The sequence below is a fragment of the Hermetia illucens genome, chromosome 5, assembly GCF_905115235.1.
Source record: "Hermetia illucens chromosome 5, iHerIll2.2.curated.20191125, whole genome shotgun sequence".
Classification (NCBI taxonomy): Eukaryota; Metazoa; Arthropoda; class Insecta; order Diptera; family Stratiomyidae; genus Hermetia; species Hermetia illucens.
This window is the reverse complement of record NC_051853.1, coordinates 104,689,841-104,834,019: the sequence shown is the minus strand read 5'-3', so window position 1 is coordinate 104,834,019 and position 144,179 is coordinate 104,689,841. Positions and strand designations below refer to the sequence as shown.

The 144,179-nt window shown below is 40.7% G+C and overlaps 2 protein-coding genes across 5 annotated transcripts in view; both read right to left on the bottom strand.

Annotated features, from left to right (window-relative positions):
- LOC119658186 (ataxin-8-like) overlaps positions 1 to 3,558 on the bottom strand; it is a 6,239-nt gene extending 2,681 nt beyond the window's left edge. The window contains exon 1 of the mRNA XM_038065452.1: positions 3,148 to 3,558. Coding sequence (XP_037921380.1) covers positions 3,148 to 3,558 — 411 coding nt within the window. The remainder of the gene's footprint in view (positions 1 to 3,147) is intronic.
- Positions 3,559 to 30,926: 27,368 nt separating this feature from the next.
- On the bottom strand, positions 30,927 to 125,177 carry LOC119658346 (runt-related transcription factor 3). 4 transcript variants are annotated; one of them, XM_038065699.1, is made up of 5 exons: positions 124,662 to 125,177; positions 73,927 to 74,040; positions 66,144 to 66,260; positions 36,849 to 37,064; positions 30,927 to 32,446 (listed from the first exon to the last, which is right to left on the bottom strand). In XM_038065699.1, the coding sequence occupies exons 1-5, from the start codon at positions 125,149 to 125,151 to the stop codon at positions 31,713 to 31,715; spliced, it is 1,671 nt and encodes a 556-aa protein (XP_037921627.1). In that variant the 5' UTR covers positions 125,152 to 125,177; the 3' UTR covers positions 30,927 to 31,712. The 4 variants fall into 4 exon arrangements, with proteins under 4 accessions (XP_037921627.1, XP_037921629.1, XP_037921628.1 ...); XM_038065701.1 differs by having other exon boundaries at positions 36,849 to 37,043; XM_038065700.1 differs by having other exon boundaries at positions 66,144 to 66,245.
- Between the last annotated feature and the right edge of the window lie 19,002 nt (positions 125,178 to 144,179).

Sequence of the window (144,179 nt, the reverse complement as noted above, 5' to 3'; positions counted from 1 at the left end):
GAAGCAAAGATGAGTGTATCATCGGCATATTGAATGAGTTCGGTGCCGGTCTCAGGAGTTGGGACGTCAGCCGTGAAGATATTATAAAAGGTGGGTCCAGAAATGGATCCTTGCGGTACTCCCGCTGTTACCGACAAGAGATCGGAGAATTCATTCCCCACACTGACGTAGAATACCTATCTTCGAAGAAGCTTAGTGCAATTCTAATGATCGGAATTGGGAACTCAAGATCTATCAGTTTGTAGATTAGTCCGTTTACCCATACGGAGTCAAAGGCCTTTTCTAAGTCTAATGCACATGCTACGGTCGGTTTATTATTGACGTTAAGTCTTGCTACGACGGTGTCGTGAAGGTAGCTAAGTGCATGTTGAGTTCCGTGCTTGCTGCGGAACCCGAACTGATGGTTCGGTATAATCTCTTTGAGGTTGCAATATTGGACTAGCCCGATTGTCCATGCTCTCTCAAAGAGTTTGCCTAAATTGGATAATAATGAAACGGGTCTAAAGTTGTTAGGCTCAGTAGAGAAGCCTTTTTTCCGGATCGCAATTATTTTAGCTACCTTCCAGGTGGTGGGAAAATAGCCATTATTTATGCAGTTATTAAATACTGCCAGCAAAAATTTGATGGAGACTCGGGGAAGTTGCCTAATTACGTAATTAGGAATTTCGTCAGGTCCGGCTGATTTTTTACCGTTTAGGTTTGAGGTCAAGGCGGTGAGCTGTGATAAACTCAGAAATTGTTGCGAATCCGTTGGTTTTACGGAGGAGTTCGTTTGGGAGAATGTTACTAATCTATTTGAATGCCTAGAGACAAAGTCGGCGATAGTTGTTTCAACCATCGACACTATTGCCGGGTTACTTTGAGGCGGAGGGGTATTGAGCTGAGACTCAAATGATTCCGCAAGGACTTGCGCCTTTCTGGCGTCTCCGCAGATTGGTTCCTTGTTCCTGGTAAGAACGAAATTACGGGACTTATTTTTCCCCACTAGCCTATTTATATGTTGAAACATATCTGGCCCGGGTTTAATATCTGCGAGATTACGGGTTAATTCTTTATTGCGGAATTGCGCCACCATTTCCCGGATAATTGTACTCAGGCAATTAATCCGGGAGAGCAATGCTTTGTATTCGGCATTAACTTTATTTCCATTTTTATGGAAGTTGCGCTTGAGGTTCCTGCGCCAAATCTGTCTGACCTTCATATGTAGCATGATATCATGCGGGAGTTTGTTGTATACAAACTCATCGACTTTGATAAGCCTGGTATTTCTGCGTGTAGCAGTATTGATGGCGTCCGTGGCCAAAATGATTGCTTCGTCGATTTCTTTGTCCGACAGATTGCGATCTGTAGTGAGTTTCTTCAAGTTCAGCCTTGGTGCTAAATCTGACTTGAATTTGTCCCAATCAGTGTGGGCGAATGACCTGATGGTTATCTTAACTCGCTTCTGCAGTTGTGAAGTTGAGGCCATTTTGAGTTCAACTGCAAAATGGTCGGACATACCTGGCAAGGTTTTACAGGAAGTTACCTGAAAACTTTGCTTGGTTTCATCAGACAGCAGGAAAAAGTCAATGATGGATTGACTAGCGGGTCTTGTCGGCGAATCCGGCGAGACCACCTCAAGGTTGGCTGGCGTGAAAGGGTCGTGGATCCAGTTATACAGGGTTTTCCCATTTAAATTTTCTGCCTTATCGCCCCAGGATTTGTGCCGTGAGTTAAAGTCGCCACCGAAGATAAGATATTTGGATTTTAACTGGAGATCGCCCAAGACTTTTAAGTCATGGCCCAGTTGCTCACTTGGGGAATTGTATTTGAAATAAACGGAAACTACCAAAATCCGTTTATTATCGGTAGTTTTAACTATTGCCGCTGCAGCGGAACAGACTAGTAAGCCCTCGATGACGACTTCCTCAAAATGGTAGTCTTTTTTGACTAGAAGGGCAGCGCCCGTGTTGCTGTTATGCCGAATAGTGGTATATCCGGTGAAATTGACATTATGTCTGTGGTTTAGGTGGGTCTCCGAAACGCAGAATATGTCTGCTTTCAGAGTATCAACCACCGCTTGGGCAGTGGCACGTTGGGCGTGTGAGACCAGGGACGCGGAGTTAAATGTGACTATATTTAACTCCATAAGTTCATTAATAATTGGATTGCGGCAATCTGCCGTTGCTCATTCGTTTGGGCGGAAGCGAGGCTTTCGACCAAGTTCTTGAAGGCCAGTTTGTTGCCTTGTGGAGCTTGAGGTGCAGCTCTAGGAAGAGTATTCCTAGCTGCTTGGGCGTACGATACACCTGGCCGGGACAAGCTTTGTGACATCTGTGTCACCGTTTGCTTGGTCCTCGCCGTTTCAGCATTTTTTCGCGCCCTGCCAGCTTCCCTTCTGGCAACCATATCTTTGTATGCCGGGCATCCGCGGTAGTTGGCAGGATGTCCGGTCTGGCCGCAATTGCAGCAATGCGGCGCCTCCGCCGATGGTGTGGGGCATTCCCCGCGAACGTGTTTCTTTGCGCACTTCACGCACCTGTGCACAATGGAGCAGTTAGGGGCAATGTGCCCGAAGTTCTGGCAGTTGTAGCACTGCACTTCTTCAATTGGCTTGACTTTCTCAAGCGAAATCTTCTGGTGAAGTATATACTTAATTTTCAATACTTCACTGAGCTCTTGGGAGGGCTCGAAGGTGGCTATGAAAAGTCCCGATTGTGACCTCATTGGGAGTGCCGGGTTCTGGCTGTGCAGAAGCTTATCTGCACGCGTAATTAAGTTGGCCACAGTTTTTACTTTTAATTGCGGGTAATCTTCATTGAGTTCCCGCAATATGTCTGCTGGGTCTGTCTCCCTGTGGAGACCGCGAATAACCAGCGACTTTGTTCTAAGGGTCGGTGGGGTGCTGGTGGTGGCGTGAAGCCCTTTCTCTCTTATGAGAGCGAAAATTGCAGCATGGTCTTCTACCGTCTCGGCGAAGATGAGGGTCTTGTCAGCCCTCGTGTTCTTCAGGGTTGCTTTCAACCCTTTTTCCTTCAGAAGTTTCAGAAATTGCGGTACATTTAGTCTGTACCCAGTTATCGGGGGAATTTTGGGTTTCTTAGGGGTGGCTGCTTGGGGAGAGGATTTTGGGGTGGTTGGTGGGGCACTTACAGTGATTGCACTAACCTTAGTCTTATTTGATGCCTTCTTTTTTCGGACGACGAAATTGAAGGGGTCTCCTTCCTCCTCCTCGATGATGACCTCCGGGCACATGCCGTCATCTTCTTCTGGCTGCTGTTGCTGTCGTTGTTGTTGTTGCTGCTCCTGTCGCTGTTGTTTCCGTTGCTGCTGCTGTTGATGCCGTTGATGGTTAAGTAGCTGCTGCTGTTGTTCTTGTTGCGCCGGCTGCTTCCCGGCCATGTTGGCTGCTTGCAGATCAGCCATCTGCTGCTGCAGTTGTTTTATGAGGGCCAGCTGGCACTCCAATTGTGGGGCCATGGCGGCCTTTTCTTGTTCGAGCTCTGCAATCTTGCTGAGCAGGCTCGAATTTCCTTCTACCGATGTAGGGCCCATGGCTCCCTCCTCCTCTGATGACATTTCGTCAGGCAGAATAATCTTGCTTCTCTTGGCGGACATTATTGTCCCCAAGCCCGTCCTCGGTTGGTGCCGAATTCACTGAAATTGAACAATAGAACAGTTATATTTACTAGCACTGTATTATACAGTGTCTCAATAATCTTGAGATGCACTGTATGGCTACGGAACGATACTTCCTTTGGATGTTATTCTTCACACTGGAAATCACTTTCCACTTTTGGTTATTTTACTTTTGACTTTTTCAAATCAGCGAAACACTCTGCCGCAGGTCTGCTCGCTACGAAGACTCGAAGCGAACTGTTCAAATATAATAATATCCCAGAGAATTTGTATTCACACTCGTAAATACGAGTCGTATTCGTATTCACTTGTGTGAATATGAATATATTCACTTATACGAACACGAATATATTTGTATTTTGGTTTTGTTTGGCCAGAAGAGCCTACAATGCACCCGGCCGCCAGTTGACTTAAATGCACCATCCACGTACTAGTAAGCCGCAACATCATTAGTTCGACTTTGGACGTGGGAGGGCCATAAAGATGCCACAAAACTTCGCTCACGCTCTAAACAAACATGAAATCCTCGCTATCAGCCTAAAAACAAACATGTCTGGTTGGTTAGCCGAATCATTTTCCAATTGATCACCGGCCACCTGAAAAGTCAAAACTTACAGATTAACTGCATCCCATCCATGTTAAAGCTGCCAGTCAAAAGGGGACTTTTCAGGCGTAACTGGCAGGCTAAACTGAAACCCAACTTCTAAGCGGGCATGAAGGTTTTCAATTGTGTCTGCACGAGGTTCGGAAGGCACAATCTCCTGATTGTGTATTCTGCAATCGAATGCCGGACGATGCCGAACACACAGTTTTATCTCGTGAAAGGTGGGGTGCTTTTGTCAGCAGCTTTATGCAGATATAGGAAAGCTTTCACCAAATAACATTGTCAGAGAGATGCTGAGGAGCGCTGGCAGGCGGAGTTGTGTTGCGCATTACGTTCGGGTTCTTCTTGTTGCGAAGAATATTGAGTTCGGCTGGAGGAGGGACCGAAAGACAAGCGGTTCTCTGAACTAACAACTCCCTTCCCCGTCTTTCCTCCCACTGGTGAAAGGAATTCCCTGATGTCAAGGCTCCTTCAGCCAGGGGTGCGGGAGGGCTGTCAGACGTGTCAAACGGTTTCAGGCTACTTCTTACTGGGTAGTCACGTTCGATCTTTCTTAAATTTAGAAATCTGTTGTCAGATTTAACAAAACCACTTTGGGAGCAGCAATGGGGAACCCCCTCTCGCCGTTTTTGAAAGGTTCATGTCATCAATAAAAGAACAAATTGATTCGCGGGGAATAATGCCTAAAGTATGGTTTAGGTATGTAGACGACGTATTTGCGATTGTTAGAATAAACGATATCGACATATTCATCTCCTCTACAAAGAAGATTCATCATAAAATGGAGTTTACACTAGAGGTAGGAAAGAATGACGCTCTACCCTTCCTAGATCCGAATATCGTCAATCTATCGGGAAGTTAAAGTTTGACATGTGCCGTAAGCCTGCAGCAACGCAGAGAACGATACCAGCAACTTCAGACCATACCTTTTCCCAAAAAATGGCAACCTACAATTGCATGATTCACCAACTGATCAAGTACCCTCTTTCAAAATACGACTATTGAGAAGCTGTTCGTAAGGAAAATCAAGTAACACAATAGGCATGCCTATAAAACTCTGTTCTCGCAGCATAAGGATGCAACCTCAAGAAAGATATGTATCCCATATTCCTATCTATTTGACAACATCAGGAATTGAATAAAAAAGTTTGAACTGGAAGTCGTAGGTTCGAATCGATCGTCCACCTTAGGTTGTGGTCAATTTGGCTGAAAGTGGTCCTGTCTGAAGACTGCTACGTATGTTTGTCGACCGCGCAAACCTGGTACTTCCAACAACCATTCCATGCGAAGCTGCCAACTGAATAACCCGCAGTCCGTTATCATTGGTATCCTTATGTACGCTATGGGATCTGATGCCTGAAGTGGGCTCCATTCCCACTTGACTTTTAAAATCTCCAAGTATGATTTTGATATCACACTTGGGACATGCTTTGAGGATCCGCCCAACTGCCTCGTTGAAGTTAGCCTTCTTCTATCTCTCCTCTGTAGGGGCGTGAACATTATTGAGGTTTGAATTTCTAAAATTGCCTCGCAAACGCATAGTGTAGTGTAGTGCATAGCCTTTCGCTTATATTTGCAAAGCCGATAATAGCAGGTTTCGTTTTTTGGCTGACATGGTATACTGGATGGCTACAATAATATATGGTGTAGTAGCTCTTCTCCAGAAAACCGGTGTCTGTCAGCGGATCACTTTCAACGCTGTTACATTAGCCTTATATTGGGACAGAGTATTGGCTAGCTGCTCAGCAGCATCCGGTTTGTACAGTGAGAAAATGCGCAAACCGTTATTCCTTTGTCGTTGCTGAGTTCGTAAATTTCACGACGACTTGCAACGGCGAACCTTGAAAGCAAATAAAACGTACCACTTAGTCAGTTTAGTTTACTGGGGGAGCCGCAGTTCCCAGCACTCAGGCCATTGTTCGGTCCATTGTACCATTCCCGTAAATCGCCTATTCCATGGCTTCCCACCTACGCCGTTAGCAGGCTCTTGCGAATCTGCGAACATTCTTCAGAGGCGATGAGTGTGCAAATTCTTCATTAAAAAAAACCTTGCCAAGGTGTCTTCGTCTTAGGTCTGAGGAGGCCGGACAGCTGCATAAAAAGTGCAGGCCGTTTCCTCCTCGTCTTCACATTGGCTGCACATAGCCGAAACCAGCCGAATCTTTTCCATTTGGTAGTTTAAGGAGCAGTGTCACGTTAAAAGTCCTTCTAGGGTTTTTCATGTCCACTTCTTAAGGGACAACAAAAATGCCGCTGTAGCGACCTCAGGCTCTCTCACAAGGATTTTGATGTCCCTGAATGCGCCTAAGACATATTCTTTTTCAGACATTGCCTTTTCTTTTTTTTCCATTAGTTAATGGAGTGCTGTCTCCATGGGTTTGTCTTTCTGGTAGGCATGTTGCCTATGGCCACTTAGGACTGTGTGTATCCCTTATGAACCGATTTATTAGTCTTTCTAGCGCTTTTAGTAGAAAAGACGTTAGACTGATCGGCCGGAAGCGTTTTGCGTTTATGTAGGTGGGTTTCCCTAGTTTGGGAATGAATCACACCTTCACATCACGCTTGTTAATTGGAATGTAGGCTCGTGCTAGGCATGCGCGATATATTTTCCGAATATGTAGACCCAGGGTATCCCTTCCCTCTATTACTAGCGCAGGAATGATGCCATCCGTACCTGAAGACTTGTATCTATGGAATGAGTTAAATGTCCATTTTACTCGCTCCAGTGATACTACTTAGCATGGCAGATTCCAGTCTCTCGGTTGAAGGCTGTATGCACCTGTTGACCCCGAAATTAAATTTAGGATGCTGCCTGGGAAGTGCACTTCAGGCAAATGGTTTGCCGTTTTTTCATCTTTCTGTGTACCTCCCGGTCTGTAAACGTAAATAACCCAGCTTCTGGCTACGTTCTTTAAAAAGAATCGGCTTCAGTTTTGAGAATGCCTCAAGAGAGTTAGTCTCTTCGCAAAAGCGTCTCCATGATGGTCGTTTAGCCGATCTTATACTCTTTTTTAGGGCCTTCTGTGCCTCTTCATAGCGATTCGAGCTAGCGTCTGAATTACACTTCGGAGCACAATTACGGAGCATTCTTGTCGTTCTCATCTGTTTTGCCGAATCCGAGTTCCACCATGGTGTTTTACCCTTTTTTGGCATCTTGATTGGACAGCTTTTTGGAAAGTTTCTCTCATGCTAGTTTTGATTATCTGGGTTGTTTTCTCAATTCTAGCAATGGATTTGATACCCATTCCAGGGATCGTGACTCGGCCGCTCAATTCTATTTTATACGTCACCCAATCTGTCTTCCGCGGATTCCGAAATGGAATGGATGGAGGTGGATCCATGCCCATTGCGAAATCAATGCACCTGTGATCGTGAGTGTGATTTCGTTTGATACCTTCCACTCTCCAACCAGAGCCGCGATGTCAGGGGATGCCATCATGATGTCGGTCACCTCTCGCCTGAGCACCTTGAAGAAAGTGGGTTCATTACCCCAGTAGTCTCGATCCTCTTGCATTAACGTCATAGGGGAAATATGCAGAGCACTATATTATCTTTGTTGACTTTTTCTGGTTAGTTTAGCCGATGTGGTGTCGCCATTATATAGGAAGTTTAGGCCCCTGACTACCCCATCAACAATCCACGGTTCTTGTATGAGGTATAAAAACTGCAGTCGCCGCTTTACAATGCTGGAAATTTATTTGTGAAATGTGGCTGAGGGCTGTACATCCCCTTCAATGGTTTTAGGAGCCGACACTTTTCACGTGACGATCCCTAGCCAATAGCAAAGCCGGTAGCCGGATTTTCCCTGAACCTTCTTAACATCGAGTTCAGGAACACCGATAGTGAGAAAAGTTCCCGGCCAATTGCTTATCTCTCCTGTTTTGCTGCCTAGCAGAATCCAGGTGGAAGTGTTGAGGTTATTTTGCACACCAAGTTGTTCCTGAACCCCAGCACCGTTTCACTCTTCTTCTGAAAGCCATCACTTAGTATTTCTACCAATGCTTACTCACATGTTTTTTATTTTTTATTAAAATCGGTTTAATGTCTATCTGTTCGTATGTCTGTCCCAAGTACTTTTCTCCAAAACGAACTATGAACGCCCTCACATGCAGTAAGTAACATCTTTGAATTATGCGTTGAAGGGGGAGGGCATACATCTAAAAGGAGAGTGTAATGTATTTTCATCGAATATAGTCATGTTGGGATCAAATGAAAACTCTCGTTTCGTACTTTCCGAAGTAGTTTTAGTTTTGACATTTGTTGAAAGAGCAGAGAGTGCCGTTCGACCCTCCGCAGTAGTAGTATTAATTTCTTTAACGGACTCATTCTTAGAAAATACCCATCCAAAAAATTTTAAAAGAATTAGGAAGTTGCTCTTATACGGTGCCCAGGCAGGTCTCCACACCATTATCTACTGAAGTTAAATTAATAATAGTATATTACTATATTTTAGGGAAATTGACTAGAAATCCGGTTAAGTTTATCCTAAAGTTGCAGTAGCTGAAACTAGTCTTTTCCGTGTAAATTTACGCAACCCAAAATACTAAATATCAATATCACACTATAGTTAAGAGTTCAACGTAAAAATATAGTTCGCGCTCAAATATATTATACTTACATAGAAAACACTTTCACAGGTGAAGCGTCGAGCTTCCGGTTTTCGACTTATTTATCTCTTAGATTACAATTCACGTTAGACGTAGAATTGAAAGAGATTTAATAAAGAATACAGAATAGAAATTTATAAAATTTCTCCTCTCATCCTGCGTACTGCGTAGGACGCTGGATTATTAGGCAATCTTGTACTGAGTTTTGATTTTAATTCTAACTTATACGAATTGAAAAAATTGAATTTAAAAAAATTATATAAAACTCGAATGAGTCATCAACAAGATTGGAAAAATGAGGAGTTATATATAGAAAGACCTTGTAGCAAAATTAGGACAAATTAGGTTATATTTATCTGTACATGCATGAATGTATCTGAACATTGTATGTATATTCATTTGAAAGCAAAAATGGGAATTTTTCCATAGATAACTTAGCGTAAATGCACCACATGATATATTGGGTAAAATGTCTATGAACAGGACGCATAACCTTGTATTGAAACACTCTGGGTACGTCATTACATTAAAAAATTAATGCTTCTAATGTGTAGCCACCTCATAAGCATTTCAAAGACTACATGTGAAACTTTTTATATCCATTACAAAATTACATTTTTACGCTATTCAATTATTCAAGGATTGAAAGGGTTGTAAAAAGGGTATGCACTTAATTAAGTTGAAGCACGCACTGGAATGTTAACATCGCAGCAACAGTGTTTATGTGTCGGGGTACGCTTGACGCATATCGCAACGATTCATCTAAGAGCATTCAACAGCCGAGTCGAGGAGATACTTGTTAATTATGAAATCATCCTGCGAATATCTGCCACCATATGAATTAGCGTAACGCATACGAAAATGCTTCATAGCGTTCGTAATAAGCTTATAAAATCATGAGTACTTGTAGAAATTTTCAAGTGAATGTCTTCAGCTAATGGGTTGCAAAGGCAATTGGCCGGGGTGCTCCTCAGGGAAATTCTTGAGAAGTTTTCGAGACTACCTGAACAAAAGTTGTTGATTTTAATGGATCTCGTAGGAGTTCATGTCGTAAGAAACGGAGATATTTTGTACATCGTTCACTCACTCACCCACGCTTAAACAATATGAAGAACTTTATGGTACTTCCCGTATGTAGGTAGGCGGATACATTCTGACTTACATATATCCCGGGCCTATATTTGTGAGTATAATGCTTAAGACATTTATGTATTGTTCCCATCGCGATTCTCGCAAATAACCATAAAATTTGATTGCTAGTATAACATTTACATTTAAATTTCTCCCCTGCATATTTGCATCGCTTTCAGAAGTGCCTTCTTTCAGAAACTAAACTTAAAATGCTCCATTCCACATTGGATTTTCATCACATATGCTAAATACTTCGCATTTGCATACGAATCCTTGTTCTATGTCAGTTCCAGGAGCAGAATTTTCAATGATATACAAATCTCGAGTCAGACATATTCCTGCGGCCTGGGAATATAATCGAAAAATCTGTTTGTCTGCATGTTGGCCGTTTCGGACTATTTTAAATTTACATTTGTGTTCAAATTTCAGTACAAAAATCTCCCCTGGGAATATGCGAAATCTAGATGCGGTTTCACACAAGACTTTTTCGTGGTTTTTCGTCCGTTTTGTTTTTAGACTATTTGGAATGACTGCAGTCACTCTTTTATGGAAATTTCACAGAACACCTTTTTCGCATAGGCGAAAGAATTTCCAGTTACGATAACCTAAATAGTTTGCTTCAGGGATTTGAAAATATTTCAGATTATGCGCGAGTTTGCAGTTGTTTGTAGTATTAACAAACCATCTGAGCAAACATAAACGCTGAGATGAAACTTCAATGGGTCCACTCGTGCATGTGCTTGAATAATCTTTTTGCTAATTTAAGAGTTTATGAAACACATTTATATTTCTAGTTAGATTACTTACAACATATGGTCTTTAAATTTAATATTGAAAATCTTATTTTTACTGCTTTGCAGCTTTGACATGAATATTTCCTTTAAACCTGACTATAGTATAGTGATCAGCAGAAATGAAAATACATGGTTGCAATTATACCTTAAATGAGATATAGCGCGTCAATTACACCGATGAATAATCGCTGTGGTTTGATGAAATATACCTCAGTTCCCCTTAGGTCTTTTCGAGTAACCAGCATTTCAACTCAATTGTTCTACACCACGTGTCACCAGGGCATCTTACAGGTCGACGGCTCTTCGACAGTGGATTCCTTTGAAAAACATAACAATAGCATCCTTGGAATTGTCGCTTCTTCTTAGCGTGAACTGACTACCACTTGCGCCGGAACTGGGTTTTTCGTTCCAATTTGTGTCAGACCAGAGAAGTCCGAAAACATGGTGGAAAGAATATTACCGATAGCCTGGACCTTTCTAATAACCTTCGCGGCCTCATAGAGCAGGACAAAAAGAAGAATGGAGGGGGGGGGCAAATATTGATATTGGTGTGGAAGTATCCGATTTTTGACAAAGCGATAAAGGTGGATCTAGCGCTGCTAATGTATTGAGTGACATGGAAATAGAGATCCATCTACTCTCATATCGAGCCATCAACCGCAACCACACGAACAGGACAGAACGTTGGATTTTTACTAAGCCCTCCTGTCAACATTAAAGAACAGAGCATTAAAGGGCCAATCCATTCGTTCGAAAGGAGATAAAAGGACCCACTACAATTACTTTTATAAATAAGAGCAGGAGGACTATATCTTAGTCGGTAATAGTTCGCAATTCAATTCCGCAGAAATCCTGGTGGATACCAGCCTGCTAGCCGCTCTGCTAACCAATCGCAAATTCCCTTCTGTAACTATTGTATGTATTCCATCGCTGAATTTCGGGCATTCAATACATTAGAGGTAGTTTTGTTACTGGCGTTTATTGTTCCATTCTGATACTTCCTAATCAATGAAGTTTGATTAAATATGTTAGGGGCGAACACCGGTTAATATTCTATGGTAGTGATAACGAAGACAATATAGGAAAATTGGGCAACCAATAATGACGGTTTCCTTTTAGGTTAATGTTGTGGAAATGAGCTAGCAGGCCAATTATTAGCAGTGAAGGCACTTCTCTTACAATTTCTACCCAGCACCAAGCAAGTATGTCATAATGTCGCGAGTTATGCTACCATATACATCGAACTTGTCACCATTATCTTCATATTTGCGAAACGGAGTTCATTGTCCTTGGGGTTTGTCCATTACTCAGAATCATAGAGGGTAACAGACCGAAAGATGCCACGGTTGGGCTTTGGATCTGAGGTATTTGTTGATGTATCGACCACAAAGCACCAGCACCACTGAGTGTCACTTCGTTCAGAAGCTTTCTTGAGATTCAGGCGAAGCTACGTATCGCGTGGGGTTATTCTTTATTAAATTATATTGTGTGACTCTGGATAGATATTATCTGCATAGAGCAGTGAGTAAGGCGCAACGATGTGCATGTCTCACGTCACAGTGCCCATGATGAAAACGAAATGAAAAGAAGAGAAGAAGCGAAGATTGATTTCTAGGTAATTGCTGAACGTTCAGCTGTGCTCTCAATCCAAGATCTATAACCTCAGATGGCCACCATCCATAACCCGGTGAGAGAATAAGCAGATATCACTAGCGTAGTCAAGGTATTTGGAGAAGGATGCCATAGTCCATTGAACTCATAAACAGCATAAAGAACCATACTGATAACGAAACGAAATAACATCGAGTTTATGTAGTTCAACTGAAAGTTATGATTGAAAATTGATCTACCTAATGCTCTTGTACTACCTTGATCATGAAGGCGTAGTTCTGAAAGTCACCCTATGTTAAACACATCTACCTGTTTGCGCGACAACGGCTTGATTCAATGGCCGAATCTGACCCAATATTCATTAAACAAGTGTTTACTGGAGTTGCGGGTTTTTGAGTACGATATGCAATCCAAATATTAGTTATCCCAAAAACCTAAAAGATAACGAAATTCACCATCAAGGTCTGCCCACAAAAATTCGAATACTTCGATCCCTCACGTGTCATTTTACCAAAATTCACGTATTCTTTTCGATGCGTGGGCCCGCACAGGATCTTGCAAAATAAAAAAAAAAACAGAGGATTTGCGCCAGGCTACCGAATAATCAACACGCGAGCTAGAACTGAAATTCAAAATTAAAAAAAACAATAACGGCTCGCCGGCGTGCATGGAGACTCGAGCTCCGCGATCGAAAGGGAGGATCCATGACGGAGCACATCATTGATCAACGTTCCTCCTGCCTCATAAATATTGTGAGGCGCGGTTTGGAACCTTCCACCTTGCCTTGGCATTCAGTCATTATATTGGAGGATGCCTCTTATTAGTAAGATTTTTGGGGAATTAAAGAGGAATAAGGAAAGAAAAAGCCCTCAAATCAAAAGGATCAAACTGCACTTCCTTTAATTCAATTTTCAAGATAAACACAAAAAAGAAGAATAAACTTTAACCAAAATAGAAATCGAATAGAAACGGGGAAAAAAATATCAAAAAAATAAACTCCGCCGTAGCCGGTCCCAAGGCCGGTTGTGACAGGAGGAGGGATGGATAGTACGTCGCTGCAACGTCTCAGGGGGTAAGTAGGAAAATGCAGATAACTCACTCGCTGAGCGGTTCGACAGCTGACCACCACGATGAACAGGAGTATTGCATCTGCTGAAGCTGTTTCGCCACAATCTGTGCCGACCACTTCAGCAAGGTTCGCTTAGGCAGCGGATGAAGTGTACTGAGGAAATAAACCTCTCCATCATCCGCTCCTACTACGAAATAACGGTAGGGGCAGGTACAACAGGTCAACTTTAGGTCAGGTGCATAGATCAGGGGTTCCCAGGCTCCATGCACCTCCAGCAACTCCAAGAATTCTATCTCAAATCAAAGATGAAATTGCAAGTGCAAGTGAAAGAATATTAGGATGGACTTTGGGAGTTATCCGCCCAGCATGCTGACCACATTGAATGGATCACCGCCGAAGGCACCTGCCATGTCACTACGCCTGGCATGCATTTTGCGGATGTTACCGAAGAGGAGGTTCAACGAGCCATAAGCAGCTCGGCGAACTGGAGAGGCCCTGATCTGGATTGCGTGCAAAATTTCTGGTTTAAAAAATTTGCCAGTATACACAGTTGTTTGGTATTGTTGTTTGGCACACAGCATAAATCAGGACGTTAGTCGGCCGGAAGAATTTTCAACCTTCCTCACTGCGACAATTACCTACCTTCGCCGTTAAAAGGACATGGTGTAGGACCCTGCGGACCCAAGACCGATTACTTACTTACTAACCCTCTACAAATATTATATATTATATTATATCGTCCATTATTAGCGTAAGGGGTAATGGGCACCTCGAGATCAGCAACATTCTCTTCGAGGAGCAGAAGGACTGCCGAGTTCGGTCAAGCGGTTGCAAAGAGCAACTTATTATCGAATCGATAGTTGAAGGACAGCACACTAGAGGCCAACGGCATCCTTTTAGTTGCTATATCAATTATGCGGAGGTGTTCAACAGGGTCCCGCATACCTGGCTAATCGATGTCCTACATCTGTATCGGATTGATCCCAAACTAACAAAGTTTTTGGCGGAAGTTAAGGAAGGGTGGCACACCACGTTATCAGTGCGTTTATCTGAGGGTACCAATACCTATCCATATACGGAGGGGCATCTTCCAGAGGGATTCGTTGAGTCATCTCTGGGGTTGCATGGTTATTAAATGATGCTAGAGGGCATGATTTTGGAATAAAATATTGCTTACGTGCTAAGTACGAGCTGAAACATTTGATGTACATAGATAACATCACGCTGCGTGCTGGTAGTGACGGCCACCATAGAAGTCTGTTGTGAATAGTCTACACGTTCAGCCATGTTGTTTAGATGGAATAGATTAAACAAGTGTCGAATCCAAGCAATCCGTGATAGATTTCTACAAAAACGTAGGAATTCTGCAAGGAACCTATGCTTGAGTTGGTGATCTGAAGGATGTAAAGTAGACTCGTTCAATATATTCGCTATCCCTTTATTGGGTTAAGCATTCTGAATATTGCCGTGAACGAAAAGCGATCTGGAGAACTTCCAGCGCGAATACGGACTACTATGTCCAAATTCCGAATGTATCATTCACACTCTGCCGTGGTGCGGATGAACCTGCCTCGTGACATCGGAGGTAGGGGCGTAGTTGACGTGGCGGCACAACATCATCGCCAAGTTGACTCGCGGTGTGCTTATTTTACAGTAGAAGCAGGCGAGTCCTTTGCATCTGGCTGTTTGTAAGGTAGACTGGGGACTAACTGCGCTTAACTTGAAGCGTCAATCTTTGCATCCTCTAAGTGGGGTTAAGTCAGATCAAGCGCGCATCGATGAATGGAAATCAAAGGCAATACACAGAAATAAGATCGTAAAGATAAATAAGACAAGCTTTGAAAAGTAAAAGTAAATTAAGCCCTTTTATTTGATTCCCCGCATACCGAAATTCTGTAAAAAAAAGTGCGCATCCCCTTTTCGCATGTGTTAGGAACCCCCTTCAAACTCAACGCAAAATAGTTCGACTTGCTGCATGCAATTCATGGACCACACATTCTCATGATATTTCGTGACAATCCATTCAGCCGTTTTTGAGCAAACCGGGTGTGACAAGCAGACCGATAAACATTGAATCGATTTCGATAAAGAACTATTATTTAGATGGTGTGAGATGCTTGTATGAAACAATTCGTCAAAGACAAAAGGATTTGTAGCGAGTCAATTCGTGGGTTTTTTATTCCACAATGAATACCATCCAGCAGGCACCGGATTCACATGGCTTGGTTAATTCCGATCTTTTTTTATGCAATGGGATCAAAAACTATTTTAGGGAACGGAGAAGGTAAGGGGAAATCCCAAGTATAAAAATGTTTCAAGCACTGAATCAAGCGCTATCATAAATGCAATGCAGTCGATGGAGGTTGAATTGAAGAGGATAATATCGATTCTAAAGAAAAACATGTTATTTAAAATTATATTAGGTTTCTGCAAGGTTGAATGATCATTAAAAACAAAAAAAAAAAAATTATAAAAAAATTAAAATTGAAACAAAATGCATTTCTAAATATATATAGTAGTAGCCAACAGAAGTAGGTTTGAATTATACATTTATGTTATTTTGTATATTACATGATTCAAATTTAATTTTATTTTATCAGAATAACATTATCTAAAAGTTTTTGCGCACTTACAAACTTAGGTACCCATTTATCTGCAGTCAATGAAATATTATTACATTAACTTGCATAGTTTTAACATTATATTAAGCTGCTAGGGTTCCTATTAGGTTAAGTATCTTTTAAATTGTATTAAATTATATCTGAACAAACACCCTGTAGGCTAGTAACCCAAATGAACTTTAGTTGTTGAATCAGGATACTAATTGGTTTTTGGAAAGTAAGCAGGAGCAAACTTGAATAATGCTTTTAAATTGAAATTACGGCAGGCAAACTTTTTTACCAGTGATAAATAGTTCTAGGAAGAAAGTAACCTTATTTAGCAAAATTCCGCCGATTTGTCTGTGTGTCCCATTATTCATTTGGCGAATTGCCCATTCCTGGTTGTTTTGATTTTTAAGGTTTTGTGTAAAACTTTTAACTCTTTTTTAAGAAGGTAGAAATCTTCAAAAGACTCTAGCCTGGGCACGCCAAAGTGTGGTATTTTGACTCAGTAAAACCACCCCCGACTCCCCGCCTACCCCGTGGAACCACCTTTAGGTATTACATCACGGGGCAGAGTTAGCTTACTTTAGCTAGGTCTCCTTCCGTCTATTCGCGGGGTTCATAACCGCGCCTTCCTAACTTTTTCTGCTCTTCGCAGTTTATCCTGGATTACTGCGATCATGGAATTGATCGCATCTCAATCCCCCTAGTAAGCTACAATTCTCTGGACAAAATGGTACCTGATGAAGGGATAGCACTTCCCCTAGAGTTTCCCTTGGGTTCCTCCTTTCTTCGACGAACTTGGAACAATTTCAACTTGTATAGATATTGACGGTATCCTCAATTGCCGGTGAGATTATTATTGATCTCCCCATGTTTTCTCTTCAGCCACTCCCCGATAGAAGGGATCAACGTGTAAGTCCAACGTCCCTTTTCTAACTGGTCCCATCGCTGTTGTCATCTGCAAGTATGATCCGGTCCTGCTACGTTCAGCATCATCAAGAAATACACAAAAACCTTTCATACCTTAAGTGTCCAGCTTCTGGTTTCCTGACTTATTTTTTTGGTGCCTGTTTATTCCCTAAAGCTTCCCCCTCTATGTCTCGCATTCTCTTATTTGATCCAAGGTCGATGACTTTGTGCTTGTGCCTTTTTCTCTTGCAAAAGGCGGGGGTATCGCGACGAAGACTGACTAGGCTGACCCTGACCAACGTGCTAGGTCAGATAAAAGCAGCAGGATCATTCTTGACATCAACAACGGTCTAAGGCAAGGGGATGCCCTATCATGCGTCCTCTTTAACCTGGCCCTGAGAAAGTTGTATGTGATGCTGAGATAAACGCGAGGGGCACGATCCTCTTTAAGTCCACCGAACTACTGGCCTATGCTGACACTATTGATATTATGGGAAGAACACGTCGAGATGTACAGTCTACTTTCATCCAGATTGAGCAGGCGGTGCGAAGAAAAGACGAAGTACATGGTGGTAACATCAGCGCCAATAATCGAAGAACGAACAACGTCGAATCGCACTGGTTAAACGAAAATAATAAAGAGAAGAGAACACAACTTTGAGACCGTTGAAAATTTCTCCTATCTTGGGTCGAAAATCACAACCGATAACAGCTATGACGATTAATTCCGGACACAGTTTACAAAACTGTTTCTCCTATTTCAGTTTTCAAAAACTGTTTCTCCCGAAACGTCTCACCATGGAGTCAAAAGTCTTATTATGCAAGACTGTGATGTCAGTCATGTATTCTTCGGAGGCCTGGGTTATTAGCAAAAAATATTGAACTCTTGGCCGCGTTCGAGAGAACTTTTGGTCCGTACATGAGGATGGACGATACCGTAGCCTACATAACGACGAAATTTATGAGCGATACAACGACCTCTGGTTGTGGATAAAATACGGCTCAGTAGGTTGCAAAAAATCTATAAGAGCATTATTTATGATAGAAAACGAAGACGAGGCAGACCCTGCATGAGACGCAAAGATGCCGTAGGTCAGGACGCCAAACAACTTTTAGGGATATTGAATCGTGGACCTCGGCGCAAACCCGGGATGTCTGGAGTTCTGCTAACGATGATGCCGGACGTTGGAGGACCGCGACATTGTTGCTGGCTGCTATCTTGCTGTATACACTTCCAGTTTGGGGAAAGCGTTGCATGTTCTAAGCAATGCACATAAACTGCGTGTAGTCTAGAGCCTTAAGGGTGTGTACTATCTGACGGGATCATCTTAGCGTTCGTCATCTCGGGAATGATGCCGACTGACATCCTGGCAACCGAGATGATGAACATATGTAACACCAGGTCTACCTCCACTTTATTACAGGTGGGAAAAGTTGAAAGTCCATAAGCAGATGGCAACAGCGATAGGACCAGTCAGAAAAGGGTCGTTGGACTTACAGGTTGAACACCTAACATTTTATGGCAATGCAGGATAAAATCGAAATTTGGCCATATATTTTGATTTTTTGAACATACCATACATAATTTTGTTGTATGTTTTATTAAAAAAGGGCTCCCAATATACTGAAATTTTATATTTTTGTCGAATTTTAGTTCCTCGCAGTTGTTAGTCATGCTATGAGATTGTAAAATAAATTGGATTAAATCGATTCATTAAATGTTTCACTGCACCAAAAAACACGTTTGGATAAAAAGCTTTTGTTACCGATTTTTACTCTATGGGGAACGTTCAATTTCGGTTTTGAAATATGCCTATAAAATCAAAAGAAAAGTTAATATCATACAATACTCAGTTATTCGTTAACATATTATCTATCAAAATATGTTAGAAAAGCGTCGGAGAAAATGTTATCATTAGAATAACCCCCTAAAGGGGGAAATCACATTAGCAAACTTATTTTCACGCACTTTTTGTGATTTTTTTAAATGAAACAAATAATTGGTATCCAGTCAAATTTATACGTAATAGTCATATTTTGAGCAATTTTTTAGAATTTTTTGAATGTTTTAAGCAAAAAATAACAAGTTACGGGTCCTTAGCCCGATGAAGGGTCGTACATAACTAGAGTTCTCCAACTCTGAGTCGAGCGACTCCAATTTTTATCTGAAACTAAGCGGTTTATTACTTTTTGAGTTAGAATACCCGCAAATGTAACTACCCAGTAAGAAAAAAAATTAGCCTGAAACCGTTTGACACATTACATTACCACACTCCTGGATCAAGGAGCCTTCACATCAGAGAATTCCTTTCACCAGCGGGAGGGAAGAGGGGGTAATATAGTTGTTAGTTCAGAGAACCCTTGTCATCCTGCCCTTCAAACAACCGAGCTCTATATTCTTCGCAACAAGAAGAACCCAACCCTAACGTGCAACACAAATTCGTCTGCCAGCGCTCCTCAGTATCTCTCTGACAATGTTATCAGGAGAAAGGTTTCCTGTGTCTGCATAAAGCTGCTGACAAAAGCCACCCCACCTTTCACGAGAGAAAAAAGTGTGTATGGCGTCGTCCGGCACTCGATTGCAGAATACACAATGGATGGGAAGCAGTTAGTCTGTAAGTTTTGACTGAATTCTCTTGGTTTTATATTTACAAGCGCGAATACGAGCTATTTTCGTTTGAAATGTTAGTATTCGCCTGGATAGCGAATATTAGCGCCTTAATGACCTGATAATGTTGTGCGAATGTATAGGGGAGTCCGAATTAATATCCAATAAGAAAATTAAAAGGCTGTATTCGTATAGAAAAAAAAGTAGTACATATAAACTCGAAAAATATTACTAAGTCTGAAGAACTGTTGTGTAAAGAAGAAGCACTTGAATACAAAGACATCTACCTCTTCTTCTGTACTTTGCGTCAGGTAAATATCTGTGTCTGTTTTGGACATTGGACAGACAAATTTCTGTTTCGGACAAAGCCTGTTGTTGCATCAGACAAATATCTAAGTTTGTCTCACGGCCGGTTCTGAGACAGTGCGAGAAGCAAACAACACTCGTAACACTTCCCATCTTTGTACTTAGGAAAGGTGCTTACGATACACTTCTTGTCAAGAGCATCAGGTGCTCAGAGGTGGCGGCGAGAAAGATGGGGCGGCAACCCTATCGGCCAAACCAAAACCAAGTGGCCGAGGAGAACCTCCATAGTGTTGGCACCGGGAGACGCTATAATCACTTTGGTTTGCTGGCCGTGATTCAGTAGGCAAATGCTCCAAAGGCCTCATCAGGGCGATCAGACCCGAGTCTGCACGGGTACTCATCTGAAGTGGTAAATTGGTCACGAAACCTTGCCAGGGGTATACTGGTACCATGGGAACCGGGAAAGCCCCTGGACTCACATACTTCGAGTGAACTCCCGTTGTATGTGAGGACAGCTCGGTTATTTGCGGGTGGCCCCCCTAGTGGGAGTTTCATGGTGGTTGTGGTTATGCTCCAAAGAGAAGAGACCTACGGGCCTCGGCGTGGTGTTGCGTATCAACACGGGTGCCGTACTCCATAGTTCGGTAGAGATTTAGGTAATTCTTGCATCCACCAGTATGAATGCTAAGCCATGCACTTGGTATAGACTGGTACCGTTGTTGCTTGTCTGATTGGGGGCTCTGATTGTGGTCACAAAATCAATCCGTGTCTTAAGAGGAGCGTAGGATTAAGTCTCACGACAGGTGCCTACGTAAAACACCATGGGCTTCACTGTCAAGAGCATCAGTCCATAGCTCAGCGCCGTATAGCAGAATGGACTGCGTTGCTCCCATGAGAAGAAGTCTGCTGGTAGATATAGGGCCCTGAACATTTGAAATAGTTTTTGTACGCTGAAATAGGCTCTGTTGGCAGCCAACAACCGTGCAGAAATTTTCAACGGTCTCAAAGTTGTAGTCTCGTATATTTATTGTGTTGTGTGACCAGTGCGATTCGATTCAAAGGTGTTGCTCGCTCTTTTGTTTTTGGTGTTGACGTTGCCACCACGTACTTGATCTTGACTTTATTAATGTGCCGCCCAAGATCTCACGCCGCCTGTCTGATCTGAATGAAGGTTGACTGTATATCTCAGGTTATTCTTACCACAATGTCAATATCGTCAGCATAAGCCAGTAGTCGGGGGGATTGAAGAGGATGGTATCCCTAGCATTAACATCTGCATCGCGGATCACTTTTTCCAGGGCCAGATTAAAGAGGACGCATGATCGAGCAGCCTTGCTATTCTTTTTAACCTGGTCCTAGAAAAAGTAATACGTAATACTGATGCGAAAGTCACCATCGTCTTCAAGTCCATTCAACTGGCCTATGCTGACAATATCGTCATAATGACAACAACCAAAGATGAACCAACTGTCTTCATCCAGATCGAGCAGGTACGTGAGATTTTGGGCTGCACTACGATGAAGGCGCGGCAACGTCAGCACCAAAAACCAACCAACCAACAACACCAAATCGCACTGGTCAAACGAGAGGAATAAAAATGGGAAACTACAACTTTGAGATCGTTGATAATTTCTCCAATTTAGGGTTGAAAATTGCAATCGATAACAGCTACCATGATCAGATCCGTGCACGGTTGTTGGCTGCCAACAGCTTACAAAAACTATTCCACTCGAAACGTCTCACCATAGGGCCAAAGCCCTTACTGTACTAGACAATGATCTTGCCAGTCCTCATGTATTCCTCGGAGACTTTTGTTCTTAGCAAAAAAAGATTGCGAACTCTTGGCTGCGTTTGAGAGAAATTTATAAGAATGCCAACTGGGAAGCAAGCAAAGTGATCGCTGCGGCCCGAGCGGCCCATTATAAAAATCTTTTCGATAAACTGGATACTTAGGATGGCGAGAGAGATCTGTATCGACTTGCTGAAAGCCGAAATGAACGCGTACAGGATATCGAAAACTTCAGCTGCGTTAATGACAAGAACGGTACTTTGCTTACCGACCGTCGAGCCGAGACGGATAGATGGCGAGAGTATTTCGAGCAGGTTTCAACCGAAGAAGTTTTTCACCCTCGACTTCCATAATCATTGCCGACATTTGGAGCAGTTACACTTATCAGCACAACTGGTGCTCAGAGGTGGCAGAGAGGAAGACGGGGCGACATCCCTATCGCCTGAACCAGGTGGCCGAGGAGAACCTCCATAGTGATGGCACCGGGAGATGCTGTATCGTATTGTCTTGCCGGCCGTGATGCATTCGGCGAATGCTCCAAAGGCCTAATTAGAGCGATCAGACCCGAGTCTGCACGGGAACTCATCTGAAGTGGCAATAGTCACGAAACCTTACCAGGGGTGTACTAGTACCATGGGAACCGGGATAGCCCCTGAAGTCACATACTTCTGAAAAATTCCTGTTGCATGTGCGTTCAGCTCAGTTGTAGCGGTTGGCCCCAATGGGAACTTCATGGGGGTTGTGGTTACGTTCAACCGAACAGAGACTTTCGAGTCTCAGCGTGGTGGGGACCAATTTTCGTAACAATCGGTCCCGACCTTTCCGAATAAATCGGGCATGACAGATAGACAGCCGTCAGACAGACATCGACTTGATTATAATAGGGTTTTGTTTTACATAAAAGCTTAAAAAGAAAGGTAGTGCAGCGGAATGTTTAACCAACCATCCAATGCGGTTTCTTTCACATACTATGAAGATTTTTGCTCCACCCGTACTGGTGAAATCATTGAATTAACCGTGAATCAAACGGAATTTGCCAAGAATTGCGGAACTTCTGACGCAATACACGCTGTCGGGTTAGTCATGGAGAAACACCGTGAGAAGCATCGCCCACTTTACATTGCATTTCCGGATCTGGAGAAAGCTTTTGACCGTGTGCCACACGAGCTCATCTGATATGCTCTACGACAATACTTAGTGCCAGAACAATTCTTGCGATAGGTTCGATTGCTCTAGCACGATCCGAAAAGTAAAGTTCGAAGTGTGGCGAGTGTGTCAAAATCGCTTCGTGTCTCTGTTGGTGTACATCAAACAAGTGCCCTCCCACCACTCCTTTTTGTTCTTGTTATGGACACCGTCACACGGACTTCCAACGTGCAGCGCCTTATACACTGTTTTATGCAGATGATATTTTCCTAGCATCTAATAGTAAAAATGATCTTGAGCAACTTGTCCAAAAATGGAATGATCGCCTCATGTAGCATTGTATCACATTGAATCTGAATAGAACTGAATTTTTACGACCGATCCTCATGATCCTCTCGGGTCAACGCTATCAGCCAACTGCGTTATGAAATTGCTTCACGCATTAACGCAACCTGAATAAAGTGGCGTTCCACAACTGGTGGTCTTTGTGACCGACGTATCAACGAACGTCTCAAATCTAAAATTTACCGCAATGTCGTCCGTCCTGTCGCTCTCTATGGTTTTGAGTGTTGACCGACTAAAAAAAAGCAAAGGACGACGTCTTGCGGTAATGGGGACGAAGATGCTAAGTTGGACTACTGGCGTGAAACGTTTTGATCACATTCGGAATGAGGATATCCGCGATCGTTATGGGGTTGGGAGGAATTTAAAAGCCTCGCGATTGTATCCAGATCAGCCATTTGATAGAGTCAAATGGCGAAATCTATCACAACGAGCCGACCTCATTCGTAATAAAGACTGAAGAAAGAAAGGAAGAATATTGTACGAGCATTTTTATCTTTTAAACAGATATTGCTCTTAACTAAAACATACATAAGAGACACAAAATTAAGATGCTTAATTTTGAGTATATCCACGATTTTGCGGAGCGAGGTGGGAATTTCAATTGATCACTACTGCATTCGGCATAGAGTTGTAAATTTTCCCCCTTTGTATCTCGTGAGTTGTTAGAGACCTCTCCTTAAGATCATCCTTAACAATCGCAGCTCTTCAAATACTAAATCATTTAATTTTGCAAATGGCTCAAATGTATCACCTACTTACCTGAACCTACATTTTCTTAAAACTCGCCTTGCTTCCAGTTGCGCTTTTCTTAAAGAAGAAACAACCTTTTCTTCTCATTACATATTTGTTTATTTTGTTAATTTTTAATAGGTAATTGAAAATTTTTCTCTGGACAAAAAATTTCAGATATTTACAATACAATTAGACTAGTATCATTTACTTTTTTTATTTCCTTAAATTGATTTCATTACTTTCTAAAAAGTACCTAACAATTTAAAGAAGGAGCCTTAGAGGCAGTATCTTCTCAATATTATTCATTTAAAATTTAGATTTATTAGAATTCGTTTACATAAATTTGATTTGATGAATTCACGATAACTAAATTCAATGTCAATATTGCACAAATTTGCCAAACTAAGAATATTATTTACATTTTAGGATTGGGCTTTGGTGAAGATAGGATAAACCTCAGGGGTATCTGATCGGAATATGATTTAATCATTTTTAAAATATTAGCATTTTTTGTGTTATCAGATTCTAAAAGATGTACGAGATTGTGGTTACGTTCTGTTATTCGAAAAATAGGAGTTTTTTCTCGATATTACGACGTGTGTAGTAGAAGTCTTATAACTTAGGACTTACTCGTATGATGATGGTTCAAAGAAACGTTAGGAACTTATTTATGCTCTTTTATATGTGTACGTTAAGTTTTTGAAATTCTTTGCATATGTATTCTTATATTGTTTTCTTTCTTGCCTAGTAATCTACTTTGAGAGAAATCGTTAATTGCACACTGACTTAGTGAAACCACAATATGATCGAACCTATACTTTGAGCCATATTTCATTAAATGCTTATGTAAATAAGTTAAAACTAGATAAATCAAAATAATAATATGTATTCTTGCAAGTAATAATGTTGCATAAAAGAATTCATTACTTAAGAGTCCTTGGGAAGAGGGCATAGTCATTTGCGTACTACCAGAAACTAGAAGATATGGTGCCAAATGCTGTGACATAGAACGACATGTGTCGAACGATTTGATCACAGGCTGATGAAGCTCACCATTAAATAAACTGCACAATTTACTTTTCCACCGGACTACCGCACCATAAACAAGCCGCTGCCTCCTAGCAACTAGTTTACACAAACTCCTGTGGCGTGCCTACGGATATCGTCATTGCAGGCACCTTTTTTTAAATCAAACGATTGTCTCATCTCCCTCGGCGCTCCAATAACAATAATAGTAATCGTTGGTGAAACAATCTAATTGGATCAGGGCCTTGAAGTATGTTAGAGCACTTCATTCAAGACCGTACCGGTACACTACAGTATTACAGTACAATGTTGGAGGGAATGTAGTCAGCATTGCGCTCGTTCGAGATTATTACCCTGATTTGACTCAGGTACTCACTCACAGCTGAGTCAACTGGTATCCAACGTTGAAAAACGATACAAATTCCACTGCCACTAGTGATATTTGAACCGCGGCTTTCCCTACGACAGCCTAGCTCTAACCACTGAGCTATCCGGACACTACTAGCTTTAATATTAATTTTTAATTGCTTTCTTGCAAAGTCACCGGTAGACCAACGTGACGAACGCAGTGGTCCACCGTGAATTAAATGGCGCCGAAAAGAGAAGATGTGATCTTACTTACGCAATGCTGACCATTGCGAATTTTTACGAATCAAATTAAAAACAGAATATATAAAGCGGCCTACACAACCCTCAGAGTTGCCAAGGTAACTAGTGTATCAACCGAGATACTTGACTTTTAATTGACGATATCCAAATGAAGGTCAGTGAGAAGAAATTCCTCTACCAAATGTTTCTCGTGGATAAATAATAATAATAATTGACGCGACAATCTAAATAGATCAGTGCCTTGAAGCTTGTTAGAACACTTTGTTCAAGCTCGTAACAATATACTGTACGATACTATACGGTCAGCATTGCACTCATCATCATTATCATCAATGGCGCAACAACCGGTATCCGGTCTAGGCCTACCCTAATAAGGAACTCCAGACATCCCGGTTTTGCGCCGAGGTCCACCAATTCGATATCCCTAAAAGCTGTCTGGCGTCCTGGCCTACGCCATCGCTCCATCTTAGGCAGGGTCTGCCTCGTCTTCCTAACCCGCCCGCCGTAACTTATTGAGCCAGATTTTATCCACACCATGATGGTCGTGGTATCGCTCATAGATTTCGTCGTTATGTAGGCTATGGAATCGTCCATCTTCATGTAGGGGGCCAAAAATTCTACGGAGGATTCTTCTCTCGAACGTGGAGTTCGCAATTTGTCTTGCTAAGAACCCAAGTCCTATACATGAGGACTGGCAAGATTATTTGTCCTGTACAGTAAGAGCTTTGACCCTATGATGAGACGTTTCGAGCAGAACAGTTTTTGTAAGCTGAAATAGTCTCTGTTGGCTGCCAACAATCGTGCGCGGATTTCATCAGCGTAGCTGTTATCGGTTGTGATTTTCGACCATAGATAGGAAAAATTATCAACGGTCTCAAAGTTGTAGTCTCCTACCTTTATTCCTCCCGTTCGACTAGTCCGGTTTGATGTTGTTGGTTGGTTGGTTTTTGGTGCTGATATTGCCACCATATATTTTGTCTTGCCTTCATTGATGTGTAGCCCCAGATCTCGCGCCGCCTGCTCGATCTGGATGAAGGCAGTTTGTACGTCTCGGGTCGTTCTTCCCATAATTTCGAATCGTCAGTAGTTGGGTTAACTTAAAGAGGATCGTACTTTTTACATTTACCTCAGCATCATGGATCACTTTCTCGAGGACCAGGTGAAAGAGGACGGAGCAACGCAGCATTGCACTCGCCCGTGATTATTATCCCAATTTGACTTCACAGTTCAGATAACCAACATCCTGTCAAGATAAAAATTCCTCTGTCACCAGCGAGGTTTGAACGCAAGTATATCAGAATGGTTTTGAACTTCCCTCAGTGTTTATCAAGGAAGCGCCTTCTAACCTTCAACGTCTAGCACCCTACGCGCCGCTCTATGCAGATGATGTTTTCCTAACGTGATCATAGCAAAACCGATCTCCGGCAGCTTGCCCAAAAGTGGAATGATTACTCCATGTAACACGGCCTGAGACTGAACCTGACTTGATTTTTTGATAACCGACCCCAATGAAATAAGTACTTTCAATGTCAGTGACAGCGAAGTGTCCAGAACTAAGCGACTTAAATATCTTCGTTGAATGCAACCAGCCAGTGTTATGATTGTTATAAATTGTTTTACGCATCAGCACAGCTTGGATTACGTGAAATACACGCACTAACGAACGTCTCAAATCCGAAATTCAGCGTAATGTCATTCTCTATTTTTGAGCGCTGTACTATACTCACTATAAAAGATGATGAACGGCGCGACGCGGTACTGGAGATGAAATGTTATGTTGGACTAGTTGTGTAACACGTCATGTTCATATTCGAAATGAGGATATCCGCGATCAACATGGGTTTGCAACAATCGTACAAAAATTAGGCGGAGGGGGTCTTTGTGCGGCTGAGAAATCATTTGCCAGATTGGTTTGAACGTTGAAGTTGATGTAAAACGACCATAAGGCCGGCGGAAACATGGATGGTTTGATATGCTAAATGGTGATGTAATAACTGCGCGAATCCATTCAGTTTAGGCCTATGACACAGGCGAATGCAATGCTGAGCAGGACACCGTGATATCCTGTGGTAGTTTGGAATGAAGCACTCTAACACACATCAATGCCCAGATTCGATTCGATTGTCACGTCAACGATTACTACTACCAATATACTGATTTTCCCTGAACCAATTCTTCAGTATCTCTGGATGAAAGCGTTTTGCCATCTCATTACCAAACCATTACAGTCAAATTATTCTAAATATAAGCCCACAAAAAACCGATGTTCATGCTGAGATTGGATTTCTTAATCTTTTGTATCAAGTCTGACGAAACTATCCTCTATCAGATCACATTATAATTGCCCTAGGGTTCGCTACTCCTGAAAGCGACTAAGCAAATAATTAAATTACTGAGACAATGGACGCTTCTACATCCAGAAGCCCGTTAGAGAAAGGAACTGACCAACAACGTTCAAGAAACCAGATTGCCGACATTGGAATCAACAGTAGATTTATAAGTTTTTCTATAAAGATACGGAAGAAGAGAAGCATTCGGCCTCGAAAGAGATGATCGCCGTCCGCTGCCTTTCGTTTATACGTTCCAGCTGCCGCACGGCCGTCTAGAGCCGCCGTTAAAAACATTTTTTTCTTGGACGCTATTCAGATCATTCGCCATGTTTTGTCTCCGCCTTCGCGACTTTGCCCAATATTCTGGAAATACAGTTATCTCAACACTAACAAAACTTGAAGTTGTTTCTTCTTTCTAAACATTAAACATAAGAACACGTTTAATGCAATGTCGGACGAAGGCCTGTTAATTAGAAGGCCGAAGTGGCAGTGGATAGGTCACACACCAAGGGCATTCAGCGGAATTCACTATCCATGGATATCTGGCGAGTGGGTCGCCCGAGGAACACATGGCCCAGAGGGTGGAGGAAGAATGTAAGTAGGATGTCGCAGGAACTCCTTGAGTGAGCAAAGTACATTTCAGTAATCGTGAACAATAGTGGGTAGTTGTGTTTGACGCGCTATTCCCCATTCATGAGTAAATGGCATCCGTATCTAACACCTCCGTGCTATATGTGTGTGGCGAGTGGTCTGTAAGAGTCTCTATCAACACCTGACGGTTGCAGTACGGCTTACTTTCCATCCTCTTTCTAAAAATGTTTCACTGTTTGCCTTTCAAAACAAATTTGATCAGGCCCCATCTAGTTCTGCTTCTTAAGTGAAGTAAGGGTCTAAGATATATGGGGAAGGCGTTTTTTTAATTTTATTCAGAGTGCCTTATCTCTTAAAGTGTTTTTAGCACCTTATTAGACATTATTTTCAGAATATTGTGCAAAAAAATATTGGCAAGGAAACCAGTGATAATGATGAGAACCGAGTCACCTTTAAAAAAGGTTCCATCCGGTAGTCAAGATAACTGATGATTGCTTCACCTGGTCTTGGATTTCAATGAAGGAATTAAGAAAATATTCATTTTTGGTAAAGATTTAAACGAAAAACCCGTGATTTTTCCAAGAAAAAAATACTCCTTTTATGGGTTTGTGTAAAGCAAAACCTTATTAAAATCGGTTAACTTTCTGTCTGTCTGTTACACGCACCGATTGTACCAATTGCCACCAAAGCTGGTAGGAAGGTGGGAATTGTGAACGCCCACATATGCAGCAACTTGAGGTTTCCATACATGTAAAAGGGGGGTGTGAAATTTTTTCATCAAAATTGCGCCACAAGACGCCACAGACAATAGTACATTTCAATGATGGCCTCATTCCAGACATTTACTGCAAAACGGAGAGGGGGACTAGAAAATGATCATTCCTTTAACGGCCCTATTCCTGCAACTAAAAAATCTAAAAAAAATCACGAATTGAATGTGAAACCCCCTACGCTAATCTTAAAATAAAGCAGGATCCTAGTTGATGGGTGGCCGATACGAGGAATACACGAAACCTTTCATATTTGAAGCGTCCAGCTTTCAGTTTCCCGACTTGTTTTCAATTAAAAACATAAGTTGTAATTGGAAGAAAATATCCTGTGTGTGCAAAGTTTAAGTGAAAACGGTGCGGAGTCGAGAAATTTTCTGAAAAAAAAGGATTCATGTTTGATCCATCAATTAAATGCAAAAACGATATTTTTTTAAATTACATAGAAATAGAAATAACTCAGAAAGTTTTGCTTTTAATAACGTCAAACTGTTGTCTGTTGTTAATTCGTAATTTTTACCGATTAGAATCTAGCAGTCATTTCTGCACAACAATTAAATCCAGGGTCCTGCCGCTTTGATATGGGCCTGTGGATATTACTTTTACCTTACCCTGGGTCGATTTACCTTTCTAAGCGCCGGAATCGCCAAAGATTTCTGGGTAAGTATCATAATTTGGGCATATTAATTGAAACCTTTTGGTTGAATATATTTTGTACATTTTGAGCGCTAATTACCTCATCCTCCACCTGATGTTGAGTGTTAGCCAAGTTTAAAAACTGCAAAGTTCTAATGGAGCACATTTCCAGACAACTATATTCTGAAAATAAAAGTTATGCATCCCCAATCGGATATGTAGGCAAAATCGCGACTTTTGAAATAATTAAGACTTGTTTCTTTCTATTCCCTAGTGATATTTATTATGATTGTAAATATCGTCAACCACTTGTTAACAAGACTCTTTAACACTGATGAAGGGAATAAGTGGTTCTCGAAATATCGGTATTTGCAGCCATAATAAATATCACTAGCGAATTGAAAAAAGCAAGTCTTAATTATTTCAAATAGTTTTATCGTTAGGAATACCACGAAATTGCACTTAAAGAAAAATCGTACCACCCCCTGTTTATGAAGGGCCTTACAGATCACATATTCTCACCAAATTTTGTGGCAACAATTTAATTTTTAATTTTTTTCCAAGTAAATTGAATGCGACAGACACAGGGACTGACAGATAGGTAGTGAGTGGTTGATTCCCGAAACCTCAAAACCGCTTCTGTTTTGTTTTTTGTGAAGTTTCTGAATAAAGTTTGTAGTTTTGAGCACGCGTATATCTTTCGAGCACCAAAATAGCATTGATTGGTTTGCTGAATCGAAATAAACTTATATGGATTGGAGTTTTTGGTGAAGGTTGTATCTCACAAAATTAGCGGACAACTCGGCGAACAGTGCCCTAAAGGAACTAACTGAGAATTCCTAACCCCGTACAGGTTATATAAATATGAATATAATATAACAATATAAAAATGCACTATTATTAACTTTATCTTTTTTTGGATTTTTTGGTTAGGTACTTTCTGAGAATGGGTACTTTAAATGGGGTAAATCATTTTAAACCCCCGCACTTTACCTCTTGCAGCAAATGAATGGTTGGCTTCGGAAAATACTAATCGAGACCTTTCATTTAACACACTACGTGAAAAAAAAATAGACCTCCCTTAAATTCAATGCAGAGCGATGTTACCCACTATGTACTATCTAGGGCTGTTTCAAAGAAAAGTGCGTGTGGCAGACAAAACGATAGTGAACCAATATTAATAATAATTTTTTTTAACGAAACATTTAAAAAGAAAAAGAACGAAATTAAAAACGGAAAATCCAACCAAAAAAACAAGATCTGGAGGGTTTGATCGGCAAAATAAGTTATATTCCCGACAACCGGGTCAAAACGATATTCAAGTCAACTCGGGAGAAATGGTCAAAAAAAGTTAAAAACCGATTTATATCAGCATTGTGTTAGGCTAGCTTATTTTGTATTGTAAACATTGAATATCTGAAAGAGATCTAGAATTGTTGACGCACCGCGTTGAAATTTCAATTAACTATCGACTGTACGCCCAATGAGTGTGAGATAAACAGTTATCAAATACGGAAGCCTCAGACGCTCTTTCCGTCTAAAATCCGAGTATTAGAGACTGAGAAGAATTCCATATAATTCCAGGGGGTTCTTAATAACTCTTACAATTTTGACTTTCATAATTCTATATTCAATAGCAGTTTCATGCTTGAGTATTGAGAGATTAGTTGATGGGCATCTTTTAAAATTAGCGTTGGGGTTGGAATAGAGCGATCGTTTATTATTTTGAATATTATTCCTTGAAGGTATATAGCATGTTGAGTCAAAGCCATAAGTCCGATCATATTTGGCTTGAACACAAGTTTTATATATACATTTTTAATATTTACAGAAATAACGGGGAAGTGGGAATTTTCGAATACTTACTATCTCTTATCTTTAGTAGGGCCGCCAAACTGAATTTCCATTATCTGTTTGGCTGTGATGACCCCGGTGTCCTGCCAAACCAACTTGCCTGTTGGTAGTCCCATCTTCACTTCCATTTCTCGCGGACGCTCCACAGTTTCCTACTAACGTAAGGTCCCCCGGATGTGAATTCCCGCTTGACATTAAGTTATGCTGCTGTCGCACACCTACAGTGTTGATATGATCCATTACACTTTGAAGCTCTCCATGCACTGTCGAATTGGGTGAAGCATGTGGTGGAAGTGAATGGGAATGAAAACTGTGTGTTTGATTGGCAGCTGTGTAGAGCTGAGAATACAGTAGACTTGCAGGTAGTACGGGATATAACGATCCATTGCATCCTGCTCCACCTGTAGTGTAAGCATTCTGCGATTGGTTCACAACAATCCCAGAAAAGTTCTGGTTATTTGATCCCCCAAGGTTCGGTGTATTCGATGATAGCAAATCTTCTTGAACTGGTGACTCCGCTTGCGATGAATCGCTGAGACTGCGTGGCCCATTTTGACTAGAGTGAACGTTGTATTCATTACTCGAATTTGAATGGTACCGAGGGACTAGAATAGAGTTAGAAGTTCCGTTGGCGCTAGAAGATATGGATGATTGCGTCGATCCCGCAAGTAGTCCTGGATGTGTCATTTGACTTGATGAAGATCCAACTAAGCTGCTGAGATGTTGATCGAGATCTGTTGCGGTTGAATCAGGTAGCACTGGGGATGAAATAAAACATAATTGAAAATTTGATTTTTTTCCTTATAACATGCTTGTACGATCTAATTAAAGTTGCGCGGTGGTCGAGATCGAGTGAAAACTGTATCTTGTTAATCAAATGTAAAGGAAAAGAATGAATTCAGTCTTATCCAGAGGATCATACTATATAATATAATAAATCGATGGCCTGGAAATTCAATTTGCACTTGGTCTTTGAACGTAAGAGAACGTTTTATTTCTAGATGATCGGAGGCATTGTTTTCAGTCTTAAACTCGCCCGGAATTATTACCCTGATTTGATTCAGGTGGTCATCTGCAGCTGAGTCGACTGATATTCGATTCCTCAACCACAATCAGAGTTCAACCATGTCCATTTGTTGTGACTTTAACCACCTTAACTCAAGGATGGAAAAAACGTGCTTAAAGTTTCTGAAGATGTTATATATGATTTTGTCGCATATCTTATATAGAATTAGACGCGTAATTTCAATTTTTGAAAGAAGTTGTCATAAAGTAACCACTTTCAGTATTGCCATTTTCGTCATTTTTTTCGGTGAACAAACCGTGCTCCTTTGATTTATAGGGGAAAAAGAATGTTCAAAGTAATTTCCTTAGTTTTTTGTTGATTTATTCTGTTGTCAGAAAGCAATTTCCCGGGAAGGTCAAGCCCTTTATAGTTAAAATGGTGTAAAAAGGCCTTAGTTAGAGAGTAGCCACTAAGGAATTCAGTGTCCCACAGCCTGATTTCGTAACACAAACCTCGTTGCAAAAAACAAGGGTAGTCGAGATCCGAGGAAATCAACTCAGGTCTAGGAGGGAAACATGAGATCTATATACAGTGAAAGGATCTCTATGAACTATCGTCCAGAGAAGAGATCTGCACTGCCGTGAAGCAACAGCAGTTCAGGGAAGAATCTATCGTGATCCGCTGACGGCGGTACTAAACGACCACAATGCGACTGCCAGTGGAGACAGCGCAGATTAGATGGATTGTTTGCCGACTAAGGGAGCAGATCTCTCTAAAGAGGTGCTTTAAATGCCTGATGTTTGGACATTACGCAAAGGCATGCACTAGCGGCATCAATCGGTTCGATCGTCGTCCACGTTGCGGGGAGAAAGGACATATTGCCAAGGAGTGCAAGGAGGGGGGGGAACGGGATAACCGGCATATTGCCGGAAGTGGTGAATGGTCGGAATTTAGGAAGGCGTTAACTGTAGTGAAAAAGGGGTTAATACCAATAAACCTCAATCACTGTAAGGTCGCACAGGATTTGTTTGCGCAGACCACTTTCGAATACGTGATGGAGATAGCTATCTTTAGTGAACCGTACAGAAACCTTGAGGGTGGTGTATGGATCACAGATTCGGCTGGTGGAGCGGCGATATGGGCGTGCGGTCGCCAAGCCACACTATATTGCATGGTTCAGGTGACTAGTGGCTTTGTGTCGGCAAAAATAGACGATATATTCGTGTACAGCTGCTACGCCCCACCGAGCCTTACACTGCCTGAGTTTGAAGGCCTGTTAGACGACGTTGTTCACGACGTAATGAGACGAGGTCCAAAGGTGATAGCTGGTGACTTTAATACGTGGGCCATCAATTGAAGCAGCAAAGGGACTAACGAAAGGGGGCGGTGCTTATTAGAAGCATTTGCGCAGCTGGATGTGGTTCTGACCGTCGAAGGTAATGTAAACACTTATCGGAGAGGGAGATCTGGTTCAATTGTAGATCTGATTTTTATCAGCCCTACACTGGCACGTGATATGTCCGGGCAAGTATGAAATCGTGACAGGATGATTCAGAGGCCGTTCACCTGCGCAGTTCTTGTCCAATATGCTCTTCTTGGAAATAATCCAGGGGTTATTTCCCCAGCAAGAGGGGGTATTGATAGTTTCCAGCAAACTCTGTAAGTGACGCCCATTCAAATTTGCCGTCAAATGTAGGCTGGATATATTCGCGGAGCTGTTTGAAGCGTTCAGGTCCGAGGACATCTTTCCTGCAGCATAGAAGCGGTTTTAGTGGCTTAAACCCCACAGCGTGGCGTGCCCAGGCAAGAATCTATTGAAAATTCTCACATCCTTTGTTGAAAACAAAGCTTTGTCGTCTGGTTTACTGTTTGTCTGTCTGTCTGACACACACACTTTTCTCAGAAACGGTTATACCTATTGACACGAAATTCAGTAGAAAGGTGGGAACTGTGGACTTCGCATGCTGCACGTTGAACTTAGGGGGGTCATCATACACATAGGAGAGGGGTGGAACATTTTTACTCATCAAATAGAGCCATGTGGGGTATCAAATGAAAGGTCTCGATTAACAGTAGAAAATACATTGGTTGCAAAGGGGAGGGTGTGGGGGTGCGAAATAGGTCAATTCAACCGAAAAATCTGAAAATGGTGGGTCATACGCGTGGTACCTAAGCTCCAAAATGCTCTCTGTTTCAATATATGCTCAAATAAAGCTAATAACAGTAGATTATATTTTGAAAATTTACTGCGAACGCCCTTAGAGATATATTTTTTTAGAGTTCATCCTAGATCCGTAAAATTGCAGTTATATTGGTTGCAATATAAAACAGCATTCTGGGGAGTTTTTTAGAAATCCTACTATTATTAACAAAGTTACAGTAGGTAAAGTTTGCTTGTTTCTTGTTTAATTACTACTCGCTAAGAAATAAAATATTAGTACCACATTGCATTGAATATTCAACGTATATATTGTAGATTTCGAGTTATATATAAATGGAACCATCGTGTACATAAATATACTTACATTAAAATCCAATGAAACCTTTTGTACCTGAAGCGTCTAGCTACTGGTTTCCTGATTTGTTTTAGTTAAGTTTGAATATTAAACTTGGAACTTTAAACTTTCAATAAGCAGTTGAAATTTCGAATGATGTCTTTTGTCATTTTGTTTTTAATGGCAATTTAAAAAAAATAATCATAAGTGCTTTAACAGAAGGTTCTCTCTTGAGTCCAATGTGGTTAACCTTATTGACGACGCAATATCGAATAAATAATAAACTCATTTGCAGTCTGTTGCCGCATCCGTGCTTCAAGTCGTAAGTTAAAACAATACTCCGGCGAGGGTCCTATTGTCATATCTATGACTCTCTTTTAAGAGCTCTTGAAAATTGGATTAATTAACAATGTGCATAAACATCATAGGTTCGATAGGAAGAAAAATTGAGAGGAAGAAAAATTGCGAACTGTTGGCTACGTTCGAGGGAAGGATCCTCCCACGAATTTTTGGCCCGCTACATGAGGATGGGCAATTCCGTAGCCTACATAACGACGAAATCTATGAAGGATACGATAATCGTCTGATTGTGGATAAAATCCGGCTCAGCAAGCTGCGGTAGGCGGGACACCTAATCAGTATGGATGAGCATGATCCAACCTCGAAAGTCTATAAGGGAGATGGACTGATGGAGTAAGTCAGGAAGCCAGACAGCATTTAGGGATATTGAATTGGCGGACGTCGGCGCAAACCGGGGTGCCTGGAGTTCCTTACTAAGGCAGGCCTCGATCGGATACCGGTTGTTGCGCCGTTGATGAGAATGACGATTAACATCAAACTTGTCCACTTACATAGTTTTTGGTAGGTAGGTAGATAGATTCTGCAATAAGAATCCGGGCTCATTTCGCGCGTCCTACTGCGTTTACTCGAGTGAATAGCTTAGTAGGCTTCTATTTTTGAGTTATGCTTTTATATAGTCAGTGTATTGTAGAATCTATTCTTAGTAGGGATGACGAATTTGTCTCATCTATGCTATTTTCGTCACTTTTTTGTTTTTATTTAACTGAAAATAATACTAGTTTCATTGCCAAAAATCTGTCCCCAAGAACGCCATCGTCATGTAAAGATTGAGATAATGTCCCGAAAATATAGTAGTATATACCTCATTATTACCTCCATTTGATCAGATGTTGTTATGGAGTATTTCGATGCCACAATGAGTTTTTTAGATTTTTCGGCTGCCTACTTTCTGGGAATAGCCTAATGAAGTAAGTTATCAGTGCCCAAGTGCTCCCCCTTCATATACATTGTCAAAACTAAAAACGGATTTTTGCATATAGAGGACCCCCAGTTTAGGAACGATGAAACATCAACGCATGCAGTTGTGGGGGTTTACCTGGACGGACAGTGGAGGCAGAATACTAATAATATGTACATACATAGTAAGTTAACTTATTTTTCCGGAACTTGTAACGAAGCGACTAATTATGGGTGTCTCATAGTTGGCGGAATAGGTGAAAGATATTAATAACTGCCTATGTAGTTTCTGTTTTATGACCTAAATTCTAAGAACTAGATTGACATTGCAAAGGCCTCGGTCAAATGCAATTCAAAACATGATCATCCTTTAAATAACTTTCATATGATAATATTACTCACTTGGCACACAATCACGATTAGCTGACCCAGTAAAATCTTGTGTCGGGGCTTGTTCAGCTGACGTACATGTAAATCCTAAGGCGGGATTGTTGAACTGGGCGGAAGTAGGAGTTGCACAGGTTGAAAGACTGCTTCCTGCCAAGTACGGTGAGTACGCTCCAGCAGAACCATACCCCCAGTGTGAATTCGCCGCTCCTAGTCCGAATTGTGACATGTCTGTAAAAAGAATGAACATTATTATTAGATATGTGACTGACTGACACTAACCAACGTCAACGTTATCATATGTAATGGTTATTTCTTCCTCAATATTCAAATCTTTTAATGGAAAGGAACGCACTCGATTATTCCACTTTGCAGTGAATTACTGTCTTTATTAAAATATTCTAACGAATTGCCACCGATTCCGGTTCATTTCTCCCATACAGCTGAACATTTAACACCTAAAGCCATTCAATATTTCAATCAAACCAATCTGCCACTGCTGTGTAGTGTAGCTACATGTATATGTCCCCCAACATTTTGAAAATAAATTAAAATTAACATGTTCGCATAATAAACAGGCCTCAGAAACGTCCCATTTATTAAAAACGAGGCTACACTTACAATAAATCCAACCTCCGGTGCAAATAACCGAACCACTGCATTATTTAAATTCCCTACAGATTTTTTTCTGTAAATAATAAAATACCATAATTAACTCTTTCGCTGAACAGACACCGGAGCCCCCATAATAATTTGCGATTCAATATCATACAATATTAAATGAGTGCGTAGTTAACCAACCGTTCACGGCATAATTTTCGAACAAATCGTGGCCAAAAAATGGAGGTAAAAGCACAACACCACAAAATCAATATTCGTCCACTTTAAGTCACCTCACATTAAAAAAACTAATTAATAATTTCGCAACGGGCAATTAATAAAGCCTTATTACACTCCCGAAAACAGGAATTAAATATAGAAAACGCCTCCTGCTCACGCCATTGCGTACCCCTTCCTTTAATTCGGATAGCAGCGCATTTTTTAAGCGGCCAGGATTCGCCACCCACCCAGTAGTCCACCGCATAACCCGAGCTTTTTGATAAGCTTTCCAATCAGCGTGGTGTCCTGTGTCCAACACATCCATAAATTTTAAATGAGCTTAACTTTCAACAAATGTTTTTAAATCGAAGTGAAACGAAGTGCAATCAATGTTGGAATTGCTGGGGTTTTAGGTGTTACATTCGAAAGGAATGGGGCCCTATGAGCTTAACATGTCTGCCTGACGATGTCGTTTAGGGTTGACTTAGCCAGCTACCATGTAGAATTGAGGGTAAATTGATTTGGAAGTGTAGGCTACAAATAGTAAGCATTACTTCCTTTCACTTATTCAGGCATGTCTTAGAAATTGAAAAAAACAATAAATGAAAGTACATCGGTTGTACTGTAATCCAGCACTTCTGATTCTCCACAGCTCATTGAAGAAAGTCTACTTGAAGAGATCTGAAGTGGTTAGGCCGTTGGGCTGTCGTAGCGCAAGGTCGCGATTCAAATCTCACTGGGATTTGTTATCGTGGCTGGATGTTGGATGCCATTCGACTCAGTGAGTGCCTGAGTCAAATCAGGGTTATAATCTCGGGCGAACGCAATGCTGACCACATTGCCCTCTACAGTGTACTGCAGTGTACCGTTACGGTCTTGAACGAAGTACTCTAACACACTCCAAGGCTCTGATCCAATATGAGTTGTTGTGCCAACGATTATTATTATAATTACCAGATTACTGGATATCACCACAAATAAGTACAAAATATATAAATTTTAATCAAAGTCAACCATGGCGTTTAGAAAGAATAAAATGATCTATCTAACATATACATGTTTGATTACCATTCTATTCCAAATTGATAAACTATGGATTACAATAAAGAAATCGCAGATGAAATGAATTCAACATATATGACAGGATGACCACGAAGGAGGAGATGTAATGGACAGGGACCGGCTTCCTGGAGAAGAGTCGCTACACCATATATTATAGCGGCCATTCAGTAAACCATGTGCTCGGAGTAGGTTTCTTAGTCAGCCAAAAAATGAAACTTCCTGTTATCCTGTTTGCGAGGCTAGTTTAGATATATAAGCCTCATAAATGTTCACGCCCCTACAGAGGAGACTGCAGAGTCAAAGAAGGATACCTTCTACGAGGTAGTTGAGTGAACCCTCGAAGCCTGTCCTAAGTATGATATCAAAATCATACTTGGAGACTACAGCAATCAAATAGGGACGGAGCGCGTATTCAGGCGATACGTCGGCTCCCATAGTTTACATAGGGATATCAATGATAACGGACTGCGCGCTACGAAATAAATGGTGGTAACATCAGCGCCAAAACCAAAACCGAAAGAACGAACAACATTGAATCGCACTGGCCAAACCTAAACAATGAAGATAGAAGACTACAGCTTTGAGACCGTTGAATATTTCTCCTATCTAGGGTCGAAAATCACAACCGATAACAGCTATGACGATGATATCCGCTCACGGTTGTTAGCTGCCAGCTTACAAAAACTGTCTCGCTCAAAACGTCTCATCATAGGGTCAAAGTTCTTACTGTACAAGACCATGATCTTGCCAGTCCTTATGTATTCCTCGAAGACTTGGTTTCTTAGCAGAAAATACTGCGATTTCTTGGCCGCGGGAGAAAAATTGTTGGCACCCTAAATCAGGATGGACATAACATAACATAACGACGAAATCTATAAGCGATACCACGACCGTCTGGTTGTGGATAAAATCCGGCTCAACAGGTTACGGTGGGTGGGTTACTTAATCCGTATGGGTGAGGATAATCCAGCCCGGAAAGTCTATAAGGGCAATATTTGTGGTAGAAAAATAAAACGAGGCAGACCCTGCCTGAGATGGAACGATAACACAGGTCATGACGCCAGACAGCTTTTAGGGATATCGAATTGGTGGACCACGACGCAAACCCGGGGTGTCTGGAGTTCTTTATTAAGGCAGGGCTTGACTGAATACCGGGTGTTCATGATGATGCAAAAAAAAACAAGTGTTTCGCAGAACCGACAAATAAGAAAAAGTTTAATAGCCTTCTTCGTTGAACCAAGATTGTACGTGTCTTTAGAGAAGATCTGAATACCTTAATCGTGGGGGGGGAGGAGGAGCAAATCAAGTTTCTAGGGAACACGGAATCTCATTGGGTATGCGCGGGGAAGGTAAAAGGTAACTAACTGACTCGTGGCCTTTGTGGTTCACGCATTGGTGTATCGTTGTGTGGATAGCGCCTGAATGGTTTTCTTGTGTGTGTTCCTCCTCCTCCCATGTGATAATCCTTAAACAGCTGTGCTATGTCACATGCTAGGGGCCATATGCTAACAACCACGTACCCGCCCATCAATGTACTACACACGGCACTAACACCAGATTATATGCGCGAAATTTTTCACGCGCAAGTGGCCGAAGAATCTCGAACATATCCAATGCTTTTCTTCGACCAAAGAAATTTAAGCAATGTACCAGGATACGAGTAGTTCTTGCCTTGATCACTGGGCAATTCATCTTACTCGTATCCACATGAGAATGTCATGTCCCTTAGATATATAATAATATAATATAATATATATAATATTTTTCCGAATTCGGACTACTCCACATCAATTCTCGGCATATTCATGGCAAAAGATACCTCTAAACTAATGCTTATTATCATTTTTGTAAAACTAAACCTTATTAAAATCGGTTCAGTGTCTGTCTGTCTGTCTGCCTTTTTTTTCCGATGGAAGGTGGAAAGCTTCAAACGCTACCGCAGGTTCCTGCCACACGGTTATGTGGGACTCTTATCCACTAAAACCACCTCCATCTCCTTCCACTCTCCCCGCGGGACTCCCATTTGGTATTACGTCGCGGGGCTGGATCAGAATTTATTCTACGCTCAAGTCAATATTCGTGTTCCTCTCGCGTTCCTTCTTTCGGATGACTTCCTCCTGCCTAAGCTTCTTTCCGATGGCTGTAATCACTTTTTCAACTTCGGTCCATATACCCTTGGCTTTCACCATAAGCTCCATGATATTTTCAGGTGTAAAGTGCTCCCCGGTTGTAGCTTCTAATATAGCCCTTTGGGTTTCGAATCTGGGGCAGTGAAAAAAGACGTGTTCTGCGTCCTCTGGAATGTTTGCACACTGTGGGCAATATGGCGAATCATCACGCCCAAATCGATACAGATATGCTCGATAGCCTCCGTGTCCGCGCAAGAATTGAGTTAGGTCGAAACCTACTTCGCCGTGAGGTCGCTCGATCCATTTCCGGATATCCCATATGATTTTGTGAGTCCAAAGGCTTTTTTCTGACTCGTCCCACTTCTCTTGCCATTCCGCGACAGTTTCAGCTCGTGCGAACTGTCGCCGAGGGCGAGGTACGTTCGATCGTAAAGTCGTTGTATTTCTTGCGCCAGAATCTCAATCGGGATCATTCCTGCTATCACGCAAGCTGCTTCATTGTCTGTCTGTCTGTCTATCTGTCTGCCTGTCACAGGCTTTTTCCTCAGAAACGGCTATAGCGATTGACACGAAATTTTGTGAGAAAGTGGGACCCCCAGACATGCAGTGAGTGATATCCTTCTACGTTGAGATTTAGGGGGGGGGGGGGGTCCCCATACATGTAAAAGGGGGGTGTAAACATTTTTACCACCAAATATAGTCATGTGGGGTATCAAATGAAAGGTCTCAATCAGCCGGTCTTAGTTTTGAGATTTGTTAAGATGGCGGGGAGTAGGAGGGGTGCAAGGTGATGATTTCTTTAACGGACCCATTCTCAGAAACTACCAAACCGACAAATCTGAAAAAAAATCATGAAGCTGCCTCTATACGGTGCCCAGGGCTCAAAATACACTCCATATCGATATCTGTTCAAATTAAGTTAATAATAGTATATTACCATATTTTTGGGAAAATTGAGTAAAACCCCTTTAAGTTTATTTCAGATTTATAGAAGTTGGTAGTAGTATAAAATATAATAAGAAGCATATTATCCCTAAGTTTGATCAAAATCATACTATTAGTAACAAAGTTACAGTACGTCGAAGTTGTCTTTACCGTGTAAATTTACAACCCGAAGTATTAATTCTGACATGCTAACTGCATATACATAACGGGCTACGTACAAATGGGATAGTTCTACACTCAAATATACTCACACAAGAAGCAAACAAAACCTTTCATACCTAAAGCGCCCAGCTTCCGGTTTCGCGACTTGTTACATCTTTAAAGTGATTTATCAAATGTTTTATGTATCTTGGAACATTTTTCCGATGAAAGGTTTTTTCAAAGGAAGTTTCTACGTACCGCTCTTAAATAAATATACGCTAATGAACAAGATCAACTTCAAGTTGGAACATCCTGCACTTTTCTGAGAAAAAGAACAGAAATCCTGAAGTAGCGAGTCGTGGTATCAAGGGCAACGCTACGATTTGTGCAAATAATTATATATTGGCAAACTATTGATTTAAGATTTCAAACCTTGATGTTTGATATTTATTTAAAATAAGAAAAAATGCAAACAAGGCAATGTGATTATTATAAGAAGCAGATAAACAAGTCGGGGAACCGGAAGCTGGGCACTTCGAGTATGAAAGGTTTTGTTTGCTTCTGGTGTGAGTATATTTGAGTGTAGAACTATCCCATGTACGTAGCCCGTTAAGAATATGCATTTAGCATGTTAGATTTAGTACTTGGGGATAATATGCTTCATATTATATTTTATACTACTACCAACTTTTATAACTCTGAGATAAACTTAAGGGGATTTTACTCAATTTTCCCAAGAAGACGGAACTCCAGTTGTTACAAACGGCCAAATATTTAGGAGTACATTTCTATTTCAACTTAACGTGGAAACAACATATCGAGGAACAATCCTCCGGTGCTGTAGGAATGCGATAGGTAAGACCTGGGGACTTTCACTAAAACGGATACACTGGATGTATACATCCATAATAAAACCCATTTTGATGTATGCATGCATCTTCTGGTGGCCGAGACTGAACTTTGCTAATAGTAGGAAGCTTCTGAAGCAAATTTAGAGGCTCGGTTGCCTGTATATTACTGGAACAATGAGTACTATACCGACTGCGGCACTCAAAGCTATCCTGAATCTGCCCCCAGCTAATGGCGCATATAGAGTTGATAATATTTGCACGTAGAAAGGCAGCCAATTATACGGTGATGCATCCATCTGGAAATTCCTTGGCAAACCGATAATGCCGATAATGATGATGCCAACCGATAATATGGTTTCCAGTTTCTTCTTTGGAAAGACATACTCCGTCGTAATCACCAGAAGAGAAGAATGGCCAATAAATGGCCATGGGTCTTTTCAGGTTGCAGACTTTATAATCTTCAGGTTGCAGACTTTATAATCTTCACCGACAAAATCAGTCTTGTCATTAAAATTTGCAGAATGGTCGAAGCTCCGAACGCTCAGCCTGAAAATTGGAAGACTTGAGGTAATATCATAATTAACAGCCTATGTTGTAGATGTAGATTATGCAAGAATTGCGTCTACAATTCCCAACGCTTTTTCTCCTGCCGAGGTCAAAAACGGAAAAGACGATGTACCTCATCGTCGCTGAAAAAATGTTAGTTTTGGCTAAACAGCTCAATAAACTTAAAATTTTGAACAAAAGGACCTTTCGAAAAATAAGTCGCAAACCGAAAACTAGGCGGTCAAAGGTACGAAAGGTTTTATTAATTTTTATGTCCGAATATTCGGGTATACGATGGTTTCCATTTATATATAACTCGTAGTGTATATACGTCATACTTGGGGATTTTAACAGCCAAGTAGACACGGAACCCGTATTAAGGGGATACGTTGGCTCCCACAGCTTAAATAATTATCATTGATAAGGCCACAAACATACTTGGTCCCAGCCGCAAAAAAACGGCAGCCTCAACGATGAATGGGAGCTACCTACGGAATGGAAGACTCCCGCATAGCAAGTTGCATTCTCAAGGGATGCGGGCACGCACGGAGACTTATCACGGCGAGCGAAGAAGCGACTTCACAGACGCAAAAAGAAATCCTGACAGAACCAACATGACGCGGAAGTTTTACCAATAAGTCAGCAGGATGAAGCCTTACACACTTCGATGCTCATCCTACCGAGACAAGGAGGGAAATCTGACTTTCGATAGAAAGGGCATATTGGACCGATGAGTTGAGTATTTTGATGAACAACCAGAATATTGGCGAGTTGGAGGCCTCGCCAACTGATGATAACGGGCAAATACTGCCTCCACCAAGTATAGAAAAAACAGTCCGTTCAATTCGTAAGGTTAAAAATCATAAGTTGCCAGGAGCCGATGGAATTGCACCCGAGTTAGTTAAATATGGAGGCGCCCAATTACAGCAAGCGGTTTATCAACTTACGCACAAGGTGTGGGCCAGCGGATCAATGCCTGACGACTGGCAACGGGACATTGTCTGTCCTATACATAAACAAGTCGGGAAACCGGAAGCTGGGCGCTTTAGGTATGAAAGGTTTTGTTTGTTTCTTCTGTGAGTATATTTGAGTGTAGAACTACCTCATTTGTACGTAGCCCGTTAAGAATATGCATTGAGGATATCAGATTTAGTACTTCGGGTTGTAAATTTACACGGTAAGCCAACTTTGAGCTACTATAACTTTATTACTAATAGTATGATTTTGATCAAACTTGGGGATAATATGCTTCATATTATATTTTATACTACCACCAACTTTTATAAATTTGGAATAAACCTAAGAGGGGTTTTACTCAATTTTCCCAAAAATACGGTAATATACTATTATTAACTTAATTTGAACAGATATCTACATGGAGAGTATTCTGAGGCCTGGGTACCGTATAGACGCAACTTCAGATTTTTCGGTTTGATAGTTTCTGAGAATGGGTCCATTAAAGAAATCATCACTTTCTACCCCTCCCACTCCCCGCCTTTTTAACAAATCTCAAAACTAAGACCGGCTTTGAAAAGTACTAATCGAGACCTTTCATTTGATACCCCACGTGACTATATTTGGTGAAAAAAATTTTACACCCCTCTTTTACATGTATGGGGACCCCCCCTAAATCTGAACGTAGGAGGACATTACTCACTGCATGTCTGGGGGTCCACAGTTCCCACCTTCATACCAAATTTCGTGTCAATCGCTATAGCCGTTTCCGAGAAAAGTGCCTGTGGCAGACAGACAGACGGACCGACATTGAACCGATTTTAATAAGGTTTTGTTCTACACCCCAGGCAAATCAGCAACAGATCAGATTTTCTCTCTGCGGCAAGCAATGGAAAAACTGTAGGAATATGGACACCAGTTGCGCCATCTTTTCGTCGACTTTAAAGCCGTCTATGAAATCATAGCCAGGATAAAATTGTTCACGGCCATGGGAGAATTCGGTAACCTAATGAAATTGATGAGGGGCACAATCCTCTTTCAGTCGACCTACGACGATGAAATCCACGCACGTTTGTTGGCTGCCAGCAGAATCTATTTCAGCTTACAAAAACTGTTTCGCTCGAAACGTCTCACCATAGGGTCAAAGCTCTTACTGTACAGGACAATGTTCTAGCCAGTCCGCATATATTCCTCGAGGACTTGGGTTCTTAGCAAGAAAAATTGCGGACTCTTGGCCGCGTTTGAGAGAAGAATACTCCGAAGAATATTTTGCCCTACATGAAGATGGACGATTCCATAGCCTACATAACGACAAAATGCATACCATGACCATCATGTTGTGGATTAAATCTGGCCCAATAGTTTACGGTGGGCGTGTCACTTAATCTGTATGGATGAGGATAATCCTGCCCGAAAAGTCTATGGAGGCAAAATCTATGGTAGAAAAAGAAAACGAGGCGGACTATGCCTGAGATGGGACGATGGCCTTGGCTAGGACGCCAAGCAGCTTTTAGGAATATCGAATTGGTGGACCTGGTGGAATTGGATGATGCATATATGTCAAATATACTCGATATTCAATTTGATGTGGTACAGACGTTTTAATAAATTAAATTTTGTTTTTTAATAGTTGGACCGCCGAAGGACGGCCCTTCAGCGTGATGCTTTATGTTGAAATCTATACTACTGGAAAATTTTAAGAATCTAACAGAAACTTAAAGGAAGTTCGCAGTAAATTTTCAAAATATACGATAATAATATACATTTATTAACTTTATTTGAGCATATTTAGCAATAGAGAGTATTTTGAGGCCAAGATACTGCATGGATCAACAGACTGTTTTTAAATTTTTCGGTTGTGTATTTTCTGGGGCCTCTCCTTAAGTTCAACGTAAAACTCTCTAATCGCGCTTCAACACGTGTGACGAACAGGTGGACAGCCAGTGAACCGATTTTAAAGATTAATAACCATAGACAAACCGGAAGGTCGGCGCTTCTGATATGAACGATTTTACTATTTATTTATATTAGAAGATTTGGGTACATGTTGGATCCGTTTATGGATACCTCGTGGTGTATATTTGAAAAGGCGGAGTAGTAATTTGACGCAATCGAGCCAACTTTGACCTACTGTAACTTCGTTAATAATAGTAGAATTTTCACCAAATTTTCCAAAATGATACTCCATGTTGAATCCTATATTATTGTAATAGATCCCTCCTTCAAATTCAAAGTGTAGTAATATAATTCACCGCACACTTGAAGGTTGACGGTGTCCAATCTTTCTACTGAATTTCGTATCAATAGGTGTAACCGCTTGTGAGAAAGGTACGTGTGACAGACCGGCAGACAGTAATGAAATTTTGATGAGGTTTTGTTTTCAGTAATTTCAAGTATCCATTTTCCGAAATCACCCAATCAGGAAAATCTAAAGACTTTGTAAAAATCATGGTGGACCATGCATGCGATTTGTAGAACGCAAAATAGTCCTTAATCATTATACAAAAGGCAAAGAGGAGCCTAGCAGAAACTAAAAAACACTACCACTACTGTAATTTTTTCAATTTTATTAGATTATAAGTTGGCGGTAGCTAGTTTGAAATTGAAGATTTCTGAAAGGGACAAAATGCAACTGATTACAGTACACTCAACTCAACGAATCAAAGTCTTGCAGGTAGACTTCTCAATTCAAGCAGACGTAGTCCTGTCGTTTGTCCTACAATGGAAAGTGGTATGCATTGGAAAATATGTTTTCTGAACTATTTAGGTACGAAATCCGAAGTATGTAGATATTTTACATGTTGAATCTGGTGGTTACAAATTGTCGTGGTTTCAAATATACATAAAGTAAACTAATTTAAATTTTTTTCAATCGATACTAAATTAAATTGAAACCAACATAAAGGTTACATGGAATCAACCCTGCCATCTATTTTCGCAATTCCTCCTGAGCTCGCTTTAATCACACGAAATGAATGGTCGGATTGGTGGCGAGCCATTATAAATCAAAAGCGTAAAATCCTTTGAAAAACCAAAAACACTGGAATCAAATGAAATCAATGGACAGCGGATATTAAAACCACTCCAGCCAATGCTAGGGGCCAGCTTTCATGATTGTGTCGCTCGACGATGCCACATGCAGAAGGCGATGATATGGAAGGACATGCTTCGAGCAAATAGTTAGGGAATGTACAATGGACCGGCGACATTTTGGCCACGTAACGGATTGTCATAATAGGTAACGGAATGTGCATGACATGAAATTAAATTCTATTGATTCCTTATATAGTGAGTTAATATGTAGGAGCCGAACAGAATGGAATTTTCGATGACGTCATTGCAATGCGGTTGTTGCCACAGGCTGTAAGCTTACTTATATTTATTAAAATTATAATCAGACCAGACTGCTGAGTGCATTTGATTAATTGGTAGACTCAATATTGATAAGAACGCTGCCTTGCAACAAACATTGCCAATTGGTTGCCTTTTTACGCAAAAATTCGATATTCGTTTCGAAAGTAACGTGGGAGTTTGTTAGGAGATTTCGCTGATAACGACTATCCTGTGGATTATGTTATTGTGTTGCTGATGTCTTATTGGATTTATCATGAACTGGTAGACCTTATAAACTTTGCCTTCCGGGTCCAAGGTTCCTGTTCTGCATATCACACTGAACATTTTCTGTCGCTCTTCTCTTATTCCTGTGGGTAATACCCATCTCTCAAGGTTCTAATGACAGCCGCGATTTCCTCTTTGCTAAAGGGAAAATCTTAAAATGTAGTTGACGCTTTCGAGAAGTATTCATGCATGGTAAGGGCTCATCATCATCATAAACGGCGCAACGACCGCGCAACTCCAGACATCCAGACGAGGTCCACCAATTGTACAGTAAGAGCTTGGACCCTATGGTGAGACATGCCGAGCGAAACAGTTTTTGTAAGCTGAAATATTTGTAAGCTGTTGGCTACCAACAACCGTGCATGGATTTCATCGTCGTGGTAAGGACTGTACAAAGAAAATTGGGATCAGCAGTAAATGCGAACCCCTCCGTATATCAAACAAACCTAATCGTTTTAAGATCTCTTATCTGGACCTTTGAGAAATCTCCAGGCTCGAAGAGAATCAATCCTTTCCCCTCCTACCTCGTCAGGCCTGTCTACCCTTCACAAAGCACTAAACAGAAAACATATAAGGTCATTTTGAAAAGAAGCGTGAAAGTTGTAAAATATTAGGTTGTTGCTTATGAAATGGCCGTTCTGGCAATCAAGTGAAGTTAGTTGCGATGTTGGTGTATCAAACTACCACCAGTTGGCGCTGTTGATGTTTAATATTGAAGTATAAATACTTCTACATTTAATCAAGGGGTCATTTCAGTTTTGACCATCGTTGGGATAACAGGGAATAGAAAGGAAAAAAAGGATGGAAAAGAGCCAAGCACGTATACTTTTTCAAACTCGCTCATAAAGCAGTGGAGGCAACCAAGAATATTAACAGCGCAATTGGAGCTGATAAGGTAACGAACCGCATTGCGGTCGAATCCGACACACGTCAGTCTATGAGGGACATTGCAGAGAAACTGGGCGTACACTGTTCGACAGTTTCCCGGCACTTGCAACAACTTAGAAAGGTGAAAAAGCTCGCCAAAGGGGTTCCGCATGGCCTTACGGAGCAAAACATGGCACTTCGAATGGAAATTTGCAGTTCTCTACTCACCCGCAACAAAACCGATCCCTTTTTGCACAGAATAGTGACATGTGATAAAAGATAGATATTGTACGACAATCGTCGCCAATCAGCGCAATGGCTAGCTGCTGATGAGCCACCGAAGCATGTGCCGAAACCGAGCCTCCATCCGAAGAAGGTATTGGTGACTGTTTGGTGGTCTACAGCTGGAGTTATCCACTATTTTTTTTTTGGCACCTGGAGAAACGATAAATGCACAGAAATACTGTGCCCAACTCGAGGAAATGCACCAAAAATTGAATATTCAACGGCGACAATGCACGAACTTATGTTTCCAGAACAACGGTTCAAAAGTTGAACGAATTGCAGTATGAGACTCTGCCTCATCCACCATATTCACCGGACCTTTCGTCAACCGACTCCCACTTTTTTAAGCATTTGGATCATTTCTTGGCGGAAAAACAATTTAGGAACGAAGAGGCTGTCAAAATTGCTTTCGACGATTTTATCAACACCCAGCAGTTGGACTTCTACGAAACTGGCATAAATGCTCTTGAATTTAGCTGGAAAAGGTGTTTTGAGTCGACTGGCACCAATTTTGATTAAATAAATAAATTTTTGTAAGCTTTACAGTCGTTTCAAGTTTTAGTACAAAAACGGCCATTTCATTTGCAACAACCTAATATGTTTGCCAAGCTGCAAACAGGGCGGTTAAGGATCCATTATCCTTATTACAGCTTATAAGTCTCAACTGACTGAAAACGATAGCAGCATTAAAGGAAGACGTGACTTGACATTTTCTGGAGCCCATACTTTTGTTAGAATTACGTCTATGTGCGAAAGTGCCATCAGTTTACCAAGTCAACTATAGTTGCGTGGTAAGCCTTATAAGGTGTTATTCTACAAATGGAAATTCCTGTAATTATCTAATTGCCTGTCTTGAAACCTTTTAGAATACTTCATTTTAATCGTACATTCGGAGCCAATGTTTGTACTGCTCTTGCCCGGAATTATTACTTCAATTTGACTCAGATTGATTCCTGACATCCGGTTCATGGTAGATAGAAATACTTTTGCCTTTAATGAAATTTCGACCGCGATTTTCTTAGTGTGAAAAGCTAGAGCTCTCAGCCCTACATCGTTCCGGCACGGACATTGTTAAACGAATATACAGTAGCCCAAGATTGGCTCGTCAAAATCCCGTCCCCGACATTAGTAGATAATTTAAATTCCTCAATGCCAAGGGAAAGAAAATTTTACTAGAAATCAGGCATTCTACCAGAAACTATGACATGAATCCAGTTGACTTCTCGGGGTATACAGTGTAAAGTGTTGGCAATAGGAAAATTGCAATATTAACGAGCTTAGAAGCACCCAAGGCTAGTATCGTCACGTCTTAAGTCCTCGTTGCCTTGATAAAGACAATTATCTCTTTCTTAAGAAGTTTTAGGAAAAGATCTCCCCAGCAATTCCTGCACCGCAAGACTTAAAATAACTACTTCAATATTCAAAGGCAGATAAACCATTAGTTTGGAATAACAATGTGAGGAACCCTAGGATTCGAAACTAGGGTACATATTTGAATACTATGGGCAATGGTAAGTATAGGCGGCAGTGCGTACAAAAAAAAACAAATCAAGTGTATAATATTGTCTGCATAGGGTTTACCTAATGAAAGAGGCTAAGCATATCTCCTCCAACTAAGTTTTTGAGCAAGAAACCAGTTTCATCTTCATAATTTTACAATTCCAAATACTTGCTTATTCTCAACGGAGCGTAGAAATTTACTTAGGCCAATGAGAGCGCAGTGCGGAAAGACAATCGGCCACAGCTAGTAGTGAACAGTGGATGTTATGATCAGGTCAAGCAAATGGAGAGCTTGACTTTACTCCAACTTCTCGACACGCTTTTATCCAGGTTATACTGACATAGCAGGTAATTTTATAATATGAAAGTATGGGGAAACAGGGCCTGGGGTAGGAATTATAAAAATCTAGAGTGACAATTATGCCTACCTCCCATTATCCCTTTTTTCAATGAAATTTATATTCCGGGTTCTCGAGGAAACTTCGGGGAATCCCGTCTTTCCACAAGCCTGCTCCACGCGTTACTGTTTGAGAATGTTATCGGGTAATTCTGCTTTTTATCTCTTTCGACAGTCTTAAGTGCCATCTTAAATCTGGCAAAGACTGATTTTTGAACAGTGAAGATTAGATTGTCAACAAATAAATGTCCTTGATGCAAGGTCCAAAACTGCCTTCGTCTGTTGCCGCTGTCAGTTTTTAATATAAAAGGAACATAATTTAATGCCGAAGAAAAGTCACTCCAAGCAATTTATGAGTCTCTAAAATCATTACCCAAAAAAGATAATTTCGTTTCTACAACCTGGAAAAAAATGTATTTTTAAGCAAAATTGTAGTAGGGAAACTGACAATATTGCAATCAATGGAGGGTCCAACACCCGTTATATTTCACAAAAGTTAAACTGTGAAAAATAACAAACCACGAAACCTAATTTTGTTTTGGGTTGCCGGATAAAGATATGCTCCACGCGTATTTTATTTGACTTTCTTTCTTTATGCCTCTTCTCTATGGAAGGAACGTTTGCACCATCCCAATCCTACATATAGTAGATTCTTAAGGTTTTGTTTTACACGCGGTTTACTATATGGCTGCCTGTCACACGCCCTTTTCTAAGAAGGAGTTACTCCTATTGATACGAAGTTAGGTGGGGACTATGCATACAGTGAGACTTGGTTTTACGTTGAGCTTAATGTGGGGTACCGCTACATTCAAAAGAAGGTGAACATTTATTTTCACCGAACATAGTCATGTGGAGTATCAAAAGGAAGTATTTCGAAAGCGAGCCTCAGTTCAGTGAGAAATAATAAAGGAAGGGGGTGGAGAATGATTATTTCATTCACAAACTCGTTCTTGGAAGTTACTCAGCCGCAAAATCTTCAAAAAATACGAAGCTGCCATTTACGATGCCTAGGCTCCAAAATAATATTCATACTCATATCTGCTCATGGTTAAGCCTAGCTTATTATTATATTTTTTTTAAGAAATTAACTAAGAATCCCTTTCCGTTCATCCTTGAATCATAAGGTATTGTAATAATATATATGGATAACAATGGACCAAGACACTACCAAGTTTGGTAATAATCGCACTATTATTAACAGAGTTCCAATAGGTCAAAGTTGCTGCTTTTGCGCAAATGCAGTGCAATCTAAGATATTGAACGTTTGTATCACATTAAAGTGAATGCTCTGACATAATATACGCACACATATTAGGAGCTATGTACAATTTCTGCTGAAAAACATAAGAAATACAAAAAACTTTTCATGCTTGAAGCGCCGAGCTTGTCGATGATTTATTGGATTAGTACTGCTATGCACCTACGATAATGGTGGGAAATGTGTGTGGATTTCTGCAACTTCCACCGCCTCGTCATTGGTGTCACATTGTTCGAAAACAGAGCTTCCCATAAGATTAAATTTGAATTCAAATCAGTTTGAAGACTTTGGGATCATCAGTAAATCCGGATTCAAGGATGTGCGCAACAAAAGATTCACTTATATCGGCCTCGAAGGGCATCTAATGGTCGATGGCCTTCGCAGCGACGTTGTATTTGCCACCTCTTGTGGAATTAGAGAGCTGCGACGCCTGAGTTTGACATTGACCTCTTATATTATCCATCTGGCGCTCGACAGTTGGTGCGCGATATTGATTGACCTTATCTCGAACGCTATTCAAGTCGTCGACCACGTCCCGAAGACGCGTAACAAGATATGGCTGGCGGAATCAAGGAAGCGAATCGATGAACGGAAGGGGTTTGACAGCTCTTTTCATTGTGGCGAATTTTCATCTTATTATCGATTCTATTTCTCCTTGCTTTCAGCGACGCTCTTCATGTTGCCTTGTTCAGAAAGCAGTCTTTAATGGACCATGGTATCTTTCCTCAAACACCGCAGCTATACTGCTATGAATCTCAACATAATAATCCGGTTGAGACTGTTCTATGCTGACATGCGGGTCATCAGAAAACGCTGGCTACAAGTTCAAACGAAGAACTTCGTTGAGGCGCAGTCCAGCTGTCCATGGGTCCGTTGATCAAACGGAGGAAGTGACAGTAGATAGATCACACATTAAGGGAAGACGACACCTCTACTATTGGCTACGTCATGCAGGTATCGTGAGAGGCAAACGATTGTATCCCGTCAGGAGCACATAGCGCAGAACAGTGGAGGGGAAGTCCTAGAGGAGCTGAAACGCATTTTCGTCTGCCTTGTTGCCCGATATGGTTCGGAATGATAACGACTGCTAAGTTATTACCCCCGGTAATGCATTTGCGTTGGATAAGTATAGTAAAAAGTCGTGATTACATCCGAAATTGAAGCCTTCGGGGATCGATATGAAGTTGCGCTCATCGTGGAAAAATTATGAGGGAGGCGTATTCGAGGTTATGGTCATGTAACTTGCACTGGCGAAAACTCATCAGCCTAAACCTCGTTGGGAAGCAACTAAACGGCTGATCGAATCAACGTTAGTGATTTAATAATCCTTGACTACCAGGAATAAGCCAAATAACGGGAAAACTGGGGCAACTAATCCAGGAGAGCTTTTCCCGCTACTGAACAAGACAAAAGTTAAAGAAAAAAAAATGACAAAATCTTTTGTAGTTTTTTGTTGTATTTCATCATTGCTTGTACTATTGTGTCTCCGACTCTTCACTCCTTCATTCGTCTATTTTTTTCAGAATTGGTACGAAATTAATCTCTCCTATTATTTTTTACTAGTTTGATGCTCATACTAACAGGAAAGTCGATGCGTTCGCGAATTTTTCTTTCAACAAGAGGTACTATGTAAATCCACCTGATGTTACAATACCAAATCCGTTTCCAATTATTAACATAATTAGTTCTCTACCTCTCTGCAGCATCAGCATCGAGGTAAACGCAATAATAACGGTAAGGAACCGAACTCTAAATTGTCGCTGGCAGCATTTAATCATTTCAGTTTGCATTAGTAAATGATGAAATTAACTCACTGAAACCTAGTCTCCCAAAAAGAACTCGGTAAGCTAACTTTACGCTGTAGTCTATCTTCGCAAAAGTTAATTTCCGTGATAGTCGTGTGATCCCTCAAAATCGGATAATTCTTCAGTATGATAGGGTTGAATTCAATCCACCATTTGACAATATTCTTGAAAATGTGCGCCCCGCCTTTAAATCTTCCAATGATCGATCTACACAAGATTATTTGGGCTACGCTAGCTTATTGCAGGAAACTCCTTTCTCTCTCTCTCTCAATATGCCCGAGAAGATTCGGGAACGTTTCTCTGGTATTCCCTTGGCCTTTCAGTGATTTCTAAGGAATAGCCTCCTTCCTAATAAGAAGAATAAATACATTCAGTTCACGAAACGGCTTTGTCTACATTATCCACTTATATTGATTTTCACTTGCTTTCAAGCCCACCCATTGCCAGCGTTGACACAATAATATTGAAAAATTTTTAAAGTTAAGGTTGGAGGTGGATTTGTCACACATTCGCAACGCATATTTCAATATAGTAGTAGGAAAACCATTTTTCACTTCCAGAAGCGAGAAAAACTCCCTTCCATATAGTGAATCCAAGAAATTCTCTATACGAAATTGAAAAATGGTCACGGCCGCCGCACACTTCCCCCAGGGTCATTAAAAAGGTTTTTCTATAGACAATATTCTGCTTTAGCCAGATGCGCTTGTTAGTAATGCATTTCATAATATGCAGCATGATCATATCTACATATATGCAAACAACAATAATAAAGATTAATGGTCGTTTTCGAATTGTTAGAAAATTTCTATATAAAACTGAAAATTTGGGGTTTTATAATATTTGAGATGAAAAGGTGAAAGAACTGAGATTTTGGAATGGGAAATAGGAAATTGATAGGAGGGCAATGTAGGGGTTGAAGGAGGTTAAGGGAGAGAAAATTGAATATTCTGCATAGAGTGAAACGAACCTGTTATCCGTTCTTAAGATGGCAAAGAAAAAATAATGCGAATACTGAGAAGTTATGGCCACTACAAAACCACCAATAATAAAACTGAGAAGAATAAAATTCTTTTTCAAGCGCCTTTCGGACACTTGACTCCGTATGTTAATCTTATCTATTGACGAATATGGGGATCGACGCAGACTTGTTGACTGTTCCTGAAACTTTTGAAACCGTTGTCGAATTATCGAGTGATTGTGTATGCGTATAGGATAATAAAACAAAAAAATATAAAAAACAAAGTTAAAATAAAATAATATCTTAGAGTTGTAGTTAGAGTGTTTTTTGGAATTTTCTGTGAAAATCGTTAAGTATTTTATTAGCTTAATCCGATCTAGACGGTCACAGCTAAAATAGGCCTTTATCAAAGCGAGAACACCTAACGAGGAGGGGAGAATATTTTCTCGCCATTGCCTTTGTATTATCTTTCTGACAGGGACTTTGCTGCTTCCAGTGCAGAGCAGTGCAAATTTCTTCCGATTTCCTGATGAACTCGGTACTGCTTGTAACTTATTTTGATCAAATCTATAAGGTCATATAATGTGAAAACAAGTAGTGATGAAAATGTCTGGGTGAACCGTAGAGTTTTTCGAATTAACTATGAATGCACGAATTAAGGAAAGAAGCAATTCGGCTTCCGGGCTCTTTCGTATCAACCCAGGTTTACGGAATGTGAGTTTTAGCTACATAGTTGTTGGCGAACGAAAGTTGAATTTGCATTTCTGCCGTTGATGTATCGATCGGAACTAATGCACGAAGGGTTACTTCATACATATTGCGTTGATATGTGAAACAACTTCTAGGAGGACGGAGGACGAATTTCTCTGCGACTGGGTTTTATTGCTGTGCATGCTGAAAGTGTTTGCCTGGGATGTTGTGGAAGAAGGTAATGTCCGTAGCTATGGTTTTCGAAAGAAACCAAGGAGCATATATTGCTTCTTGGCAATACTTCTTGAAAATTTAGTTTCAGTGATGTCGCAAATGTACTTATTTTATTCGAGCGACTGTGTTGCATTGACAATCATTGAGCTTAATTGTCGCATAAGAGCGGGGAGTGTTGAATTCTATTTTTTCACTTGTAGAGTCCAACACAATGAAACAAGTTTCTGTTGATTTCCTCAGCTGCCTTGATTTAATTGCCTTCAAGGACCTACCCTTTTTAATGAAATGATGAATAAGCTAATTCCGTTAATATTTACTATATGTATTCCACAGTGGAGAGCTTCGTGGTTAGATCGCTGGGCTGTCGTAGCGGAGGTCGCGGTTGAAAACTTACTGATGGCAGAGGGATTTGTATCCTGCCTTTATGTTGGATAAAAGTCGACTCAACTGTGGATGAGTACCTGAGTCAAATCTGCAGTAATAATCTCGGGCGAGTGCAAGGGTGATCACATTGCCTCCTATAGTGTACTTTGGTGTACCGTAACGGTTTTGAATGAAGTGTTTTAGCAAGCTTGAAGGTCCTGATCCAATTGGATTGTCCACATACGCTACCCTAATTGCATATGCCCGATCTTTTTCCCCAGTGAAATCATCTGCCTTTTCACCAATATGACGCCGGAGTCATTTGCGGTTATGATCTAGTCATTAAGAATAATTATCACAATATACATTTATCGACAGCTTAATCGACAGTACTTAATGTGTAAGTAAAGAAGAAACAAACCTTGCGATCAATTAAAACAGCAGTGATTTTCATCAGTCTACTATCAATACATTCTATTTCTATTAATTCGTGACTAAAACTTGGCGCTATCATCATCAGCATCAACAGATGCAAATTTTTTTAGTTCTAATGACTGGGTCTAGATTACTTAGGAATTCAATCAGGCTTGGACATTCCGATATTTCGAAATACTTTTGAGAATTTTTTTGGAAAATTAGAGCCAAGAATTTAAAAAGTTACGGGACATTACTCCACTGTAAGTTATAACAGGAGTCCTCCAGCTGCGGGACGTGTAATGGCTTCAATTTATTATTATCTGAAATCGGAAAGCTTTTATTTTAAATTACTAACTTATTTTCTAAGAACATGAACCTCAATTCTGGTGAAAATTGGCATAATCAACAATTTTGCCGCTGTCATTTTTTTTTATAGTTTTCAGCGCTTTTTTACAAATAACTCACGCCCTCACTCGCCCTTACATAAACGATATCATCCCAAGTGTTGGTTCATATTCATGGCAATTTTATAAGGAATTCTGTAATGATCCGTTTATAACTTTTGAGGTATAATTCTCGCAATTTTGTAAGCGTCATTTTGAGAAAAACGGGTTGTTTGAAAAGCCGCCCTTAGAATATAAGGATGTTTTTCACTGTTAATTACTAACAAAACACAGTTACAATAAATTCAAATATACTTGTAGAAAGGAGTGAGTGCAAGTTTTTATAAATACAATATTTTCATAGCACTACGAGATTACTTCTTTTTCTTTAGCCTTTATCCCAAGGCAATTGAATCTAGCACACAGTTCCTCTGTATTAGCTGTTTTCGTAGAGCATACCAGATTAGTTCATGTGGCATACGGTCAAACGCCTTCTCCAGATCCAGAAATGCAATGCAAAGAGCGCGATGTTTGTCGCTGTGTTCCTCCGTGAGTAACCGCATAGCGTGTATTGTCGTTTCGTAGTTCTTAACAAACTCGAGTTGATTCAGGGTTATTTGAACGATTTCGCGATTCGCGATTTCGAATCGGATGGTAATTATAACATGCTGTTGCACTACCTTTCTTTTTCCGTGTTGGAACTGTGCAACTTTCTTGTCAGTAAGATGTGTTCCTCAATATCCCCATTGAAGAATTCACTGAGCCACAATGTTGCCTCCCAGCTCCTCGCTTTGTAGGGCTCACATGCGATGCCGACAGGCCCTGTTACTTCCCCAATTTCATTGATTTTATTGCTTCCTGGACTTCAGTCGCGCTGACAGGCGAAATTGCTCCTAATGCTTGTGGAAGCGGAGGATGAACAAATTTTTCAGTTAAAATCTGCTCGAAATATTCTCCCCATCTATCCGTCGTTGCTTGTGAGTCGATAAGCAAAGTACCGTTCTTATCATTAATGCAACAGAAATGTTCGATATTGTGTTTACGTTAGTGTGGGCTTTTGACAAGTCAAGACAGATCGTTCTCGTCATCCTTCCTCCAGGTATCTCGGTTAATGCACCGCTTATCTGGTTCGGTAACCCAGAGAGTTGGTTCCGCGATTCTTCAACATTCGTAATGGTTGGTAATCGCGTCAGTGAGATCATTTGTTTCTACACATTATTTCATTTGCGGCGGGCCAATGCATTCCCCACGCTGTTTTAACGGTGGCTTGATTCACAACACGTCAATCATCGGTCGATGTTGAGGTGCGATGGTGCAGTTTAACAGTTCCTACTATCTAATGTAGGAATATGAGATAATCGTTTGATGAACCATGTATTCATAATTTCAAGGCCATGGGTGTCCGCAAAATCGACTATAGATTGGCCATCCTTATTGGGCGCTCGAAACTCCTTTCCCCTATGGCACCTGCTGCCGTCTGCCCATTGAACCACATGACCATCAAAGCCGTTTGTAATGATGATATAGTCATTAGCGAGCAGATTGCAAGTTTTTGCATCGAAAAGTTAGCAGAAGGCATGTCGGCATCTGGTCGACCTGTCTGCGGTGCGTACACGATTAAAAAGTGAATAGTGCGATCAGCTGATATAATGGTGAGCTTCACCAACCGGTTATCAAATCGTTCGACTTCTTTAATGGCATCCCGGAAACTCTCTGAGGCAATGTTAACACCGTATTAAGTGTGTGGGCTACCAAAGTAGAAAAGAGAGAAACATATTTATATAGAAAGAGAGCAGAAACATATTTGATTTACTCGGACTAATTTACTTACGCCCTGGCGCCATTCATGCGTCAAAAACCTTAGCCCATTTCTCGACAGGCTCCTCTTGCCGCGTCGACTGAGGTGAACGCCCACGCATTTTTTCGAGGCTTATGACTCAATATGACCATTTTATTTGTAACAATATTGGATGTTTGTGCTTGGTGGGCAAGCGACGTGCTACCAACGTTACAAGATTACGTAAGGACATAAACCGGCTACATTTGGGGCGCTCGAGTTTGAGCCCTGTATCCGATAAGCGTTGGGGCCACACTCATAAAATCTTATGGAACAAGATTTTCACTTAGCAGGATATTCTGGGATAGCTAAGTTAAAGATGTGTGGAGTAAAATAAAAGTCGATTCTGAAAACTTCGTGATGTGGTTTCCTCCTTTAATTGATTACCGAAAAGAAAATCAATTATCTGATCGTCCTGTCTTGGAACCTGTCACCAGAACATGGTGGTTTAATTATCTTTTTCCTTGATGCAAGGATAGAAATCAACCACATATATTCAGAAAAGTTAACGGAAGTTTTATATTAAGTAGATGTTGATTCATTCATTTCACTCCATGCGACATACGAGTAAAATATTACATTCTCAGATATTTCATAGTGTTTCCACTATGCATGCTGGGGGCAACATTTCTCATTGCAATTTTCAAAAGAACTCACCCAAAGATTCAAATTTTTCCGAAAATGAAAAGGGGAAACATAGGAGCGCCTTTCATGCCATAACTTAGTATGGTTAAATGGTCATTCCAATGGATTACCCTCAAGCTTCCATTAGAAAATGATCAATTATTTGCAGAGTCAACACCCTAGCAAACCATTTTTAGTTTGATCAAATGGAACGCACTAATTACTTTAGAAGCCACAAATATAATAATTGGAATAATAATCAATCATTAGGGCCCCGACAATATCTAATCGTTTTTTATAACAAATTGCTGAATAATTGAAAACGCAGCTTGCCCCGGAATCCCGCTGTATTTATAATAAACCGAAAATGTCGTCCGTTGCACCGGGGGCCGCTAGTATTTGCCACTCTCACCTTTCTCCGGGCTGTTTGTTAGTTGAATATTTTAATAATTTTATCGGAACATGCTTTTAATGACATTTATGTCGTCAATTTATTCGCGACCGCAGCGATACATGTCCGGACAATATTTATGCTAAACATTGTGGTCATACGCTGATTTAGGTTGAAATATTTTTGCAGGTATTTGAACATGTTTCGGGAGGGAAACAGCATATCGAATGTATAGTGGCACATGTGATAGTACTTACTGCCCGGCACTAATGCACAGGTGCCTATGCCATCCAATCGAAGCTAAAAATACTAAAAACTTGAACAGAAACGTCCAGCTGAGCTAATTAGCTGGGTCAAAGGGAGCTTAAGCCGTGCCCGTATGTGTTTACAAAGTGTGGGCGAATTTGTTAGGACGCATACAATTTGAAAAGTTCCAATAAACGCAATAGGCCTCAACAAACAGGGAATAATTCCTTGTTTGAACCTCTGCACTAATGGTAGGGTTTTCAATCCTAACAAGCTTTTCAAATTAATTAAATGTTTTTAATTAAATTATTTCGGATGCGAAAAGCAATTGGAATTTTCAATCAAAATTGTGCAAATATGTTACGTTTGATATTGGCTGGTGTTAGTTTTATTTATAATATTGTATCAATTTGAAGGCTAATTCAATTTCGTAGAAAAGAAATTAGAATCAATATGTTTACCCATTACACACGGTTGCTTTCTTTTGGAACGCATGTATTCAGCTTGATACTCAGATGACAACTGGAAATACAATATAAGGAAGATATGACAGTAGAAAATCATATACGCGTCCTCTCGAGGGACCGCATTCGTCAGAGGCTCAATTTGAATTGTTTTTGACGATTTACTTCTTGCTTATCAAGGTCAGGACGCCAGACAGCTTTTAGGGATATCGAATTGGTGGACCTCGGCGCAAAACCGGGATATCTGGAGTTCCTTATTAAGGCAGGCCTAGACCGGATACCGGTTGTTGCGCCGTTGATGATGATGATGATGATGAATGACGTTCGAATGACTTACTTGACTTGACGCTCTAAGGACAAGAATTGAAGCTAAGGCTGTACATGTGTTTCTTCGAGAAACCTAAGGTTTATGGACTAGGTATAGCAGATTAATGGTCAGTTAAGGTTTTATGGCTAAAAATCACATTCTAATTTTTAAATGCGTTTTTCTCGAAAGTGCATGTTGAAAATCGGCTGCCACCGTAGCCCAAAATCTATTCAACGAAATTCATATACGGTCCGGAAACTAGGATAATTGATCATTGAAGAAACCGTAAAAAGTAAGTAAAGTATCATTTACTTTTAAGTGCTCCAGCATTTCGCCAGGCATTTGACAGGCTAAAAAGGTGTATTCTCCTACTATCATAGATATGGTTGTTGGACATCGTCTTAAGATGTGAATGCACCTTCTTTTCCTCTTGCCAGTGTTTCTCACCGCCAGATTCAAATTGGGCCGTGGAATTTGAGCGGATTTTTTTTTTCAGGCATGATACACATTAAATATGTGAATCGTATAGTTGTCCAGGGTAAGCCGGCTGAGATATTGACTACACGTTCAGCTTGTCGACAGATGAAATATAATCCGAATTTCAAGTCAAGTGTAACTACTTCCACCGGCGGTCAAGCCAACGTCGAATAAGCTATGCTCCTGATTTGCAGTCTGCTTTCCAATAACGCTCTCTCTAAGTGGGGTTTTCTTGTACAATTTCTCAGGCGCTGACTACAAATAGTGCATATTCATTATCTGTACAAAACTTAGAGGCAATGGGCCTCCTAACAAGATATGTGGAAATGCTTACAAGTTCACAGCGATCTGCACATGCTTTCGCAAACGCACCATTCAAATAACAACTCGATAAACAGGGAGGAGGCTGACTTCCATTTTGAACCATCCTGTACCGCTCCATCCGCTTTTCATTGACTTTGAGAGAGCTCCTAAGTCGTGAACCGGGAGAATATCTGGATCGCCCTAATCATAGCTACAATTGGAGTAATATATGACTGGGGAAAAGTTGTGTTAGACATGGAGGTAGGATAGAATGTAACGTCGAATGCGGAATCGTCAAAGCTGAGCTCTATCACCGATACTACCCTTTCTCGTTATCGATGGCATGCTGAAATTCCATTTGTGTTATAAGCTATGATGCCATATTTTAATTTAATGAAGTTGCTAGTCGTGTGTATTTGTTTTTTACTGTCAAAGTGGGCACTGTTACAAAAGGTGGGTGGCATTTGGAAGGCATATATCTACTTGTAATAATCTGGAATTAAAAATTTAAACGTTTTCGTATTCTGTATACTTCCCTCCATCGTGTAAAATACGATGATAATTTTAGCTTATTGAACATTAAAATGGCAGAGTTATAAAGAAAAATTTTCCAAAATCAGGTCTATTTTTCGTTGAAGATCGAGAATAAAAATTGGAAATTATTAACGAAAGTACTTAATCGTGGTTCGGGCCGTAACTACTGATGTGTAGAATAATATATAAAAATTTTGGTCCGATCATATCACCAGAATTTCAGTTGGGCTTCCTACCAGTAGAAGAAATGTGGTCTCAAGAAAAATGCGTCCCAACTTTCGTTTTATATGCACGTCAACATGGCAGGTGCTCATCTATTTGGTGACCCTCGGTCAATATTTGCAATTTCGGTCTAAAGTCTGCAGTATACTCTTAATAAATTCTCGATACTTTCAAAACACACATCGTCACATCGGAAAATCTCTTTCATATGGGTTTTAGGATTTTCGGAAATTTAAAAGCGGAGAATATTTTGTGTTTAAAGTTTTAAAAAGAAAATTTAAATTATCGTTTATTGATTAATATTTAAAACATTTTGAGGTTTTCAATGTGTTATGATATGGGGATCGAAAATAGGGGTTTGAACCGTAAGGAACTGCTAGCGTTGACAAGTAGGCGTGGTTGATGCACTAATGCCGTTTATAAGGATTTATATTAACCGTATTTCTTTTGGATTATTGGTATATTGTATGTTGTATGTAAAGTCTACTTGTCCGAATAGTCTTGCTCTACCTGCTATAGCCTAAAGAAATAATCTGTTAAGTGCAGATTGTCAATGGTTTCTATGGGTTGTTGTTCCACACATGGTATATTTCTACCTCATGTGAGGGAGACATCTGCCCCTCAATTTTAATAGATCTCTGTTAAAAAGTAACAGAGACTATATTACCGATTACTAAATTTCAAAATTTTGTTTTTAATCTCAGGCCAATCTTTTCTTCTGGGGTATTAAGCTCCTCGTAATTAGGGCTCTATATGAGGTTTTCCCAAACTTTGGTTAACTTTATTATAAGTGGTATAATATATAAATCGATTTTCATTCACGTTAAATTTTCTCTACAATAAAAGCAGGAAGTTATATTATGATTTATTTGTCATCACCACCACCATCAATTATTAAATAAGTCTTCATTGAAATATTCTCTACGAGGTGAACTGGGTCCAATTTCCTATGCTTTTTTGAATAAGCCGATCGATCTTCTAGCAATTTCACAGTAAATCTTGGCTCCCAGAGGTGACCTCAAAAAGTTCTATGGAGCAGAGTTAAGTAGCATCAGCGCCATCAACGAACGTAGTAATCAAGATGTTGCTTGTGGCAAGCCTAGAAACTGGTATCATATTCATCCAAAATAAGCACATTTCAATGATAGCTCAGGATTGAAAACTGCCCCAAATTGACAATCTTTTTGGATGCATTATATTGTGTTGAAACTCTTGACGATTCACTTCCCCGTTGGGCATTTTGTAACGACTCATCTATTGTAGTTGAGGATAACCAAACTTTGAGCGGTTGTGTCTGCCAGTGCAGCTCCAAAGATCGGCGCAATATTCTCGGCCTACTCGCGTTTTACTATTTCACTGGCACTGAAACATTATTTGAAAAGAGGAGCGCGTTGGATCGACATGACACGACATTTGCTAACAACCACTGGGAATGACGCGACACGATAAATTGGCTTATGTCCACTAGGAACGAGACAACAGACCTTATTAAAATCGGTTTACTGTCTGTCTGTCTGTCCGTCTGTCTGTCTGTCCCCCCAAAGGGAGGGTGTAAATTCTTTTTTCATCAAATATAGTCATGTGGGGTATCAAATTAATTAGTACTTTTCGAAGCCAGTCTTAGTTTTGACATTTGTTAAAAAGGTGGGGGGTGCGAAGGGTTGAAAGTGGTCATTTTTTTAACGAACCCATTCTCAGAAACTACTCAACCGAAAAATCTGAAAAAAATCAAGAAGCTGTCACTATATGGTGCCTAGGCTCCGAAATACCCTTCATACCGATACCTGCTCAAATAAAGTTAGTAATAGTACATTACTATAAGTTTTAGTAATTGACAGGAAAACGCCCCTTAAGTTCACCCTAGAATCAAAAAATTTTGCTACAGCATAGAGCATGATCCTGCCAAATTTGGTGAAAATCGCATTATTACTAACAAAGTAATACTAGGTCAAAGCTGTCGCTTCTCTGCAAATTCGAGACTATGAATGTCAATGTCACTTGAAAGTGGCTATTTTCACATAATATATGCATATTTTACGTGCTACATGCTAATGGGACAAACGCACACCCAAATCTCTTTATAAAAAAAATACACAAAACCTTTCATACCTGAAGCGTCCAGCTTCCGGTTTCCCGACTTGTTTTTCAACTAAATCCTGTATGGCTTGTTTATTAAGAAAATCCTGATGCAGAGTGGAATGGGGGATTCGAATGATGTGTAAATGCTATGGGCGCAAATGTCTTCCTATGATAAGCTGGAATTGGAATGTCACGGGAAACCGACTAGGAAATGTAGGGTACACCTAAAGAAAAATTTCTTAGGCGGATGTTGATTGTAAATAACATAATACGATAAAGTATAGGAACATCTACACTTAAAATGCTGGTTGGTTTAAAAAAAATGTGTCCTAAATTGAAAATAATGAAAGTCGAAGCTTAATAACATATATATCAAGAATTCGTAGCCTACATAACGACGAAATCTATGAGCGATACCATGACCGTCAGGTTGTGGATAAAGTCCGACTCAATAGGATACGGTGGGCGGGTCACTTAATCCGTATGGATGAGGATGACCCGGCCCGGAAAGTCGATATCGAATTGGTGAACCTTGGCGCAAAACCGGGATGCCTGGAGTTCCTTATTAAGGCGGGCCTAGACCGGATACCGGTTGTTGCGCCATTGATGACGATGATATATCAAGAATACATTATACAATCGTGCACCTGTTTACTTCAAAGTCCCACACAGATAATATGCTTTAAGGTTTGTGATTTACTGCAATATTAACTAATAAAGACCTTAGCTGATTAATTATCTTTCCTATAATATGCTTGTTTTCGGATAGTTGAGTGGTTAGAGTACAAGGCTGAATGTCGCGGTTCAAATTCCACTGGTGTCAGTGGGATTTGCATCGTGATTTGACGTCGGATACCAGTTGACTCAGCTGTGAATGAGTACCTGAGTGAAATAAGGATAGTAATCTCGGACGAGCGCAATGCTGACCACATTGCCTCCTACAGTTTACTGCAGTGTACCGCTGCGGTGCTGCTCTAGTACACTTCAAGGCCCTGATCCAATTTGGATTGTTCCAATAACGATTATTATTATTATATTATCCGTCAGGAGTTATACAAATTTAATTCTGAATCATTCAGTGAATGCCCAAGTAATCCTGACTTTTTTATTATGTTTCCAAATAACCGGCCATATTGATTTCAACTTTAATTTTAATTCATTTAGATTTATCAAATGGAACACCAGTAGAGATTCTACTTTGAAATTGCCGTAACCATTTCCATCTAGTCGTCAATTTCCATCTAAGAGAATTGGAAACCTCTCTTTGGAGACTTAAAGTTTCGGTGTTTTTTCTTGAAATGAATATCAGCAACAGTAGTCGTTCCTAATGAAGTACTGGATTATCGAAGTGAATTAGTTGTTTCGGGAATTAAACACTACTAGCATAAACCGTGCACATAATTAGACGGAATAGGTAGGTCAGACCGTCATATATGTACTTTTTAAAGCAATCTATTATGTATATACCGATTTCAGTCTAATATCATTTAATAATTTTAAAAGCAATTAACTTAGTGGTAAGTGCAAAACATTGAGTTGATAGTCGATACACGTTTTATTTTGACATATAGGCACAGTAAATATGGAAAAAATATTGTACTCACTTTGACAATTCCCAATAGGCGGCATCCGAAATCCAGATAGCGGGTCTGCTGAGAAATGGAAGGGTCGCTGGCCAAAGGCGAAATGAAATTGCTGCTGTTGTCCTAAAAGAGATAACACTGAGCCCTAAGTTCAAATTTCTGTTCTCAATTTTTCTTTGCAATAAGTGATTGTATGGAAAATATAGAAAAAAAAATGGAAATAACTTCAAAAACATACGATAAGAAATATGAACGTATTTTACCCTGGAATGGCAAACTATTTTCGGTTTGAAATTTGCGAACTTGCGAGAATAAATTAAATGAATGTTGAGAAATTCATTCTTGAAATTTATTATACCCAGCTCGGTTCAAGGCAGAGTAAAGGAGAATCCAATTCATAACAACGAAAAAGTATCTTCTCGCCTTGAGCTCAATGTTCTTAACAGGATAATGTTCTACTGGCAATCAGGGCTATATACGATTTTCGTCTGAAATTTATATCTTTACTAGTATTTTTGGGTCTTGTGGTTTAGTTTAAATGCGCCTTGTGTAATTAAGAAGATTAATAACTTGCCTCATTGCTTTATTTATTCCTTCTTTTAATGAATCAATTTATTATCTGCATTGCTATCGTTGTACATAGCTAGATGCTAATATTTGAAAGTGAAATATTCACATAGCGTATAGGTACTAAAGGGGGATGTTGGTGAATGCAGAAAAGTCAAAACATTTTTCAACAAATAATTTAATTTTATGTACGACGTACCAGAAAAAGATAAAACGATCTTAAATTTTTAAAATTTTTCACTTTCTCATAAAATAAATCAAAATTTTGGCGCTCTTTCCATGAGTTGTGCAAGTCTCTCTAGAAAGTGTGCCAGTTACAAAAGTAATAAAACTCATTGAAATCAGCCGTCACCATGGGTTGACTTGAAATCACTTGGATCACAAACTAGAGTAATGAATAGTAGGCAAGGACACTAGTAAAAAGTAATGGCGATGATAACGAAATATTTTTTAGCAAACTTAAACAGTGTAACGTAAAGAGGCAAAAATATAATAAGAAAATAATATACCAAGCGTCCTAAGAATCAAACGCCACCTTATGCCAAAAGCCACCTTATGAGTTTCATCAACCCTAAAATTCGCGGTCTTCGGCTTTCGCATGTAAAGGTCAAACGCATCTCATCCACGTTCCGGCAACCAGTTAATTGTGGACTGTACAGGCGTAACCGAGAGGTCGAAGTGAACGTGAATTGCGACCTTAACACTCAAAATATCGCAGGGAGCAAACTAGAGGGGGATTTCAACATATATTAAAAAATATATAAGTCAGCACGAGGACCACATAATTTAAGACAAGAAAATGCAGGCTATGACGCTTGGCAATAAATTGTCCTCCACGATTTGGTATCAACAAGAAGCGAAAAGCCGGGCAGTATGAAATGTTTCTAATGTAGAAGGGCGCTACTTTTCCAAACATAGAAGTATACTAGTAATAACTCCATTTGAAAAGATATCGGAATGGAAAGCATTTTCAAACCTAGATAGGTTTTCTTTCAGATTTTCTAGTTAGGTAATTTTTGAGAATGATCTTGATCTAAGTGAGGTCCCATGACACCTAGTTTAAAAACTAAGTAACCGTCCGGGAAGGGCTTACATTTGATCCGTCACATGCGTTTATTTCATGAAAAAAATTTTGCTAGCTCTTCATTCCTTTTTTCAAAAGGTGCCTTACCTCATTTTAGTGAAAAAGAATTCAGGGTAAAAACATCCAGAGGCAGAATATTACATGAAGCAAGAGGAGCACAAAGGTCCCATTGCACCTCGAGCAATAAGCCAGCTGCTGTGATAAAAACATTTTTGCCATTAATTCCTTCATAATCAAGACAACTACAGAATGAAAGCGAAATGTCCAATCACTCCCCTGTTATGTTGTGAAGAGAAAAGGTCTTCCACCCAGACTTACTAATGAAAAAAAAAACAAAGTAGACAGTACTTAAGTACCGTCAAAGAAACTTCTGTTTAAATGACTTAATCAAAACAGCTAATTGAATGGAGGAGCAATCGAAAAGCTCTCTTGCTTATTATGGACTAAATAAAGAATATACTGACCGCTTCAGGGGAACAAAGTAATTGCTAAAAACGACAGCAAGCACCTAGTGCCTATAAATCTCCAGATGAACAAGCGCCTGCAAGTCTAATCCTATATCGAAAAATTGACAATTACTCAAGTCATTATGTGGAAACAGAAATTGAAGCCAATATACTTGTTTAAGCACCACCCCTCTTAAAAATACACGGGAAGTCTTACCTGCTTGTCGAAAAAGGCGACTAAATGCTGTAGAAATTTATAGGAAGCCGATCTATTAATGGAAGGGACTGAAGGTTTATTGACTGTCACGAGTGATGGTGGGCGTGACGCGCTCGAACTCTAATAGTGAGCGAAATACTGAGAAGTTACGCCGTAACAAAAGAGAGTTTCTTACTGCGCTGATAAGAACTTCAGAATTGTGTAACGTATCACGAAAGAACTTGCTTGTCGTCGCAAACAATCGCAATGGCTCTGTGAAAGATATTAACGGTCGACTCCCCATACACAATAAGGCTAAAGAGATGGAAGGAAAACTTCATCACGGTTCTTACCCGTATCATATCCGGTGAAGTTCTCACCGTAACAGACTGTTCTTCCAAACAGAAGAGTAATCATCTCGGCCACAAATACACACAAACGGAGTATATTCGCTGGGCTTTGCGGTCTCCCCACGTTGGAATCGCAGTTTCTGTAATTTTCACTCGGACTGAAATCCTGCAAATCCGAGGGAGCGACGATCGTTAAGATTCTAAAGAAGCAGCCCACCCGTCTTGAGTGTGAACAATTGGAGTGGTATCTGCATGCTCCTTGTCGTCGCAAAGATAATAGCTAAAATATTCCTAGAATCCTGAGCAGGAATTTTAGGTCCTAGGTGAAGCCCGTCAGGATCGCATGTTGTCATCGATATTATTTCTTCTAGTCATCTGTAACACTTTTCACGCTGTCTTGGCCTGAGGACCTACAGGGGTTCAATGGGCATGACACCGTTCCCAAACGCCTGGACTACGTTACTGACGTCTATTTCGATATGACACATTAACAACGCTAGATCCGTGTTAGCTGCCTTGTCCTAAATCTGGAAATGCAGGGACATCAACACCAAGATCAAGCTGAGACTGGTCCGTGCTGGTGTCCTTTCAGTCCTGCCATATAAAGGCACCACATTGAAACTGACCCCACCCAAGCCTTCATCAACAATTGTATGGGATGTATCATTGGGGAACGCTAGCCAGATACTATTTTCTATTTTAAACAAGGAACTTGGTAGGCGCACAGGCCAGTTACTCATGGGTGATGTGGTCGAAAGGCGGAAGTGGTACTAGATGCATCAGACATTAAGCAGGGGCGAACATTCTGTTACTAACCAGGCCATGCAATGGCAACGAGTGGGTCTCCCCAAAAGCACTTGATGCAGAACCGTAGAGGAGAGGTGCTGAGATCTCGGGAGTTCCTGGAAGGAATTTCATTTCAACGAACCGCGAACAATGGCGCGTAGCTGTGGTTGACGGGCTATGTTCAGCCAAGGGGTAAATTACAACCATATATTTCTAATAAGTCTCTTGTCAAGACATCATTACAAAGAAATATTGCAAGAGTTACCAGAAAAGCAACCAACCAAAAGAGAATTTCTCAACCATGGAAAGTGGCTGAAGTCACTTAGCCAAGAAGGAAACCACACAAAATCGAATCGAGTAGGTAAGTACCGCTTCTCCCAACTACAGTCAAATCGATATGTTATTTTTGAAGCGAATTAGAAATCATTCTGAAATTTTATACTCCCCATACTAATTTTCCTTACACGAAAAAACAAATGATAACGGATTGCGGATTATTCAATTACCAGGGTCACACGAAATTGTTGTTGGAAGTACCTGGTTTGCGCGGAAAGCGCTCCACAAATATACGTGCGCCTCTCCAGACGGGGCCACTTTCAACCAAATTGACCACGTGTTGATCGAACGCCGCCACCTCTCAGCCTTGATGAATGTCAGAACATATAGGGGCGCCAATATAGACTCGGATCACTATCTCGTTGGCATGGTGCTCCGAGCTCGAATAACAATACCACCTAGAATCCCCTCTGACAATCAGGTGAGAGTGAACACTGAAGCCATCCACAACATAACCCTCTACGACACCTATAAGAGAGAAATGGATGCCGCAATAACCGCAGTCAACAGACGACCTGGAGATGAAGCATCAACAAATGATCTTCACAATCACCTGAAGAACGTTATCATGGATACGGCCACAAACATACTTGGCCCCAGCCGCAAAAGGAGTCGGAACGGCTGGTTTGACGATGAATGTAAGCTAGCAACGCAACGGAAGAATGCCGCATACCGAGTAATGTTGCATTCTCAAAGAACGCGGGCACGCGCAGAGACTTACCACGAACTCCGTCGAGCGGAGAAGCGACTTCACAGACGAAAAAGGAAGCCTGGGAAAACCAACAAGTCTGTGAACTAGAAAAGTACAGGGAGAAACCGCACCAGGTGCGGAAGTTTTACCAACAAGTCAGCAGGATGAAGCCTTATACACCTCGATGCTCAGCCTGCCAAGACAAAGAGGGAAATCTGATTTCCCACAGAATGGGCATATTAGAGCGATGGGTTGAGTACTTTGATGAGTTACTGAACAACCAGAACATCGGCGAGTTGGAGGTCCCGCCAACTGAAGACGACGGGCAAATACTGCCACCACCAAGTTTAGGAGAAACAGTCCGTGCAATTCATCTTCTAAAAAATCATAAGTCGCCAGGAGCCGATGGAATTACAGCCGAATTGGTTAAATATGGAGGCGACCAGTTACACCAAGTGGTTCATCAACTTGTGCTCAAGGTATGGGACAGCGAATCAATGCCTGACGATTGGCAACAAGGCATTATCTGTCTCATACATAAAAAGGGAGATATCACACAGTGCAGCAATTATATTATTCTCTCCACTATCTTGCTAGGCCGGATAGCCCCATACGCCCAGAACATCATTGGCCTATACCAAAGAGGCTTCACTCCAGGCAAATCAGCAACAGATCAGATTTTCTTTGTTCGGCAAGCGATGGAAAAACTGTTGCAATATGGACAACAGTTACACCATCTGTTCATCGACTTTAAAGCCGCCTATGATAGCATAGCCAGGGTAAAATTGTACACGGCCATGAGAGAATTCGGTATCCCGACGAAATTAATAAGACTGACTAGGCTGACCCTGACCAATGTGCGAGGCCAGATAAAAGCAGCAGGATCACTCTCAAGACCATTCGACATCAACAACGGTCTACGACAAGGGGATGCACTATCATGCGTCCTCTTTAACCTGGCCCTCGAGAAAGTGATCCGTGATGGTGATGTAAATGCAAGAGGTACGATCCTCTTCAAGTCCACCCAACTACTGGCCTATGCTGACGATATCGACATCATGGGAAGAACCACCCGAGACGTAGAAACTGCCTTCATCCAGATCGAGCAGGCGGCGCCAGATCTTGGGCTGCACATCAATGAAGGCAAGACAAAATATATGGTGGCAACGTCAGCACCGAAGGCGAATCAACCAACAACATGAAACCGCACTGGTCAAACACGAAGAAGAATAAGGATAGGAGAATACAACTTTGAGACCGTTGACAATTTCTCCTATCTAGGGTCGAAAATCACAACCGATAACAACTACGATGATGAAATCCGCGCACGTTTGTTGTCAGCCAACAGAGCCTATTTCAGCTTACAAAGACTGTTCCGCTCGAAACGTCTCACCATAGAGTCAAAGCTCTTACTGTACAAGACTATGATCTTGCCAGTCCTCATGTATTCCTCGGAAATTTGAAGAAAACTTGCGAACTCGAACTCGTTCGAGAGAAGAATCCTCCGAAGAATTTTGGGTCCCCTACATGAGGATGGACGATTCCGTAGCCGACACAATGACGAAATCTATGAGCGATACCATGACCGTCCGGTTGTGGATAAAATCCGGCTGGATAGGTTACGGTGGGCGGGTCACTTAATCTGTATGGATGAGGATGATCCCACCCGGAAAGTCTATAAGGGAAATATCTATGGTAGAACAGTAGGTCAGGACACCAGACAGCTTTTAGGGATATCGAATTGGTGGACCTCGGCGCAAAACCGGAATGTTTGGAGTTCCTTATTAAGGCAGGCCTAGACCGGATACTGGTTGTTGCGCCGTTGATGATGATACTTATCTTCCACAGAAAGTGGTTACTGTTTCTGAATCTCATGTGGTTGTTCTTTTGCTTAGTGTTTAAATGGTCGTGGATATGGGATTTTAATGTGAGGCTCCGCGAAACTATTAAACATTACTTCAAGGTCCCAGCTGAAGATCTTAAACTTCCTGTTCTTTACGCAACGGTGAACACCGTAGAAATCTGTAAACTAGGCGCGGCAAAATAATCAAAATGTTGTCTCACAAAAACTTAAGGGGCAGAAAAAAGATGACTCACTAGAGCGAGGACAGGTATTTGCACAAACAACATATCAAAAACGTTGTCTTTCTTCTTAGGTGACTAAATTTAAAATAATGTAGTATCGAGAAAGCAAAAATATTTTGGCATTTTTTTCTGCAAGGCAACGAATTAAATCAAAATTCGGAAAAGGTCCTCAATTGTGTATGCTATAAAGTGAATAAGATTTTTTTCACTATTCGTCATATTAAATTAACGCGATAAATGAGCTTAAGTAAGTAACAAAGGAAGTTAATTATTTAGGAAATGAAATTATCTCTTTAACAAATGAATTTAACGCTTTAACCAATAAAAATTTCACATCTTTCAAAACAAATTAACCGTTTTCAGGGCAAGTCAACACAGGGTGGATGTTAGTAACAAAAACTAGAAATGACAGATATTAAACCGATTTTAATAAGGTTTTGTCTCACATATGTTATGTATGTTATTTATTGATGTTAAGAATTAATATCGATTTGGAGATTGATTATACATACATACATAATTAACGCAAATGTAAAAATAATTGTTCATCCTCATGACTCCAGTCTGTTGGATGAGACGTTGTTCGGAGGTAGTTATTTGGCCAAGAATTTCACGGTTATAGTGGAAAAATATTAATGGAGTTAGCCACAATGTATTTGCTGGAAATTTATGCACTCCTCCAAAATGGCAATGAATTCATGCAATTGGTTTTACTTATGTATGACCTTTAAGTCTTTCGATACTCCACCAAATACGAATTCGCTAGCCCTCAGAAATTTAGTAGCAGACTTCAACGAAGCATTATTCATTCAAATCCATACATTATCCCAGCGTAAACTCCGTATCTATTCAATCGAAAGGATTATCTAAGGGGATTAGACTGAATTCTCATTTCTCGCATTAATTAAATGTACACAATTCATTAGACATTCGGAACATGTAATCGGACGTTGAGGAAATCTGCAAGCCTCTTCAATTAATTACGGAACTTCGCCTCGCCTGACTTGGAAGGCAATTACTATTGCAAGACTTTCAAGGGTTTATTCTTTGAGATATATGTAAATACGAATTCCTTTGCCCTTTCAAACCAGTGAAAGTCTGGTAAAGCTCAAGGTAGGGATTAATTCGTCTAATATTTATTGCCGTGGTTTTGGATAAAATGGAGACTTTTAAATTAGTTCAGTCCAGTCCAGGTTTTAAAATCATAGGAACTAAAATAGAAAGTCAAAGCAATTCATTTCATCCGATAGTAGATGAACTCACTTGTTTTCGATCTGGGTTCTCGGGGTCCATCAACTGTCACTTTGATAGCTTTGTTATAGGTGGTCACTTGGGGTGGTGATGTTGATACCGTGATTGTCAGTGTAAAACTTTTACCTGAAAAATACAAAAGAAAAACATATTGAAATGATTTTGTAATGTTCACAGTCAATACTAAACTTATAATTATATATCAGGATGAAAGGATGAAAGTTTAGTCAATTCAAAAGAAGGGTAAGGATAGCTAATTACGATTTCGAATTTCTATTGAAATATTGATGTCTGCATAAGACTTGCAAGATTGCCTTTGGCGTTTTTTCTGGCATAACTATTCCTTTTAAATTTCAAAACACATATTAAATCAACTAATAGGAGCTAGTAATATACTTTTTTTCTCTTTAAAAATGCCTACTTTTGTGGAAGTTCCTGGGAAGTTTTACTTGAGGATTTTTAAAGAATAATTTAACCGTTGAGGAACTGGCGATTCCACTAAAGTGAGAAAATTTGGAAATCCTCGAAGAAATTTGAATTATTAATTGATGAATATTTATCTTACATAGTTTGTAAAAACATTACAAACTCCTGAAACAATTGTTTCCAGACGAGTATAACTTTGAGAAAGATCCAAAAGAAAAAGTGCATACCGTTTAAATAACGGAGAAATAAATGAGTTCAGTTTAAAAATCCGAAATGTAAAAGATCACGGTTTTATTTATGCTAGCGTAAATATCCCTACTAAACCGCCGCATACATAATAATCGTTGGCGCAACAATCCATATTGGATCTAGGCCTGATACCGCATACATACAGCGGAATAAGGAATTGCCATACAACAAATTACAAACAACAGGTTAATAATGATCGCCACCAAAAACAAATAGTCAATACCAATCGGGCATTTCTATAGAAAATATTGGAACCTTATTGATAGTATCCACTATTAACCACATTTTATACCATACTGAAATAGTGCTTCCTCTTTGAGCTGGGGATTAAGACTAATTGGTAACGAAACGCACTGGGACGCATTCCTCTCTCTTGCGACGTTGTAGTATTGTAGTACGGAAAGCCTGATTAAAGCGATTGCATACGCGACGTTGGATTAATACTTACTACAACCGCGAGGCAGGCCTAGATTACTTCGCAGTCATTTTCGGTGAGGATACCGACTAACAAATTCCAGTCTAGGATGAGGAACATTTCAATAGTGCAATTTTATCCACCAATGAATGCTCCAAAACAACGGAGTAGGAGGCTTTCTCCGAGAAACTAAATGCAGTCCAAAAGAGGCTTCCCAAACATAACATTATGATCGTGGTAGGTGATCGGAGTGGTAAGATGGGCTCTGAAAACATTTGTTTGGCCAAGTGATCGAAAACACGGTCTTGGTGATGATCAAATCCCCAAGCCAAGATTTGAATGCCGTGCTGAAGGCTGAATGGTCATAGGGGTTCAGACGTGGCCGTGAACGCTAAACTCTGGGTACCAGGCGACCCCTTTGTTTTGGCAAAAAGGGACTCTGCTGAGATCGACTTACTTTCCACCATAAAATTGAAAACCAAAAGACGAAAAAGCTTTAAAAGACTAAAATGATCGATGGAAAACTTAAGTCTAAACTCACATTCTTCACTTACTCAAGTGGGAACAGGTTGGTTCCCAACCTGATTGGGGTCTAGTCTTTAAGGGACGAGTAGAAGCTGGCCGCTTCAGCCAGCACTTCTGACCCTGGGGTCCAATCGGCGTCAACTGCTGAAGCTAAAGTCTTGCCCATGGGTAAACATCTGCCTTCGGACAACAAACAGGTTTCGAACAAACCGCCTCTCGGCAAAAGGTCTTCTAACAAATCACAACCCACGGGGTGAGCGAAGATTGAGGCGAAAGGAGCACCTGACTGACCTGCAGCTAAAGCCAATCAGAAGTGGCAGGGGTCCTCAGACAATCCTAACTTTTCCACTTAAAAGGTAGCAAAGAGAATTCGGCCGGCAACGACTAAGCATTCATTCATTCAGCAGAAGCTATCGAAACCGATAGATCGGTCTTGCATGGCGACACCAATTTATGCGGCTACGATATGAGCAGTGTGAACAGCTTAGGAGCAAACTCCTCCTAGCCGTAAGCAATGCATCCTCGCAAGCTTGCTTCAATCGTGCTCTGAGGTCTGATTCAGCCACTGGCTGGATGGGTATAAAGAGGTATAGAAAGCTCTAAAGAAGAGCATAAGATCGGCCAAAAGATCATCATTGAGACGCTTTTGCGAAGAAACTAACTCTCTTCAGGCAATCTCAAAGCTGAAGCGAATTCTTGTTAAAGACCGTAGCCAGGAGCTGGGTTATTTACGTTTACAAAGCGGGAGATACACAGAAAGCGATGAATAAACGGCAAACTATCAAATTCTTGAAAATTCGGACACGGTACCAAGCCATGTCTCGCCCTTCTTCGACGATTCTTCGGTGATGTAGATAGTGTAAGTTATATATATATTGGATGCTTTTCACCCTTCTTCAATTTTTTCCCCATCAGGGTTGAGTTCCAGACGGTAGAGCGGCTAGGGAGTTTAATTGAAGTTTTTAATATTATGTACCGACTTCACCTAGAATTTTTCACCCATGAAAGCTTCTTTAATTTCCAACAAACTAATCCCTGATTCAATCCCTTTTAGCACTGCTGTCCTGGGAGTTTTTCAAATGGTATGTGTGGTACTTTCCATTAACTACTACAAAAACAATCTAAATAAAATACAATTGATTTTTTTCTGAAGCTAAAGCAATTATATTAGTTGGTCAAGTACTAAAGAAGGGCACAGATTAAGTATATATCCGGTTTCAGGTAAAAGTCAATTGTATTTTATTTAGATTCTATTAGAAAGCATGGGTAAAAGGGACAAAATTGAAATTTATTTTGTAGTAAAAAAAGACATATGACGTCTGCATCTTATTTCCATGGTTTGCGATGCAGCAAATTCGCGCGAAATTGAAAAGTTGCAACTGTTATATCTTTGATACGGATTTGCCGGATTTTAACGGTTTAGTAGTATCGAGCAGGATAATGCTGTAAAATTGGGTAATCCTACAATGAACTTTTCCAATCAGTTCCAAAAAGTTGGTAATATACCATTATTAAGTTTATTTTAACATTTCATATAAGCGTACCTCTCTAAATATTTTCAAGCTTTTGGGCTGGGTAGTTTCGGAAAATGGCTCCTGTCTCACTTGAAGTTTGCAAATTGTGACCCCTCTGGCCAAACATTTTGCAAGTTACGTCGAAACTAAGATCCTTGCGAAAGTATTAATTCATACCTTGCATTCGATACTTCACACGGGTACATTAGGTAAAAAATGTCCCCTCTTTGCTGGGGGACGGACCAACAATTTTTATCACTCACAATATACGTGGGATTTCATAGATCCCATATGTCCACCAAGTTTCGTTTAAATTGATGTAACAGTAATGGAGAAAATTGCATGTGACACACAGATAGTAAACAGTTCTAATTTCCCTATCCCAACTTATTTCAGAAATTGAAATTAATTAATTAATTAATTGATATCAAAAACTATAAGTTATCTTTTTCTTCCCCGAGTTTGTAACACATAGAGGTAGCTTAGATTAAATTAAAATCATATAAATCTTCCTGAATGGATGGCATCTCAGCCGGGCTCTTAAAAAATAAGGAGCAGAGCTCACCAGTCCAATCTACAAACTAATCAGGAGAATTTGAAACACCGAACAAATACCTGACACCAGGAGAAAAAAGGTAATTTGTCTAATGTACAAAAAGGATGATAGTCTGGGTCGCGAAACTAAAACAGGATGTCATTGAGATCGAACGACGACTGAGGGAGTATACGGACAATATCATCGGAAAATACCAAGGTGGATTCAGATCCGGACGATCAACAACGGATCAGATATTCGCAGTCAAGCTTGAAAATAACGGGAATATGACATCGATGTGCACCAACCGTTCATTGATCTCTGTCAAGCGTACGACAGTATAAATCGTAATGCTCTGTACGCAATAATGATCGAGCTAAAAATCCCACCGAAGCTAGTCCGGCTCGTGAAGCCCACAATAATTAACAGCGAGGGCCATGTAAAAATCCAAAATGAGCTGGCACAAAGCTTTCCGGTAGGATCGAGACGTACCACCCTTTTTAACTTGGTGCTCGAATACATCGTCAGAAAGGTGGCCTCAGTTGACACCAGGATATTCTTGCCCAATCGATGCCTCGTACGAAGGAAGTGTTCAAGTGGTTTGAGCAAGTGGCGAATGAAGTGGGGCTCACGGTCAATGGATTTAAGACGAAGTACATAATGCAAGCTCGAATGACGGCTGCTATTATGTAGAATATTGCAATAGATGAACATAATTTCGAGCAGGTAGACCAATTTCTCTACTTAGAAGTCCTACTCTCGAAGAACGGAACCGGAAAACACGAAATCCAAAGGTGGATTACTACTGCTCAAAAAGCATTTTATGCGGTCCTCCACATAATGAGATCGGGAAAAGTACACAGACGCCATAAACTTGTACAAGATATTAACTCATCCCGTGCTGCTGTATGGATGCGAGACGTGGACCTTGACGCAAAACTCCGAAAAGCGGATCGATATCATCAAGAGAGAAGTTCCCCAAAGATTTTCGGAGCCATAAAGGGAGGAGAATTAGATACAATCATGAATTGTATGAATTATTTGACGGAAACGTGAATGGACTGACCGCATCGAGAAATACAAGAAGGAAGGATTCCGAGACGAGTGCTGAAAGGCAGAGCCGATGGTAGCCGACCCAAAGACTCAGTGGAGTCTCAGTGGATGTCGATTGCAAATCATTTCTAAGATTTTCTAACAGGAGGACGCGTTATTTGGTTCGAGATAATTGGAGGGGACACATTCAGGAAACCCAGGCTCAATTTGGACTGTAGCACCATCGAACAAGAAGATTCTCAATTCTATCTCTGTGAAATATTTTTAATATACCAATGCGTTAACATTGTAAACTCCACACGTTGTGCTGGTGCCTTTGTGGTGCCAAATAAAGTTAAAATACGTACTTTTCGGTTTAAATCAGTGCATTTGGGTATATTAAATGAACATTGATGATAGACATCCTTTCGCTATTGGGAAGTGCTATTAATTAAACATTTTGACAAGGGTCTTTTTGGTATTTTATGCGTGGTCATTTGATATCAACTAACATAGTACATGCAGATGTTGTACTTAAAGTTCCTTTCGTCAAAAATTTGCATTTATGAAAATAAGAAATGTTGCTTCAGAATGAACTCTAGCGACTATAGTTTCTATATTATTAGAATATGCAGTTGGTGATGGTCTCCGAGAAAGGAGGTGTAAATTAGATCTGTATCGTAGCTACCGAGAATTTTCGAAAGGGCAGAATTAAGTGAAGTGTTTGTCAGCGGAACGATTGGAAAATGATAGATAGGAATTTGCATATTGTCGTTGCAGTATACTTTCAACAATCTCTAAAAAATTTCTTAAAAATCTCGGGCAATTATATGCGCTAGAATCGGACGGATAGACTAAATGAAAATGAAGGTAATATAGATCGCTACTGGGTTTTGATAAGAAAATTATGGGAGTTAATTTGGCCGTTGTGTGTGAAAATTATGCTCGAAGCCAGGATACTTTCCAATAAATCGAGAGTCTTTAAACGGAAGTCACATCTACCAAAATGGGGTTGAAGGAACGCATTACGGTGTGTTCAATGCGGTTTGCAAAAGCATAAGAAACTCGAAACTAACTGCGCGACTACATGTGCTCACACGAAGTGTTCATGCAGGGAATATCGTCGACGAATTGCGTTCTTGCTTACTTTATAGCCAGTCTCGGACACAATGAGGTGCAGGTTAATTTCATCCTTGGTCCTGGTGCAACGAGTCCACGAAGCCAGAAGATTTGAAAATTTCATTATAACCACGGCATTAAATTTCGATTTAAACAAAGTCAAAACAAAAGAAAACTCTAAAGTTCTGCTAGATTAACCAAATTAAGGGGTTAGATGGGTTTCAATGGCTCAAAATGCGCACATTTTTAAGATTTTTGTTCAAATATCTAATGAAATATTTGATTCAAAGAGTTTATCATTTACATATTTGACAAGTACTTTGTGAAATTTTTAATAAAATATTTTGAAAATCGAGCCATTGGGAGCTGATTATCTGTGACTTTCCGCAAAATGAGGATAGCTCATGACAGATTCATGTGAAGTTAAAAAACCAAAAATTTTCTGGTAGTCGATGCTTATAGCTTGTGCTTGAACAAAGGAAAAAAAATAAATTAAAATTTGAATTTTTGACGGAGTCGTGAACCAAATGTCCGATTTTCAATAAAATTCGCACCTGGAAAAAGTACCTAAAATAGAAAAAAATCCTTCGTTCAAGCAGGACAAAATAATATATAGAAGAAGTGTGGAAAATTAGATATATAGTAAAGAGCCTATGGCAACGGCAATATCCAGGGCATCGTCTTGCTTTTGTCTGTAATGAACTTTCGGTTCTTGAATTTCAGCGATAACTTTTTTCGGCAATAATTATGCGAACTTCATTCTCTTCACGAGCATACTAGTGTCTGTTTCGCCCACCTTCAAAGGCCTTATCTTTTAGAATTTGGAAAATATTCTAGACATATTGTAAATCGATGTTTTGAAATTTTGAAACCCACCTAACCCCTTAAGAAATATGAATTTTATTGGAAAGGAAAAACAAAAATATAAAAAAACAAAAATATGAGAAACTTAAATGTTCCTGTTTCATATTTTTACAAATAAAACGAAAACTAATTAAAATGAAAAGTAAAAAAAATATTTAACATCATCATCAAAGGCGCAACAACCGGTATCCGGTCTTGGCCTGCCTCAATAAGGAACTCCAGACATCCCGCTTTTGGCCGAGGTCCACCAATTCGATATCCTTAAAAGCTGTCTGGTGTCTTGACCTACCACATCGCTCCATCTCAGGTAGGATCTGCCTCGTCTTCTTTGTCTACCGTAGATATTGCCCTTATAGACTTTATGGGCTGAATCATCTTAATCCATACGGATTAAGTGAATTCGGGGTGCATATGCGATGAACACTACAAAGATACCTGCAAAGCAGTTTTATCAGAGTATGAACTCCTCACTTCACCCTTTGTTGTACTTCTAAATTAAATTTCGCCTCAAATATTGTATTTGTTGATTCGACAGCGCTTTCTATCTGCTCTCCCCTTTATTAACTTTGTTTTGAAGATTGCTTCAAATGGTAGACTTGAAAAATGCTCGTTGTTTTCTTAATAGGGTCATCTTGTCTGAAGGCCGTGTTTTTCGCTTTTTTTAGAATTTTTTTGTAAAGAACTGGATAAAGGTACAAATACGAATTTTCTAATCATATATTTACTAATATCTTCGCCATTCGTAGTAATTTTTCCAGCCCGATAGCATAATTCATTATTGAAATACAGAGCAAAAAGTGTTTTTCTTCTGCTACGCTAGATGGCGCTGTGATCATCTTAAAGAAATAATATAAACGGCATTTTAAAGTGCGGACTTTGCGGACCACAGTCTGCAAACTAGGATTATAAAAAGATATTGAAAACTAAATTTTTAGTTAAACTACCTTTTGTAAATTTTGGTGTTTTTTCAAGGCTTCTTCAATCAATTAAAAAAACTACCGAATGAATCGCAATTATCCTAGTTTGGGGACAATTGCCCTGAATTCAAATTGTCCTGAATTCAAATTTGAGAGAATTCCATTGGATAGATTTTGGGCTATGTTGGCAACAGATTTTCAACATACAGTTTCGAGAAACACCCATTTAAAAAGTAGAATGCGATTTTTAACCATAAAATCTTAACTGCCCATTAATCTGCCATACCTGGTCCATAAACTTTAGATTTCTTGAAGAAACACATGTAACGCCTTGGCCTTGGCTTATGATTCTAGCGAAGACATGCGAATATCATTTGGACCGATAAATACTGCGATTGACATAAACCTGGCATGCGACATTTTACCTGTTAAACACTATAATTTCCGAACCACTCCGAATATCAAAAAATAATTTGCCCATATATTCCATACGATATCTAGATACAATTGACTCCAACAAAAAAAATCGATTCCTCCGTTCCGACACACGAGACGACTCCCTTAAGGCATCTCCGACTTGTATTGAAAAGCCGTATGATGTGCCGTAAACCCACGCTTGAATCTTTAGTGCGGTTCTCCAGCGAAGCTATTGAAATACATATCTTATTTAATGAACTGTCCTCTTTGCAAATGGAAGTTGATAAACATGCTTCTCAGAAAATTAAGCCGATCACAAATAAAATGAATGGAATAAAAATTTGCTCCGCACCTAGTTTAACTATTCTTCGGCAAGATTATGTAATCAGGAATCTATGACACTACCATTGGAACTGGTGAAGAAAAAAATTCGGGAAGGTTACTGGTTACTGATTACTGTTCTGGCGCTTCGCTGCCGAGCAGAGCGGCGATAATTGCTGACTGTCTAATAAGCATAGTATGGCCATTTCATCAGAAAAGAACATTCGATGGTCCAACTGAATCTCCTCCCATCTGACATTTTCATCTACATTTATTTTTACTGAATACCAATGTTTGTATCTGTTTACCTCGAGTCTCTCTCAGTGGTTGCCTATTTCACTCATATTTCCCAACCTCGGTCATTTCCTTGCAATCCATCCTAATGTTCGAATCATATGTTTGCTAAACTTTAACAAGTCATCACAAATTCGAACCTGTGGTTAAATTGTTTAGCTTGGTTTCTTTGGGTTTGCAAGAGTTTGCCGCTAATCCGATCGAGTGCCGGTTTTTTGGAAAAATGAAAAGCTTGCACAAAGTGTAAATGGCGATATTTGGTCTACCAACTTCGGCTGTTGTGATATTTTTAGTTAAATTGTGTTCTCTGTTTTGATAAAAACTATGGAAGTATCATTAGAAGTGAAGCTAGGTTTATGTTGTAGTTTGATTTTCTCTGTTACTAGCTTGCAATTATCTTACAATACCTGCAGCAAGAACATGTTCAAAGTGGTTTTCGCGAAGTAGCCTCCGCAACTTCAACTAACTGCAGTTTGATTTTTCCGACTCTGTTCGCTTTCGATTTTAAAAATGAAATCAGTTCGGCAATATGCAAGGTTTGTAAAACTTTTCTCTTTTCAAAATCCCTGCTTATGGTGACAGGAGGGAGAGGTACATCTTTAACTGACATTCTGTCAAAATTTAGTTATTGCTTTATAAGTGACAATGTGTCTATTGATTTGGTGGAAAAACAAAAAGCGGATATTAAAAGTTGTTTTAAAGGTGGTGAAACTGAGACATTTGAATTAATGAAAGAAGTGATTTAGGTGATTTAAACGATTCAAAGATGGTCATGAGGACATTAAGGACGACGAACATCCCGGTTAGAAAAGTTTCGTGGTTACACCAAGTAACGTTGAAATTGTACGCGAATTTATAAACAAATCGGAAAACCAGAAACTGGACGCTTCAGATTTTAAAAGTTTTGGGTATTTCTTATTTAAAAATATTTGAGTGGACATATATCCCATTAGTATCTAGTAGTAATTTATATACGTATATTCACAGGATAATGCTTTATAGTATCTTGCAAATATTCATGATTCTAGGATAAACTTAAGGGAGGTTTTACAGTCAATGAATAAAAATTATAGTGATATAGACTTTATTTTGAACAGATATCGGAACGGAACGTTGTTACCGAAAGAAATGACTATTTTTCAGCCCCAACCCTCTTTTGGCCATTGTTATCAGAACTGAAATCAGCTCTGAAAATTACTAATCGAGCCCTTAGAGACTCATATGATACCCCACATAGCTATATTCCGTAAAAAAAATTGTGCACCCTCCTGTTGCATGTAGAAGGATGTAGCCCACTGCATGCATGCATGCACCTTTCCAACAAACTTGCTCTCAATCGGTACTACCGTTTCTGGGGAAACTGCGTGTGACAGACGGCCGGCCTGCCTGATAGACGGACGGACGAACAGTCAGTAAACCAATTTTAATAAGGTTTTGTTTTACGTGTGTTTGCTTTATCCACATAAATTGACTGATAACCAAAAATTGCCTCGAATTCAACATTGTACAGCAGGTAGGCCAATTTCTCTATTTAGAAGCCCTACTCTCGAAGAATCGAAACGGAAAACATGAAATCCAAAGGTGGATTATTACTGCTTGAAAAGCAGAGAAAAGTGTACAGACGCCATAAACCTGTACAACATATTAGCTCATCCCGTGCCGTGTCAGACAGTACAGCATCGCCACTGATAACGAAACGTGTAAGAAAAGTCAAAACTGAAGACACAATTGATTTGTTCCTACGGTTTCTAGGGAATAATCCACAGGATGTTCTTGTCACAAGGTCAAACGCTTAACAGACCCCATTATCTTGGTGAAATGAAGCGTTTGTTATTGCATATTCGCCGCGGTGCGCTCTTTGAACGATAATGCGTCTGTTCATTGTCACTAAGTTTTTGACCCAAAATCACATTTTTGCCGCCGACTACTGACGGTATTCTTCTGATTTTGCACCTTCCGACCTCTTAGGACAACTGAAAGGAAAGCGCTATGCCGATATTGATATTATGCAAAGGACGTTGACCGCCATTCTGTAGGGAATTCCCACTGAACTGCTTAAAAGTTCAATCAACATCGATGTTCAAGGAGGCTATTTTGGAAAAAAGTTAATTTTTGAAAAAGTCTCGTTTATTTTGCCGCAAACATTGTATAACGAGATTCATTTAATGAGTTTTTTGTCTTAAAGAAATTAATTGATTGAAAAGCAAAAACTTGAGAAGAACTAAGACATTCTCCCTGAAACTGGAATTGGATTTTTTAATAATACGACGTAGTTTGTTACACAATTAATATGATAGTGCTGGTCTCTGCACTTAATAATAAATTCGATTGATGTAAACGATTGAAAGTAATAACTGAAACTAAAATCCGATTGCACAACCCAATATAAATACAAGTTGGCTTCAGTTCACATCAGTAGATACATATAACATATAGAGTAGCATCTAATGCAAATGAAGTGTGCTCTCTCATGAACCAATATATTATCGAATTTGAACGGCCTATTCTCGTGCATTATTTCAACACAATCAACCGTGTACGTCAAAAACAAGTTAATATTCCATTTCCATTTGCGTTAAGTGCAATTAACAGCCCAACCAGGCATAGATAAAAGGCGGATACCAATTTAAATTGTAGGCTACTCAATCCATCATCATCATGGTCATCATTATCAACAGTTCTTGCAATGCATCTCGAGCTGCATATGCTTAGTAACGGAGTGAATGTTGAACTTCATTCCATAGTACTTGTTGTCGAGTGCCCAGTAGGTAGCAGTGAGTGCATGGGCTCTGTGTAGCAGCTTTTTCATCAACAGCAACTGCTGCAGTTCTCCTTGCATTTCTCTTCTCCAAAGGTTAATTGAATCGGCTTCCCCATTCATTTCAGAGCGTGTGTAATGCACCCATATACATTGAGACTAGGGTAGTGCTCGAGTACTTCGACCATGCAGTAGCAGAACTTAAACGTTGCAGTAATAATAATCAGAATAATGACCGATGGCTGATCAATTCACCACTCAATATACCGATAATGCACGGGTACGGTAATCTACAATTTCAATGGATTGTATCCTTCCTGTTTCAATAGGAAATGAAAAGGTGGAGGCAGAGGCCAGCTTTTTCAATGCACTTTGAGTCAAGTTGGACGGATAACGAGTTCGTTTGTATGTGAAAATAGCCGTGTATTAGCTTTTCTCAGCTTTAATGCGAGGATGTTACTTCTACGTATGATTGTAATTATCTATTAATAGCATGGCTTAGAATTTTAATAGAAAAGAAACTCAAACATATCGAAATCATGTTTCCAATATGGCCGCTATGCTCCTTGAATGCTTTAGAAACTCAGGCAACTCGGGCTGCCAAAGTTTAAAAAAAAAACTAGCAAATTAACTTCTTTATGTCCAGCTAACTTTTGAAGAAACCCAGATGCTGCCTTCTTTATTCGTATTCAAATATACGAATGTCAACGCTCATAATGGGGCATAAAATTCGGACATCGAAAAAAAATATATATTGAGTTAAAATGGTGAGATCGAAGTGTAGTTGCAGCAAATAATTGCATTAAAAAAGCCTATATATTTTCTAATACACCTAATGTTTATATAGTGCACTAAGTCTGGACTATGTAGCAATGCCTTACTAAAAGCTGTTCTGAAATGGAGGTACACCGTGGAAATCAAACTGTTCTGAAGTTCCACAGGGAAACAGAATGTCCATAATGCAACATTTGAAACCACATCAATTATATTACATTCTATTAGCAATAAATTGAAAGTCTTTCAAAGCATTCTACAATATAGAATTCAACACACAAACGTACTCATTTTAGGTAGACACTCTGAAGGCAGTGGAAACCAATGACTCTGCATCTATTTATATGATGCGAAATCACACATTCATGCTTCAAAACCTTGCTTCCAACAACTGTGTTGATCAAGTATATGCAAACATTACGTTTTCTTATAAGCAATGAAACCTTCATACCTCATCGGCAAAAATATCTTCTTTGCAATGAGAAGAAACGGAACGTAATGCGCAACATGGCTCCCCCTGTCAGCGCTCCTCAGCATCTCCTCGACAAAGTTCTCTGGAGAGAAATTCCCTCAGTTTAAGTAGAGCTGCTGGCTAATCCCAACCTACTTTCCACAAGAAAAACTGTGTGATGGTCACCGTCCAAAACTCCATTGCAAAACACATAATCAACGGATTGTGCCACGTAAGCGTGAAAATCTCCTTGCCCACTTATGAGCTGGCTAAGCAAATAGTCAGTCCCACCATGTTTCCGATTCAGGCACTCCGTCATCTGCCTCTGCGTAGTTCTCGGCACTCTTCGCACTGCCGTCATAATCCCGTACCGAGTGCGCACTTCTTTTTGCCCGTAAAATGCGGTCCATATACTAGGCACTTAAGGGAACAGGCTTTCCACAGTGCCCCGATTTTTCGGGTTGCCAGTTTGTAACCGGGTCCCCAATATCAAATGCAATGCCACCACCCCTAGGAGTACCCTCCAGCGCGGCCCCGCCTGCTTCAAGAGTTTCGACAAACCTCCCGGCGTTCACCTTCGCGACGTTCCTCGCACAGAGAGAGCGGCGGGGTGGCGCACACTGAGAGTTTATGTCAACTATTTCGAGGGCAATGTATTGATGATCGCTTGCCGAGAAGTCTTCCAGAACTCTCCACCAGCTACAACAATGATTCCAAAGCGAGGGTTACATGTTTCCTTCGTAGCCTGGGCGCTGGGACGTTGGGGTAGATCCTGTATTTAAAACTACAAGTCCTGTTGTCGCCGCCATTTCGAGAAATCGTTTGTCTCTGAATTTCGGTGAGGCATGCTCCATTCAAGTGCTCTGGTACTGAAGTCACCCCCGACCAGGATTCGCAGCTCTGTGCCCAAGACAGCATCCCCCAGAACATCAAGCATGCGTCAAAAGTGCGGCATCTTCTCATTCGTCGTTAGACAGACATTAAAGAACGTTACCTCCAGACACCCCTGGGCAAGAATCCTGACGTGAATGCTGTCTCGAATGCAGACGCCAGCGCTACCGGATATGTCGGAATACCATGAAGCTTGATCCCTGTTTCGGCTTTGGTCTCCGGAGCAAGCTGGGATAGCAACTCGTGAGCGGTCGCACTCCGGTGCACATTTATCTGTAGAATAAGGAACATCTTGATCGCGTCCTAATTTTCTCCAATTTTGCTCTGAAGACTGGACACCACCCCAAACCTGCAGTATGCGCAATGCACTCACCAGACGCGCTACGATGCCTGCATAGAACGCAACTCTCCTTTTCGTTGCAGGTATTCGCTTTATGGCCTGCCTGATTGCATCTGCACCATGTTGCTATCCTGTCAGGTCGCCGGCAGATTGCAGACGTGCGCCCATAATCCAAACATCTGTAACACTTAATTGGGGCGGTTCGGATTCGTATCCTACATCTACCTCCTTCTTTTCCGTAAGGCAGTCGGATTTCCAGAGAGCATGTAAGTTCTAGGCTAGAAACCAAAGTTTTCTCTCACAGTATCCCCTAAGCTGGTTCACAGAACATACCTTTATCTGTAGTCTTCGGGCCTAATTTGACGAGAACTACACCATCCTTCGTTTTCTTAATGAAAGACATATGTGCTTGGCTATCTGAGGATATGATCCTATAATGGATTTCGCAGAGGGACTTTCGTCAGGGGTTTCCGTGATAACACGGCGTGTTTTTGCCTCTGGTCTTTCTTTGCCTTCTTCTGTTGGGCCCTGAAGAGTACCTGAATGAAATCTCCTTCAGGTGCCCTTCTTCTTTTTGTTTTCTCCCCAGTTCGCTCCGTAATGGACCGTCTGTGATCTGTTTGGCATTTGCGGTGTTCTCGCCAATAATTCGCGTCCAAAGCGCCTTCAGTCTGTTTTTCACCCCTTCACTGACGTTTTTCTGGAGGAATGTCGCAGACGCATGCGATTCACAACTGCCGTACATTTCTTGATAAGACCGTCCTCTTCGGCTGTCACAAGAGTAGTCAACTGCACTCCCACTTGGCTTATATTCGAAACCATCTGGTCAGTTTCAGTAGTTTCCACTGTGCCTCTTTCCGTGACAACAGCACTGTATGATACTATCTGGATTACCGCCTCTCTCGCAGATGCCGCATCACTTTGTGAGCCTTCTTCTCTGTTTGTGCATCGCGATGTTTCGTCGGGTGTTTAGCCCTGATGCGACGTTCGCTGGGTGCTGCATACAAACCCAGCCACCTCATTCCCCATTCCCACTATCTCCTCATTTATACACATTTATTTATTTATTTATTTATTCACAATTTAAGTTTTTAACAGCACATCGTATGCAAGCGAGCGGACTCCAATAGTCAGGAATATGTATACCTTCGGGGGCAAAGCCCCTACTCTAGTTGCCTCAGGACTGACCTACAACTGCTCTTGGAACTCACGGACCGATCAGCGTTCGCTCGGGGCAACGCGGTCTACTAATACCGATTCAACGCACACTACCCGACCAGGGTCCCGAAGAGGCTGGCTCTTGATACATCTGGAAATATTTTTTTTTTACGCTGCTCAAAGGAGAGGCAGCGCCTAATGAATTGGGCGAAATCTTCAGTAGCAATTTTTGAAAAATTGGATGGTTTGCTGTGAACGAGGGGTCCGTGGACCAAAAAGTGGCAGAAAGCTTCGTTTTGAGGTAGACTCAGGGTTCCATCGTTCCTTTAACAAGAAATTAGAATAGAAATTGATGTTAATTTAAATATTGTTTTCAAAATCAATTTTGATGGACATCGATGTAAAAACTAAAGGTAGAAATAATAGATTGGGCAACATATGCTTATTTCTTGTTTTTACTTCTTCACAATAAAATAGCTAACATATGTAGAACAGTAATTACTTATATTGTAGAATTTGACGTCATTCATTTTAATGTGATGATGATATTCTGTGAGTTATTAGAATGCAGCAATTGAAATAATTTTAAAATTATAGGACCTACTTTAAGCCATAGACTTCCGATAAACTCCATAATTTTTTTTTTTTTATATAACTGATTATTTGTTAATAAGGCCCCTCTTACTTTGAAACTATATTTTTAAACACCCATCTTTCGCAACCGATTTCAAACCTCAGATCTACATTATAAATTCATCATCATTTGATGATGCCCAGCCCAGCCCGCCCAGCTGGAATTGAAGAAAATTTTTTAAACATCAAATCAAGTTTATCACCGCCGGCATGAGTTTTCATATTTTCTCTAAACGAACCAAATTTGGTGCTGATTGCTAAACAAAATGCATGCCACGGGCAGACAATAGATTTGAGTATAGAGTATTCTATAAGTGGTTTCATAAGTTTTCAAACTTTGCTACAGTAAGCATATGTTCTGGATCGTCACCGCATCTAATACAATCCCATGAATTATACAGCCCAAAGCGATGCGGATACTACCTGTAGCAACAACCCTGTCCCTTTAGGAACTAGATAATGTAATAGTTAGTCTCCCCATATTTTCGCGCGAACCACCCTAATGTTAGGAATGAACCTGTGCGTCCAGCGTTCTTTCACAGACTCGTCCTATATCCGTTGCCAAAGATCGTTCGACTTTGACCTTGCGTTACGACCTGCGTCTTGTACACCATACACAAATGCGCAACCATTAGTCCTGCCTCATCTGACTGACTGAATTCATTTGCTCCGGTTTCTGAGAATTTGCAGGCGCTTCTGCTAACATACGTGATGTGTAAAACAGAATGGGTCACACCACTCCGGCAAAAAACGAACCTCCGACAATATTTCGGCTCGCCAAAATTCGGCAACATTTTTGCAAGTGCCGCGCTGACGCCAGCTGCCTTTTAACATGCATATCCTAGTTGTTCGGGATCAGTCCTTAAATCAAGGCATTCAATAGACGGGTTTGAAACGATCGTGTACCCCCGATGACATCTATTTTTAAAGTATTTCTCTATCTACAATTCGTATTAAGGTGAACCGCCAGGGACACCTCAACTTTTTCTAGCCAAGACTTTACCACTTTCACTGTTTTCGGCGCGCTTTTGCTTTTACCACTAAGCAGGGAATATTTTTTCTTTTAGACACGTCTCGAAGGTGTTAGAGAAGATGTCGGGCATAGTCTTCTGCCAGTTTTAAAAATCTGTTAAGAAAACCATCCAAACCTGTTGTTATCAACGATCCTACCTGTCACTCCTCCTCAGCAACTGGAGATATTACTCACTCATTGAGTCTTACCACAATTTGCCTTCCACCATGTTCGTGGTGATCAGATTACTTAAGGCGAAATGTCTGAAGTGGACATGCATCCATATATCAACCAAGAATAATAATCATAATAGTGCTTTAAGTGAGATTTCAATGCAATGACAGGACCTTGAAAATAGTCATTTATTTGACAATTTATAATAACATATATATAGTCAAAATGCTAGAAGTAGTGATTGTATAGATGTGAATTTGAATTTCAGACTTTTCGTAATCTGGGTTACTGGATCAATGTGGCATCACCCATAAGTAGTTTGGGTGGTGCCGTCTCCAAAATTTGGGGGGGTTTTCCACTAAAAGATGAAGAATTCAATCCCATTTCATAGTTCTGTGCTGAAGTATGTACACATAAGACTCATATGACGCTCTCGTTCATAACCTACAAGGAAATATTCTTCTCTTCATGCATATAAACAACATACATGTACCCAGTAATTAGATTTATCGATTCGGAGATTTTAATTAACGTTCCTGTCGTTTCTATGCAAAAAGCAAAAAATATATGCACATCTATATATACATACCCCAAACATCGAGTAGCAGTAGATGGATACAAGGCACAGATTTCCTATCGCATAGACATCTCGCACTGCTTCTGACTTCCAAAGGCAATTTCCTCGTGACAGGATACGAGAGTGCTCTAAAGTCTTTAAAGCTTCTTATATCGAAATAATTGTTTTTCAACCTTTCATTATGGCTACGGTTTTCGTAAAATGATTTATTCCGCACCCTATGTTTACACGAACACATACTCTGTTCTCCATTTTCGCGAAGAGATTTATCCCCTCAAACCATGTCACTTAAGAATTTCACAGGATTGGTATGAGCCTACATGTAAACATGTTACCAAGAACAAAAGCTTTTCAGTAGAAGAATGAGATATAAAAGGCGTCGTGTTTCAAGGGACAACGATAACTCATTATACCCTTCAAAAACATACGTAATGAATACATTTGTTGGAACATCAAGTCTCTGGCTGCCTTGAAAGGTGTTAAGTTTGAAAGTCGTTACGTAGGCGACGTACGTATTTGTTTCTATGGAAAGTGAACAAATCTGGGAAAGTATTTATACATTCGTGAGTATATGCATATTTATTATACTTATAAACATTTATCAATTCTATATCACTGGGGATTCTAGCGTTGTCAATAACTAACCCTAACAAGCCCAAAAAGGAACATGCACTTAGTAGGTGAACAACACTGACTGATGTTCTAGGCTCCCAACTTTGCACCAATTGTAAACGACGATGGTAACGACGGTTCTGCAGTATTAAAAAATTAATATTCAATGAAGCAAATTAATATTAAACAGAAGCTTTTTTTTATTCAAAAACAAATACGCTTCTTATCTTCAAAAAGTGAAGTGAGTACCATTATAAAGTTGTTTTGTTGGGGGCAACATGATAGTACGATAGCACTGATTCCTTTCTTTAAATTTATATACGGTAAACACATAATATCACAATCTAAGAAGGGACGAGACTAGAACCTTTTAGAAACATACTGCTAAAAGCACCCAAGAGGCTATCGAAAGGTCATGATGAAAAAACTTCCTTAAAAAAAGGCTTTGCACAAGTTGAAGAATGACTTCAGGAATCTGACATAAAATTCATGCGAAAACAATATGAAAAAAAAATTGTTCCAATTACCACATACGCATTTCAATATAAAAATCTCCCGACTATTAACTATCGTTGACGTCCCACTTGTCAGCTTCACTAAGGAGACTGCTTATATTATAGACAGGACTACCAAAAGTGCCTATGGCAACATAATAGTTGAATCTATGATGAGGAAAAGGCAAGCAAATAGTCCACACGATGAAAATTTTTCTTACAGGAAAGGAAACTCGTGAATTTACGTTACACCTTTTCAAGAGCGAGACAATTACAGTTACGGATGGGTGATCAGATCATGGAGCAGTAGTTGAAGGCACTTCCTCCGAGGGGTTTGAAGAGAGTTAAGGACGGTTAGATGAAGCCAAAATCAGAGGAGGGGCAAAAAATAAAGCTCGACAATTTTGCAGCCGATTGGTGACTTCGTGGCAGTGGATGTTAGCTTATTGTCGAGAGAGACTCCGAGGTCTTGAATGTAGTTCTGATACGGTAAGGAATATACGTCAAGAGAGTAGGAACAGAAAGTGGGTGAGGATTTTGCGAGTATCACATAGGTTGTATATTTTGACGGCGATAAAGGCTTTCCTTTATCGCCTTAGGTCTTCTTCCAAAATGCGGGCGGTACTCTAGTTCAATACTAGAGATTCCAGTATCGTTGGAATGCCTATTACAAGTTCCGAATTGGGATTTTTTTTCCGCTATATAACTAGTAAAGCACTAGTATATGCAGATTGAGCTGTTCGGTGCCTCTGCCTACCTCACTAGAAGAAAGAAAGTAAAGCCTTTTGTCACTGAATTACAACTCTTTTATTTCGTTTTAGTATCTTCTTTTTTTCCTTAACCTAAAATTGCCTATCCTAACAAAATATTAACACGTGCCGACTTAAAATCTGCTGTGGTGTACTACAGAAAAAAAAGCTCATATTTAAATATGATACAAGAATTTATGCGAAATTAGCAATTTTATAATTACTTTATTTTTCTGCTCTTTTTGTAACTTTGTATGCGAACAGGGTGGCACTTTCTGGCATTTAGCACTAAACCATTAGTAGAGTACTAGCGAACCAGAGGGTCTAGGTTTGATTGAAGGAAAATACAGTCCTTAATCGGCTATATAGCGGAAAACAGCTTACGATGGCCGATATAGAGTAAACATGAACAAGTTAGGAGGGGGAATGTCGTTGATAAAATATAAAAATACTAAAGGGTTCAGAATAGATCCATCAAAGGGAGGGGAGAAGGAACGAGATGTGGAGAGGCAGGATCGACTGGAAAGGTAACAGGCCAGTCATTGGGCAAGTGATATGGTAACCTGAGAGAGAGCATTTGGACACAAAGGTCGTGTGATTGACAATATCGACGGATTTAGCAAAGTCAGTGTAGATAGTATGCACTTTCTGTCGTGAATTAGACAAACAACCTTAAACATTAGAATACACAGTGAATTTAGAAACGAAAATATTTTATACCCAAAGGCGACAAAATTTATGGTGTTTTTTCCCGCCCTTCAATTATTATCACTATCTACAATAGAACAATACATTCCATCAGTTAACCAACTTTTGTATTATTCCAAAATTGCAGCAAGCTTGACGTTCATTTTGGGCATTTCGATCTTATATACTATTATAGATCCCTTTTAAGTTTTCGGGACCAGTTAGAAATAAATATTAATATTCATTTAGTTGTTATCTGTCTGTATCCGGATGGATGAGCGGTTAGGGTGCTAGGCTATCCCAACGGAAGGCCATGATTCAAATCTCACTCATATCAGAAAAATTTCCATCACGACTGGATCCCCGATACCAGTCGTCAAATCAAGGTAACAATCCCTTTTCTAGTGTACCGTTATGGTTTTGAATGAAATGCTTTAACACGCTTAGACACCTAAATCTATAAGTTAACAAAAGAAATCGGTGTTTTTCCTTATACGGTAAATATTTTTATTTTCCTTCCGCATGCGACCAAAATAAGAAATCCGCTTTGAAAACACAACATCGAAGTAGTAAGTACAAGCTAGGTTCAACCAAAGACAAATTGAAACAAGTCGGGAAACCGGAAGCTGGGCGCTTCAGGTATGAAAGGTTTTGCTTGCTTCTTGTGTGAGTATATTTGAGTGTAGAACTATCCCATTTGTACGCAGCCCGTTATGTATATGCATTTAGCATGTCAGATTTAGTACTTCGGTTTGTAAATTTACACGGTAAAGACAACTTAGAGCTACTGTAACTTTGTTACTAATAGTATGATTTTGATCAAACTTGGAAATATTATATTTTATACTACTACCAACTTTTATAACTTTGAGGTAAACTTAAGGGGGTTTTACTCAATTTTCCCAGAAATATGGTAATATACTATTATTAACTTAATTTGAACAGATATCGATATGGAGAGTATTTTGAGGCCTGGGCACCATATAGAGGCAGCTTCATGAATTTTTTCAGATTTTCCGGTTTAGCGGTTTCTGAGAATGGGTCCGTTAAAGAAATCATCAGTTTCCACCCCTCCCACTCCACGCCTTTCTAGCAAACCTCAAAACTAATAACGGCTTCGAAAAGTACTAATTAAGACCTTTCATTTGATACTCCATATGACTTTATTTGGTGAAAAAAATTTTTACACCCCCCTTTTACATGTATGGGGACCCCCTCTAAATTTCAACGTAGGAGGATATCACTCACTGCATGGCTGGGGGTCCACAGGTCCCACCTTCTTACCAAATTTCTTGTCAATCGGCATAGCCGTTTCTGAGAAAAACGCCTGTGACAGATAGGCAGACAAACAGACAGACGGACATTGAACCGATTTTATTAAGGTTTTGTTTGCAAACAAAACCTTAAAAAGAAGAGATGAATGTAATCAACAGGGTCAGCTGCCTAGAATGTGAAAAGGTATATATTGGTCAGACTAAAAGGCTAGTAACCACAAGATTCGTGGAACACATAAGAGAGTACACCAAACGAAAAAGCGACGACCCTCGAAACATCAAGTCAATGGCAGCAAGGCATATGGTGGAAGAAGGACATATCGTAACGATGGACAACGTGGGTGTTATAAAGCGGGTGCGGAAAACCCACCTTTTAGATGCAGGGAAAAGCATATGTATCATCAAAGAAGAGAGGCAGATAATCTTTAATCACGATGAAGGAAACTGTGCAACGACTCTGGTAAAAAAAGTATGCAGCAGGTAACAAGTCGGGAAACCGGAAGCTGGACGCTTCAGGTACGAAAGGTTTTGTGTATTTCTTAGTACGTAGCACGTAATATATACATATAATATGTGAGAATATCCACTTTCGGATGATATTGACATTCATAGTCTTGAATTTGCAAAGAAGCGACAACTTTGAGGTATTATAACTTTGTTAGTAATAGTGCGATTTCCACCAAACTTGGTAAGATCATGCTCTATGTTATATCCTATACTGTTACGAAATTTCGTAGTCCTAGCATGAACTTAAGGGGGGTCTTGCAGCGAATTACTAAAAATTATAGTAATATACTATTATTAACTTTATTTGTGCAGATATCAGTGTGGAAGGTATTTCGGAGCCCAGGCACCATATAGTGGCAGCCTCTTGATTTTTTTCAGATTTTTCGGTTGGGTAGTTTCAGAGAATGGCCCCCGTAAAGGAATGGTCACTTTCAACCCCCCGCCCTCCCCACCTTTTCAACAAATGTCAAAACTAAGACCGTCTTCGAAAAGTACTAACCGAGACCTTTAATTTGATACCCCACATGACTATATTTGATGAAAAAAAAAATTACACCCCCCTTTTGCATGTTTGGGGACCCCCCCTTAAATTCATCATTAAAGGATGTAACTCACTGTATGTGTGAGCGTTCACAGTTCCCAGCTTCCCACCAAATTTGGTGTCAATCGCTGCAACCGTCTCCGAGAAAAATGCGTGTGACGGACAGACAGACAGACAGACAGACAGACAGACGGACAGACAGACAGACAGACAGACAGACAGACGGTAAACCGATTTTAATAAGGTTTTGTGTTTACACAAAACCTTAATAAAAAATAGGGGAAAAAAATGGGAAGGATGGGAAAAATAGTTATAGAGAAATTAGTAGAGCTAAAAGTCAGGATATATAGTAGTAGAGGTAGTTTAAGACAGGTTAACTAATAAGGTACTAGCACTGGGGAAGGAGGCACGTGGTCTCCGAAATAATTGTAGGCGGAAGGAAAATAAAAATATTTACAGTGTAAGGAAAAACACCTAGCTCTTTTGTTAACTTATATATTAACTGTAAAAGAAACATGAACATTTATTTTAACTTAAATCCAAATTAAATTGTTGTGCCTTAGCCATTTTCTACAAATCGTTTACTATCGTTGTCAATAATAATTGACATTATATCATATAATCAATTCTTATATATTGAACTATGTATGTAAAAAAATGTAAATTATTTTTTTGTGGAATCAGGAATTTTGTCAAAAGTCCGCTGATATTTTAGGAGGTAGGGGGAATTTGAACTTTGTGAATACATACGAAATGTCGATTCTATCTTACGTTTATTATGTATTCAAGTAGTAGCAGTAGCAGAGAAAGTGTCTTTTAACTACTATCAGATTTATCTTTATTCTGCTCCGCTCATTCTAAGAGATTGTAAAATTTTCAAACAATAAATTCCCGTGCAGTCCTTTATGTAAACTCACGTAAACAGAAACCCGCATTTGCTTGGTTGCTTTGTGAAACCTCAAATCAAGCTGGTACACCTTAACAAGTCCTCCTGAACAACTTTACTCTGTGGGCTTTTAGGTTATCCTTCGTCCCTTTTATGCTCACAAAACTTTGAAATCGATACAATCTCATGTGTACCATGCCTATAAGCAAATGTGGTTGCGTCGATGATGTGATAATGGTAGATAGTCAGTAACGTTTCGCATAAATACAACTTGTATATAAGACAAAAGATGTAAGATTCATGTAGGAAACTAGTTTCGGTTTTAAATTAAATCGATAGCATTCCCCTGCTTATTCTCATGTCTGCGTATAGGTATCAAGAGGTTGTACAAAGAAAGTTGCATTTATTGTTTGAGGGAACTGCTTTGTTGCCTTATCTTTATTTATAGCATGAAAATAAATTATTGGATTTTTACCATGTCTTTGTATATATAATACATATGCTGCATTGCTATATTATCCTCAGTAGCTTACTTCTAAATGGCATATGTTATAGTCTGTTGCTTTGAGGGAGGTCTAACTCATATAAAAGGTTTCCATTAAAAATTATTCTGTTTGTGATTATATTTGCAGGTTTAGCATCTCCTGTTTTGAGAGGATTTCCTATTAGGAGCCACTATATTTGAGAAACTTACCTTTCCATGGCGTGGAAATTATTCTCTCCACATCATTTTCTTTAAGGGCCTACTATGCTGTTATTTCAATTCAGTATCCAGCAGTTGTCCAGTTATTAGAAACTTTCCTCCCAAAGAGGACGTCATAAACGTTGAACAACTTGCCAGAAAATACTAATGAGGTCTAGCCCGCCGTCAAAATCGGATTTAAATCCGCGGTTGGTCAAGTTCTACATTGACTGTTAACAAACATTAAACAGGCCTTACTGGTGATTGTAGTTCCCTCAATGGTCCATTGGGATACATTAACGATAAGATTCTCATCGATGGCGATGAGCAGTCGAAGACATGAAAGCAGTACTTTACTACGATTCTTAACAGTACAATACTCGATCTAGCTCCGCCCCTCGGAGATAATATGCCAAGATGCCGCGTGATATAGGTATGTAGACTGTTCCCAGTATTGTCTTTTTGCTGGCGAAGGCATGAAATTTATTACCTTTTGAAGTTCATCAATACTTTTTTTCCTTTTGTAGTAGCTTCTTTGTTATATAGGTACTTTTTTCTAAATTTACCACTCCGTCATAAAAGGACATAAATTGGAAGGACCCCTTGCAAAACTTTTACTAAACTTTGAAAACAACGCGCTGTCATTCGCAATTAACGGAAAAATGCGTTCAAAAGAGCCAGGACATTGGAAGAAGATGTCAGTATTTTCCCCGCCGAGCAGATTCACTTTAGAGCAAAGTATTTTGGACAATCGCTCGGATGTAAAACAATTTGTCATCTGATGTACAAGTGTGAGGTATCAGATACAAAGGTCGCAACTAGTACTTTCACAAGCACATTTGGGCTTTTCCGTAGATTGTATAACGGCTGAGTGATGGGTGAAAATGTGCAAACTTAAAGTGAGACAGGACTCACTTCCGGAAGCTTGCCAAACTAAATTCAGGGAGTTGCACTTCTATAGAATCGAGGCCTCAAAATAGGTATTATTTCGGTATCTGTTCTAATAAACAAACGCAAAATGGTAGTATATTACCAACTTTTGAAAAACAAAACCTTATTATTATCTATCTGACTCTCTGTCCGTCCGCTGTCTGTCACACCTATTATCTCTGAAAAGGTTACTTTCATTGATATTTGTGAGAAAGTTGGTACCTGTGATTCCCATCGCATGCAGTGAGTAACGTAGTTACATGTTACACGCAAATGAGGGGTATACATTTTTTTCATTGAGTGTAGTCGTGTTGGATATCAAATAAAAGGTCTCTGTTATTACTCTCCGAAACGGGTTGATTGCAATGGGAAGGAGTGCGGGGGTCCGAAATTATTATGCAAGTGCAACTGCCACGAACCTAAAGCTCTTCATATAGGGAAACACAAAACCGTTTATACCTGAAGTGTTCAGTTTCCGGTTTCCCGACTCGTTTATTTGTAAGTGAGAAATGTCTTCATATCAGAAATCGTACCTCCCAAACAATTTTTTCCAAACTTGTTTTTCTCAAAATGACTTTTTCCACATTTGCGAGGATTCTAACTCCAAAAGTTATTAACCGATCATTATGAAGCAGGTATGATTCTTTACAAAATTACGAAATTTTAAGGCTGTTTTCTTTTATACAATTATTAAAAATAAAGGGCCTATCCCTTTCAAAAATGAAAGTATTGCAATCCAACGCAACGTTATTTTACAGCCGCAATTGCGTACATAATAATAATATTGAAATAGAAACTGGAATTTGGTTAGCTTTTAGTTAGAATCCGTCCATTTTTCGTGTTGTGCCAATTCTTCTGTTGCAGTTGGTTATGTTCACTTTTTACCTTCCTTCTTTAGCAGTAGTGGCGGATACCCTTTTCTTTTTGTTTAAACTTAAGTACGTTTTTGACAAATTTTTCTATGCCATAATTTTCTCACTTCCAGCGACACTGGTTGCTCCTTCAAATTAAAATGGAATCATCACTGCAGACAATGCACTCAAGTGCAGTAAATTCGTCATTAACAGCCTTTCTGTTGAATCGCACCGAACTGAATGTTACTCACCGAAGTACCCCGGGGCAACTCAGTGCTAATTCGGCTTTTGTCCTTTTTTTACAAAATTTGTAAATTCAGCTCTTTTAACATCAACACCAAGTTGAGGTCATTACGCATCAATGTCTTCTCTGTGCTACTACGGCACAGGCAAAATGCTCACCTCTTTAAATCGCCAAGCCGTCATCAATCCACCGGGGTACTTCGGCACGTAGTATAGTCAGCAGCACTCTATATCCAACAAATTTTCAGAATTTACTGGACGGGGTTAAATACAGTAGATTCTTAAGGGATGCGATTTACTTTCAATTTATATAAGGAAACCAAGTTTTGCTTTCATTGATTTTTATATCAAAAATGCAGCTAACTCGTTATTTTGATTATAGCTCCGTTATCCCGGTTTTGAGCCGAGGTCCACCCATTCGATATCCCTAAAAGTTGTATCGCGTCCTGACCAACGCTATCGCTCCATCTCAGGCAGCATCTTCTTTTCCTACCATAGATGTTGCCCTTATAGACTTTCCGGGCTGGATCATCCTCATCCGTACGGATTAAGTGACCCGCCCACCGTAACCTATTGAGCCGGATTTTATCCATAAGCTGACGGTCATGGTATCGCTCATAGATTTCGTCGTTATATAGGCTACGGAAGCGTCCACCCTCATGTAGGCGGCCAAAAATTCTTCGGAGGATTCTTCTCTCGAACGCAATTTTTCTTACTAAGAACCCAAGTCTCCGAGGAATACATGAGGGCTAACAAGATCATTGTCTTGTACAGTAAGAGCTTTCACCCTATGGTGAGATGTTTCGAGCGGAATAGTTCCACATTGTACCCAGAAAAAAATAAAAATATCCATTCCTTTTGTTATTTAATATGCTTTGTTTCTGTTCAACATTATTTTGGCAAATGAATGGTTTTCGAGTTACTTGCGAAAAACCGTTGAAAAAACACGCATTTTTTCGATAAAAAAAACGGCATGTTTGAACATGAATAACTCGAAAACTATTATTTGTATAAAAAATGTTTGCTTAGAATCGTCCATTTAATCAATTTCTGTAGTTATTTAAAAAAAGACCTGGAGGGGTGTGTCATGTGGATAAAAATTTAGAAATGATAGTGAGTGAGTTTACGGACACTCATGACCTGGTATTTGTCAATACATAGTTTATCGAAATATTGTATCATCTTATTGTGTGAGCAATAAAACCACATAAAATCTCATATGATACCGATGTTTTTTCACCGTTACTGACTGCAAAGCCGTTCTCAATACACCTTAAAACCACTTGTTCGTGACTGTTTTGCTAATCTAGTATTCCCTATTCGCTAGTTTCAAATTAAACCTGGGTGATTTCGGGAGCAAGGAAAAGAAAAGATCATTACACCTCACTGTCAACTGTTAAGAGCATCGACGCAATATGCAATCAAACTAAACACCCGATCCATAAAACGGCCTATCCGACCATCGGAGTCACCAAACCTAGCAAGTGAGATGCTTGGTATTAAAATGGAGATGCTTATCATAAATTTTCCGCCGATAAAAAGCAGGTTAACTGGCAAATTCATAAGAAGTAGCGCTGGAGAAATTTCCTCATTCGAAACTTTCACAAGCAGTGTCGATATTTGGAACAATTTTTCCATTCAGTTCACTGGAAATTGAAGAGATAATCACATGAATGAGACCGGGTACAGCAACAGGACATCACACTTGAGTTCTGGAAATCTCTAAATTAGTGTTAATCGCGTTGTTGAGACTTTCGTCATACGGTATTGTCCCATACCTTGAAGATTTTCGAACGCGTCCTTCACAATTGCAACCATGACGTTATTGAAATCACAGTGAACCAGGTTAAATTTATCAAGAACCGTGGAGCTACTAGCGTAATACACACTACGCGGATACTCATGAAGAAATACCGGAAGAAGCATCGTGTTTTTACATCGTATTCCAGGATCTAGAGAAGGTGTTTGACCATCGCCACCAAAACTAATCTTCAGCAACTTGTCGAAAATGGAATGATTGGCTTCCTCAGACTGCATCTGAATGTAGTGGGAAATTGTGACTTTTTTTTGGGAAGGTCAAGCTTTTTAACACTATTAATGAAAAACGGTGTAACAGTAAAATATAGAGTGCCCATTTCCTGGATCAACATTCCTCAAACAAATGCTAGTATCTACCATTAAAATGTGTATCATCATAAACGGGACAACCTGTATAATATTCGTTGCACGAAGTTAGGTAAAAATAAATAAAACCTAGATTGTTTTTATATTAAAAATCACAGATTTGTTTGTTCATAAAGCTATTTGATCAGAGAAGATTTTGCTCGATCAGCTAATTCACCATCTCGCTGTTTTCGATGGCGCTCCTTCTAACCATCTTCTACTGGATGGTCTCTTCACCAAACCATGAAGAAATTTTTCGGTTCATCTGAAGTTTTTAGAAGTTAGCTGCAGTTCTCATCCTTCCTGGATCCTTAAGAGACTATCGTGTTATTTCATCAATTTGAACCGGTTGCTCGAAAGTGGGCGAAATAATCTCGCTCCCGCGGCTAACGGCCATTACGTGCGTCACAAGAAACAATCAGTCAAACCAGGTACATAGTTCACAAAGCTGCCTATGCAACTGTCGTAGTTCACATCACAACTGGTAAGCGATACATCAGTAGTGATAATAGACTTTGCAAACACAATGTCCGGAAGAATGTCCTTAAAAAGAGACGTTACTATCGCAAATTACATTTGTGGGTGTCAAAAAGACGTTTCAGCAGCTTCCACATAAGCTCTCTTGGTATATACCAGAAACAACTCTCGTGTATATATACATATATATTGGAATGACTCTTATAGTGAGATCCAAAAGGCAGAGTTCCAAGTATGGTAAGTATATGACACTCGCTCCGTGCCCCTGTCTGGGTTCAATAAACATGTCCTTTCCGACTACTCCCCGCCATTCTGTTTCTGGACACTGTCACGCGATCATAAGTACGTTATAAAATTATCTATGGAAATGATGTCGAGTAACTCGTCCAAATGTGGAGTAATCCCCTGACCGATTATAGAGAAGTCACAATTTCAAAATCTGCCGAAGCCTATTTCTATTGATTAGCACTGAGGCTAGACATTAGGCTCTCTTAGATAAAAAAAAGTGTGAGAAGAAGGGTCCGCTAACGTCTTTCTGTCTTAAAGTATATGTATTAGTTCACAAAAGGTGTGCATTTGATATTCTAGCTAGTATATCTGGAGTCTGTTTAATATCTAAACGTCCATGAGAGACCGGCGCCCCAGTGAGGGCTACTCTGATCGCCTTTCTGGTCTATTAACTCTGGGGCGGAGTCGGAATAGGATAATTGCTTCCAACCTTCTCTATGGCCTACGGTGTTGGAACGAGTTCAAATTTCCGAAGTGTAGGCACAAAAATACAGCTTTTATCTTGATTTATCTTCTATTGTCTAACATATTATATAGCAAATCGGAAACCGGAAGTACCACCCTTCAGATATGAACAGTTTTGTTTGTTTCTTATGACAGTATATTTGGGATCAGAACGATCCCACTTCTATGAACCCGTACTGTATATGTATATTTAGCATGCCAAACTACTCCCTTTAGTGTGATATTGATATTTAGTAATTTCGGTGGCAGTAAATTTATCCGGAAAAGACAACTTTTAGCTAGTATAATTGTACCAGTATAGTACGATTTACACCAAACTCAGGTGTATCACGCTTCATACTGAATTGTATTTTACTCCTATCATAATTCTAGGATAAACCTAGCCAATTCTAGCCAATTTTTTAACATCATAGTAATATATATTCTTAACTAACTTTGAGTAGACAATGGTTCGTTAAAGAAATCACTTCCACCCTCCGCACTCTCCGCCTTTCCAAAAAATAATAATAATAATAATAATAATCGTTGGCGCAACAATCCATGTTGGATCAGGGCCTTGAAGTGTGTTAGAGCACTTCATTCAAGACCGTAACGGTACACTAGGAGGCAATGTGGTCAGCATTGCGCTCGCCCGAGATTATTACCCTGATTTGACTCAGGTACTCATTCACAGCTGAGTCGACTGGTGTCCGACGTCAAATCACGATACAAATTCCACTGCCACCAGTGAGATTTGAACCGCGACCTTCCGTACGACAGCCTTGCGCTCTAACCACTCAGCTATCCGGACACCAAAAAATGTCGAGACTAATGCTTTTGATACCTACATGACTATATTCGGAGAAAATTTTGCACCCTCTTTTTGAATGTATGAGAACATCGCCACCCCCTCCTTCAACTCAACGTTGAATGATGTAACTTGCTGCATGTGTTCACATTTTCCATCTTCTCACCAAATTTCGTGTCTATCGGTATAGTCGGCTCTGATAAAAGTGCGTGTGACAGTCAGATAAATATTTAACCGAATTTTATAAGATTTTTTTTACAAATACAACCATAAAAGTGGAAGTGGTTGGTACACATATTCGTTTGTAATAGATGGACTTCAAACCCGTTCAACCAATCCCATGAAAATTAGTACATATATTTGTTTTCGCATCGAACATATTTTGATTCCGTTCACTAGATGGCGCTGCGGTAGATCAACTTCTACACCATTCCTTCGATCGTCATGAAAATTCGGGTAAAAGTTGCATCTTCAGCCCCATCCTCGTGGGGGGTGAAAATGTTATGCATTATCATGGTAATGTTTTAATTTTCAGTCATCCCTTAAGGAGAAAAACTGGGAGGGGTGTGCAAGAGGGCGAATAAGATCCCCCTCTCTAACCTCGCTAAAAAATTGCTAGGAGCATTCCTACTTACAAAGTTATAGCGTCCCACTATGGGGCTATTTTCAGGTCAAAGGTAAGGTTTAACTTTGAACCTCATTCCCCAGGGAGAAGAGGGAGTTTAAATAGAAAGGGGGAGATCTTTACTCTCAAAGCCCGTTGAAAAATCTCAGCTGCCACTTCCCCCCCCCCAATGGCGCTTGAAATGGGCTGTATCATGACATCATCGTAGCCAAGTTTGATTTTGTTTGTTTCTTTGGTGGAGAGGAAGGGGATAAAGAGGATATGCAGAAGGGAGAATCAGGTCCCTTCTTTCTAGCATCTTCGAAGAATTGTGACGGTCATCACTCAATGAAAGATTATGGTGCCTCGAAAAGGTTTTTCCGTAACATTAATAAGGTTAGGTGGGACGATCATCGTTGCGATGTGCGAGGAAATTTATAGAGGGGGATGATCAACCAGACATGCACGGTAAAGTCCAGCCAGCAAAGTTACTGAAATATTCGAAAAAAAACTATCCACGCCTGGAAGCTGACTAAATCAAACCCTCTTTTTCAAGAGCTGCTGAAACATGAGAGAAGCGACTATGGCTACTCGTGTTTATATTGCTACGATTTGAAATTTCAGGGAGAAATGGCACGGTCAATTTGCCACTACTTACTGAGCCGCCAGAGCTACTCCTAACTCATATTGCTGAAGCTACTCAAGAGCCCAAACATCTTTTACGGCATATTCGGAAATACTAAATGCAAACATACATAGGCAGAACAAGGTCTGCCTGGTTTAGCTAATATAATATGTATGTGCATATTGAAATGACTCTCACTGTGAAACCAAGATTTCACGTAGAAACATCTTCAAACGTTCTGCAGTCCTAAGGCTGCTACACCACAATTCTAGGTCCAATGACTGTTGCATTTTCATACTAAATAGTTTAATATTCGGAAAAATCAAATCATGTAAGTGCTATGAGTACAAGTGCATAACAATGAAAACATAAACAATGCCCTATCCATTTAATCTATTATATTTCCAGTGCCCACCATCAGCTAAAATCATATGTCTGCAATTTATATGAAAAAGGGGATTTGCAAAATAGGATAACACTTTACAAAATCGGGATAATTAAGTCCACTTTGTCAAAAGTTTTCCTCATGAATCCAAAGGTCTGACAATGCAATAGACCTTCGAGTGTGTACACTTGACATCGTGTTGTCTACCTCGAAGAGCAATACAAACCCTTTTTGCAGAGTGGACTGCATTTAAAAGGACATTAATCGCTAAAGACTTTCGACTTTTTGAAAAAATCATGTTACAGGAACGTAAGGTTTTAACAGGCGCAAATGGAAGTATCTTAATTTCAGTATTTGGAGAGTGGAAACTGTTGACATAATTACAGAATGGACAACGAACGTACTATACTATATATAAATCTATATATAATGGAATCAATGGTTGAAAGTTATTGCAAAATTACTCCTCTCGATCTTGTACGAAAGGTAAATTGCTTTAGAATTTGAAACTAACCATAGTTGGAAATGGCTGCAATTGTATTTGAAACATCCTGAATATTTCTTGTGCCTAATTGACCATGCAGGGTTTGCTATTCTGATACTGAACCAGTATCGAGCAGGGATCTCGAAAAATTAGAGACTTTAGAAGAAAATTTGCCAATATACCTTGATAATCGTTTATGTACCTTTTAGATATTTTTGGAGCTACAAATTTCCAAACCAGCAGAATGCATTTACTGAAGGTTACATTAGAATCATGTTAGCATCGATGCAACGCTACCCAACCCTAATCTACATTATGTCGGCTCCAGTTGTCACCGTTTAGTTTCTATTCAGACAAAAGTTGTCAGGACTTCGTTGTCTAGAATAGAATAGAATTTTCTGAATTGTTAATCCATTATCCCCTTTACATATATAAATACTGGAAACCCATGCCATGATGAAGACTTGCTATAGACTTGTGTCGTGTCTTTCAAAAGGACGCAACTTCATTTCTCATATACACATGATAGATACATGTGTATACTCTAAATTGGAGGGTCTATTCAGCTCACACTCTGCTAACTTGCAGGGTACGTGTGCCTGGGCATGCTGATAATCCATTTTACTTTGCAACCTCGCATCTGACTCACTTGAATGAAAAAGGACTTGAAGTACTAATAGTCAGAATGGAATGGATTCAGTTACAGTATTCGGGAGGAAAGCTAGGTAGTATGACCCTGTAGTAGCACTTTGTCCTTGTCTTCTATTATTATGTTTATGCAACGTCACCAGCATGGGCTTTTTGTTGAGTTGTTAAACACTTTTTCTAGTGGGAAGGGGTTGGTCGAGAGACTTACGTACGTATGCCGTGCGAGATAGATGTTACCTCTCCGTTTTGGGTGACAGTTTTCATTTATGTTTAATTTATGTTTACTTAAATATCTCGATTGTTATCTGAAGTACTCATTCCTGGCTACAGTGAAGTGTTGTGGTCGAATGGAAGCGCCTTTGTTAATAAAACTAACGAATCAAGTAATAGTTGTATCGTTATGGGGTAAGAAGAATGAAATATGGAAAGTTTTCCCAATTCAACTTCTTTATTAGTGATGGATATGTATTTCCGGTCAAAAAATACCATATCAAATTAACGGGACGGTTAGATTTTATTCAGAAATTAATTTAAAATTATCTATAGGAACCGCCTTAATTGATCAATTTTCCACGATTCTGGCAGCAGTCTAACTTTCAGTATAAATGCAATGACCGATGAACTATAGAGAATTACTTAAATTTCCAAATAAAAGTTTCCTGTCTGATGGGTGGATTGAAACTAATGCCAGATCTGATCATATAAGATTGTTCCAATAATTTGATTGGACGGCATAGGTGGTGACTGCATGAGCGAATGACAAGGAAAAAACAGGTCGGTAAACCGGAAGCTGGACGCTTCAGGCATGGAAAGTTTTGTGTATTTCTTATATAAAGACATTTGAGTGTGCATTTGCCGCATTAATACGTAGCGATATATATGCACATATTATGTGAGAGTATCCACTTTCGGGTGATATTGATATTCATAGTCTTGAGTTTGCAGAGAAGCGACAATTTTGACCTATGATAACTATTAGTGATAGTATGATTTCCACCAAACTCGCTAAGATCATGCTTTCTGTTATAGCCTGCAATACTGCAATACAATATTAGAATATTACTTAATTTTTAGTAATTGACGGCGATTCAGAGGTGGCGAGTAGACTGATACGCCAGGAACTCTGTCAGCTGAGTCAACATCAAATGGCCAAAGGAGAACCTAGAAGTCGTTGTACCAAGAAACGCTGTATTCATATCGACTGTATCGGTTCTGAGACCTAGGACGATCAAATTCGAATATGTAAAATACTCATCTGAAGTGCCTTTTGACACGAAGAGTCACCAGAGGTTATCTAGTACCACAGGCAGGTTATTTGCGATTGGCCCCCTTGTGGGAGTTTCGTAGTGGTTGTCATTGTGGCCATATGGCGGCTCAAGTGTGGAGTTGTGCTGTACAACTCGAGCGCCTTGCGTAGAAGTTGAGGTAGGCTTCGCATTCAATGGTATAAATGCTGAGCGTGCAGTCAGTGTAAACCAGTGAGGCTTTGATTGTGGTCTTCAAATCAATTCGTGTCCAAAACATACTTGAAACCTAGTAGGTGTTGATAGTTTAATAGCTGATGGTTTCATATTGGAAGACAACCCTAAATCTGTAACTGCAGGAATAATCCACAGAATGCAAGGATCCATTTTTAAGCCAGTCATTTGTGATTATACTTTTCTAATGACATTAATTTCGGTTTGATACTAGCAACTTTGTACCAATTAGACTTATAATATCTTCTGTTTACTCGTAGGATACATTGAATATGTGAATCCTTTTCAAGTTCCACCGACATCAACCTGGATATGTTTACCATATCTCTCTTCAGACATCTTCCAACGCAACTCTACCCAGGGGTGACTAACGCAACCTGAGATCCGCCTCACAGTGATGATGGGTTTTATGCAAAGTGTGTTACTGCATCCCCGCTTGTCACAAACACATTCAAAAGTAATACGCGGTAGCCCCAAACTGCACAAACAGATCATTAAAAATTATAAATTAGAAACTGAAGTATCGGTGGTTTGACAGAATGGGTATCATTTCGCTCTTCTGTTCACTGTTCTGCAATGAGCTGACGAGGAGATTCATTTGTCTGCACACAGCATTTCTCTTCTCCTCCTATTTGTCATACTTTCCCCCTCAATTATTTTCCTTCCAAATTTCCATTTTTTTTAAATATTGATTTCCAACCGATAATTTTAATTATCTTTCAAAAACTTTAATCACAAAACTCTACCCAATTAAATTTACAGAAACCGTGAAATCCTTTTAAATGTTTCCAACTTACAAATAGCTCAAAACGATCAATAAGATTTCCTTCTGTTGTTTTCATCCTACATTGCATCTTTTTTTTTCTTTTTCTCTAGTCTTGGTCTCGAACACAAGGGAGGTCGGCTCATCGTTATCGGTTGCACTATTCTATTTTATCAAAGACCATGATCTGGATGTAATCGCGAGGTTTTCAAATCACCATCCAGCGTACCACCGTTGTTTCGCCCGGGTTTTCCTTATCATCGACTTCAATGTTCGGACCAATCTTGGTGAGTGAATTCTCGTAAGCGCGAATTAGGTGACCATACCATCGAAGCCGCTTCTCTTGCAATTTTTCCCCATATCGATCGCGGATATCTTCATTTCGGATGGGGCGGACGATATTGCGGTAAATTTTATAATTGGGATGTTCGCTGATACGTCCATCGCAAAGAACACCAGTTGTGGAACGCCCGTTCAGCCAGGTTGCGTTAATGCATGAAACAATTTCATAACGCAGTTCTCTATTGGATCGGGTTAATGCTATTATTGCCCGAGATATTCAAATCGCTCAGTTCTGGGCCGGTCATTGCTGCTGACAGTGATTGCGCCTATTTCATGAGGATTTTGAATTTTATTCAGTTTCAATATGAGACCCTGTTGCATGAGGCGATCATTTCATTTTTGGATAAGTTGCTCGAAATCATTTTTGCTATTATTGGCTAGAAAAACATCATTTGCATAAACCACTATATAGGGCCATCGACCCTGGATTTTTCGGAAGAAATCGCAGAGAAGTGCGCAAGGCCTTACGGTAGGGGAGCTATTCGCGCCATGCATTCGGTTCCTCGCTGAAACATCTTTGGTTTCAGCTGCCGGTGTACTGTTGTGACGGAGTGAGTAACTTGCGTAACGAACATGCAATTGTGAACGAGTCTGCCATGACTTCAAAAGCAATTTTGACAGCTACAAAAATAATCGGGAAAAAAGGAGGTAAAGAACAAGTGCAAGTGAAAACAATTCCGTTTTTGCGCGAAATAATAAGTCAACAAGTCGGGAAACCGGAAGCTTGACGCTTCAGGTATAAAAGGTTTTGTGTTTCCCTATGTGAGGAGCATAAAGTAGATCTCCATTGGCTTATAGCATCGACCCGAGATATTGAAATCGTTCAGTTCTGGGCAGGTTACTGCCATTGCCAAAACTGAGCAATTTAAATATCTCGAAGGGCAGGTTGCCGACATTGCCAAAACTCAGCGATTTAAATATCTCGAGGGGCAGGTTACTGCCATTGCCAGAACTCAACGATTTAAATCTCTCGAGTCAATGCTATCTGCCAATGGAGAACTGCGTCATGAAATTATTTCACACATTAACGCAACCTGGATGAAGTGGCATTCCCCAACTGGTGTTCTTTGTGATCGACGTATTAGCGCACGTCCCAAATCTAAAATTTACTGCAATGTCGTCCGTCTGCCGCTCTCTATAGTTCTGAGTATTGGCCGACTATAAAGGTCAATGAACGGCATCTTGCGGTAATGGGGACGAAGAAGTTGCATTGCACTGGTGGCGTGACCCGTTTTGATTAGGTCTGAAATGAGAATATCCGCGATCGAACGGGTTTGCACCGATCGTGGAGAAACTGCAAAAGGGGCGTTTTCGATGGTGTGGTCACGTAATTCACACCAACGAGAATTCAACGACCAGTATTGGTCACAACATCAAAAACAATGGTAAGCAACCAAAAATCCGGCCAAAACAATGGTGGTTTAATATGCTGGATGGGGATTTAAAGGTCTCAAGATTACATCCTGATCAGGCATTTGATAAAATAAAATTACGAAACCGATCAACACAGGCCGACCCCGCTTGTGAACTGATGGCTGAACAAAAAGAAAAAGATGTGAGGAGCGACGAATGCACGACAGCTCCGTGTAATATAGCTAAAAATTCCATTGCCCTCTATTTTCTAGAAAGTGATTTAAATAAATCATTTGATGGAAAGCCCTGTGTTGATAATGGTCAACCTCATACGCCCCTGTTTATTTCCGAGTTATCACAATCTCGGCAGATGCCGGATTTTACCTAATACTAGCACTAAGTGCCAAGCATTTAGGCTCGGACGATCCTACCTACTTAAAAACTAAAGGGGCACTGGTGGTGGTGGCCGGTGGTAGGTTAGTGGGAGAATCCGTCGAGTATCCCCCGCAACATCGAGCACGTATGCAGAATGGTGTACTTCTGCATGGTTTGAACCAGACTGTGCGAAAGTCCCAGGACATCAAGGGAAGCCGTGAGGGATTTAGGTACAATACCTGTAGCTGACAATATTATGGGAACCACAACCACCCGCTCGAGACGCCAAATTTCTTTGATTTCCCGAGCCAATGGCTCATAGTTCACCTTCTTCTCCACGTATTTCCGTTCAATGTTGCTATTATGGGGGATAGCAACATCAATAATATACGCGGAGCGACCCGTCTTGTCAACTAGCAGTACGTCAGGTTTGTTGTGTGCGGTATGGCGATCAGTCAGAACTTGCCGGTTCCAATACATGCTGTAAGCAGAACTATCAAGTACTGCTTGCGGCTCATATCGGTAAACCGGACATGTTCCCGTGATCAGCCCATGCTTATATGCAAGGTTTTGATGGATAACCTTACATACAGCATTATGCCTGGTGATGTATTGCACCGGTGCCATAACAGTACAGCCAGAAATGAGATGGTCCAACGTCTCTAACGGCGAACCACACATTCTGCACTGGTCGTTCTCCACCCGTTCTTTCATGATGAGCTTTTTATAAGCTCGGGTGGCGACCACGCCATCCTGAATGGCACACATGAACCCCTCCGTCTCAGCAAAGAGCTCCCCAGCACACAGCCACCTGTTCGACAGATGCAAATCGACAAATGGCTGCCAAAGACAATTCACGTGTTTACCGTGCATTCCTCGATCCGCTCCTGGTCCGACTTCACCCCACTCAGAGGATTGAAAGATCGATCCTTCAAGTTAAGTGGAGTCAGTCCACAGTCTGCCTTACAGACAGCCGCATGCAAGGGGCTCGCCTGCTCTTTACTGTAAAAATAAGCGCGCAGCGAGTCGACTTGGCGATGATGTTGCGCCGCCACGTCAACCACGCCCCTACCTCCGATGTCACGAGGCAGGTTCATCCGCTCCACGGCCGACTTTGGGTGATGCATTCGGAATTTAGACATAGTTGTCCGTATCCGCCGCTGGACGTTTTCCAGGTCGGTCTTCGTCCACGGCAATATTCCGAATGCATAAGCCAGTGAAGGGATAGCGAATACATTCAACGCGCTTATTTTATTCTTCCCCGAGAGATGCGATTTCAGCACCAGCTTTACACGTCGCAGGAATTCGGACAGCAGAGCTTCCTTCAGATCACCAACTCGAGCATGGGTTCCTTGCAGAATTCCTAGGTACTTGTAGAAGTCTGTCTCGGTCATAGCTTCGATGTGGAGGTCACCAATGCTATGTCCGGCATGCGGCTCGTGATGACCTTTGCGAATGGCTTGGATTCGACACTTGTCTAATCCAAACTCCATCCGAATATCACGGCTGAACATGTCTATTATTCGCAACAGACTTCTAAGATGGTTGTCAGTACCAGCATACAGCTTGATGTCATCTAGGTACATCAAGTGTGTCAGTTCGCACTTAGCACGTAGGCCATATTTTATTGCAAAACCATGCCCTCTAGCATCATTCAGTAGCCATGAAACGGGGTTCAGTGCCATACAAAACCAAAGAGGACTCAATGAATCCCCCTGGAAGATGCCCCTCCGAATACGGATGGGCTCTGAGGTATTAGCACCCTCAGATGTACGGACTGACAAGGTGGTATGCCACCCTTCCATGACTGTCGCCAAAAACTTTATTAGTTTCGGATCAATGCGATACAGATGTAGGATGTCGATTAGCCAGGTATGCGGAACGCTATCAAAAGCCTTGGCATAATCGATATAGCAACTGAAGAGGTTTCTTTGGCCTCTAGTTGCTTGTCCTACAACTACCGAGTCGATAATGAGTTGCTCTTTGCAACCCCTTGACCCAACTCGGCAGCCCTTCTGCTCCTCGGACAGAATGTTGTTGGTCTCGAGGTGCGCATTGATCCTTCCACTAATAATGGACGTGATGAATTTGTAGAGGGTTGGTAAGCAAGTGATCGGTCTTGTGTCTGCGGGGTCCTGCACCGTGTCCTTCTTAGGGATAAGGTAGGTAATTCCCGCAGTGAGGAAAGGTGGAAATTCCTCTGGCCGACTCATGACCTCATTTATACTGCGTGCCAACCGACTGTGTACGCTGGTAAATTTCTTATACCAGAAATTCTGCACCCGATCCAGACCTGGGCCCCTCCAGTTCTTCGAGATGTTTATGGCTCGTCGAACTTCCTCTTCGGTAACATCCGCGAAATTCATGCCAGATGTATTGGCATGGCGGGTGCCTTCGGCGGTGATCCACTCAGCATGCTCAGCATGCTGGGCAGGTAACCCCCAAAGTCCACCCCAATACTCTTTCGCTTCCGTCACCGAGAACTGTATTGTCTGGGCGCTCTGTTGGGATTCGTTGAGAGATCTGAAAAAGCTCCGCTGGTTCCTCGCGTATGTTGCATTCTGGACACGTCTGGAGTAACTTTCGCCATACCGTCGTAACCGACTGCATATGACAGAAAGTTTCTGTTTTAGTGTGTCCAGAATTTCAACTATGGGTGTCTCACAGGGGATGGCATAGTTCCGGTAAACCCTCTGCACTTTATTTTTCACCCGTCGGCTGGCATTGCCAGTGCTGATCTGAATCAGTCTAGCAATGTCCTGCCTTAGTGAGTCCCGCCGACGTTCCAGACGAATTTTCCATGGTGGATCTCTTTTGTCACTCAAACCAATAATGCGAAAGCGAATCTTCTGACCGTGCAATCTGATAGCCGCAACTGCACCACAATACACAAGTGATTGTAGTTGCAGCAGCGACATATCAGCACACAGTCGAGATGCAATCTCATCATTGATTTGAGATAGAATTCCCGGAGTTGCTGGAGATGCATAGAGCCTGGGAATACCTGGTCTATGCAAAGGATCCATATCCGAGAATTCTATACACGCTCTTTGGAATTCGTCCCGAACTTCAGCGGAAACCTCAGCTGGACGGTGGAGAAGAGTGCTTCGGCGAGTACTGAACCTGTTGCCTGCAGTGCGGCGTGGTGTTGTTGATGCCGCCGCCTCTGCCCCCATCGACTCTCGGTCACCAGTTTCCCCGATGACTTCAAATCGAACACGTTCCCTGATGGTGGCCGGGATTGTGTCACTGCGAGTGATGAAGCGGTACTGGTCTGCGACTCGCTGCACAGTCACGTGCGCGAATTGCGGGAAACGCTCAACGAATCTCTGGTGCAACAAGGGGCGGTAAGATGTTATACCCGCCCCCGCCGTTATTTCGTAGTAGGAGCGGATGATGAAGAGGTTCATTTCTTCAGTCCATTTCATCCGCTTCCTACGCGAACCTGCTGAAGTGGTCGCCACAGATTGTGGCGAAACAGCTGCAGCAGGCGGAGCTGTGCTCCTGGTCGTCGTGGCGCCTAGACGTCGAACCGCCCCACGACTAGCGGTTTCGACGCCGTGCTGTCCATTACGAGAGCCCGACCCAGTCACCAAGTCAGACGACTCCCGCCGGTTATCCGTACCGGACCTTAAATTTCTCCTTCTTCTCATTTTTTGGTGGTGCATTTTATCCCTAGCTGCCAGGTGTGTAGATAGCTTCCTTAGTGAGTAATCTGCAAGACTGCAAAGTTCCTGCACTTTCCTCACCTACCCCCTGAGACGCTGCGGTGGCGTACAGCCATTCAGACTGAAGCTATCCATCCCTCCTCCTTTCACAACCGGGCTTAGGACCGGCTTTATGAGTTTAATATTATTAGCAAATGCCAAAAATTTAACCAACATCAAATATAAACAAGTCGGGAAACCGGAAGCTGGACGCTTCAGGTACGAAAGGTTTTGTGTATTTCTTAATACGTAGCACGTAATATATGCATATATTATGTGAGAATATCCACTTTCGGATGATATTGACATTCATAGTCTTGAATTTGCAAAGAAGCGACAACTTTGACGAATTATAACTTTGTTAGTAATAGTGCGATTTCCACCAAACTTGGTAAGATTATGCTCTATGTTATATCCTATATTATTGCGAAATTTCGTAGTCCTAGCATGAACTTAAGGTGGGTCGTGCAGCGAATTACTAAAAATTACAGTAATATACTATTATTAACTTTATTTGTGCAGATATCAATGTGGAAGGTATTTCGGAGCCCAGGCACCATATAGTGGCAGCCTCTTGATTTTTTTCAGATTTTTCGGTTGGGTAGTTTCTGAGAATGGCCCCCGTAAATGAATGGTCACTTTCAACCCCCCGCCCTCCCTACCTTTTCAACAAATGTCAAAACTAAGACCATCTTCGAAAAGTACTAACCGAGACCTTTAATTTGATACCCCACATGGCTATATTTGATGAAAAAAAAATTTACACCCCCCTTTTGCATGTATGGGGACCCCCCCTTAAATTCATCATTAAAGGATGTAACTCACTGTATGCGTGAGCGTTCACAGTTCCCAGCTTTCCACCAAATTTGGTGTCAATCACTGCGACCGTCTCCGAGAAAAATGCGTGTGACGGACAGACAGACAGACAGACAGACAGACAGACAGACGGACAGACAGACAGACAGACAGTAAACCGATTTTAATAAGGTTTTGTGTTTACACAAAACCTTAAAAAAGGGCATTCATAATAACCCCACAAATATTAGTAGTGGTAGTATATAACTCATAATGTATATATGGATCAGAGACGGAAGTGTACCAACCGTTGAAAATGTGCAATTTTATTCTTCATAATATTTCCTTCCAATTATTTCTCCACATTTTTTATTACACAGGTAGCTGTTCGAATTTAGGCTGTAAATTTTCGTAAAACCTGAGAACCAGTTACCAGGGGAGGTCAGTTCCGGGTTAAAAAAAAATTGCGATATATCACCTATTGATGTAGTTCTGATCAGCGAAGAAAGCAAGCAACAGGGAAAATTACGGCGAAAAGACCATTAATCCCTAACCAGCGCTAAAATACTTCAAAGTAATGATCGAGAGAAGGATTAACTTAAAAAAACCACATTGAGCATGCATTAACTAAAGCATCTTCCGTTGCTGCACCAACCTCGAGAATTATACCGAACGTTGGGGAGCGAAGTAAAAATCAATGTTCTTTTTTTTTTCTGGGATACCGGACGTACTACGTACTACTCTACGCACTGTAGGAAAGTAAGAATGGCATATCGGCTAAGTGCTTCGGACATGCAGTGCTTACCATACAATATCAGGAGAGGTATATACTTATTACAAGGGATGATTGTGATTGACATCACCGCGAACGAAGATCGCTTTTTCTATGTAAAAAGGCATGCAATCGATGAAGAAGATGAATTGGGGGAATTGAACTACGAGGTGACATAACTCTTAGGCATACCGAGGGTACTGCTCACACTTGCATCGATTTAGTCACGACATCAAGCTTAATGCCTTCCGAATAAGTTTAGCGACTGTCACAAAAAACACCCCAAAATATCGTTTATGGTGGAGTCAACGGAGACTTGAAGCAAAGTTGACTAGGGGAGAAAGGAGAGCTTGGAACACGTAATGAGAGTGAGGAGGAGTGTATAGTCGATTTTGTTGACACCGATCACCCTGTACTTATGAATACATGGTTCATCAAACGATTGTCTTACCTTCCTACATTTTACAAAGCGCCGACATTGCATCACCGTTACTGACTGCAAAGCCGTTCCCTATGGGACCATTGCACGTCAACCTCGACCGTTGCTCGCCGTCTTGCGTCACTGATATAACAACGTAAGGAACGCACTTGCACGCCCCGCATTAAAGGGGGGCGATTTCATGAGAAGAAAGAAGAAATTATCTCACTTACGCGATTACCCAAGTAAAAGTTATGATCAACAAAGCGGTCTATGCAACACTCATAGTCATCAAGCCTGGTAAGCAGTTCATCACCCGGAATACTTAGTTTTGAAATGACGATGACCATATGAAGGTCCATATAAAGAAACGCGTCTACCATAAGTTTCTCAACTATGAAATATGAAGCAAAGAAAATGATCGCTATTACGCCCCAAGCATTGCCCCCATTATGTCCTCCATCATCAACCACTGCCTTATCAACGCCCACTTCCCAACAGATTGGAAGAGTGCTCGAATTGTTCCTATCCCCAAAAAAAAACCAAAACCCACTAAATCCCGATAGCTACAGGCCTATCTCAATCCTCTCATCCTCCGCCAAGATTTTCGAGCGGATCATCAAAGTCATTATGGACGAGCACTGTGAATCATTCAATCCCACAATTCCAATTCGCCAACCGCCCCAAACACTCAGTCGAACATGCACTACTCGTGCTCACATCGAACGTCCTCCTCGGCCTCAACCGTAACGCTCCGACCATAGCCTGTCTCCTCGACATAAAGAAGGCTTTCGACTCCGTATGGCAATACGGACTCGCATACAAGCTTTCCTCCAGTTCCATCCGCACCTCTGCAAGCTAATTCTTAGCTTTCTTGATGGGCGGAAATCCCAAGTCCAACTCCGTGAACACCTCTCCTCCCCATATTCTAGCCCGGCTGGCATCCCTCAGGGGTCAGTCCTCTCCGCTACCCTCTTTTCTCTGTTTACCACAGACCTTCCTAAATCAACTCCACACCCAAATCCAATCCGAATCCTTCAATACGCGGATGATCTCATCCTCTACACCTCCACCAGAAACATCCCTGCCGGTGAAGCCCGCCTGAACTCCTATTTGGACGAGCTCTACCGGTATTTCACCCGCTGGAAACTGTCCCTAAATGCACAAAAATGAGAAACCATCGTATTCCGTGGTACCGCTAAGATGACGCCGAAAATGAGGAACGACATTTCAACCTTATCCCTGAAGATCCACAACGACACCATCCCAACCGTCAAAGAAGTCACCAACCTTGGGGTGACAATCAATTCCCGCCTATCCCACGTCCCACATATTACGAAGACACTGAACCGTGCAACAGGTGCCTTCAGATCCCTCTACCCAATCCTGAAATACACTAGCCCAACACCTCAGAAAGTCAAGCTGTTTTGCTACAAACAGCTTATCCGTCCCCTCCTCGTTTTCGGCTTCATCTTCTGGTCCGACGCGTCCTCTCACCAAATCGAACGAATCCGCTACAAAGAACACAGAATCCTCCGCCACTGCACCAATATATACAACAAGTCGGAATACCGGAAGCTCGTGCCTCGGGTATAAAGATTTTGTGTTCATCTTATGTGAGAAACTTCAACGCACATTTTTCTGTCCGTATATAGCTACAAATCCAACATAATCCTTCATATTTTTCCAAACTACGAGACATACGTACATATTACAGCCATAGATATCACGCTCACCCTAAACAAACAAACTGCCTATTACCGAATACTGTACACATATATGCACGTATATAAATTTATCGTACCCATATTTCCGATTTACTTCTTATATCTATCTGAATTAGGCTCTACCATTCATTAGCACGCATATATTATATACCTACATACACACATGTCTGGCTGACAAATAACTAAAAAACTAAAACAAAATAATTCTCTGCGACCCAATTCATAAGAACTCATTTCGTTGTGGTATTGACGAATTGATATCTGATGATGACGTCATGCAGGTTGTAGAGTGCACGAAATTCACAAAAAATTGTAAAGTTTCACCCCCTATAACTTTGTTAATAATAGTTGGATTATCTTCAAACTTGACCAAACTGTGCATTATGTTCTTCGTTACACGCATGCCAAATTTTGTACTTCTGGGATGAACATAAGGGGGGGTGCCGGGTAAATTTCTAAAATGTGGAAATATACTATTATTAACTTTATTTGTGCAGATATCGGAACCGGATATATTTTGAGGCCTAGATTCCGTAGAGATGCATCAATGTGATTTTTTTCAGATTTTTCGGTTGGATAGGTTCTGAGAACGAGACCTGTTACACTTTTTGTGGGTCATGTTTTGAACCCTCACTCCCCTATGTTTCATCTAATATCAAATATTGAACCAGATTCGAAAAGTACCCATTGAGACCTTTCATTTGATACCCTACATGGCTACATTCCGTGAAAAAAAAATTTGCACCCTCCATTCACATGTATGGGGAGCCCCCCTTAAACTTAACACAAGATGGCGCCACTTACTGCATGTAAAGGGATCACTAGATTACATACTCTCACCAATTTTCGTGACAATCGGTCCAGCCGTTTCCGAATAAATCGGGTGTGACAGACAGACAGACAGACAGACAGACAGACAGACAGACAGACAGACAGACAGACGGACAGACGGACAGACAGACACCGTCTCGATTCTAATAAGGTTTTGTTTCACACAAAACCTTAAAAACGAAGACCGCTCCAAATACATCTCCAACCAGATCCTCTACGACTCCTCCCAAACGCCCCGCAGCGACGTCGTCCTAGCCCGTCATGCCCTCAAATTCCTCGAAAAATCCATGTCACACTCAAATCCACTTATCTCCCAGGCCATGCAGATTGAGATCGTCGAAGAGAATCTTCTACGAACTCATCTGTTCCCACAAATCCTCTTATCTCTCCAGTCCCGTAACCTCCTTTTCGACCCCGGAGGTAGAGTAATCTTCTACAACGATATCTACTCCTCATCCCAGTTTTCAAAACCTACCCATCCTTAGCGCCACTCCTAGCTTCCTTTCCCAAACCCCTCCCGCATGCCCCCCATCCCAACTCACATCCTAGTTCCTTCCCCGCCCGCCCGCTTTTATAAAAAATTTAATCAATGGAGGTTTTTTTCGACTTTTCCTCCAGATAAAAATTTATGTATATTTCCATTTATTCTTTAGTGATAAGTTAGTTTAAGCCATAGATTATACCTTAGATTAAGCTAGGCTGTTAAGGTAGTACATAAGTTAGGTTAATTTAGAATTGTATGTTTATAAGTGTAATAAAAATTGTCGTTTTCGCATTGTTGTTTTCGCATGATCGCTATTACCCGAGCGTTCAAAGGTCTTTACGATAAACTTGACACTTAGGATGGCAAGAGAGATCTGCATTGCTTTGTCAAGAGTCAACACCAATGCAACTTTTATAACTCTGAGATAAACTTAAGGAGGGTTTCCCAAAAATATGGTAATATACTATTATTAACTTAATTTGAACAGATATGGAGAGTATTTTGAGGCCTGGGCGCCATATAGAAGCAGCCTCATGATTTTTTTCAGATTTTTCGATTAGTAGTTTCTGAGAATGGGTCCGTTAAAGAAATCTTCACTTTGCATCCCTCCCACTCCCCGCCTTATTAATCAATCTCAAAACTAAGACCGGCTTTGAAAAGTACTAATCGAGACCTTTCATTTGATACCCCACATGCCTACATTTGGTGAAAAAAATGTTACACCCCCCATTTACATGTATGGGGACCCCCCTAAATCTCAACGTAGGTGGATGTCACTCACTGCATGTCTGGGGGTACACAGGTCCCACCTTCTCATCAAATTTCGTGTCAACAGGTACACCCGTTTCTGAGAAAAGTGCCTGTGACGGACAGACAGATAGACAGACGGACAGACCAACGCAAGAGGACGAATATTGCTGGAGACATTCTCGCGCTTGAAAGTGGTACTTGCCAACTCTGGGGGAGCCAATACATTCCGGAGGGGAGAATTACAATCGGTGGTAGACCTCACCTTCGTCAGCGATACTCTAATCAGAGACTTACAGTGGCGTGTCAGCGAGGAGTACACACACACAGCGATCATAAGGCTATCATCTCTCAAACCTCGTAAAGGAATAATTTGAAGCCATTAAAACGAATAACGACGAGCTGGGTAACTAAGAAATTCGACGCAGAAATGTTCAAGGAGGTACTTCTGGAAGATACGCTGCTATCGGGAAGCACACAAAACAAAGTTTTACAGGTCGTGGAAAAATTGCAGAGGGCATGCGATGCCGCTATGCCTCGACGAAATCCTAATTTTTGGTGGAATTCCACAATTGAGGAATGCCGGAAAAAGTGCTTCAAAGCTAGCAGACGCTCCCAGCGCAGAAGAAACCGATCTGAGTTCGAGGAGCTACACGTGCAATATAAAAATGCGAGGAAAAAATTGCAAGTAGCTATCGCAAAGAGCAAATCCGAATATTTCAAGCGGATGTGTACTGAAGCTGACTCTGACCCATGGGGTGGCGCATATAGGTCGGTGATGTCATCACTAAAAGGCGAGCGCTCCCCACCGATTACCTGTCCAGAGTTGTTGCAGAATATAGTGAACACTCTATTCCCAGTGGATGTGAACGGTACAAGTCTGCCTGCAGTACATTTAAATCCCGACGAAGTTCCGATAGTGGTAAATGAGGAGGTTCTAGACGCAGCAAAAAGATTGACTGAAAATAAGACTCCAGGACCGGATGGAATCCCTAACATTGCCCTGAAAGTAGTCGCCACGGCAGCGCCAGGTATGTTTGCCCAAGTTTTCACGGCATGCCTTAGGGAAGGAGAGTTCCCCGAGCAATGGAAGGTACAAAAGCTAATACTCATTCCGAAGGCAGGTAAACGATTGGGTGACCCCTCCTCATATAGGCCGATATGTCTGGTCAATACCATTGGCAAACTATTTGAACGAGTAATATATAACAGACTGCTCGCTGTTGCGGAAAAGGAAGGAGGCCTTTCCGACAAACAATTCGAATTTCGTAAGGCAAAATCAACTGTCGACGCAGTCAGCATGCTGACTGGCTTGGCTCAGGCTGCAGTAAAAGAAGGAAAATGCTGTGCAGTAATAACTCTAGACATAAAAAATGCGTTCAATAGTGCAAAATGGAAAAAAATCATCGAGGCACTCGACAAGATACAGGCCCCGAAGTACATTGTACGCATTGTGGTCGAGTTTCTCCTTGGGAGAAGACTATACTGCGACTCAGACGATGGGCTAAAAATATTCCCGACAACTTGCGGAGTTCCACAGAGTTCTGTCCTAGGTCCCTTGCTGTGGTTAGTTATATACGATGGAGTGTTGACGCTACGCCTACCGGACAACGTGACAACTATTGGCTTCGCCGATGATATCGGAATAACAGTGGTTGCAAAGCACCAAGACTAGATCGTGATCTATGCAAATGAAGCGATGTGGGAGATCAATTCCTGGTTGAAAAATTCTGGCCTTTCACTTGCCGAACATAAAACAGAAGTAGTTCTCATTAGCAACGGAAGAAAGAACACAACTAAGAAAATCAAAGTTGGCGAAAAAACAATTTACTCCCAACCATCGCTCAAATACTTGGGAGTAATTATTGGCAGAAGACTCAACTTCAAAAGACACATTGAGTACGCCGCAACTAAAGCGTCTTCCATCGCTGCAACGATCTCGAGGATACTGCCGAACATTGGTGGGCCAAGACAAAGTCGACGTCTGCTGCTCTCCATGGTAGTCAGCTCCGTGCTACCCTACGCAGCTCCAGTTTGGGTAACTGCTCTGAATAACAAAGTGAACTGCCGAAAATTGGGAATGGCGTATCGGCTAAGTGCACTCCGGGTATGCAGTGCATATCGGACAACATCAGGAGAAGCAGCATATGTACTAGCAGGGATGCTCCCCATAGACATCTTGGCGAAGGAAAGTCGGCGACTCTACGACAAAACGTATGCAGCTGGAGAGTCTAGCGCATTTCGACGGCAGCTGGCACGGTGGGAATCTATCGAACGGTGGCAAAAGCGATGGGACGAGTCCCAAACTGGTCGTTGGACATACCGCATCATTCCGGATATTCGGAGATGGTTTGAACGAAGCCATGGGGAATTAAGCTACGAGTTAACACAATTCTTAAGTGGACATGGAGGTTATCGTGCTTATTTACATCGATTTGGTGACGACGAATCACCATGCTGCCCAATATGTGGTAACGTGGCTGAGAGTGCGGAGTTTGTCATATTTCATTGCCCCAGGTTCACCGCGCACCGAACAAGAATGGAAGCGGTCGCAGACAGGCGTTTAACACCCGAAAACATTGTGGAGTTTATGCTGGAGTCAACGGATGCCTGGAACCAGGTTGTAAGGGAACTGCAAGCTATTCACCAACAGCTTAGGCAGGAAGAACTACGACGAAAACAGGGAAGAGAGAGAACCATAATGAGCCGCAGTTAAGAGCCCCGCGACGCAATACTTGATAGGAGTTTCGTGGGGAGAGTGCAATGAGAAGGAGGTGGTTTTAGTGAGTAGAAGTCTCACATAACTGCGTGGCAGGAGCCAGCAGTAGGTTTTGAACCTTTCCATCTTCCAACGCCTAAAACAAAAACAAAGACAGACGGACAGACAGACAGACATTGAACCGATTTTAATAAGATTTTGTTTTACAAACAAAACCTTAAAATGAATGAATTTACTCAACTGTTTATGTAAATAACAAAATGCAACCATTTGTGCATTGAAATATTAGAAAGAAACTGTCTGGCTATTTCAGGTAAATTTTCAAGGAACCCAAGACCGTTTTAAGGCGACCAGGTGCTCGTGCAACTCCTGTTTTCGTATCCAGGGTAGGCTACTGCAAGCGATTTCATACATACATTAAACAAATATGCGATAATTTGAACAGGATTATAAATTTCTCCAAAAACATTAATCGAATATACGAGTAGGTATAAAAAATACTCAAACGAAGGGTCTGCTCAATACTTTGCAAATTTAGCTCCAAAAGATGTGGCAATTTGATAACGAAGATTACGCGGCTTGAACTGTTAAACTAACCATGATGCTATATTTCTAGAGATGTTTTTTAAATATTAATCGAATATCGTCTGGCCGGTTACTTTGGGAGAATGGAAAATTCTAGTAAATTACCGAAACCATTTTCTCCTTTCAGTGTAGTCATACAAAAACTACGCCGATAAACATTCAATGTGAAAAAAGCAAAGAATGGCCAAATCAGGATGTGAAGGGTAAAACTTGTTCCCAGCTTTCATTTCCCATGGAACCCCATTACGACAAATTTCCTTAACATCTACATCATTCGCTCCGATGCCCGCCATGACATCATGAACGATAGAGAGAAAGTTTTTCTTCTTAGTTGGCATTTTGGGGTAGTCCTAAGGCTCGGGCTATGTCGTGAAGAAAAACCTAAAGAAGTTGGGGTAGTCAGTCTTACTTTTACTCAAGGGGAAAAAGAAAATAAATATGGGGGAGTTCACACTTGAAGTGGATCTTAATTGATAGCAACCAGACCGTTAAGGAAGTTCGGGAACTGGAAATGGTAAAGGTGACGTGAAGAAAAATCACTGAAAGGTGGCAAAGTGTTATGGTATTTGATGTAATAGAAGCAACAGGATTTCCTGGAGGCTTATTTTGTCAGGGAAAAGATTTATGGCAATTTTATCCACTGTTGGTTGTAATAAGGATATTTAAATGGATTACCGATTGTTAGCAAGTTGATTTTTAAATTTGGCTTACGACGTTTAAAAAGATAGGAAGTTTCGCTAACGAGGGGTTAGTGATGTAGGGCCAGAAAAGAATTTATAGGCAATGAAAATGTCATTCTTTTCTAACTTTTAACTTTTAAATATTTTTCTCTATAGCTAATATTTAATGAAAAATGTGTAAGTCACTTACCTCTACCGCTTCGACCCACAAATCGAAGATCGTTGAATTTGGCCACTTGGTTTTTCATTACAGCTGTTGAATTTCTAAGTTCTGCGCAATAATTTTCATCATTTCCAGCTCGTACCGTTACCATTGTACCATCCCCAATATCACCCAGTGCGACCACTTTAAAAGCAACGGGTAAAGTCTTGTTCGACCTCCAGTGGGGCGGTAGAACTGTACAAACAAAGAGGGGACTTCCAGTTCGAATGAGTTCGCCAGGATGTTCGGATAGAAAATCGCCTAAAGTTCTTTCAGCCAAAATGTCCGATGTCATCTTTGTGTAGGCTTCATTGAGAAGAGTAGCGGCTGATGGAGGCGATGACTCTGTCGATCCAGATGTGTTACTCGTATTTCCTCCTGTGCTACTGGCATTGTTGCTACTGACATTGGTACTACCACTGGACGAATTATTGGTTGTATTGTTGGAGGATGTTGTTGTCGTTCCGGTTAAGTGCATTTTTGTGTCTAGGCACTATGTGTCATTAACACAGCACACAATCACAATAGTTCTTGTCTGACAATGGGTTAAATTACTATATTACTCACATTGGGGAAGTCGTGATTATAATGCACTTTACTGATAATATAGAAAAGTTTCGGTCTTTATTTTTTTTTAAATAACTGGTTGGTGTACGTTCTTTATATTTCTGTAAGAGAATATTCCATTTCGTCAGGTGATATTTTTCTTGTAATTGAATTATTGACATATTTTTATTGAAATAAAACATTCGTTTATAAATAAAATAATAATAAAAAAGTGAAATATTTAATAGAATGAATTTCTATCAAATATTTCACTTATTTCTTGGAATTTCTCTTTCTTGGATGTTTTCGTTAGTAATCGAACTATTGCGGAGAATCCCCCATAAAAATTCGAATTATTTATTATTTTACTACGTCAGAAACCCAGTGTAAAATATTCCTACATTGATATCTAATTTGGTTTAAAATTACATATATGTTAATCTCCTAAATATTTTAATTTCCTACTCTTTGGCTCGTTTGGCTTAATTTTTCTTTTCGATTTGGGAATAAAACTCAAGCTTAAGGTATATAAGTTTTGGAAGTCTGATTCAGAATTTTCCAAACCAAATTTCGGATTTTCCAAGTCAATTTCAGAATTTTCCATTTCAAATTCAAACGTTTTGCAATGTTCTGCTAAAAGGTTTTATAATAATCATAATCGTTGGCGCAATAATTCATATTGGGTTAGGGCCTTGAAATGTGTTAGAGCACTTCATGCAAGACCGTAACGGTAAACTATAACTACAGTACCCTGGAGGAGAACAAGTGGTCAGAATTTGGCTCGCCCGAGGTTATTATCCTGATTTGACTCAGGTACTCATTCATACCTAAATCGACTGGTATCTGACGTCCAGTCCCGATAACAAATCTCGCTGCCACCAGTGATATTTGAACCGCAACCTTCCGCTACGACAGCCCAGTACTCTAACTACTTGAGCCCTCCGGACACATAAGGTTTTATACCAACATTTTATCTCTGGATAATGATGGAGCTTATTTAGTGAGAGAAATCTGAGCTGCTGCTGCTGAACTAGTTAACGAAAAAATATAATCTTCTCAATATTTGCTGTTTTCCATAACTAGAAGTCATAAAAAACAGCATACATTTTTCCCCAGAAAACAAGCAATAATGGAAAATTGATGAACAGCTCATATTTTTCTCATCGGATAAGCTCCAGCCTTAAAATGTTGGTATAAAACTTTATAGTAGAACATTAAAAAAAAATCTGAATTTGATATAGAGAATTTTGATTTTGGAATGGAAAAATCTGAATTTGAAATGCAAAATTCTGAAATTAACTTTTCGAGATGATACACACATACGAAGAAGCTGTGAAACATATAAGAACGGCACATTTTCTCAAAGACATTCATTTTGGCATTGCCATCCTAGATAGCTAAGAAATGAAAAATGCTAAGGGGGTGTAGTTGCACTGAAGGGCATTCAATCAATAACAGATGGAATTGTCATCCGAAAAACATTTGATTTTGAAGGATTCAACGCCAAATACACCCATTGGAGATCAAAAATAATCTTCCAGAAAGGCAGACACCTGTTCTACACCACAAATAAGTCCATGTTATTTCTTCAGGACAACCTTCGTATTGGCCCACTGACCTGACCTTCATGATCTTATTGGGTTACAAAAAACATCCGTCGGGATCAAATTGCGCTACAGCCAACTTTGACTTATTTTCGGATCATGCCCCTATTGTAATTGCCATCACCAGCCAAATAATAAATTCAAGCTGGCCCGACAAACTAACAAATAAGAGAACAAACTGGTTGAAGTACAAGGAATAAATCACTGCTCATTTTGACGTCAGAGGTCCACTGAAAACTTTCCACGTCATCGACAAGCCGGTCGAGCAATTCACTCAATTTATCGTCGCAGCAGCTCGACATTCTTCTCCACCAATAGTAGTTGGGGGTTTAGGAAAATATCGTGACACAAATATAACAGCTGATAAGGAGTAACCGAACATGAAAAGGAGCTTGCAGAAACCACCAAGAAGCTGAAAAATGCGCCGAAAGCAGAAAAAGAAAGTGACTTCCAGGACTTCCGCAGCTGTCTCAGTCCCTATCCCAGTAGCGACTTCTCTCTATGGAGAGCAAATAAAAAGCTGAAGCGTAAAGACTGAGCCACCATTAAGGCCTCCTAATGCAAACTGGGCGAGGAACGATGCCGAAAAAGGATCAGTGTTTGTGACTGCAGCGTTTTTTCAAACCAGATTTCTCGGGCAGCAATAAACGGGTTTTGCATAAAACGAAAGACTTAATCAATTGCATACTGCAGAAAGTCGATGCGAAAAAGGCTGCAGGCCTTGATCACATTTCCGGCCTATCGTTATCGAGTATCTCGCCCAGTTATGCTATAGGATTCTTCAGCTCAGTAACTTCCCAAGGAGGTGAAAAACATCGCTACTTCCAATGATCCCCAAGGCTGGCAACGATTTAAGCGCAACCAAGTTATCGGCCAATCAATTTGCTATCCGTAGTGTCAAAGCCTTTTGAGGGTCTCCTCTTGGCAACCGTCTCACCTTTACTTGCCATATCATACAACACATCCCAGTCGACAAGCCAGAGGAGAACAGAAAATTGAAGATAAAAAAATACAGCGTGTGACTATTGGTGTCTCCTCAATATACTGTCCGCCACGATCCGGCGTTAAAAAAGAAAATTTCGCTCGAATCCTCTTTCTTAACCCAAAAAAATGGATTCTGGGGATCAAGGACAACAACATCCAGAGAAACGGGAAGAGCACAAAAGTGCAATTTACACTCAAGCGGTAAGCGTATATTCTGGCCAACTGACGTAACGAAAACACCCGATGTCACTGATCTGATGTTATGATGATAGTCAGCGAGAAAGTGAGGAAAAAACATTATCCTCCAAGGCTGACTAATAGGCAAACAAAGTGGGCAGTTTTTCAAAAAGTACATGCAAGAAAACGTTTGCATGAATGACCAAATTAACACTGCTTATCAACTAGAGGAGAAAATCGATCTGCTAAATGCTAACAGGCGGCTTGGAAAAGCACTCCTACTCATCATGGACGGAATAAGAAATATATAGACGGTCCTGAAGAGGTTGTAGAGAAACGTAGAGCTGGTAAACTATGGCAAAGAAACCGCAGGAAAAAGATCTTAAACTTTCGGACAAACAAGCCAAAGGCCTAAATTAATAAATATATAAACGAGTGCTTAAGCAGATATGCCTCAAATCTTACAGCACAAAAATACACAGGCTATTCTCTTAGGAAGGCCGCATAAGATCTAAAAAGGCCAAGACATCAGATTCCACCTATTAAACAGGAAAACGGACAATGGATTCTTTCTGCACAGGACAAGCCAGATCGATTCGCGAAGCATCCAGAAAGTAGTTTCCAGTTTCTAGGTTACATGCTTAACCCCAGTCAAAAAAGTGGTAATGGTCCCAATACGCCGAGTAAAACTAAATGAGTTCAGGACAGAAATTAAAACAAATGTGCCTCCTAACAAAGTTCCTGGCTAGGAACATATTACAAGGGGAATACTAAAAGAATCGCCAGAAAAAGGTGTAGTCAAAGTATTGCAAATAATTAATGCAGCTTTTAGATTAAAATACGTCCCTCGAACATGGAATGTGGCCGAAGTTATAATGGTTACTCCCTACTATAGTCAAGCTATTGGAATGGCTTAAGGGACTGAAGCAAATCATTGTGTATCGAAATCTAATACCACCTCAACAGTTCGGTTTCTGAAAAAGCAATCCACAATACAACTGGTGCACAGGATCAAGAACTCGATAGAAAATGCAATGGAAAAAAGCAGGTGTGCTCAGCCAATTTTTTCGATGTCATTCGGGCGTCTGATACTCTGTGGTATCGAGGTCTGTTTACATAGGGACCTCCCAAAAGAAGTTTTATATAACATAAAATAATATGAATCAGAGCGCCTATTCAGAGTGAAATACGAGGGAACCTACTCTGAACTGAAAAAAATTACAGCTGGTGTACCGCAAGGTAGTGCCTCAAACCCAATATTGTTTCTCCTGTGTACCAATGATATATCTTGCAGTGAAAAAGGCAGAATAGCAACATTAGCGGACGACACTGCATGCTTACCATTGGTGAAACTGCGGAAGAAACAAAAGTAAACTTATAAACAGTTACTGACAACAATGTAGAATGGACCAAGAAATGGAAAATAAAATTGAACGAAAGCAAAGCAACGTAAATTAACTTCACAAAAAGGAGAATCCAGCTAAAGTCATCATAAACGGACAAGATGTACCACAGGCGAGTGAAGTCAAATATTTAGTTATGACACTCGATGCTAAGCTCAGCTGAAAGAGACACATCCTAAGAAAGAAGGGGAGTAAATCCCAACTGATCATTGACAACAAGCTGCTAATTTATAAACAGATCCTAAGTCCCATATGGACGTACGGAACCCAGCTCTGGGGCTGTGCCACAAAATCAAACCTGAAGGTCATACAAACGTTTCACAATAAAGTGCTTAGAAGCATAGTAGACGCTCCATCGTTCCCGCAAGGTCTTCTCTCACTAAAAATGTAACCTAAATAAGTAAAGAAAGCTGCTGGATTGGGAAAACTCAGTCGTAGGTTGATGAGAGATAGTTTTAGTGAATAAAAATCTCAGACATGGTGAACCCCGAGGTCAGCCTTTTGAAGATTTCCACCTCTTCAAAAAATCTTGTTATTCAGATATTTGGGGCGAGTACTTTTTGAGAATGAGTTTTATTTCAAATTTGTACTTTTTGACCTCTCACAAGTCCACTTTCTAGCCGATGTCAGATCTGAGCTTCTTCCGTAAAGTGCTAATCGAAGTCTTTGGTTTGATATCTCACACAGGTAAATGTAGCTGAGAAAATAAACTTTGCACACCTCTTCGACTGTTATTGCAAGTTGATACTCGTTTGCAAACCTCTATGATTCCAAGTTGGGAATATAGGTGGGTCCTTTTAAAAACTTCATTACTGGTCAGGTTATGCATAAAATTACATGTATCTTAATTTCTAGGGCGATTGATAGCCTCATGATGGATTTGAAATTCAAGAATGTTGGTGAAATCGAAAGGTAAGAAAGAAATAAAAAAATGCCGGGCCAGCTCCCCGCATGAAGCCACAAAATACGAGACCCGTCTGCCGCAGTTAAAGGAAGAAAGTTTCGCTGATTCCAATCCAATACTTATTTTACTTCCGGTGTGGGTGAGGCGTGGCCTATTGGGTACCCTCCCTACCTTGGCACTCTCTCTCTCAGACCTTTATTAGAAAAGCATAATCGAGAAAGTCTAGTATATTATAATAATTAAGACTGATATTTTCTTTAAATTTTGGCCAAGTGCTTTACCGCTTCCCTGTTAACATAATTTTTCGACAATGTGAAGAGATTAAGAAATTTTCTTTGCCGTTACAAATGCCACTATGCCCGTATATAGACTAAAAAGTCTTCATACATATACATGAAAGAAGCCATTTGCACACAGATGTGTGAATCAATTCAAAGTCCTATGGTTTCACTTTCACTATTCACCCACAGATTCCTAATTCACCTATTGGGGCACGAAACCGCCAACCAAAATCGTGTTGAACGCAAACCGCTACAAACAGGCGACGTTAACTGAAAAATAAAAAAATCACGAGGTTTTCCATTCAAACCAAAAGTGTTTTATTCCTGGTTTCCTGGTGCATGTTCAGTTCGTCAACAGGCTCGGTTTTTGGCTTCGAATCATTATAAAAAGTAGAAAAACCTGACAGCATGCCCAAAAAGCGAAGCGCGGCATGTGTGCGACACAAAACTGCGAAACGAGAGCTAAATGACTACCACCTCTCCCCGCTTCCTCCAATAATAACCTATCTGGTGTCCTTTAACCTATCAGCATAGCATTACATGACGCAATAAAACGTCGTCCGATATGGCAGTAAAAAAGTGAAAACAAAGCTCGGGAGGAAAAAAATCCTGTCGCTGTTCATGCCTCGGAACTGCAGGACTCCCTCATAGTTCATGGTCAGTTAGTTCGCCCAAATCGTGTCCACCAAGTGACTGCCAGGGTCATACTTATATCCACTTTCCAAACGCATTGCATGGTGTCACTTTGTGGATAGCGGGCTGAACATGATTTTTAAACGGCCCCTGGAATTTTTTCATTATTCACGGCATTCAGTCCTTTAGTCTTTTCGCATCCCGTTGTATTTTTCAATATTTTTTGCTTGTGATACGAACGTGCAAAGCTCTGCAGCATAGCTAGTAATGCCGTGACCATTATATTGTCCCTAGGATGGTATCAGTGAAACCATTTGCAGGACATAGCTGTGCCGTGTACTGTGCCTTTCACGAATATTCCGACACAACAATGTTTGTTACCATCGCATTTTCCATGAAATGCATGAAATTAGTCACTAGCAAAGAGCAAGATTATAGCAAATCCCAGGAATGTATATAGTGTTGTGGTTACTCCGAAAGAGGCAAAGTTCTTGAAGTCTATACATTAATTACTAGAATGAAATACTTTGCATGGAACGCGGGTTTCTTGTTTTCTCGGCTGAAAAACAAACCTCATTAATGAATACCCCAAGATGACCGATATATCATGTGAAAAAAGATGTCCAAATACTTGCTTCGAACACAATTCAGCGGCCTGAAACGGAGTGAAAAATAGAAGTCCAAAACAGAGAGAGAGACATGTTAACTACATATAGTATACATGATTGGATTAAAGCGGGAGTCGAAATGGTAGGTTGCTCCTGTCAAAGGCCACATAACATTCCACAGGATATTAACTGTTCCTCGGCTCACATTGTGCTCGGCTATCTGTCCTGTGTTTGCATTTTTCTCAACAGCCGTAGGTGGAATTTGGTCAATTTTCAGGATCCGTTTGTGATTTTGATTGAAATACGTGATGCTAAATGGAAACTGAATGAAGGGTTTTCAATGCTGCCGTTGGTCGTGGTGTAATTGTTAACGTAACGATGACTTTTTGGACTGATTTGGTGGTTTGGGAACAATTTTCTTTCGGAGTGTCATCGTCGTATTGCGTTCATCATCATTACTATTACATGAGTTAGATCAGTTTGTCACTGTTCTAACGACTACGTTTCCTGAAATAATATTTTGGGAGAAACTTTATTTAGTGAGTCAGAATAACCCCAACGAAGGTGATTTTCCCAACCCAGCATTTTGGCCTATTTTCCCAGAAAACTCGCGGAGTGGGCCATAGAGAAGCTAGAACTGCTGACAATGGTGTGTAGGTTTAGCGAACAAGTTACATGTCATCTAGCAGTGGCCACTCTCATCATCAGAAGTGGTAGGCCAATCGGTGCGAGTCTGAATTTCCATCGCCCACATGGACACTTTAAAGTCGAGGGTAAAGATAGGATATATTGTTGCTATAAGCTTTGGAACCAATGATTAGGTTGCTAAACCTTTTGTAGTGTCTTGAACTTCCATCGACTTTTCGAAATTTGAAGGTGGTTCCCGTTTATCTAGAAGACTCAAAGCAATATGCGCATTGACAAATGATGGCTATTATTTTCTTAAAGAAAGTGATAAATTATAAATTTTGACGGCTCGGTCGACTAACATACTATTATACATCTCAGCCGAGCGCTCAACGTGCGAACACTTCAGTAGCTTTTCAAGCTCGGGTATTTGAAGCTAGAATCTCCTGGTAACCAAAATTATTTTTAGTCGGGAATTATTTCGTTATAAACAGGGAAAACTGGATGAAAGGAAACAAGGTCCATTAAAATCAGAAGAAACCAGGTGTTCTGAGGCTAGACTATTTCATGTTAGAAATTATTAAAAATAATTAATTTTCAGGACAAATTCCTTGTGTATTGTATCGGCACAGTTGTCTGGACAATTCACTTGCGTTAGAGCTTTTCTTGAATAAAAGTGAAGCGTTATTTAGAAAGAATTTAGAAGTTCACAATTAATTCAACCATGTCATTTACATAAAATAATTAACCGGAGCCCATATAAAAGGGGAAGGTTTTGAAATGAATAAAGTATAGATAAAACCGTATAATCATGCCAAATCCAATCTAATTTCCTTGATAACAACAAGTCTTTATAAATAAATCCTCTTATATTGTATACCTAAAAATGCTAACCGTCTCTGTTAGTAAACGTAAAAAGCACAGACTCCGGTCCTCCAAAGAAATAAGCAAGGATTCTGGAGAAAAGGACAGGCAAAAACGTAAAAAAAACTGCCACAAAAGATGGAGGAATATGCGAAAGGCGTGTACATATTTGCGCTCTATATGAAAATTAATTATCTTTTTTTCTTTCTCTTTCTTCAGCCTTTGTCCCGCTCACAAGCCATTTCGCCATTTCGCTCTATAAAATCTCTGATCTGGATGCAATCTCGAGGGTTTTATATTCCCGTCCAGCGTATAAAGCCACCGTTATTTCGGCCTTCCTTTTGGTCATTTACCATCGGTTTCGATGTTCATTTTCTTTTATAGTCGGCCAACACTCAGAACCATAGAGATCGACAGGACGGACGACATTGCGGTAAATTTTAGATTTGAGACGTTCGTTGATACATACGTCGACCACAAAGAACACCAGTTGTGGAACGTCACTTCATCCAGGTTCCGTTAATACATGAAGCAATTTCATAACACAGTTATGTTACCATTAGATGCTAGGAAAACATTATCTACATAAAGCAGTATATAGGGCGCTGGACGTTCGATGTCCCGTATGACTATATGAAAGTTGATTGTGTAGTGTGTCATCGAATGCAATCGCAGCCAAAGTACAGTGTCCTTAACTTTGGCAACTTAAACTCGTCTATACCTCTGAGGATCTTCGCGACGTGGATCGTGGATGCGAAATCAAACGATTTGATGGTCGCCCCACGAAGATCGTTATCTTCACACATTATTCTTTTTTTTAAGCCATACGCACCGCCTTAGTGTGATATTGACATACGAAATCTTTGATTGCAGTAAATTTGCACAAAAGAGAGAACTTTGACACATTTAAATTTGATAGTCATGGTGCAATTTCAACCGCTACCTATATTACTGCAAAATTTCATGATTCCTGGATGAAAACTGCTGCAAATCTGTGGTAGAATAGGATATAGTAAAGCCCCGGGTCTAGACAGAGTACTAAATAAGGCCCTTAAACTCGTTACGTAGCCTAGATCCGACAACTTCGCTTAGTTGTTCGAAGCGTGCATATCCGAGTGGATATTTCCGGCATCATGAATCAGCAGAAGTTGGCACTCTGGCCCAAGGCTGGCAAATTTCCAGGTGAGCCGTCCTTCTACAGATTCATATACCTCCTGGGCACTGTGGCGAAGATACAATATTATAGTAAAAAACCTATAATAGACTGCTCCCGGCTATTGAGGACCAAAGAGAACTTCCGAATTGACGTAAGTCAGGTCAACCATAAATGCCATCAAATTGGTTACTGGCTTAGCCGAAAATGCAATTCACGCAAGATTAGTACCAGCAAATATTGCCTGGTTGTTACCCATGAGCGTGGAATGTGGAAATCACTTGCAATGATTGGTATTCCCACCTATCTCGCTACCAATATCGATAGCCATTTACAAGAGCTTAGGTTCCGTATAACATTGATCACGGACACCAGGAGTACGTTATTTCTGCGGGTGTTCCACAGCACTTCGCACTTGAAAGATCTATGAATAGATGGCAAGAGCGTTAGGAATGACCAGGAAAGAGTCGGTTGACAGGCAGATCCCTGGCATAAGAAGTCGCTGGAGAGATAAGTATAATTTCGCGCCCAGTTCTTCTAGGGCATAAGTACCAGTATAGGTTAAAACTGGAGATCTCACCCGGTTGCCAAACTGCGTTGGAGTCCCAGAGGACATATTTTTCAACTGTCTACGATTTGGACAAGCGCTGGCACTAGAAAATCTTGTGAAGAGAATGTTAACATGTCAGATATATTGGGACGCGATTAGCTCCATGGTCGCATCTGTCGCGCCAAAATAGAACAGGAGTAGCAGTCCGGCAGAATATTTCCTACATGAGGACATCTGCGATCGTTGTGGGGTTACCAGCATTGTGGATTGCGGAAGAGGCATGGTTGAAGCTGGTCATGTAATCGCACTTCGCGAAAACTGATGGGTTTGAACATAAAAGTCATTGAGGAATGCTCCAAAGGGGATCTAAACAGCAGTTACTTGATACGCTAGATGGTAATTTAAGAACCACTCGGCCGGGTGGAGCCTATGACCGACAAGAGTTGTATACTTGATCTAGACGGTCTAGTTGCGCTACCGAACCGGACAATGGTTAACGAAGGAGTCCGGTAGAATGTTCAAATTGAGAGACGTATATCCCTGAATAAAGAAACATGGCCTGTGAGAAGTTCATAAGTCTCCTGCATTCATAGAATTGGATGACATCAAATGAAAGGTATGGTGTCAGAATTATGAGCCAAGGTTCTAGAGAGTTTATCGGCTAGTCTTTTCATTTCCAATGTTGCCAGAATGTTCTGCATCCACATCAAGAATACTCTGTTTAAAAGATCATTCGAGGAAAGATGGCATGGTGAATTGAAACCCTTCCATGTCGAATTAAGAAGACAGCATGAAAGACGTCTCCGACGATAAGAAGAATTAATGTTTGCGACATAATGCGACAATTTCCGGCATTTTTTTGACTTCAAATTGTTACGAAATTAAACAAATTTTCAACACGTGTCATAGTTCCAATCTTTATCAGGTTTTGTCAGACGGTAGTAAAGGTCACAGAGCGAAACTTGGATTGGTACCCACGATGGAGCATAAAACCTGGGAAAGGCCTACTGAACTAACACCATTAGCTCTACTACCAAACCCAATCTCCACCTCCACGTGGTGACCGCTGGGAATTCTTTCTTAACGAAAAGCTGCAGACGGAGAAGGATGAAACCGAGTTCCCCGCGCCTAAAAACGGGACAAATTGTACCAACTGGTCCTCCAGGTTGGGAGTTGGTTAGGGCTGGCAACACTACACGAAAAACAACTTATTACGAGGTCACAACAGGAGCCTCAGACTGGACTGATAACACAACGACACGTGGAACGTGCGCTCCCGGAACAGAGATGGAGCTGTCAAGCCGCTGCCCGTAACCCTATCCAAATATAAGGCTGATGTAACAACGTTACAGGAGATGCGTTAGACAGGAACCGGTTTCCCGGAGAAGAGCCACTACACCATATATTTTAGGGGCCATCCAGTAAACCATGTGCTCGGAGTAGGTTTCTTAGTCAGCCAAAAAAAATAAAGCCTGCTATTATCGGCTTTCAAAACATAAGCGAAAGATTATGCACTCTGCGCTTCCGAGGCAAATTTAGAAATATAAGCCTCATTAACGTTCACGCCTCTACAGAGAAGATTGCAGAGTCGGAGAAGAATACCTTCTACGAGGCAGTAGAACGAACCTTCGAAGCCAAAATCCGCTCTGCCAATCAGGTAGGAGTTAGCACAGCCCTTCGCAAGATCTATAAGAGGGAAATGGATGCAACAATAACCGCAGTCAACAGAGATCCTGCAGATGAAGCATCAACAAATGTTCTCCACAATCAAATGAAGAACGTTATCATAAATACGGCCCGAAACATACTTGGCCCCAGCCGCAAAAAGAGTCGGAACGGCTAGTTTCACGATGAATGTAAGCTAGCTACGGAACGGAAAAATGCTACATATCGAGTAATGTTGCATTCTCAAAGAATGCGGATACGCGCGGAGACTTATCACGAAATCCGTCGATCGGAGAAGCGACTTCACAGACGGAAAAGAAAAGTCTGGGAGAACCAACAGTTCTGTGAACTCGGAAAGTACAGGGAGCAACTGCACCAGACGCGCAAGTTTTACCAACAAAGTTAGCAGGATGAAGCCTTACACACCTCGATGTTCATCTTGCCGAGTCAAAATGGGAAATCTGATTTGAGGCATGTTGGTGCCATTGATTGAGTACTTTGATGAGCTAGTCAACAACCAGAACGTCGGTGAGTTGGAGATCCCACCAACTGAAGCAGACGGACAAATACTGCCACATTCATCGTCTTAAAAATCATAAGTTGCCAAGCGCAGATTGGATTACAGCCAAATTGATTAAATATGGAGGCGACCAATTACAGCAAGCGGTTCATCAACTTGTGCTCGAAGTGTGCGACAACGAATCAATGCCTGACCACTGGCAAAGAGGCATTATCTGTCTCATTCATAAAGAACGATATATCACACAGTGCAGCAATTTTACAGGTATCACGTTGTTGAGTACCATCTATAAGATATTCTCCACTATCCTGCTAGGCCGGGTAGCCCCATACGCCCAGAAAATAATTGGCTAATTCCAAAGAGGCTTCACTCCAGGCAAATTAGTAACAGATCAGATTTTCTCTCAGCGGCAAGCGATGGAAAACTGTTGGAATATGGACACCAGTTGCACCAGTTATTCATCGACTTCAAAGCCGCCTATGATGGCATAGCAAGGGTAAAACTGTACACGGCCATGAGAGATTTCGGTATCCCGATGAAACTGATAAGACTGACTAGGTTGACCCTGACCATTGTGCGAGGCCAGATAAAAGCCGCAGGATCACTCTGAAGACCATTCGGCATCAACAACGGTCTACGACAAGGGGATGCCCTATCATGCGTCCTCTTTAACCTGGCCTCGAGAAAGTAATCCTTGATGCTGCGGTAAATGCGTGGGGTATGATCCTCTTTAAATCCACTACTGGCCTATGTTGACGATATCCATCATGGATCATGGGAAAAACGACCCGAGACGTACAAAACGCCTCCATCCAGATCGAGCCGGCGACGCGAGATCTTGGGCTGCACTTTAATCAAGGCAACACAAAGTATAGGGTGCGGCAGCATAACTTCCTTTTTTCGAAACTCAATAAAAACTATTGTATGCATCGGAAAATATTTATTTATTTTTTATAATGTAGGTACATGTCTAAAGTTTTTATTTACATTGTTTTGAGGATCAAATTTGTTAGGTGACGTCCCCCATTCTCCATACATTGCCTAAACCGATTTCTGGCGTTTGTCATGACTCTTGGTAGCATAGCAGGTGTTATGTTGGCAATTTCTTCTTGGATGTTGGTCTTCAAATCTTGTAGGCTTCTTGGACGGTTCACATAAACACGGGATTTCAAAAAACCCCATAGAAAAAAATGACAAGGCGACAGATCGGGAGAGCGTGCCGGCCATTCCAAATCGCCTCTAATTGAGATAAGGCGCTCTGGAAAGTGTTCCCTCAAAACAGGCATCGATGCTCTTGAAGTGTGTGCTGTTGCACCGTCTTGTTGGACCCAAGTGTCCCCCAAATCCAAATTTTCTAGCCGTGGGCAAAAAAAAATCTGTAGCATGTTTACATACCGGTCCGAATTCACTGTCACTGTATCCTCATTTTCCTCAAAAAACCAGGGACCAATAGTTTCAGCTGAGGTAATTGCACACCACACTGTGACATTGGGTGAATGCAGAGGCTTTTGATGCAATTCTCGAGGGTTGGTGTCAGCCCAGTAGCGCATGTTTTGTTTGTTAACCGACCCACACAGATGAAAATGTGCTTCATCGCTAAAAAAAACAATAGCACCCTCGGGAACGACATCAAGAAGAAGCTCACACGCGTTCATCCGAGAATTGAAGTCACGTTCTGAAAGTTCCTGCACTATCGCCATCTTATAGGGATGAAAATGAAGATCATCACGAAGAATTCTTCTCACAGAACGATCGGATAGTCCAAGGGCAGATGCGTGTTTGCGCGCAGAACGCCGTGGCGATCACAACATTGACGCTCTCACTGCTTCAATGTTCGCAGGTGATCTAACGGGCCGAGGGACTCCAGTTCTTCCTTTTGTCGCACTTGCAGTTTGTCTGAATGTAGTGACCCATGTAACAATTGATTTGCGGTCTGGGACGGGAGCCAACGGGGCTAAATTAAAGCGATTCCGAAACGCACGCTGTGTTGCAATAACCGAACATCCGCTTGAAAAGTAAACCTCAACAGCAAAGGCACGCTCCTCGCTATTCCAACGCATGATGGCGACTGGACCGTGTCGAGACAAAATTTTACAGTATTCCCTCTTGAACGAGACCACTAGCGCTTCGCTATGACATCAACTAACTGAGTGGCGCGCGTTTTAAAAAAAGGAAGTTATGCTGCCGCACCCTGTATATGGTGGCAACGTCAGCACTGACAACAAACCAACGAACAGCATCAAACCGCACCGGTCAAACGAGAAGAATAAAGATAGGAGACCGTTGAAAATTTCTCCTATAGGGTCGAAAATCAAAACCGGTAATAGCTACGACAATAAAATTCGCGCACGGTTGTTGTCAGCCAACAGAACCTATTTCAGCTTACAAAAACTGTTTCGCTCAAAACGTCACTATAGAATCAAAGCTCTTACTGTACAAGACAATGATTTTGCCAGTTCTCATATATTCCTCGGAGGCTTGGGTTCTTAGCATGAAAAATTGCGAATTCTAACCGCATTCGAGGGAAGAATCTTCCGAAGAATTTGTGGTCCCTACATGAAGATGGACGATTCCGTAGCCTACATAACAATGAAATCTATGAGCGATACCATGACTGTCAGGATGTGGATAAAATCCGGTTCAATAGGTTGCGGGGGGGGGGGAGGGGTCACTTAATCCGTATGGATGAGGGTGATCAAGCCCGGAAAGTCTATAAGGGCAATATCTATGGTAGAAAAAGAAGACGACGCAGACCCTGCCTGAGATGGAACGATGGCGGAGATCTTCACTAGGTGCTATATGGTCAAGAACCGTACTGAAGTGCTCGTTCCACCTCTTAAGCTGCTCGTCATATTGAATGAAAAGCCCACCTGACTTGAGCATCAAAATACTCACGACTATCTGGACGTTCGCCTAATGCGCTATGCGATACTGAAATTATTATTATTGGTAGCTTCTACCTCCCTGACCTGGGTAATGGCAAGTTTCCTTCTCTCGCCATCCACGTTGCTATGCATGTAGCTTAAGTAAATTGGTACAGTGATACATTGAAACCACTTGCAATGGTTTTCAGTTGCCTACGCTAGTCGATAAACTTCCAAGTTTTAGCAGTCAGTCAGATCTTATGGCACCCCTTCGTGACGCGGTGGCCAACTTAACTTGCATCATAGAAAAGGGAACTTTTTACGGCTACCCAATACTCAGCAATATTCTTCGGCGAGCTGTTCGAGATGTCTGTCATCCCGATAGCAAGATAATCATCCCATAGTCAATGAGGCGGGCGGAAGCGGTCCATCTTGACCTTAGGAAGTGAGGCTCTTCTCCTCTGCGAGTAGATGAGGAACATGCAATCGAGAGCCAGCAACCGTCAACCATCAATCAGATATTATTGCTCGAGGCCGATGCCACAGGTTCTCTTATTTGGCATATTCAGAAGACAACTCCTAAATCTATTGCAGAAATTCGGAAGCATTTCACTATTGTCTTTATGGTCTCCAGGACCCATATATTACTCAAAATATTATTAGAACCCACCTTGGCATGCAGTTTACTCATTACTACCGCCTGAAGCTGTATGGAGCTGCCCGTAGGAAACCAACTTTTTCTTTGTATCGCAAATCTTCATTTGTGCGTAATTCTGCACTATTTTGATGTTCATCGTCCTGAACCGAAATCTGGCAGTAAATATTCTCCAGCCTATATTGCTGAAATTCTCGCTAGAGACGAAGCAAGTGAGCATTCTAGTCGAAAAGTGTTTATCTATTCCAGAATTGATGAAAGTAAGATGTTGCATCTGAAAGACCATTGTGCTCCCGAGGCCTGGTAACCCTTTTTATTCAAGGTTTGTAGACTGCCAGCCCACGAAACCCTATTGCCTTTCACGACAAGTAGGCATTACTTTGAGTGAATATTTAATCCACGGTTGACAAGGGAGTTCTGTGGGACAAACTTCCTACATTAATGGTAAATACTATTAGCGCAAGTGAAGTTTACCTCACCTGCACCCTCTAATGACGAATTATTTACTATTCATTGCTAAATAACTTCCGATCCGTCAACTTTCCGAAAAATGGAACGATTGCCTCATGCAACAGAATAATACAGATTTTTTCGCTGATCCTCATGAAACAGGTATTATCACTGTCAGAATTTAGTGATTTAAATATCAGCCAATGGAAAGCTGTGTTATAAAATTGCTTCATGCATTAACACGACCTGGATGAAGTGGCGTTCCTCAACTGGAGTTCTTGACAATCGACGTATGAAGGAAAGTCTCAAATCAAAAATTTTCCGCAATGTCGTCCGCCTTGTCGCCCTCTACGGTTGTGAGTGTTAGCCGACTGTAAAAGACAATGAACGGTGCCTGTTACGTAGGGCTAGTAGCATAATTCGCCTTGATCGCATCTGAAGCGAGGATACCCGCGATCGATTTTAAAAGAGACATCTTTAATGGTATATGGATTGATCTGATCATTGAAGACGTTAGAAAACGCCAAAAAGGCCGGCCGAAACAGCGGTGAGTTGATCGACATCCGGATTTGAAAGTCTGCGGCAGAGCAAAACGGCGCAACCGATCACGACGAGACAAAGGCTAAAAAAAAGGAAAAAATAGCTCCGGGTCCATAAAATACACATGGCGACTAGTGAAACTAAGTTTATTCATCCAAGAGATTACCGCACATTTCTTTTCAGTGTGCCTAGCTGGAATATTCGGTATAGTCAATAGCACGGAGCAAAAATCTGAATGGTATATCCTTGCCTTATCATCTATTAGAGTTCAATGGAATAGATGTTGCTCATGCCAAACTAATTAGAGCCATGCTTTCACGTACATCACGCATCATTGTCAGAGGCGCAACAACCGGTATCCGGTCTAAGCCTGCCTTAGTAAGGAGCTCTTGACATCCCGGTTTTGCGTCGAAGTGCACCAATTCGATATCCTTGAAAGCTGTCTGGCATATTAACTTACGCCGTCACTCCATCTCAGGTAGGGTCTGCCTCGTTTTCCTTCTCTACCATATAGACTTTCCGGGCTGGATCATCCTCACCTATACGGGTTAGGTGGCCCGCCCACTGCAACCTATTGGGGCGGATTTCATTCGTGGTATCGCTCATAGGTTTGATTGTTATCGAGGCTGCGGATCGTCGATCTTCATGTAAGGGGCAAACAATTCTTCGGAGGATTCTTCTTTCGAACGCGGCCAAGAACCCAGTTCTCCGAGGAACATATAAGCACTGGCAAGATCATTATCTTTTACAGTAAGAGCTTTGCCCCTATGGTGAGACGTTTCGAGCGAAACGGGTTTTATTAGTTAAAATAGATTTTGTTGGCGGCCAACAACCGTGCGCGGATTTTATCGTCGTAGCTGTTATCAGTTGCGGTTTTCGACCCTAGATAGAAGAAATTTTCAATGGTCTCAGAGTTGTAGTCTACTATCTATATTGTTTTCGTTTGATGTTGATCATTCTTTGGTTTTTGGTGCTGACTTTGCCACCATGTACTTCGTCTTGCCTTCATTAATGTGCAGCCCAAGGTCTCGCGCTGCCTGCTCGATCTGGATAAAAGTAGACTGTACTTATCGGGTTCTTCTTCTCATTATGTCAAAATCTTTAGTGTAGGCCAGTAGTTGGATGGACTTGAAGAGAATGGTGCCTCTTGGATTAACATCTGCACAAGGGAATTTCAAATCGAAAAGTTAAAGAGACGTCGTCATAAAATGTGGAGAATTATGTCGATTGATCAAATATCCTGCAACATTCTCATCCTAAGAAAGTGGATTAATTACGTACTTCTTTGGCAGCCAGAAATACTTCACTGAACTTTATGTCCATGTAAATCGTTATCCCCAACTGATATGTGTATTCACTATTCGCATTTAATTTGAATAAGATGATAATTCACTAGAACATGACACATTATAATTTTTTTCTTCTTACACATTCTAAGAACATAGCATAACTTCGTAAAACAAAGATCAGCTACTTTATCTGATGGTGTGTCTTTAGAATGCAAAATTACGAGTAGAGAGAGTAAATTAGTTTTTCTACCAAGGAGAGTAACCTTTTATCATTTAGATTTCAATTAGGGAAAAACAAGGGGTGTGCATTACGGTTTTGCTTAGATAGGTAATGCATAGATAGCAGCGATGTCTGACAGACAGGTTATATACATTTGGCCATAATACATTGTATTCTCACATTCAGCTGCATAATTTGCAATAATTTGCAACAAAACATTTCCCTTTCATTACAATCCAAACTTAATCTTCCTCACCAATCTTAATGAAATGCGTATAGCAGTAAACCTTGCTCTTCATGTAGCTAATTGCGTCATGAGATGACATATCCATCTAAAGAGCAGACCACCCACGAAATCCGGAACCGATTCACAGTGGGGCACCCTTTTGAGTGCATAAACACATAACACCTTTAATGTCCTAATCATCAAATCCAGACGAACCAAACATCGTAAATGCATTTCACTAAGCCTCGTAGCCATTACTCCATTACAGTGTGCCATTATTCTGGCTCGGGTGCATTGCGACTTTCTGGGTTCAAAGTAAATTTCACATAAAGTTGGGAGTAGTATGAGAGGCCGGAACATAAACTGTAACGTAAACATGCAACTTTGGGCCACACACCGAGGTACATACAAGTGACGCTCCTCAGGCAGATTAAATGACTTGCAGGCGGCATTGTTTTGACACCGTGTCACGGAGAGCTTGCACCCACGCATAATTATGGATCCAGCACACATACCTTGGATCGGCATACTTTGTCCAGATGTAAGTTGTGTTAACCCCTCACGATACTATCTTCACCCAAGCTTTAAAGATGCGAAATAATTATCGCCAAATGGACACGACTCACGGAATGAACTTTTCTTCTTACATTTTTTGAAAAGGAACATTCAATTTCTTGAATGTGTCAGTCAAATCTGACGCTACCAATTGCATTCAGTGTATTCTGACAAGTAAGCCGATATTT

Bases quoted from the DNA above. Each gene is read 5' to 3' on its own strand.
- LOC119658346 (XM_038065699.1), bottom strand. From the start codon at position 125,151: ATGCACTTAACCGGAACGACAACAACATCCTCCAACAATACAACCAAT. The intron at 66,261-73,926 runs GTGAGTTCATCT...CTTAGGGCTCAG, and splicing joins AGAACCCAGATCGAAAACAA to TGTTATCTCTTTTAGGACAA. The intron at 37,065-66,143 runs GTGAGTACAATA...TTCTTTTTACAG, and splicing joins GCCTATTGGGAATTGTCAAA to ACATGTCACAATTCGGACTA.